At 35.8% G+C, this 101,243-nt stretch overlaps 2 protein-coding genes across 7 annotated transcripts; one reads left to right on the top strand and one right to left on the bottom strand.

Annotated features, from left to right (window-relative positions):
* The first annotated feature begins 1,195 nt into the window (after nt 1–1,195).
* On the top strand, nt 1,196–28,585 carry LOC142344661 (uncharacterized). Its single transcript, XM_075396497.1, has 4 exons — nt 1,196–1,392; nt 12,592–12,810; nt 27,751–27,896; nt 28,334–28,585. Exons 1-4 carry the CDS (start codon nt 1,306–1,308, stop codon nt 28,497–28,499), a joined length of 618 nt encoding a protein of 205 aa, XP_075252612.1. The 5' UTR covers nt 1,196–1,305; the 3' UTR covers nt 28,500–28,585.
* Nucleotides 28,586–29,060: 475 nt separating this feature from the next.
* LOC142344660 (uncharacterized) lies at nt 29,061–79,680 on the bottom strand. 6 transcript variants are annotated; one of them, XM_075396493.1, is made up of 3 exons: nt 57,639–57,981; nt 39,033–39,175; nt 29,061–30,844 (listed from the first exon to the last, which is right to left on the bottom strand). In XM_075396493.1, exon 3 carries the CDS (start codon nt 30,490–30,492, stop codon nt 29,275–29,277), a length of 1,218 nt encoding a protein of 405 aa, XP_075252608.1. In that variant the 5' UTR covers nt 30,493–30,844; nt 39,033–39,175; nt 57,639–57,981; the 3' UTR covers nt 29,061–29,274. The 6 variants fall into 6 exon arrangements, with proteins under 6 accessions (XP_075252608.1, XP_075252609.1, XP_075252611.1 ...); XM_075396494.1 differs by lacking the exons at nt 39,033–39,175; nt 57,639–57,981 and adding an exon at nt 79,451–79,680; XM_075396496.1 differs by lacking the exons at nt 39,033–39,175; nt 57,639–57,981 and adding an exon at nt 71,716–71,736.
* Nucleotides 79,681–101,243: the final 21,563 nt, after the last annotated feature.

Genomic DNA, 101,243 nt, shown 5'->3' with positions numbered 1-101,243 from the left:
GGAAAGATCTTGAACGCTTTCATATTCATATTTTTTTTCAAAATGAAAATATTAAAATCATTATTACAATGACATAATTATTACTGTTAAAATTATTACAATGTCAAAATATTAGAATAGCAAAATAATTAGAACATCAAAGTTAGATATCTATATATTGATGTTCTGATCAGTTCAAAATTCTGATAATTTTGATACTCTAATAATTTGGAGTTTAGAATCAGAATTTCAAGGTGGCGAAAATAGGCCATAAATGCAGTTCAAATTTCTCAACTGTTAAATGTCTGTGAACCCTGATTATTGCAAGAATTGCCTGTCTTTTTCTAATTTAATTTTTAAATGTATCATCTGTACAAAGGAATTAGGAATTCAAATTTTTTAACAACTGCTGCTTGTTTCATTGACTCGTGTTACTATAAAGTTGACACCGACTTTGAAAGTCAAAACTCAACATCTTATCAGATGTCTTTTTGTTTCTAGGGTGGCGAGTATGAAGGGAAGAGGAAAGCCGACATTCGGGAGAGAGAGCGTTTGATCCAGTTGGTACAACTTCAGTCCCAAGAGATAGAAGCACTCAAGGAAGAAATAACCCTTCTGTCCCGGAAGGGAGGACACATCCTGCCACCTGCACAGCCCCCAATGCCCATCAATCAGACATAACTGCAACCCCCCCCCCCGCCGCTTCCTACTATTTCCATCGTGAACAATAAAAACTGATTAGCTAAACAGACTGAAACGCTTTCACAGAATTTGACAGCTTACAAAGTTAGATTCAAAAAATTTATTTTAGCTTGGGCAAATTCATTTAGCTGTTTATACTGAATAATAAGTTACAAATTTGTTTTTCAGCTAACTTGAACTACTAAAATAATTAACCTTTTTGTTTCGAATTCGGTCATGGAGAGGTTTCACCGCATCTTTGAACTTCTCACATCCTACGTCTCACAATTTAAAAAGAAAGTTCAAAATTTTAGCCCCGAATGAGACAGTGCTCTTGAATTCAAATTCTGCAATTCATAATTTGTATTTGCAATGTAAATATGTACGTAGTCATGTGTATAATTGCCTCGTTGTGAATATTATCGAAGTTTCATCTCAGTTTAGTTTTCCAAATGCTCACGTTTTTTCCACCGGCTTTGGAAATTGTTTAATGAGAAGACACCTGGTTTGTTCATGCATAATTCATGCAAATATCCACAGTTTTAAAACGGGGAAACGTGCATTTTAGTCGGCATTATCCGCTATTCCATCTGGAAGCATAGAAACGTAGTTGTTGAAATGTTTTTAGTTTGAAGTTTACTGTTAATGAATGTGGAAAACATGATACCAGTTGTGATTCTGATTGTGTGTGTTACCCAAATTAAGGCCAGATTGTACGCTGACGGTTGCCAGGTAAGAAAAGTTCTAATTCTCTATAATTAGTGATAACTGGAAGGGAGACAGTAGCTCCCAAAAAATTTGATTCTAGCACTGCGTGACGATAGGTTAAAACATTTCGTTAAATTCTTTGAGTTTTCTTAGAAGGCTTCAAAAAGCCTCAAACAACTTTTGTTCAGTATGGATCATACCATAAGATATGAGTTCGAGTTAATAATTTAGGGTGTCATCAGTGCGTTCTAAATTCTTGGATACAGACAAAAAATTAAAACTCGCAATCGCAAAGTATTGCCTACTAGCAATTTTAAAACCATTTAACTAATTTTGTCGAATTATTAAGGGGCACAAATCAACAGTGTTGAAATATTAATAGCCACCTCGGCTTCTCAGCCGTCTATTATAGCGCTCCTAATTTTTTACAATTCAAAGAATTTGAATTGTATTGGGGCGCTGTCTTTTTTTTAAGATCTGTTCACACATTTTCATGATTTCTGAAGTCAAATTGGAGTAGTGATTTTGGTCACGCCGAAACAGGAAGTGGAGCGAAAAAGCGAGTGGTTTTGCGGCGTGAAATTTTTTCGCTCTAAATTTAAAGTAGAGTGAGAAAACGGTGTTTGAACAAAAATTTGCTTTCTCGCTAGTGGTTTTTTGTTCACATGCGGCAATTTCACTTTGATTTTTACTGTTTTTTCGATTTTTTGGATCGGATTTATTTTCTAAATGGTTTTCTCAATCCATTCATAGTCCGTTCTAGGTCTAGTTTTCTGTTTAGTCAATGAAAATTTTTTGAATTGTACGTCAGGACTTGTCCTGCTATGTTTTTTTTAATTCGTCGTACGAAATTTTTTCGCTTTACGTTAGTTCACAGCCTGTTCAACATTTTGCATGAAATCTTTTTGACTTCTCCAGGCTAGTTTCACTCTTTTCTCATTGCGCTTAAAGTGTGTTTAGACAGCAGTTGCTCAGCCAAGCAATTCAAAATGAACAGAGCCATTATCAAAAAATGATAGCAAGTTCAGCTCCAAAATGACATCAAAAAGCTCGCAGTTTATAATTGTTTGTGTACTAAACATTTTTTTTCATTTGTTTTTTTTCAATTCCATTTTTGGTTATGGGAAACAACAGCGGGTACTTTTCGGCAATCTGCCGGGTATGTATGACTTTCGCAGACGGAATGAAAACCGTTTTCAACTAAGTTACTTGAATTAAATTCTCAAAGAGGAAAAAGTAACACAATATTTTACAATAGAAATTAGAGATTTACAGGAGAGAGCTGAATAGTAGATCGACATGTTGCTTTGAATTTAGGGCTCAAAACAAGCTAAAAGAGTCTTCTGTTTGTAAACCAATTATCAGGGCGAAGAAGTCGAACATAGAATTCTAACCATAGCATCATGATTTATTGTGGGGTTCGTAAGGGTCACCAATTAGGTTTGGCTTCTAAAAGTTTTTCGCGAGGGATAGTTTAATTAGTATGCATTTGATTTGTTCTAAGATTTCTTACACACTTTTGATGATATCAAAATCATGCAATTTCTGCTGGACAGATTTTACATCAACTAATCTCATACATTTGAGACAAAATTGGATTCTAAGCACCATTTATTGAATAATTAACAATTTCTTAAATTGAATCAGTTTGCTTTTGTTTGAGTGTACTGGTGAGTAATTTTCTGATATTTCAAAGCCAGCTTAATGCTTTAGTTTGAATAAAAATAAAAATTCTATCACCCCCATTCATGCTTGAATTCATTTCGTAGAGTCTGTTCCAACCCAAACTTTACTGAATGTTTCCATCTTCAATGCGTGCAAGGATTACGTGAAAAAGTTAGCTGGCTTTTTGTCAATAAAAACGTAATGAATTGAAATAGTCCCAAATTGCGTCCTTTCCCTAATGAAATAAAAATTTGCCTCGGTGTGTTTAGTCCTCTTGTTCATGACTGTGTTTTGGCACATTTTGATATAACTCTGTTTGTCCTTTCCAATTCCTCTTGGTTATTTCTGTTGGATCCCAAAATACTCCAGAAATTGTTTGACATACAATGTTTCTTGAACTGCAGCTGGCATGTCCTGACATTCTGGATCTGACGAAGATAGAGCAACTGTAGCCTGCTTGCTGACACCCCAGCTGAGTATTCCGCCACGTCCGTTAAGCTTGAAAACGTAGCCGTTGTTAAGTTTCTGTCTTTCATTTTGCCGGACCCGTCTCCCTTAATAAATTATAACTAGTCTGCTTTGTATATGCAATTATTAAACCAAACTTGAAAATAACCTAACTCTTTTTCCGGTCCTGATTGGTAGGTGCATTTGTGCCTGGACAGAACGTTGACTGTGAACATGATGTCTGGTCTCCTCTGTTTGGCCAGATAAAGAAGTGATTCAACCAAGCTTCTTCTTCCATTTGAAAAGTGGCTTCTAGTGCTGTCTTGACATCGGAGAAAACTCATAAGTCGGGATGCTACTATGATGTCTTCAAACCGGACCTGTATGAAGTTGCGACCACCGGTCTTTGCTCAATTAGACAGCCAATAAACGTTCCTTCTTCTGGTGAACCCCTGTCTTAGTATAAAGTTCGCCAGCTCCTTGTATCAGTTGATAGCATTCTTTTTCAGACCATAAATTGGTTTAAATGGTCGGCATAATAACTCCTCTCTATCTGATCCCCGTTTCGCAATTCCCTGAGGCTGTTCCAGATTTAACTCTTCCTCTATTAGAGATTGTAGGTAAGCCGTCTTGATATAAAACTAGTGCATGACATTGCGCCGTTTAGCTGACAGATGAAGTAGAATCCCAAATGTCTCCGGCCTACAGGTAGGCGTAAAAGTCTCAAAGTAGACCAGTCCTTCGGCTTGCTTGAAGCTTTTTGCCACATAGCGTTCTTTGTATTTGTCAACTTGACCACTAGGTCCCAATTTTACTTCCTTAACCAATTTGCTGGGGATTACGTCTCTGTCTGTAGGTGGTCTACTAGATCCCAAGTTTTGTCTTGGAGAGTCTGGACATCGATCTTCATTGCCGCTTGCCACTGGCACCAATCATCTTGCTTGGCTTCATAGCCTGTCCTTAGTTCTACTTAACCACACTCAGTCACAAAAGGATTATTCGCCGCGTAGAACAATCCTTGCTAGTGTCGCTTATCTAGGCTCTGCCCATTAAAGCCAACAGTCTCTGGGCTGAACGGTTTTCAGTGTCACTGTCATCCATTGACTCTGAGTCTTTTCGTCTCCCTCCTGTTGCAGTAGAATCTTCCTCTATTATTGCTTTCTCAGCAGATAGTAAAAATAGCAGAAACTAAAATTTCTAAAATTAATTGTAATTCTACGTTTCTTAAGCAATGGCTAAATTAATCTTAACAATTACTACAATGTCTACTTTGCCAATATTGATAAAATTAAATTTTCTTCGATCGAAGTAAGATGCATTTTTTTTCGGTAATGCTGTTTCAATTTCTATGTCAATAGATTAAAAAGATAGCTATCATTTACTTCATATAATGGTTTTTTTATTAGTTCATTTCCGACTCTTAAAGAAAAATGCGCAAAGAAATTCTGCTAAAGTTAAGGAAAAAGTTACTTGGATTTGTTTTAATTTTTGATGTTCCTGTACACACACAGCTTCAAAATGACATCAAAAAGCTCGCAGTTTATAATTGTTTGTGTACTAAACAATTTTTTTCAATTGTTTTTTTTTCAATTCCATTTTTGGTTATGGGAAACAACAGCGGGTACTTTTCGGCAATCTGCCGGGTATGTATGACTTTCGCAGACGGAATGAAAACCGTTTTCAACTAAGTTACTTGAATTAAATTCTCAAAGAGGAAAAAGTAACACAATACTTTACAATAGAAATTAGAGATTTACAGGAGAGATCTGAATAGTAGATCGACATGTTGCTTTGAATTTAGGGCTCAAAACAAGCTAAAAGAGTCTTCTGTTTGTAAACCAATTATCAGGGCGAAGAAGTCGAACATAGAATTCTAACCATAACATCATGATTTATAGTGGGGTTCGTAAGGGTCACCAATTAGGTTTTGCTTCTAAAAGTTTTTCGCGAGGGATAGTTTAATTAGTATGCATTTGATTTGTTCTAAGATTTCTTACACACTTTTGATGATATCAAAATCATGCAATTCCTGCCGGACAGATTTTACATCAACTAATCTCATACATTTGAGACAAAATTGGATTCTAAGCGCCATTTATTGAATAATTAACAATTTCGTAAATTGAATCAGCTTGCTTTTGTTTGAGTGTACTGGTGAGTAATTTTCTGAAATTTCAAAGCCAGCTTAATGCTTTAGTTTGAATAAAAATAAAAATTCTATCACCCCCATTCATGCTTGAATTCATTTCGTAGAGTCTGTTCCAACCCAAACTTTACTGAATGTTTCCATCTTCAATGCGTGCAAGGATTACGTGAAAAAGTTAGCTGGCTTTTTGTCAATAAAAACGTAATGAATTGAAATAGTCCCAAATTGCGTCCTTTCCCTAATGAAATAAAAATTTGCCTCGGTGTGTTTAGTCCTCTTGTTCATGACTGTGTTTTGGCATATTTTGATATAAATCTGTTTGTCCTTTCCAATTCCTCTTGGTTATTTCTGTTGGATCCCAAAATACTCCAGAAATTGTTTGAGATACAATGTTTCTTGAACTGCAGCTGGCATGTCCTGACATTGTGGATCTGACGAAGATAGAGCAACAGTAGCCTGCTTGCTGACACCCCAGCTGAGTATTCCGCCACGTCCGTTAAGCTCGAAAACGTAGTCGTTGTTAAGTTTCTGTCTTTCATTTTGCCGGACCCGTCTGCCTTAATAAATTATAACTAGCTTGCTTTGTATAGGCAATTATTAAACCAAACTTGAAAATAACGTAACTCTTTTTCCAGTCTTGATTGGTAGGTGCATTTGTGCCTGGACAGAACGTTGACTGTGAACATGATGTCTGGTCTCCTCTGTTTGGCCAGATGAAGAAGTGATTCAACCAAGCTTCTGCTTCCATTTGAAAAGTTGCTTCTAGTGCTGTCTTGACATCGGAGAAAACTCATAAGTCGGGATGCTACTATGATGTCTTCAAACTGGACCTGTATGAAGTTGCGACCACCGGTCTTTGCTCAATTAGACAGCCAATAAACGTTCCTTCTTCTGGTGAACCCCTGTCTCAGTATAAAGTTCGCCAGCTCCTTGTATCAGTTGATAGCATTCTTTTTCAGACCATAAATTGGTTTACATGGTCGGCATAATAACTTCTCTCTATCTGATCCCCGTTTCGCAATTCCCTGAGGCTGTTCCAGATTTAACTCTTCCTCTATTAGAGATTGTAGGTAAGCCGTCTTGATATAAAACTAGTGCATGACATTGCCCCGTTTAGCTGACAGATGAAGTAGAATCCCAAATGTCTCCGGCCTACAGGTAGGCGTAAAAGTCTCAAAGTAGTCCAGTCCTTCGGCTTGCTTGAAGCTTTTTGCCACATAGCGTTCTTTGTATTTGTCAACTTGACCACTAGGTCCCAATTTTACTTCCTTAACCAATTTGCTGGGGATTACGTCTCTGTCTGTAGGTGGTCTCACTAGATCCCAAGTTTTGTCTTGGAGAGTCTGGACATCGATCTTCATTGCCGCTCTCCGCTGGCACCAATCATCTTGCTTGGCTTCATAGCCTGTCCTTAGTTCTACTTAGTCACACTCAGTCACAAAAGGATTTTTCGCCGCGTAGAACAATCCTTGCTAGTGTCGCTCATCTGGGCTCTGCCCATTAAAGCCAACAGTCTCTGTGGCTGAACAGTTTTCAGTGTCACTGTCATCCACTGACTCTGAGTCTTTTCGTCTCCCTCCTGTTGCAGTAGAATCTTCCTCTATTATTGCTTTCTCAGCAGATATTAAAAATAGCAGAAACTAAAATTTCTAAAATTCATTTGAAATTCTACGTATCTTAAGCAATGGCTTAATTAAACTTAACAATGACTACAATGTCTACTTTGCCAATATTGATAAAATTAAATTTTCTTCGATCGAAGTAAGATACATTTTTTTTCTGTAATGCTGTTTCAATTTCTATGTCAATAGATTAAAAAGATAGCTATCATTTACTTCATATAATGGTTTTTTATTAGTTCATTTCTGACTCTTAAAGAAAAATGCGCAAAGAAATTCTGCTAAAGTTAAGGAAAAAGTTATTTGGATTTGTTTTAATTTTTGATGTTCCTGTACACAATCAATTTTGCTAGCGTTAGATGAAAAACCAATTATGCAGGTTAATTGTGACTGTTTTTTTACTGTATTTGTGACTGTATTTTTTTCGTATTGGTTGAAAGGGCAATATAGGCAGTGATTTTTTGTCGACTGTATAGCATTTCGAAAAGGGTTTATAGCGTTTCCTCATCCAGAAATTACTCTATTGCAATTCAGCGAAATTTGAGGCAGTGGTGCTCTTAAGACATGCGCGGCCATTCGGCGCGGCCACAAAGTTCAATCATGCTTTAGCACGTTTTTCGAATATCAAATCTGACAAGCTTTTGGGGCGTTTGCGTCAGACGCTATTCGTGTAGGATGTTATGGTTGTAGCTTTTGTCTTTTCAATCCAACTTGTTTGTATGTGTTGTAAGTGTAGTTTGTTTGCAAGAGAGTTCTGGCGTGACTCAGCTCCTTTTGAACCTAATTAAATCTGTTCAATACGTCTGCTAAGATTGATCACCTTTCTTTTGTATAAAGATTAAAAGTAAAATTTCACCAGTCCAAGCCGGCACGATTTGAGAATTCCGTCGGCACAGTGACAGTTATTGGTCAGCTGGAGATCCTGCTGTGTAATCGCCACTCCATGTTTTAATGAAAAATAATTTGCTTCTTATAATGCAGTTTTCAGGACTTTTTTGGATGAAACGCGTCTCAACGATTCTACAGATGCGATGGGTCACACACTTCGTCTGCTGTTTTTGTGTAAGGAGGTGATTTAAAGAGGTGTTAAAGAGCACAATATTGATGTATGTGTCAGTTTTCGTGAGGTATAAAGTTCACGAATTGAGAGGAACTGATAATTTTTTAACTTCCTTTCAAGTACTCCGGCTTTCGATAGCATTCTGAAGTCTCTCTAGATAGAAGCTAGTGGTTCTAGACACAGCACCTTTAGTAAATTGTTGGCAAAAATTGTGTCAATTTGGTACTGTGTCGTGATTTTTGGGAAACATTCATTACTTGTTTCGGAAGAGTTGGATGTATAATTTTATGATGGCAATAGTGCTCAGTAGAGATTTTCTAACAGAACAGAAGCTTGACAGGCTTCCAAAATGACCCCCCTAATTAAAAGGTTTGCCTCAGTGGAACACATGTCATTTCCTCTACAGGAAAATCTCCCTTTGACCTCTTACATGGAGTCGTTCAATGCACTTGCAGACCTTAAGTTGCGTTTATGGTTTTGCTCACGTTGTTCAGAACAAAAAATACATTTCTGCGCTGACCCAACTATCTGAATCTTCGGGTTGCAACGTCCTTCCATTAGTTGCGAGTAAGTTGTTGAGACCACTTAAATTTCGAATTAACCGGCATTTATTGGAAAGTTGGCGTTTTCGTCTCGCAATTTGTGTCTAAATTAGGCAGAGTTCAATCAACGAATGGTATGATTGGCTTACATTGCAGTCTGATCCTGACACTTGGAAGTATTATTGATAAGGGCTTGCTGTTCCCGTCTCACTGAAATTGACGTTTCAGATATCTCAAAAAAATGGAGAGCAAAACGAAAACTTGCGTAAAAACAAAACTGGCGTAAAATTTTTCTGTTCCTTCAAAACATACTGTACCACAATCATTAAGGCCGGTTTTCAGTCTCATGCATCAACCATTGAGTGAGAAGAATTGGAAAAGATTGTACAGAACGGTAGGGCATTAGTTCCACAGACTAGGATGGTGACCTTAATTGTATTCAATTAAAAACTTGAGAATCGTCTGGAAAAATACATACCCCGTATTGACAACGCGGTAAAACTAATCGATTAAAATCGATTATACTGACAAATTTGGTTTGAAATAGAATCAATTAAATTAGCATTAGCACTTTTGAACCACGAAATTAGTTATAATCTATTTTAATCGATGGTGTGTTTATGGAAACGGGATATTTAAATACATTTAATTTGATTAAAATGGATTTAAACAAACAATTCGGTTAATGGAAATCGTTTGCGTACAGTTTAAACGTTCTCTAGTGATAAGATTCCTTCTAAGAACATCAGTGGATTCGATCTTCATCTAGGGGACGTTTGTTTCAGAAGCGAATCACTGAAGTTAAAGGTCACTGATCGATTTTCCCCGATCCCGTCTTTCACAATCTCTAAACGGAAAGCAGATACATTATGCAAAAAGGAAGACGATGCTGTGTAAGGACCAACAGCTTAAAACCATGAAATCTCATTAGCTACACGGAATACAGGAAAAATATAAGCATAAAACAAAATTTTTTAACCGAATTACGGGTGATCCTGTATCTGTGCAACAGTGAAGCTCAATTGACAACAGTCGCAGATCTCATTGTTCCACGAATTTTCTATTGTCTCAACTCCACATATGTGCCACGTGTATATATATATATATATATATATATATATATATATATATATATATATGTATGTATATAATTATATACCAGCATACATACATACAGTAACACGTATAGATATAGATATAGATATATATATATTTATATATATATATATATATATATATATATATATATATATAGGCACAGATATAAATATATATATATATATATATATATATATATATATATGTATATATATATATATATATATATATATAGATAGATAAAACAGTAGATATAGATATAAATATAGAGATAGCTATATATATAAATATATATATATATATATATATATATATATATATATATAAGGTTATTGATAAAGACATTGACATAGATATAGATGTAGATACAGATATCGATTTAGATACAGATATAAATATAGATTTAGTTATAGATAACCATAAAGATTTTCGCCTATTACTGACGTTTTTGAACTAATTTGAACGTTTTCCGGACAACTTTTCGACTTGCCAAGATTTGGATATGGAATTGCCAAGTCTTAAATATCAGACTTGGATTTAGACTGCCAAGTGTAAGAAGTGACAATATCACGATTCTGAAGTAGTAATGAAAAAAGACTTGGATTTAACCTTGCCCAGTACTGAACTTGACTTGGCGTTAGGTCCCATCCACTCTTCTAAATTATTCATCAATTGAAACTTAAATTATTATTTTAGGCTCTCAGGATCAAAAGTTACCTTTACTGTTTTTTTGGAGCACTGTTGAATCTGAAACAAGCACGCTCTAATTGAAATACAAAATTACTGGTGAAATAAATTCTCCTTTTCCCCAAACTTACCGGCTTCCTGGATGGTCATAATTGTGAAGGAAAGGCTGAGGGATAACAAAGCAGTGACATCAGTTTCAGTTTTGCTGCCCTGAAAAGGATCAATCCACATTAACTATTATTTTATATTTTGTAGTAGTAATGGAAATTATATTATAGAAGATACTTTACACAAACAACCAGAATCAGCGCGAGCTGTACGAGCAAGAAATAAATAATATGAGCAGCTCGAAAAGCAAACTCAGTTCACTTAGTGATATCTGAAATCTGATTGGCTAAAAATTCAATAAACTAACTTGACTCTTTTTCGTTCTAATATAATCCTTTTAAATCAATTTTAATCGATTGCGCTTTAAAATGTCTTGAAGTCCCACTAAAATGTCCTTAAATCGATTGTTTATTCAAATGTTTCAAAACGGGACCATTATATATAGTGTTTTCAGGGCTATAGATAATTGGAAATGTGTCACCTGAGTTTTATTTGATCATATCGGGCCTCTTATGTCTCTCAAAAGACCGCCTACTTCACCGAAATATAGGTAGCACAAAAGTTGTAAAGTTTTTTTTCTCGAGATTCTCAGATAAATTTTCAGTTTTTCAATTTTTCAAACCTCAGCATGTATTGTCAGCATATCAACTTTCTCACAGCAACTTAGGAGCACAGGCGTGGTTCATAAGCAAATTAAAAAGATCTTAATTAAGCCAAAAAATGGTTTGAATATATGTAGAATTTATGGAGTAGAATTTTTCTTCGATTATAAAACCAAAAACTTCATAAAATGGTATATCTTTCTTCGTGTCGAAAATGCATATAGGACTTCATAAAAAGGTTTTTCCTCTCTGAAAAATTAGTAGTTACAATAAAGCTTTTGGTCGATTTTCGAGCGTGTTTTCACTGGGCATTGCGGTTGAGAAATGAAGATGTTTGCGCAAGTAATTAACTTGAACTGTAGAATGCTCCAGTTAAACAAATCGGAGTAAAATTGATCAGACAAGCTGCGCATTTAGTTTACCTATACATTATCGAAAGCGAAATGAGTTAATTAAATAGTCAATAGAAAATGGTTAACTAACACAATAATTAATTTTCACAGAAAACAGGCTCTCCCTCCTTGGTGAGTCCGAAAAATGTGGACAGTAAGAAAATGAAAGTCGACAAATAAGAAATCAGGTTGAACTTGACTCTCTAATCAGAGGTCGAATTCCAGTTATGTAATGGTTACGTGAATCTGCTTGAAATCACTGAGAACTTCTGGCTTTTAATGAGAACCGCGAAGCAGTTCGAGATATTAAGTCAGAAGTTCGAAGTGACTTCTGCAGAGTCACGAAACCATGCTTAAAACACTCACGTGGTGCATATTTCAAAATGCCGAAACTCTGCTGTGCCAGAAGTTAAAATGCCAGAAGTTGCTACTTAGCCAGAAGTTGAATTTCGTTGACTTTCGTCATTTTAAAACATGCGCGTTTTGTGTTTTAAGCATGGTTAAGTGACTCTGCAGAAGTCACTTCGAAATTCTAATTTAATATCTCGATCCGCTTCGCGGTACTCGATAAACGCCAGAAGTTCTCAGTGACTTCAAGCAGAGTCATTAACCATTACTAAAAACACGAAACGCGCACGTTTTAAAATGACGAAAGTCAACGGAAGTCAACTTCTGGCTAAGAAGGAACTTCTGGCATTTTAACTTCTGGCATTTCAACTTCTGGCGTTTTAACTTCTGGCACTGCAGACATTCGGCATTTTAAAATATGCAGGTGAGTGTTTTAACAAAAATGAAAGGCAAGTTTTCTATGACCGAAGTTAGTTATGAAGAAACAACAAAATGAGTTGTATTTTAAGGAAAACACGTACTTGTGCGATGCCGGCAACAATGAACTGTGTAACGCAAATGCTGGTCAATGTGAGTGCGAGGAGAACTTCTTCGCAGTGGATGCAGTTTGTGCACCCAATGGACGACCGGGAGACCTGTGTAGGGAAGGGACAATTGGGAGCAACGGAAGATGTAACTGTTATTATGGCTACACCAGGATGACCGACAATACCTGCGGACTGTGTCTGGTTGGTAAAAAATCAAGAGAAAATACATAGGAATTTAATGGTGTTCAGAAGCTCTTTAAGTCAAACATGCAACTTCAAAGTACAGCAGAAAACAAATTAAATAAGCACTTGTAGTTTAAGTTATGGCCTTAGGGTATTAAAGTCCATACTCTCGTTGAATTCATTCAAATAAACCTCAGCATGTAACGAAAGATGACTAGCCTGTCCACTTTGCTAAAATCTGGAATTGCTTCTCTTAAAAGTTATTTCTCAAATTTCATACAAGGTTGGTTCCATATTAAAAGAAACATGTAAACGATGTCTTGTAAAATTAATTGATAGCAAATCAACCCCCGACAAGGACAGGGTACTCCCCATAGCCAGCAATTGCCGTCGATAAGCTACCCATTGTTGATAGAGAACTAAAAAAACTTAAGTATATATAATCGTAACGGGATTTAAATGAATATAGGGACAGATGTTTTTGTGAATTTTTTACTTACTGGACAATAGGTTTTGAGGTGATAAGTTGCAGGCGACTACCGGAATCAATCGTGATCTTTTGAGATTCCTGAAAGAGTGACGATTGAGTAAAACACACAGAAAATCATAAGAAAACTGTTTGAAAAAAATGTATCATCTTTCAATAAAAAATTAGATACCTCTCTAATTAGATTGTGCTGCTATATTTGAGAGGAGATTGAGATGGCTATTGGGCACTTGAAGGTCGATATGGCGGTTAGTTGGTTTCGTAAAAGAAACAAAATTTTGGAGTTTAATTTCAAACCAGCCTAAAACTTTGTGGAACCTGGCAAAAACTAACCTACACGAAGAACAACTTTCTTGAAGATCATTTGGGGGTTAATGTTGCAGAAGGGAAGGGTGTAGAATGTAATTCATGGGAGACCTGTGTAGGGAGGGGGGCAATTGGGAGCAACGGACGATTTAACTCTTGTTATGGCTACACAAGGATGACCGACAACACCTGTGGACTATGTCTGGTTGATAAAACAAACTATAGGAATTACATAGGAAACTAATGCTGTTCAAAAGCTCTTTAAATCAATTTTGCAATTTCAAAACACAGAAGAAAACAAATTAAATAAGCACTTGTAGTTTAAGTTTTGGCCTTAGGGTATTAAAGTCCATACTCTCGCTGAATTCATTCAAATAAACCTCAGCATGTAACGAAAGATGACTAGCCTGTCCACTTTGCTAAAATCTGGAATTGCTTCTCTTAAAAGTTTTTTCTCAAATTTCATACAAGGTTGGTTCCATATTAAAAGAAACATGTAAACGATGTCTTGTAAAATTCATTGATAGCAAATTGGCAAACTATTTAAAGATCGGTTAAAGGTGACATGTATCAACAACTGTTAGTTCGTTGACACTTTTGTTAATCACAATATTATTTTTCACACCAGGAACTATCGCGGGTAAAATAAATAGGTTCGATTTTTGACAGGTCTCAGATAGAAATTTGCGTCCTAACATTAGAGTTAATGAAACAAACACTTAGGACTCAAATACGTTTTGTTAATAAAGATAAGACTAAATTAGCACACAAATGCCCAACAATAACAAAATTGGTGTTTTGCGGGACAAATAACACCTGATAAGAGGCACAAAAAATTGTGGAGGGATTTGGGGCTTGGCAAATAATACCAAGATTAATCGAGTTGGAAAACCGCGAAGTCATTCGTATTAAAAATTAGCCCGTTTAAACTACAAACAAAGGGAATTAATTTATTGCCCTTAATTTTTTTCAGTTAAAAACTGAACTTAGTTATTTCTCATTGTTCGCCTTGTTCCAAACTCCCCTTTCTTCGTCAGGCTTTAAAAAATTGTAGCTCACTCGCGTTATGGGCAACAAAATTGTAAAGGCGCGAGTCGGAAAGGCTCCAACTTAGCTACTTCCGATTGCTGCAAAAACGCCACTGGCAGAACATATTCGGGTCTCCAAGACCAAATTAAAGAATCAAACAAAGAGCAGCAGAACCAACAAAAAAAATCCCTCGCTGCGAAAAAAGACGAGCAACAACAGCAGCAAACCCAGCAACAACAGCAGCAAAGCGAGTAACAACAGCAGTAAGGCCAGCAACAACAGCTTCAACAAGATCAACAAGAGCTTCAACCAAAATTTGATAGCGACTTGTCAGAAGACGGAAGAGCTGAGCGACAATCGCTAATGGAAATAAAGCAAGTAAAAAGTGAGCGTCCTTCTACTGAGCACAAACTAACCATAATATAATTTGAATAATTGTCATGTGTCTTCTAGTCCGGTTTAATAATTTATGTTATCAAAAATGAACAACATACCCCTCAATTTTTTTTGGCTTAACACGAGTAACAACATAGCAATGCATTGTCCCACCACTCATGCAAGTAAGTAAGACTCATTCACTGTAAGTAAAATCCTCCTCTATTTAGGCCCATGTTATTTCCAGTATAACAATTCCAGTGGGCTTGCTCCAACTCATCGGTCTCAAAAAACATGTAAATATTAATCCTAAAAGCTCGGGCTAGCATTCTCAAATCTGTCGTTGTAACAAAACTAAGATCATCTAGGCCATTAATACGAAGAGCAGCGCCCATCAATTTTAATAAGTGGAGTCCGGGCCTTCTTTCCGTAAACAACGAATGATCTTTTCAATTTTCCCGCCTTGATTAGTGTTTCCCGCCTTGATTAGTTAGTCAAAATTTTGCAAAGTGCAGCGCACACGCAATTATAATCGGGATCAATGTCCACAGTTTTAGAGATAAAAGCTGTAAGATCTAACGAAAGGGCGTTTTTGAAGCAATTGCTTTCCAGTAATTGCCTTTCCTTATTGACTAGGCTTAATTCGTTACAAATTCTTTTAAGTGTAAGGCGAGAAGCATGAACCAAAGGGCCGGTAAAACGCCGATGAATGATTTGATCACTGCAACAATCAGAGTTACGTACTACTTCCCGGACAAGGGGCTGGGCTCCCTGAATATCCTAAAAATGTTTAAATCGGCGTTCGAGCATAACTGCTTTAACATGCTCGTGGTCCCGATGTAATTTTTGAATGCTAATTTTTGCATTCCTGGAATGCAATACTTTACAATCCAGTCTTTTTATTAATTAGAAATAGTTAAGGTTTGTTGTACAGAGTGCACAATTGTTTAAGATGGCGCTTTCTCTGTCGATTAAGTCTGACATCTTTCGGAATTTTTCCACGGCAATGAAAACTGAGAATAGATTGATATAAATGGAAATTCATGAGTCATTAAAGTTATTAGGCTAAACAATTTGTAGGAATTAAAGTATTATGAATAGGCGGTTTGGTAGCTTACTGGTGTTTGCATAGGTTCATTGAGCAAACAAGAAACGGCATGCACACTAATTTCTTTGACTGAGTTATCAGAGCATGAAATATTGATCTGCAACTCTCTTGTACAGCTTCAGTGTCCCTAATTTAAAGAATGTTGGAAAAGGCGAATAATCGACCTTTCTGATTAGGTTATTTTACTCTGACTTATTGGTATCGGGATTTCTCCAAGTGTTGTAAAATTATATTTAATTTTTAGATTTGATCAATAGGATAATAGTTTAAACCTCCAATAATCCTAGAACCGGTATATACTTGGTTGTTATAAGAGCTAAAATTCAGTGAAATATTACTTTTATTACCAGGAAGAAATCAATTATTGCGCGCGTCAAACATATTTATATAGAGCTTTGAGATAGCAACTTGGACAACAGTCTATACTTAATTGCCAGGAGAACTAACTTTTCTTCGAAGAAGTTTTCAAATTTGATAGGGTTGTGGGCGCTATCAAGCACCCAGCCAGAAGACCTCTAACGATAAAAAATAAAGTTCTACAGAGGTGCTCCTGGGTGAGCTTTCCTACAAATTAAAATAGATAGTTTTCACGTCAAGCCTACGTCTAAACAAGAAGTACTCGCCCAAAGAAGCGAAGAACACGTATCGGAATTGCCACGTTTTAGACTGTTATCTCAGGCTAGTACAGCTTCCGTAATTTCTTCAGCAACTAACGAAAGACTGCTGGTTCCTCACACGGACATTAACCAGTTAACTGAAACCGGAAGTCGGGTTGATGAATTGAGAGAACGACTCAGACTCCGACGAAATTGTGAAAAAAGACAAAAATTGGTTTCGCAAAATTAGAAGAGCACTCTGGTTAAGTGGTTAAGCAATTATATTGCGAAAAATGGTTTTGCAATCGGAAGATATACAACGAATTACCGAAGCAGTCACTCAAGCTACTGACACCCTGAATAGTCAAGTACTGTAAGGGCGAGGTGCTTGCCAACTTGATCGTTTCCCTAATCCGATAAAAAAAACTTGGGTGGATTGGAAAAGACATTTTGTACCCATTGTTGAGTCGAATCGTTGAGATGAAGAACAGGCAATGGCTTGTGTCCCAACTTATCTCACAGACTGGGCCCTTGACGAATACACTGCGATGACCAACCACTTTTGAGAACAGGAAGATGTGCATCCGGGGCCAGCTCTGGAACGAATGCTAGAATACTTGGACATTCGAGTGATGCCATTTCGACATCAACGATCTGCTTGAGCCGAGTTGAAAAACTTTACTCAAGGTGAAAAAGAGAGAATTCAGGAATTTTTGAGGAGAATACGGTCCATCGGGGAGGTAGCGAACCATAACATGAATGCTGCAACCCAACATAATATGAACCGCAAACAGTTTATCGATGGACTCTACGACGCTGAAATCCAGAAACTTTTGCCTAGAGAATATCACCAAAATTTCTCGGCTGCTATAAATAGGGCACTGAGACTTGATGCTGTAGCGCGTAATTCTCATATGCGACAGTCACGAAGATTAGCGTCCCTCAGATCTGTTTCCGAAAACCCAGTTGAGATTCAAAGCGATACTCAGAGTAATGAGATGATGCAGAGGAGCAATTCATCAAGAATCATTGTCACTGTGGAGATTTTAAATGATTCTTCGGGTTCCGCCAATGCTAAGAGTGATCAACGAGTGATCAGTTACTTGGTGAACAGAGTGACCATAAAACAACGCAGGAAAGCGATGAGAAACGTTTGTACAATCCTCATCCGCCTGATAGTTGTTACTCTTAGCAGTTTATCAATTCAAGACCGAACAATAAGCAGTTCAGTGGTGGTACAGCTCAACAAAATAGCCTCGGTTGACGATAAGGAATTGCCGAAAGGCAGTGTTTTCAATGTGGACCGGAGGGTGACTTTGTCAAAGATAGCCCTGAGCTTTGAACTACTAGAGGCCGGTAGAGCCACATTTTTTTGGGAGAAAGGCTTTTTCTCGTCCGAATTCAAAACAAATAGACTAAAAGACAAGAGTAACGCAAGTTTTGACGCAAGAAAAGTTAAATCTTGCGACAAAACGGCAACACAACAGCACGTAGCAACAAACACAATCGTCAGAGAGGATAAGAAAAGGTCTCATTCGGCGGATTTTGATGAAGGTTCTGAAGCAACCATTGTTGATGGCATAGTGAACGACCCGATAAGGGAAACTTTGATTGATACGGGGACATCAACAAGTCTAATGCAAGCAGAGAAACTCTTCAGCAATGATCGTTTTGCGAGAATTTTACAAAATAAAGGCCGCTTAGAGTCAGCCGATGGAAAGACCATAAATGTTTTGGGCCGCGCAATATTGGAATTAAAGTTGAGCTATATATGCGAGGAAATACACGTTCTTGTGTTGCAAACCTTGAAGCCTCCGATGATACTCGGACTGAAGGAAATGAAACGCCATGGCTGTACATCTCACTTTAGATCAAACGAAACGTGGACAGCCAGCAAAGAAAATCTGCAGTAGTAATGCGCATGATTTCTCTGACTGCAGTTCACAGCTACCGTTTTTGTTGCGAAACTGAAATTGACCCTTCAATGCAAGATACAAAGCTTGTCACTCGTCATTAGCTTCAAGAAGTCACTGGCGATAGTCCCAAAGAAACTCTCAATGCAGCGCAACGCTTTTGAAATACACAGGTCCAGAATCCAAGAGACCATTACCTAAGTGAAACCGAAGATTAAGATTGTACAGACACTGATGATGAGGTTTTGAATTGGGTTGATCGCACAGTCTATAAAGCGTTGGGATGTCTTTGCGTTGAAAAAAAATGAACTTGGGTGCACCGACATTGTTCAGTATCAAATAGAAACGGGTGATACTCCGCCCATTAAAAACGGGTGATACTCCGCCCATGAGGGTGATACTCCTCATCGTATTTCCCCGCCAAGATACTTTTTATCCAAGAAGAACTGAAAAGCATTCTGGAGAAGGGTGTCATTCAGCCTTCATCCAGTCCCTACAGGGCCACTGTTGTTCTTCAGAAGAAAGAAGACGACAGTTGGCGATTCTGCGTGGACTACCGGGACCTTAACGATGTTACGTAAAAGACGCCTTTCCTATTCCAAAAATAGATCAGAGTTTCGATGTCTTAAAAGGAGTGAAAATTTTCTCCTCTCTCGATTTAGCAAGTGGCTACTGGCAGGTACCGGTAGCACCAGAGGATAAGCAGAAAACAGCTTTCGTCACACCTGATGGTGGGCATATGTTGATGCCTTTTGGTCTTTCGAAAGCGGCACGAACATTTCCAAGGCTTATAAACAATCTTTTCAAAGATCACCTCTGGAAGTGGGTTCTAATTTTTCTTGATGTGTTGGAGTACGACTCGACTGAGGATGAACACTTCAAATACATTGAACTTATTTTCAATCTGTTGTGTCCCGCAAACTTAAATCTGAAGCCTAATAAAAGCAGACTTGTTCGGCAACAAATTGTATACCCCAGTCATGTTATCGACAAAGATGGGGTTCTAGTAGTCCCTCAAAATCTTGCTGCTGTAATAGAATGGCCAGAACTAAAAACCGTTAAACAAGTGCGATCATTCGTTGGTTTCTGTAATTACTATCGGAGCTTTGTGGAACAATTTGCACAAATTGCTTGTCCTTTACGTGTTTAACAAAAAAACGCCCTATTTGATGAGTGAACTCCCTCCTGTCAAATGGCATTCAAATGACTGCGTCTTGAACTAGCTACAGCACCTGTCCTACAGTGCCCTCGGTATGACAGCCCTTTCATCATTGACAAAGATACAAGTAATGTCAGTCTGGGAGGAATACTTTCAAATTTCTTTGATGGCGTAGAGCATCTTATAGTATTTGCAAATAGGAGTCTGAGTCAGACCGAAACTAATTACTCTACAAAAAATAGGGAAGCATTGTTGATAGTGCAAGCTTTGAAGTGTTTTAGTCATTATTTATGGGGACTTAGTTTCGCTATACGTACAGATCACGTCATCTTAAAATGGCAATTCTGGCAAAATGCAGGCGGCATGACATTCAGGATGCTCCAAACTTTGCTAGAGTTCAATTACGAAATTGTTCATTGCGCGGGCAGTAAACTTGCCAATGCGGATGGGCTGGTTTTAGTCGCGGATGACGGAATAAGAGCCTGAATGGGAGCCTGGCGAAACAGAACGAGTAAAAGCGTAGTGTCGCGAACCTCAAGAACTTGAGGTAGCCCTGAAATAAGTTCGTGAATATTGTGCTATTGTTGAGGCTATTTCAGAAACCATAGATGGCGAAAATGAAGATGGACTTGCGTGGACTCTGATTTAGAACGGTTGCAGCAAGAAGACGAGGCAATCAATCGTATTTTGTACTGGGCGCCGACAGAATCAGAAAGCAGGTGCTCTTCTCTGGGCCCTAACTTAAATCCGAAAGAAGAAGCAGTCCAGCATGAAACTGAAGTAGTAGCCTATTAGTCACGGTGGTCTGAGCTTGTTGTTAAGAATAGAATTTTGTACAGGAAGCGGTTTCAACCAGAGAAAAACGAAACCTATCTGCAGTTGATTGTACCTGTTTCTTGCAGAAAAGAAATTCTGGATCAACTTCACACCTCCCCAGTGAGTGGAGGCAATTTCAAAGTAGGAAAAACGCTAATGCCAATCAGGCACATGTTATGGTGGCCCTTCATGAGGCGTGACCTTGAGAAGAAATTTTCTTGGCGTCTTCCATGTGCAGCTGGGACCACGGCATGCAACGTACTTGGCAAAGTGGGTTTTCGCTTTCACAAGGTTGCTGCTGATATATTACGCCCAGTTACATTAGCTGCATGGTAAAGAGCCGAGTATACTCTTGTTATGACGGACTTTTTCACTAAAAATCCATTCAGTGTTTCACTTATTGTAACCGAAGTAAAAGAAAAGATGTGGCGAAGGAAATTGTGGAAAGCTGGGTCTTTCATTTTGGCGTTCCCGATGTACTTCACACCAACAAATGATTAAACTTTGGAAGTGACTTGATTACAGAACTCGGCAAGTTACTTAAAATGGACAAAACAAGAACTTATCCCTATCACCTTAAGGAAAATGGTCAAGTGAAAAAATATAACCGTGTAATTGCCGATGTTTTTCTCATAAATTTGCGCGGAAAACGCTTGGTATTGGGACACAATGCTGCCTTATTATAATTATGTCTATAATACCCGAATTCAGGGGACAACAGGAGCAACTACGTTTAGTCTCGTCTATGGACAAGAAGGCCAATATCCAACTGATCTGTTCTACCCGAAGCCCCGCAATTAAGAAAGGACCCAGAACGAATTTGTTGAATAGCTCGATGGGAAATTTAGAGAGGCCCATTCTCATACACGGGAAATTTCGGGAGTCAATAAAAACCGACCGAAAAATCAACTTCATAAGAAATTTTTTGGAAAACCTTACGAAGTCGAAGACAAAATTTGGGTTTCCTCAAAACATAAAGCTAAGTCCAAAAACTCTTTCTTCCGTGGGAGGGACAGTACATTGTCCTTGAGAGAACTTAGAAAGATATTTACAAGGTTAGTAAACCCCAAAAGCGTGATAAGTGGCGTATCCTCAACTACAATCTCCTCAAATCATTCGTGGAGGAGGAAACAGAAACGAGCGAACGTAGAAAGACACATTCTCGTTCGACGACTTTTTACGATAAGCCACTAGAAATTGACGAGTGGGAGCAACTGGAATCGTACTCAATTCCCTGGCCGCCAATTTTGTTTCCAAGAAATGGTATACAAGTCCCGCATCCTGCCGTGTGAAGGGAAGAGGAACTAATCAACAATCCTACAATCCTATGATCGATCAGCCAGTTGACCAATTGAGCGATCAGGCTGCCCCGGATACCAGTAATCATGAAAAAGATCCGGAACACTAAAACGAACTGGCTCAGAGGAAGTTGGAATCACCCTAATTTGTGGAAAGTAAATCACATAATGCACAGGTTGAACAAGCAACAAGACCGGCTAATCAGAACTCAGTGGAAGAGCCTGTTGAGCTACGCCGCTGGACGAGGATCTGAGCACCAGTCATACGACTTGGGATCGACGAATAAAGTTTTTCTTCCCTGGCTTTTGCTACCCTGATTTCACATCCTTGCTTTTTATGAACCTCAGTCATTATAGAAAATTAAGAAAATTGGAAAAAATGTATGCTTCGGGTGGGATTTGAATAACTTAAAATGCTAATTTTCGTTTAGAGCAAACGCGGCCACGGAAACTGTTGGTTATCCATTTCTTTTTATTCGTTTTTTGCTTATCTTATTAGGAAAAGTGCTTTAGATAGATTTATTACCCCTTTAACTAGGAAAATTAGTTTTAATTTTGCATTTATTTAGGAGTAGTGTTTCGGTGCTTCCGTTTATATACTCATTTGTTCGGTTACACTCATGGATGGTGTGTTCTACAAACCCCGAGCTCAGCTGAGAAAAATAAGCAGCCAAACGTTAAAATAGATAGGAAAACACGTAAAAATTTAGTTAAAAAGCTGACCCAGGAAACAAAGCATTCTATCCTCCTCAGTAAGTCTCAAAGCTGCGAAGTACAAAACATGAGTGGCACAAACTTCGAGTGGCACTGCTTTACCCTGGTCATCTTTTAAAAAGTTGAGACGTCAGAGACACATGGAATGTTCACTTGGTGAATCTTTTAGATGGGAACTTCATTCTTCTGGAAGTTGGGCAGCCAGAGTATTTTGAGTCCCACAGCGTTCTCTCTAACCCTTGGTCAACAGAACCACGAGTACCTATCGAGTGAGGAACTATGGATTTAGTTGAAGTTGATAAATCGGACGGTAATTCGGGTGCCTGCAACCAAAATTACTCAGTAGAAGAAAACTCAATCCAAGTAAAATATTCCTTTAATCGAACTCTAGCTCCAAATAAGATATTAAAAATAATTATTCGACCTGTAGAAAAGGAGGATGCAAATACGTCGGTGAAAATATACAGGGTGCTTTCTGACTGCACCGCAGCGAGCCAGAATTCAAACAAGATGTTAGCGACAAAGACGGATCTGCGATGCCACTTTACTACGCACGTCGGCACAACCGAGAAGGTTAAATTTAATGGGAGGAGCTTAGCAGCGACGAATTAACGGACAATTAAACCTTTCTGATTGGTCAAATTTAAGCGGATTTGAAATTCATTTACCTAGAAAGTAATTAGTCCATTTAGCTACAAATCAGAGATAATATCATTATGCATCAAAATTATAACCCCGTTAAAAAACTCTTTTTATCAAATTTTATCTCTAATTTTTTAGTCGAAGTTCTAGATTGTGTTGTCCTGTTCCAGAGGGTACAATTTTGCGAGGATGGGTTTGTATTTCTACAACTGGAAGACGGAAACAAATTATTGCTTTTATTGGCTAGTGCGGCGGGCTTTTTACTGGATTTTACTGGATAGAATTAAAGGCGGCTAAATTATCTAAGTGGCTCAACCCTTTGGCGAGCTAACCGTTATCAGCTTTCCAATCAATACTTCATTTACCTTGTTTGAAAATTGTGTCTACGCAAACGGTAAAGAAGAGTATCACTTGGACACCGACGATGTGGGGTAAAAAACAGTAAATTAAACTAGTATATGAACTCCATGCTGTCAGGACTGGACTCTGTAGCTTTTTTGTGATAATGTTTATACAAGGCTCACCAGTATTTAAATTATATACTTCAAGCAGACAAACTCCTCCCTCGAACCTCGGAAGCTTCCGCACAAAGTCCTGGCGCTCCGTAGATTCAGGCTTCATATTGTCGCTTTCGCCGTCTCGATTGAAGACGACAATTCGGGAAACCCACCACCACATGGTTTTCCGGTGACTGTAAAACACACCACCACATCATCCCCGACAAGGACAGGGTACTCCCCATAGCCAGCAATTGCCGTCGATAAGCTACCCATTGTTGATAGAGAACTAAAAAACTTAAGTATATATAAACGTAACGGGATTTAAAAGAATATAGGGACAGATGTTTTTAATGAATTTTTTACTTACTAGACAATAGGTTTTGAGGTGACAAGTTGCAGGCGTATACCGGAATCAATCGTGATCTTTTGAGATTCCTGAAAGAGTGACGATTGAGTAAAACACACAGAAAATCATAAGAAAATTGTTTGGAAAAATGTAATCATCTTTCAATAAAAAATTATATACCTCTCTAATTAGATTGTGCTGCTAAATTTGAGAGGAGAGTGAGATGGCTATTGGGCACTTGAAGGTCGATATGGCGTTTAGTTGGTTTCGTAAACGGAACAAAATTTTAGAGTTTAATTTCAAACCGGCCTAAAACTTTGTGGAACCTGGCAAAAACTAACCTACACGAAGAACAACTTTCTTGAAGATCATTTGGGGACTAATGATGCAGAAGGGAAGGGTGTAGAATGTAATTCATGGGAGACCTGTGTAGGGAGGGGGCAATTGGGAGCAACGGAAGATTTAACTCTTTTTATGGCTACACAAGTACGACCGACAAAACCTGTGGACTACGTTTGGTTGGTAAAACAAACTATAGGAATTACATAGGAAACTAATGCTGTTCAAAAGCTCTTTAAGTCAATTTGTCAATTTCAAAATACAGCAGAAAACATATTAAATAAGCACTTGTAGTTTAAGTTTTGGCCTTAGGGTATTAAAGTCCAAACTCTCGTTGAATTCATTCAAACAAACCTCACCATGTAACGAAGGATGACTAGCCTGTCCACTTTGCTAAAACCTGGAATTGCTTCTCTAAAAAGTTATTTCTCAAATTTCATACAAGGTTGGTTCCATATTAAAAGAAACATGTAAACGATGTCTTGTAAAATTAATTGATAGCAAATTGGTAAACTATTTAAAGATCGGTTAAAGGTAACATGTATCAACAATTGTTAGTTCGTTGACACTTTTGTTAATCACAATTTTATTTTTCACACCAGGAACTATCGCGGGTAAAATAAATAGGTTCGATTTTTGACAGGTCTCAGATAGAAATTTGCGACCTATCACTAGGGTTAATGAAACAAACACTTAGGACTCAAATACGTTTTGTTAAAAAAGATAAGACTAATGTAGCACATAAATGCCCAACAATAACAAAATTGGTGTGTTGCGGGACAAATAACACCTGATAAGAGGCACAGAAAAAAAATGGAGCGATTTGGGGCACGGTAAATAATACCAACATAAACCGAGTTGGAACACAGCGAGGTCATTCACATTAAAAAATAGCCTGTTGAAACTACAAACAAATTAATTTTTTGCCCATAATTTTTTTCAGTTAAAAACTGAACTTAGTTATTTCTCATTATTGGCCTTGTTCCAAATCCCCTTTTTTCGTCAGGCTTCAATAAATAGCAGCTCAATTGCGTTATTGACAACAAAAATGTAAACGCACGACTCGGAAAAGTTCCAATATAGCTAAATCCAGTTTCCGGAAAAACGCCACGGGCAGAAAATCTTCGAGTCTCCAAGACAACAACAAAAAACGAACAAAGTGCAGTAGAACCAACAAGGGAAAAATGTCCCTGGCTGCGAAGCAATAAGAGCAACAAAAGCAGCTAAGCGAGCAACAACAGCAGCGACGTGATTAACAACAGCATCAAAACGAACAACAAAAGCATCAACACTATCAAGAAGAGCTTCAACCAACTTATTATAGCCACTTGTCAGAAAATGGAAGAGCTGAGCAACATTCGCTAATGAAATTAAGAGAGTACAAAGTTAAATTCCTTATCCTGATTAAAAACTAACTCTAATTTATTTGGAATAATTGTGTTTTGTGTTCTAGTCCGGTTTAAAAAATTATGTTAAACAAAATACCCCTCATTTTTTGGCTTAACACGAGTGAGAATATAGCAATGCATTGTTCCACCACTCATGCCGGCCTTTAAGTTAAGTCCTCCTCTATTTAGGCCCATTTTGTTTCCAGTATAACAATTCCAATGGTCTCGCTCCAACTCATCGGTCTCATAAAACATGTATATATTAATCCTAAAAGCTCGGCCTAGCATTCTCAAATCTGTTGTTGTAACAAAACTAAGATCATCTTGGCCATTAATACGAAGAGCAGCGCCCATCAATTTTAATAAGTGGCAGTCCGAGCCTTCTTTCCGTAAACAACGAAAGATCTATTCAATTTTCCCGCCTTGATTAGTGTTTCCGGTCAAAATTTTGCAAAGTGCAGCGCACACGCAATTAAAATCGCAATCAATGTCCACAGTTTTAGAGATAAAGGCTGTAGGATCTAACGAAAGGGCGTTCTTGAAGCAATTGCTTTCCAGTAATGGCCTTTCGTTATTGATTAGGCTTTATTCGTTACAAATTCTTTCAAGTGTAAGGCGAGAAGCATGAACCAAAAGGCCGGTAAAACGCCGATTAATGATTTGATCACTGCAACAATCAGTGTTACGCACTACTTCCCGGACAAGGGGCTGGGCCCCCTGAATATCGTAAGATTGCTTAACAAGGCGTTCGAGCATAACTGCTTTAACATGCTCGTGGCCCCGATGTAATTTTTGAATGCTAGTTTTTGCATTCCTGGAATGCAATACTTTAAAGTCCAGTCTTTTTATTAATTAGAAATAATTTAGTTTTGTTGTACAGAGTGCACAATTGTTTATGATGGTGCTTTCTCTGTCGATTAAGTCTGACATCTTTCGGAATTTTTCCACGGCAATGAAAATTGAGAATAGATTGATATAAATGGAAATTCATTAGTCATTAAAGTTATTATGCGAAAAAAACTTGTAGGAATTAAAGTATTATGAATAGGCGGTTTGGTAGCTTACTGGTGTTTGCATAGGTTCATTGAGCAAACAAGAAACGGCGTGCACAATAATTTCTTTGACTGAGTCATCAGAGCATGAAATATTGATCTGCCACTCTCTGGTACAGCTTCAGTGTCCCTAATTGCTCCAAAATCAAGCGTCCATAATTTCACCACCCCCGCATGTCCTCAAAACCCTTCTTCCTCAAGCTTGATCGCCCTGAAAATTTTACCGGTCAATCCCGGGACAATTACGTACGGATTGAGAAAAACAGGGGCTCTTTCCGTTACCCTGAATCGTTCTTTTGGCCTTTAAGCAAACAAAGAAAAAGATGAAAGACGAATTTTTTATCGTTCTTTGAAAGAAACAACATTTTTTCCAGAGTAGAGTTTTTTTACCAAGACCTTGTTCAGACGTGAAGAGTTCAGATAATTTACCTTTCAATCTCAAAGTATTAGCGCTGAAAGTATTTTACAAGGGAAAAAGGGACAAAAATTGCTAATTTTTCTTTTTTTTTAATGACCCTAAGAAAGGGTTAAAAATTTATTTAAAACTAAAGATTGCACTATCCTAAAGCGGAAACAAAGGTACCATAGGTTAATTTAAAATAGATCTTGTCTTAAAATATTATTAGTCGGTTTATCGTTGAATTGTTCTTTCAAAAACCATGTCGACTGGTCAATTTATATTGCTGTTTGGAGTGCACAAAGCGAAACAGAAGCTTTTACAATAATAAGGACAAGCATGGTGGTAACAACGGTTGCCTGTTTTGTTGTTTCTTTCGTATGAATTGGGGCAGCACTAGCCCCTGACATTCGAAATTAAAAACGGCAAGGGATGGTGAATTGAGGTTTGTGTAATGTACTGAATGTTCCAGAAAAGATCCAAATCTGTTTAGGATGATGCGGACTGTAATGAAGACCAGGGAGTTGTGACAGGCCTGGACATGTGTATAAACGACGGGTACCAAGGCAAGTGTTTCAAGGAGTGTCGGTGGAACTCACAGTGCACTCTTTCTGGACAAAAATGCCTGGAACACGAAGGGTAAGGAGACAGTACGGAAACATAATTTGTTCCACTGAAATGGAGCTCTCATTTGCCGAGCAAAAGTGTCAACAGTGAAATTTGTAAACATTGTAAGAATGGCTTAAAATCGTGGTAAGTATAAGAGAGAAAAAATATGAGCGCGTTCACTGCTGAAAGGAGAATTGTTGCGGTAAAATATATTTTTCCATTGCCGCTCCTACATTCGACGCAACTCTTGCACTATATCTCGGTGAAATCTAGACCAGGGTTAAAGCCGACATTTTATAAGCTGATCATTCCCCAGTAGATAAGGCAATAATGTATATACAGAGGAGGCTTAAAGGAGGCGGTTCGAGCTGCTGGCGTTGGTGAATTTACTACAAAAGAAGCAATATTTCCTGTTTTGCTAATTTTTGCGAGATAAATTGCTCCAACTCTAATTGATTTTGTTTCAGGCATTACGTGTGCAAATGTCCTGAGGGTTTATTCAAGCACCCGGATGGATCATGCAACAATACCCCAAACAGAATCGGATCAGCACCCCTCACCAACTCACCCCGTCTCAAGCTGATCGCAGTAATGGCTGCAACAGCAGTCATTGTTTGTCAGCTGGCCCTGTAGAAATGACTGAGCTCCAGATCGAAAAAATTTATCTAAAGCCAACGTTTGAAATCAAAATGAACCGCAAATTGAAATATTCAACTGTTTCCTTTTCCCCGTGAACAAATTTTTGTTACCATTAACATAGGTGAACAAACCAATGCTTTTTTTAGCTGACGACAATGAATTATATAGCTTACGGAGAGGAGGCAGTAGCCATTACAAATAAAGTTATAGTTAAGAAATCTTAAGGAAATAGTTACAGATAGTCATCTTCTAGCGGGAAAACGGAAACAATTCCTGAAATGTAGCTTAGGGACATGTATCAAACTAACAGTCGTGACTAACAAAGGTATCTTAAAACCTGCACTGATCAACTAAATTTAAAAATCCGAATAAGTGAAAATGTAATATTAATGGCCTCCAGATTTCGCTATTTCTTTATTTCAAGGCTCTTATTAGATGTTTTTATTAGTGTGTCTAAATTAAATTCTTGCTCAAGCATTTTCACCCCCAAAAGCAAAGCTGTTCCCTCATCATGTGATTTTCATAAGAAAATTTTCCGCGCGGATTTATGAAAGAAAAGGTCAAAAGGAATAAATTGGGTATTTCGACATCGGTTAAATTGTCATGTAACCGTAATCATTAATCGTAAAGCACAATTTTTTTTTGAGGCTATTAGGGAACAATTTCAAGTGCTTAAATCAAATTATTAAAAATTTGTAAACCCAAACCTTTATTAGTGCAGTTTCTCCATTGATTCATTGTCAAAAAATTATTTAACAATATAAAGTGTTTATTTTTGCACCGATTTTTTGAACCATGATTTGATGAGTTTTAAGCGAAGCTTGTGCAACTTCTTATTTGGTTTTTCGCTTTCATTTGATCCATTTGTTTCGCCATTTACTGATGACCCTTCAAAGCACTCATCATTCCCATGATCTCCGAGCAGATCATTCTCGTCAATATCAAAACGCAACTTCTCGTCAAACTCCTTCTCGTATTGACGGATAGAACTTTCTAGAATTTCGAACATATCCATTGGACCTGCGTCAACGTCGCTTGAGCTGCAAAACCCGAGACCACTATCATTGTCAGTTTCGGCTCCGGTTAACGTCGGGCGACGCCGAACCGATGCGTCACCGTTGCTCAAATCGGAGTTATTCGGGTCTATCCGAACCCGTTTTGTCCTTGGGCTTTTAAGCCGAACTGGTAACGACTTACTTGACGGACTTTCGGTGTCCGGAATTGTTTCCAAATCTTGTCTGACTCTCAGTGGAGTAAGGAATGTCGTTTTAGGTATAATGTTCGTGTCGTGTGGATGATTATGATAGCCATTTTGTAAATAAGCACCGTTTATTTCGTTGACAGGTGAGTCGAAACTATTTCCGTTACCAAAACGTCTCTTAACAAAATAGGGAGATTCGATAAAGGATAAATGACTGGGAAAGGGAACCGACAGTTTTTTATGATTCGGTGACCCATCGCGGTGACAATTTAAACTCATGTGACCTTTCAAACCACATAGTCGACATTTAGGCAATTTAGGGTAATTAGCCTCCGAATTGACTTCTTTCTGGATATTAAAGCTGCCTGTTGAATAACGATCTGTCGACTTTCGAGTGCTAAAACTTCGTCTGAACATACCCATCGGGTTATCTTCACTGTCTGAAAATGAACCCGTCGAAGGTTCTCTGCAATTCAGGTCACTAAAACGTGAAATTTTATCACATTTTAGAATTGTGTGACCTTTTAAACCACAATTTAAGCATTTTAACTTGTGTCGAACACTTTCGTATATATCGTTCGTAACCACTTCGGGGTCTTTCGCCCGGCGCAGTCGGCTTTCTGTAAAGCAAGTTGGGGTAGCTAGGTGTGAAATATCGTTTCGTCTTGCAATGTCGGATTTTAACGAAGCATAGGTCCTGTAACTGGACCATAACGGGCTCCGCTCCCTCGCGTAAAAATACCGCGGTGTATTTTGTTCAGAAAGTGATTCGGTTTCTAAACTCATATTTGGTAAATTTGTTGTATTGTATATTGGAAAATTTTTAAATTATAAGCTATAGATATAAATATTAACTATAATGTAAACAAGTAATGTTTGAGTCAAGCCAAGCTGAGAGCATCTTTTTAATTGAAAGGGTTGAACGAACTTTGTAATAACAAGTTAATATGCAGCTGATTATAACTTTCAGTTTGCTAAGAGTATTTTTGAAGTGAAAATAAAGTACTGCTTATAATCTCGTCTACTCGTCAAGTTTGAATAATGGTAATAAAAATTGTTGAAGACGGTACGCGCAGAAATTTACGAACCGAATTGTAATTCGCGACTTTGTTGATATGACCTCAAATTACAGCTGCTTCTAAAACAACACAACAGTCATAGTAATGAAATAAAAATTGGAAGCAAATTTTGAAAGCTAGACAAATAAGTATTTGAAACAAGGCTTAAATAATTTTATGGGTTAACATGCCGTTTAAGTTTTTGTAATGCATAATTAGAAAATCACGCTTCAAAAGGGGCTTCGTATTATGGGTACGGGGTGAAATGCCGTGAAGAAAGGAAACAGCTAGTGGTTAAATGAACTGAAAAGTTAGACAAAATAAATTTTGCTCACAGGCTACTGATTCTGACCGAAATTGAAGCCACCCTAGCAGAAACGTTTCAAATTTTATAAATATTTGTCGACTGCTTTACTCAAGAAAATCACTTAAGCCGACCCTTTGAACCGCGCTCCAAATAAAAAACTGCAACATACAGTCAGACTCATGTTAATAGGGGACAAGAGTCAACAAGGCAAATCGGTACAATGTGTTCGCTGATGATGTTCGAACCCTTCAATTAATAAACAATGTATATAAGTTAATAGATTACAGTTTACCTTAGCCCTCAATGATAATCTCAATTATGTTCTAAAAATTGGCTCCCAATTCACGGGATTATTGACGAGTAGTTCTATAATAATGGTCTTCTTGTTTCCAAAAAGATTGTAGTGGACTGTTTTGCAATTCAAGGAATTCGCAATTCAATTTAAGTAATTTGCAATTAATCTCGAATGAACCTCTGCTGCCAATTGTATCAAAAACCTCTCTTCACTGTAAAAAAGAAAGTGAAAAAAGTGAAATAAAAATTAAGCAAAAATTAAAAACATTTGACCATTTACGAACAAAGGAAATAAGTCAGAAAAACGCTCAAAAAGAACGGGGAAACAGAGTGAAAACAGTTTCAAAATTTTAAAATTAATTTCTGATATAGTTAATAAATGATCTGAAGTTGCAAACTTGTTACCGTGGAACAAACACTTTAATTGATTGTGATTTTTGGAAGCAAACAGAGTAGACACTTTGAAAATTTCAGGTATTTTGGGTAGCTGTCATCAAAGTTCTTTCACGTAACTTTAAACTGTCCTCAAATTCGTACACGTAGATGCTTAAAATAAAACTAGCCTTTTCAGTGGAACACGAACACGTTTTTTGGATTATCTGAATTTCCAGAAGTTTTAAAATACATCGATTGAAATTTTTTTGTAATTGAAGTCATTTTTTAAAGTGCTTAAAGTCAATTGTATGAGCATCGCGAGGAACTTCGGAGGAACTTCATATTACCACAAAAAGGCTATTAAATTTTATTTAAAAAGGTGCGAGATAGTCGTAAATTTTTTGGGCTACGTTCATACAATTCAGTCTCAAAATACAAATGAGAGATTGAGATCTTAACAAATTCAAATTTTCTGATACAAAAGACTATGTTGTCTGTATATGATCTAGAGATACTAAATGTGAGCTATAAGCTTGGCCTAAAAAATGTTAATTAAATTAAAACATCTTCAATCGACCTGAAGTTCCTGAAGTTCTCCGATTAAAGTTCTCTAAAATCAGTTTGAGAGAAAGGAACGGTCGTTTTGAGGTTGACTTCATTCCTGTATGACCAGGAGCTTTTTTTACGAAATTGATCATAGAACTTTCAGCAATAAGTGTAAAACTGATGTTATGAACTCAATTCAGATTTTAAAAAATGAATTAACGATTGGCAAAAATTGACTTGAATGGCCATAACAAAACATGACCAAGACAAAAACCCGGATGACCCCAAAATCGATTCAAAGTCAGTTTCCAACGCAGGCAAAAATTATCTGATAAAACCTGTTAACATCATAATCTATTCAATTAGAAAAAAACAGGTAGCAAATAATTGAATCAAAGGAGAACTTGGTGAACTTGTTAATCAAATAATCGATCTTTTTTTCGTTTGAGAACTTTTTTCGGTTATAAGAATTTGACATGACTGAAACTACAAAACATAATTGATAGATTTCAGAAAAAAAAACGAAAACTGTAATAGCTTCGTATATCCGTATTCTCAAGCAGATCACACAAAATGACCGAAAATTTTCCTTCAATTACCTGATTGCAAACAAATTTCTGTTTGTGAACAGAAAACAAAAAAAATTTTTGGGAGTGAGGTAAATCGTGTGACCAAAATATTATTCGCCCGAATAAGCAACCAAATCGCTCCATTGAGAGAGGAAAAATACGTCACGCTTGCAATTGAGTCAGAACGGCTTAAATATGAGAAAAATAACAAAAGATTTGAAGTAATCGTAATCTGATAGCGTCGTAAAAACACGTGAAAAATAAAAAAAAAACTACAAAAGTCAACAGTAACAGCTCACTATCACAACTATCAAACAAACAAGACGCCATTATTAGATAATTTTCGTTTTTTAATTGAAAAGTTTAGGTTCAGTTGCTTTTCTGAAAAACAATATTTACTCCTCTCATAGGTAGTAAGCCATTTATTTCTGCCAATTCCATGCATTCTAAGTCAGAACCCGGGTCGAGGTTTTTTGGTAATTTTTTTTTGGGTAAGAAATGCGGTGATTGCGGTGAATTGCTGTCGGAAATGCGGTGATTGCGGTGAATGCAGCAGTGAAAATAAATATTTCACCCGATTTCTTACAAAAATTCACCGCATCTATGTTTGTAGCAAATTAATGTAGGAAATGCGGTGAAAAAAAATAATTCGCCACATTTCACTGCTTTTACAAAAATTCACCGCGAAATTCACCGCATTTTTTACCAAAAATTCACCGCATTTGCTTTCCAACGTTTAATCAATCTGATTTAAATTCACAAGAAATATCAAGGAAGTAAGTGAGAGTTGCCGCAGCGGAAAAAGCAGTTGAAGGCATGCAGGAGGTCAGAGGTTCGAACCCGGGTGGGGACGACTCTTTTTTGTAAGAATACTGAGAACACGGTGAAAATAAGTAATTCGCCGCAATTCACCGCAAAAAATTTTTTTTCACCGCATTTCACCGCATTTCTCACGAAAATTCACCGCCAAACCTCGACCCGGGAACTTGTTGCCCAATGTCTAATTCTCAAAAACATATTTTGTTTTACGTGCCTCTACCAACTTTTTAAAACAATCAATTGAAGAGTTTGTTGTTCCGACCCCACTTTTGGGTGGGGGGAGGAACTATATACTCAAATGGGTTTTTTTGTTCAGTCATTTTTGGCCAATCGATATATTCATCGAAGAGAAATGTGAGTGGTATCACTGAAAAGCTGGTGCAGCGTAGAATTAAAAATTAAAAAGATTTTTACGATTTTCGTTTTTTCGAGGAGTTATCGAGGATTGAAATTTTGTGTGAACACGGGATATTTATTCACTTTTAGTGTGATTTTTCTTCAAATTAAGATATTTGCTATAAATATAGTAATTCAAACTTAAATTTCGTGCCAAAAAATGACACAATTTGGTGTTCCTAATAGACTAAAGGCGTTAAAAAAGACTAGTTCTGGTCTCATAGTGAGGTTCAATATCAAAAAAAATTCGATTTCTATTTGAGAGCTCTTTTTTATAAAACTTTTCTAAGTTTGCTTTTTTAAGTCACCTAGGGACAAGTCACTTTTCATATCAAGATTCCGTCAATGAAAAACCTCCTTTACAGTCAAATGAAACCCATTGAACAAGAAAAAATTGTTTTCAAGGAATTGCTCAAGTTTTTTTGGCCTCGACTGTGCGTTTTCTTAATTTCAAAAGAAATTTTGAATTCCTTTTTGAGGTTTCATTAACTTTCTGGAGTCCTATGGCATAAACTCATTGACTAACAGTGCAATATTTTCCCTAATGAGATTTCAAAGAACATATCTAATGCTTTGAGAGGACAGCTAATAGCTGTTAAGCTTTAAAAATATGTTTTCGGAAAAATTTTTCGAACATTAACCAATCGTAAACTTCTTATCGTGAACTGTAAGTCAGTTTCTGCGATTAAAGCACCGTTTTCTGTTCTACGGTAACCAAATTTGATCTGGCTAGCAGTTTTGTCATCTAATTTTTAGTTATATTACTTCAATGACACAAGATTTCAAAAACTTTTAAAAGTTTTTTGGATATTTCCGTATTATTCGTTACTCTTGAAATCTTATCACAGCTCCTATTATTGACAGCTCCTATTGGCTTAGAGAAAATATTCAGTGGATCACAGATAAAGGTAGCAGAGCAAAGCTTACTTTTTAAATTGCTTCGACCTTTTCTTCGACCTTTTCTCGCACTTTTTTACTGAATTTTTGGTTTTTTGCCTGTTTTTGTTGATGTTGTTTTCATAGACATAAAACTTGTTGTGATGTCATATTGGTCACCTATGCATAACAAACATCCCTATACTCCCATTGGGGAGTGTTTGAGGGTATTTATTGACTTCCGTCGAAACTTTTTGAATTTAATGGCTGTTAAGAATTTAAAGATAAATTTTCCAAAATTTTCCTGAACATTAAACAACCTTATAATTTTCGTGAACTGTTAGTCAGTCTCAGTTTCGACAGAGACTTTTTGCCTCCTATTGCAACTAAAATTAGTCTCGTTAGCGGTTTTATCTTCTAATTTTTGGTTGAATGAATTCCGTGACAAAAGTATTCAAAATTTTTTTTAATTTAAATTTTGATGTTTTCGTATTATTGGTTACTTTTGAACTCTTATCATTTAATACAAACATTAAACAAATTATCCAAATATTGTTCTAATGCCATTCGCTTAAAGAAGACATTCAGTGGATCACAGATAAATTTTTCAGAGAAAAACTAATGGTTTAAATGGCTTCAAAATTTTCTTCTCGCACTTTTCTACTGAATTTTGGTTTTTGCCTGTTTTTGTTGTTTTCTTTTCATAGCCTTAAGACTTAATGTGATGTTTTATTGATGAATGAAAAACCTTTTTTCCCGCCATCGTGTTATTTTTGAGCGTAGTTAATGACCTCCGATGAAAGCTTTTGAGTTTAAAGTCTGTTAAAACTTTAAAAATAGTTTTTCGATTTTTTTTGAACATTAACCAATCCTAAATATTTTTTCGTGAACTGTTAGTCAGCCCTAGTACTTAAATGGTCTTTTCTATTTCTAGTCAAGCCAAAATAATCTCGTTAGTGGCTTTATTTTCTACCTATTAGTTTTAAATCTTCAAGGCCACTAGTTTTCAAATTTTTTTTTAATTTTCGGGTATTTTTTCTTATTTTTGGATCCTTTTGAAATCTCATCACATTATCCTATTACGAATAGTTTCCCTTGGTTTAGGGAAGACGTTCCACGGATCATAGATAAAGTTGTCAGAGAAGAGCTGATGATTAAAATTTCTTCGACACTTTCTTCTGGCACTTTTCTACAGAATTTTTAGTTTTTGCCTGTCTTTGTTGTTCTTTTCATCGTCAATAACTTGTTGTAAGGTCCTACTGATAAAATAAGAATGACAAACAAACTTGTTGCCCCATGGAGGCATAATTTCTCGTATTAAGTGGATTCCATTGAAAGTTTATGAATTTAATGGCGTTGATACTACGAGTTTTCTCAAAAATTTCGTGGCACTAATGTATTTGTTCATATTTGATTTTTTGAAATTATTTTGATAAAAAAGATTATTCGCATTATTGTTAAAGAATTATTTGAACATAGAAAAGTTTTTAGTGAAAAGCTCATTTGTTTAATGCCTTCCACAATTTTCTCGCTCATTTTTCTTGAAAATTGCTGTTTTTGCCTGTTTTTGTTCTTTCGGTAGCCGTAGATTGCCGACAAGTCTCTTAAAATTGTAATTGAGGATTGAATTAATGATGTTACCCGAAGTTTTCAGTTCGTAGCCTTTGGTCTTAAAGTTTATGATATACATTTTCAAATATTTTTCAAACTTTCCACTTTCTGCTGTTCTTTTCGTCAAACTGTAACTTATTTTCGTCAATGAGAGGTCACATCCAATTTGTTTTGTTTCGAAAAAAAAACATATCTACTGATATTATTTGTCATCGATGATTTCTTTTTTGGACAATATGCGTTTTCATAAACGTTTTTTGAGTGGTCATTTTTTGCGTTTCTTTTTCTCTTCTTTCAGAACAATCGCGTAGTAGCAGATCCCAATGGTTTTCAAATGTGACCCAAATCAACTTATTTAATATCTCATTTTAATTCCTTCAACTGATTTATTAGAAATAACAATTCAATGAATAATACATAATATTCAGATAATAGCTAATGATTTTAATGGTAGCAATAGTTTGTGCTTTCGCAAATCGTTTGTAACTTTTTAAAGTTTTTCTTTGGTTCGTTTCTATTGCTTAGTCTAACCAAAGACAGTATCTTTTGGTTTTGTAACAACTTTTTAGTTATTTATCAAAGTTTATTTAGTTAAAAGCTAATGATTTTTAAGACTTTTGATATCTCTTGGTTTAAAAAATGTTGACTAATTTTTGAATTTCGCCTCATTGATCGTTGTCCTTGCTACATAGTCTCCCTAAGGAAACTTTCCATCCACAGTTAGCAGAAAGTAAATCTGAGTAAATAAGGTTTTATCTGACTGCATATTGACGTTGTTACTTTGTGCTTTTAAGTTTAGATTTTCAGTTTTCGCCGTGAAATTTTTCTTTTTGCTAATTTTGTTGTTTGCTTTTTTTGTCTCGTAGTCTGTTTAATGTCAGATGTCATTGGCGCTGTAATGAGCCATGGCATTATGTAATTCAATAAGTAGATAGGTTGTGTAGGGATTGTTTTAAACTTAAACATCTATTTTTGTTATCTCTTCATTGGTTGACAGTTAAGTCAAAAATGTAGATGAGCTCGGGTCGGAACATCATGTGCAAACGCACATTAACGAGCCGCCTTGTTTTAATTTCTACTTACGAATTGCATTCAATCGCCATACTCGAAGGGCATTAAAACAGACGTTGTTTGGTTGTAAGTTTCAATTCATTTGAAATGATTAGGAGAAAAAATACAAAACGAACTTTCTTCTGTATATTTTAATGCTGAATTTAAGAAGCAAGATCTCAAGAATTTAAGAAGCACTTCACTTAAAAAAGATTGAATAAAAAAATTCTTTTTATGTTTCATCAAATTTGTGGATGTCTTTGGATTATAGCAAAGGAAATTCTTTCAACTGATTTTTTTAAAAGAATTTTTTCAAATTTTTTCCTAGAGTTAAAACCAAGAAAGCCTGCTTTGAAAAAGCCACACGTGATTAAACAAAATGCTGGCTTGACAAAAGTTCTTCACATCTACTTTTCTCGCTCTTTGACAAAATGCGTCATGTACAGGAAACCACTCTTTCTTCTTTCCGCTGTTCAGTAAATTGATATAAAAACTTTTCACGCATTTCAATTCGTGTTTCAAATACGCTCGAACATTAATTTACTCCTCTTCGAGTCGTAAAAAGAAGAGAGCACCCATATACAATTCAATTTCTTTGAAATGTAAAAATGCATCAAGAAACAAAAAAGATCTACTCCAAACATTCCGAGCTCCCGGGAATTATCAACTTTATATTCTACCATCTTTATTATCTCCACGAGTTAGCAGCGTTCCAGTCGCATAATCGCCGTGCTCTTTTAGTCTCACAAAAAATAGGGTTTTTAAAAATACTGTTTTTAAATTACTCACAAAATCATCGCCTACGCGACGTTTGCCGCTATTATTAGAAAAAAAGCGACGATAAAAAAAACACGGTTTTCTATAATTGCGCTGTAAATTAGACCAAAATTCCGACATATGAACTGAAAACCATTTACACTTACCTATCGCATTTTGTGAAATTTATGCGCCGTTAATTAGGTTAGCGACGCTGCCGACCTTCCATTCCGTTCAGAGATATTTCACACAGGGTGGCAAAGCGAGTGTGAGACAGTAATAGGGTAATTCCCAGGCTAGACAAAACACCAAGTGTATTAGATTTAATGGGGGACTCTAAATGTGTAATAACATGTCAGTTTTCGAGCTTAGTGGGGAGTTTAACTGGTAACAGCAGACGCGCCATGGCTGCTGTTTGTTCACTGCCGTCTGCATGAAGGGAACCTATGTCTGTATTGGTCTTAGAGCCGATAGGCAGATTGACAATTTAGCAGAAAAAGACAGCAAAAAAGGTTATGAGCTATTTCACGTTGATTACAAGTTGTTTAGTAAAAGAAACATTATTTGAACTTACGGTTGATCGAGGGCTTATATCAAGTTCAAGTTTACTACAACACATTTCAATTGACTAAAATTTCTCAGTTAAAAAACAAAAGAAAAATATTATACCTTTCCTCGAAAATGTAGTCAACACAATTCTGGTATAATTAGGGTAATTGAGGGGTTTCAGGCCAGAACGGGACTTGGGACTGGGCTGTAACGGGAGAGTTGTTTGTCGGTTGTTGATACCGGATAGCATGGATTCAAATTTACTGAAAGATTGAACGGCTTGTATTTAAATTCAACCAACATTTTTTAATTAGAATATTTATTTACTTTCGTTTCAGCTAGCTCAAAAGAATTTTCTTTTGCGGTTCAAATTCAAATTTAAATATTTTTCAACCAATTTTCGTATTTTTGCATTCTGCAATGTGGCCATATTTGATATTGCGTATGGCAACATGGCACACCATTATGTCAAAAGCAGAAAACTTCCATTGCTTTATGACTCAATAATTCCCTTTTATATGACACATTTGAGCAGTTTCAAATCAAATGCCATTAAAGCAAACCCTGGAATATATATTTTCAACTTTAATGGATGATCTTTAGTCATTCATACATAAAATTTTAAAAAGCTTTTAAGAAATCTTTTGTAGAGATACCACAAAGCATTATATGTAACAGATTTAGATTTAGATGGAAAAATAAGAACTAGTCTATGGTTTGCTATTATTCCAAACTGCATAAATTCAATTTTTATGAGATGTACAATCAAAATTTTCTAATTTTTCTAAAACAAAGTGCTTCATGTGAGATATACTTGACGCAAACCTTTGAGGGGGAAGTAAAAATGAATTAGTTTAGAGAGCCGGTACTGAATTGCCAAGGGACAATTTGTCCATAATTGTAGGTAATATACGCACCCTATCTTAATGCATAGGGAAAAATCAGACACACTGCGGATTTTTTTCAGGAAAATATTTTGTCAGTTCGTAAGCGAGTGCTTGAGGCGGATAACTGCAAGTATTAGCAATTGGTGAGTTTACAAATTGCGAAAGTTATCGAGAAAGCTTTGAGGTTTTATTGGCAGTATTATAAATTTAATCATATGTTACTATAATCAAGTTTTGCGAACACTACTTCCAAAGCGATGTTTTTTCATTCGCAAAAGGATATATTTTAGTTAAGTAACATACTTAAACCTCAAAATGACTAGCTTTGCAAAATGATGCCGGATCATCAGTGATATGTTTTTTTCTGAGCAAAAGAAACATCCAACATCAAAACATTTTGCTAAATTAAATTTACATTCAGGAGAGAACGAAATAACGAGCTTTCAACGGGTGTTTGGCCCTAAAGATACACACAATTGGATATGTCACAAATGCTTCAAATGGTTTTCCAAGTTTTCTGTAGTTTGTTTTGTATATGACTGTCTTTACTGTTTTTGATCTTTAAACCCAGGCGAGACCGGATGGTAACAATGCAAGACTCTGGCAGAAAAATTGATATTTTGCAATATCTACCAGAAAAATTGTTAATTTCTTAGATTGATAATTTTTGATGACTTTTGAATAATTTTCATAGATGTTTATTTTTGGTCGATGCACAAAATATGTACATTCAAAAATTGTGACATTTGGACATTTTTCTTTAGGATTACATGGACTTAGGAGCCGTTTTTCTGCGTTTTAATGTACTTAATTAGTGCAAAAAGGGCTACCTGTAAGATTCTGGCAGAATAAATGGTTATCTTGCAAAAATCTGGGAGACTGAATGGTTATCTTGCAAGACTCTGGCAGAAATATTGCACGGTTATGCATTATCTTGCAAGATTTTGGCAGATTTGGCCCGAATCTGCACAATACCTATTTGAAATCCACTGGGACATGATCGATTGTCAAGATCAAAAATGTCTTGGACATCAAAAAAACTTAACGTTTCGAGATATAAAAGAAACAACAGGAGGCACATCAACCTACATTTGTACACAATATCCCAAACCCTCCCGCACCCTAAAAATTATGATAAGATCAGATTGCAGGCAAAATGGATGATGATTTCCGCTCAATCCATAAGATTGCGAACCTGGAAAAAACTAGATCTTTTTTCAATATAAAACTTATCAATGCCACAAATGAATCTGAACTTCAGGCCTGAAAAATTAAGAAATTCTGTTGAAAAAATCTAACTTGACATTTCAGCGAAAAAAATAATTTTTGAGTTCAGTTTTCAATTCTGTTTTTGTATCAAATCTTTTATACAACCACCAAAAAAATTGTTGAGAAATGGCGATTGAATTTAAACACTTTGATGCTTTCCTTAAATTCAAATTATCTGAACTCTTCCTCGCTCTGATAAAAGCAAAAATCCATAGAATAAACGAATAACTTTAACGAAAAACAAAAAAATGTAGACAAAAAGAGACAAAAATTTAAGTTGAACGGTTTACAAAATACGATTTAAAGGGCAAAAAACTAAAGATAACCTTTAGTTTGAGGTTTCAAAATTAAAACCTTGGGAAATATTTGGAAATTTGAAATTTGTGTGGAAGATTGGAAGAACCTGATTCATTTTGGAAAAATAATAAATGTAAGAAACACAAATGAAACGAAATCAGCCTTTAACTGTATGCAAAACCAGTAGTTAGGTAAAACATCCATAAGAACTTTTAATCAACAGAAAACAACAGTGACAAAAAAACCAAAAACAAAAATAAACAAAGCCCTACAAACAATCCAACAATAGTTAGAAATCAACCTAATCTAAAACTATAATGCATGCTGAGTTCATAATTCATGAGAAGTTTATATGAACAGGCAAGAATTTTGCTTTTGTTAATGTTTATATGTTTATTGCCGTTATTTGTGAATGCATATCCAAGGATAAAGAGCAACATGGAAAACTATTGGAACCGGCAAACTATCTCTGCCCATGCTTCTAAAGGGAAAATCGTGAGCTGAATTGTGCCTACTTCATGCGGTTAAAAGCAGTTATTGTTTGGGAGCTGAACTTTTTAGGAGAATATTAGCACACTAACATGGAAAAACATATTCAAGATGTTGACTAGCCAATTTCTTTAAGTAGACTCTATTTTTTGTTGGATTCCATAACAACCTTAAAAGAGAATATAACGGCTGTTTAACGTTCTGACAAAACAGACCTTCATTTCAGTTGAACTATTACCAAGTGATTCTGGGAAATCAAGACACGAAAAGTAAATTATAAAAATCAAATCTCTGGTTGTTGCTTCAAACCCTCCAAATTGTCAGAAAAACTTATGCCATAAAATCTAAATTTTTTTCACTAATGAAAATTTGTTAGATGTCTTGTACATTGTTAGACAGTTTGAGTGTTTTTTAGCAACTTTTTAAATTAAATCTTTATTGAATTACCCGGACCCGAGTGTCATAGACTTTCGTTACTGAATCAGTACATCCCAATAGTATATCGACGATTCAGTACTGAATCAGAGTGAACTAAGGGTACTTTGTTAGCCAAGTATATTCAGTATAAATTCAGAAAGCATTTTTTTTCTGAAAGTAGGATGAACATGATGATTTGAGTCTTTCATAATGTTCATAGAGTTTTCAGAAAAAAATGAAATTTTCGAATCGAACTCAAAAATTTTGGCTGAGCATGAAGATGCTATTTATGACATCAATTCTTTTATTCCTTTCGATTGGAATTCTTGGGGTATACTTAGGAAGATACTGGGGGGGGGGGGGGGGTGGTATTTGGACTAAATGAGGGGGGGGGGGTGGTATTTGGACCAAATGAGGGGGGGGGGTGGTATTTGGACCAAATGGGTGGTATTTGGACCAAATGGGTGGTATTTAAATAAGTTTTCTTTTTCTGCAACGATCGTTTCCGGTTCCGGTATTGATATGGGATCCTTTGATATGGGATCCTTTGAAAACCATCTAGAATAATTAGGGGGGGGGGGTGAACCGACCTTCGACGGATGGACGGGCGTATTCTACCCACCCCCCCCCCCCCCCCCTCAGTTCGTACCATACTGAGGGGGGGAGGTCCAATACTCCTCCCGAACTGTTCCCCATTCTCCTCCCGAACTGAAACAGGTCCTCCAAGTTGGCACAGAACATTTTCCATCGTCGCCCATCCGCCCATCGGGGCCCGAAACTTCGTACCTGCAGCCATCATGAATGTGGCATTGTCCCATCTTGAGCACAGGTGTTCAGAACGTTCGACAGAGATCAAACTTGAAAATAGCACGTGCCATTGGATGAATTAAAATGGATAGAAGAGGAGTGTAGAATAGAGATTGGATACAATAAAGGATGGCTAGATGAGTGGCGGTGGGGGGGGGGTGTTGAGAGTTGGGTGCGCTGGTTGGGGGGGATGTTGAGAGTTGGGGGCGCTGAGATTTTTTGAGAGTGAGATTTTTTTTCAAAAACTAAAAATATTAGCAAGTTTTATCAAAAAGTTTTTGATTTTGTTATTAATGCGTTCCAATTAAGCGATTCAGACAAAAATAAATATTATCAACCAAAAATAACTGAATTTCAAAATAAACGTTATGAACAAAAACAAAACAGCTTGAGTGCAATCTCAGCAGGCTTAAAACCCAAATAATTCCTAATTGCTATAATCTAAACTTTGATGTATCACTCAATGGGAGCTACTGATACTCACATAAACAATTTGATCTGAAATAAGCTTAAGTGCTGTCAAACTATCCAAATTTTGGTTCAATCGTTGAACACTTCGCCTGGTAAATAATATATATATATATATATATATATATATATATATATAATGTTATATTGCTTCAAGCTAATTTAATAACCATTGAGCAAAAACCAGTTTGAACATTTTGGAATTAAAAATTTTGAAAGACTCCAAATTGTGTCTGAGTTCAAGGTTTTTGAATAAAAATTGTATTGAAACCTAAAAAAAACACTTAACGTTGATAATACCAGCTTGAAAAGTGAGACAATCTCATTAATTTTTTTACCTCATATTCCGTCAAATAAAAACGAAATTTAACAGATTGTACAGAAATTTATACCGCGCCTTTCAGTTTTCCTAATTATTCTACATAAAAATTATCTTCCTTCTGTGTGGATTACATTGATCTACTAAAAATGTGAGAACAAAGAAAACCCTTTGCTTATTTAGTCCGGCCCTACTTGTGTAAACAGATAATTTCGTAGAGCAAAGAATGAGAAAGAATTAATTTTTTTCATAACCGATCACCAAAAGACATCCCGCGGGCTTATATAAAAGTATAATTGACATCATTTTCAACTGCAGTTGTAGTGCTCGCAGAATATTTAAAGAAAAACTTTTACAGCTTCTTGAAGAAATTTTGCAACATCCTTTTTTGAAGCAGAGAGGCAATTAATGTTAAAAAAATGGCATTTAAAATCCAAACTTTTGAATTAGATGAGATACAACCAATATAAATTAAAAACTTTGGAGCAACAAAGAAACTTTAGAAGACATAATTTTTTCCTCAAATGAGCACATTGAAACTCAGAATGAGCACATTGTCAGTAAAACAAAACGGATCTATTCTGTTTTGGCCCCCCAGCTTAGTGAGCACAAATTTTTATGACCCCCAGGCGCACGTGCTATTTTCTTACATAGTAACGTGCTATATAACAACATATAATTTGTAACTGGGGGTCATAAAAAACACTGGGGAGGGGCGAAACAGAATAGATCCAACAAAACCTGCAAAAATGTCTAGTATGATGAAAAATTGCAAACTTTAGATTAAAATTTTTGACCATGCACTATATTGCTACGGGAACAAATTGCATCTGCTTTGCAAAATCAGACCAAAATAAAATTTTGTGAAAAAAAAATTATTGAGTGGATCAAGAGAAGTCTTTGTGAAATCTTCGGAAGATAACAGTATCCGTGAAAAATAAGAAAGTATCTCGACTAACTTTTAGACAATTTTTAGATAACTATATTTAGGTAAACAAAAACTGCGTTTTTAAGGATTGAATTACGACGCTTGATTGAAAACGACAAACACTTCAAAATTAAATAAAATCGTTTGATCTTTGCATCATATGAACAAAAATGATTTTATCAGGCTTGATCACACGACGGAAAAATTTTAAGAAAGTCTAAATTATATAAAGTTATTTTGAAAAAATTGTAGTAGAAGCATTGCAAAAAATACTGGATTTCTTAAATAAGTCTGCATAGGGCTTTCTGATTAATGCAATCTCGTTAATTTTTTAGGTTTCGCCATCATACTTTTTCAACTATTCTTAAGGCAAAACTCATTATCAAACGCAGCAAATATTTGAAGCATTCAAAAATTTCTTACGTTTTTTTTCTCAGTACAATTTTTGATAAAAAGTAAAATTTGTTTCAATTTTATACCGCAAAAAGTATGCAATCATCCGTAATTCAGTGAAAAACTTGCCGAAAACATATTGCCGAGTAAATTTCAGAGTTATCCGGGATCCAATTTTAGAATAGAAGAATTAAGATTAGGCCTTAAGATTTTATTTGTAATTTTTATGCAGAAAACAATTACAGTAAGTAAATCACAGTCAGACTTTCGTCAAATTCGTAACTATCTATCATTTTTGTTCTTGATGCCTGTTTTTGAGCACGTGCGGACAACAATGACATTATCATCTCATCACTGTTGTGTGCTCGCACCGTCAGTGCTTTCCGCGCCATTGCTGTTGCTCTTGGTTAGAGTATCTAATTTCCAACATTGCTAACTAAGTTCCAAATACACCAAAAATATGGAAGAAAGTATAATAGGAAATTAATCTCAGAGCATTCAGAGCAAACTTAATGCGGATCAAGAATGCAAGGAGCAGTTTTGTAACTGCCTATATCACGGCTCACAAAAATAGTTAAATCTTGTAATAGGCCTCAAGTAATTACGAAAATTTTAAAATTTTTCGGGCAATAAAGGTTTAGGTTATACTGATAGTTTTTTGAAGAACTAAATGCTCAAAATCACTGTTATGGTTTATTTATCAGCAAATACGAGTTAAGTGATTCATATTTACGTCCTCACTGTTGTAGTACTCCAGAAACAGTAGTACTCCTGGCCGGGTCTTCTAGTTCTAATTTCTTGCTGGCGATCAAGCAAAAACAATTTTAGCTTATTGGACACTTTTAAAATTGAGAAAAATGAAGTCTGCAAAATTTCAAAAATGCTGTCCTTTAAGAGCTTGATTCGCCCTACTGCAATTAATGAGGTTAAAGTAGCTCCTACTAACTCACTGACAGGTGTCAGAACTTCTAAAACACTTTGTGACTAGTGAGTTAAAAATGACACAACTCGGTCGATTGTACCAACATTTGTCGGTGCATAACGGTTGCATGAACTATAAAACGTGCACTTTAAACTAAAACATGAACTCTAAAACTCAAAGCGTGAACTCTAAAGTACAGAATTTAAGTTCCTTGACCATCGATTGCTAAATTGACTGAAGTGGACGCTAAAAGTTTATAATACGTAAAACTATTTTGTTCTTCAAATATTTGCGAATTTTTTCTCGCACACCATGCAATTATGTCGACTTTTTAAAACAGAAAAGTAGATTCTGATACTTTTATAAAAACTTAAACCTAACATGCAATGCTTCAATTCAAGAAGAGTTGAAAATGGCAGCGGTAACTCATTATCCGTTAATAATTTTCTCGCCCTATTGAACGTACGATCTTTTTGAATTGTATTTTTGGAAAAATATCTTGTTCAATTAATTACTTTCAAATTGTCAATAAACAACTCATTGGAAGATTCATTCAGAATAAAGCGATTTCATTTAACTTTATGAACTTTATGCTTGCACTACTTTTTTCTTCGGACAATTCTTGAGCTGAGGGCATTCCAGATTATCATATGTAATATCGGCTTAATCCCGCGTCCGAAATTTCAATTAAAAAAAAAACAATTTTTTTAATGGACAAAGTTTTGCACCAGTTTTGGCAGCAACTAGGTCAGATTTAGGTCACAATGGTCCAAGTTTTTGCGAAGTATAGTTCTTTTCCCGATCAAACTGCAATTCAGACAACTTGCGGTTTGTTAGAAGGTTTTACAGGCCGCCAATTGTTATATTTCTGACAATGTCTTGTCTAAAGTTGAAAGTTATGAATTATTGCTTTTTCTGACTGAGGCAAAATCATTTTTATACTCTTATCATTTTTTAAAATACAGCTTTAATCATTTATTCACCGGATCATTTGGATCCTAAAAATTGTTGTGCATTGTGACGGCTGCTGTCCTATCAAAGTCAAGGAAAACTTTACAACACCCAGTTCGTTTCACCGGTTTCAAATCTGTCCGGATATTGTGTTTTTGCAGTTAACTTTTGTGAACTGTAATATCCGCTATACTGTAGATTACAATTGGATTAGTTGTTGTTCAGTTACTCCTGATAGTAACTGTTCAGCTTTGCTGTGTAACAAACTTGTTTCTCTCAGTATAACAAAAAAATCAAACTGAAACAATCAATTTTTGTTGAGTTTTTTGTTAATAACTCAATTTATAAACCGAATTAAGCAATTCCCGTTCCCACAAATTGTAGGACTACAAGTTGGCTATAACTATGCAAATATTCAACCTGCTACAGTTAGCAGTTGTAAAACAGGAATTTTTACCAGTTGCAAATCTGATAATACTAACAATATTTCTCTAACTTCAAAGTTAGCAAGTCTCTCTATTGGTTTCAAAAACACCAATGTTGAACTAAAGTAGGCTTCGTTAAAGCCAGTAAGAGCAATGTACTATGTGCTTTGCACAGAGTTTCTCTTACATAGGAACTTTGTTCCTCAGAAAAAAAGTTTTGAGAATATCAAAGTAAATTCTCTTTCCAACAAGTCAAAGATAAGCTAAAACTGTACAAACACTAATATGATCTAGGAAAAAACCAGACACGATAATAAGTAAGTTACCGCTAAAGAAAGTGTGCTTCAATACGCACTGTAAGTCAGTTTAATAAGACAAATTAAAGAGTTTCTTCTGATATTTGGTAGTTTTTCGAGCTCCATTTATACTGCCGTACATGTCAAAATTGCATCTCTATTTGGTTGTAAACTACAAAGTCGAAAGATTCTCTGAATACACTGAGTTCTGGGTCTAGGATAACTTATAAGGTGCCCCGCATTCTCTGAATTGGTATCAAAATCGCAAAACTCATCGAATCTGGCTCACCAAGTTGGGTATCTCTTTCTCAGTTTGAGCTAAGTTTGTGTGATTGTGAACACTTGGATATGTAGCCATAATAGAGTACTTAGAGTTTGAGTTTCAGTTTCACTTCATGTATGACGATTACGTACTAATAATAGTTACTGAATATAAATGTTGAAAAAAATGAACAAATCCGTATGGCTTCAGTAGAATGTAGCATTAAAAATCGCTTGTCATGCTATTCTAGCTTTAATGCTTGAAATGGCCTTGAAGCGCTCTTCAATTTGGTTATTGAGTAAGTAAGCTCAGCCGCCACATCGCCAGCCCTGTTTTCCATCGCCAAAACATCTTTTCCAGGTAGTACTGGGGCGAGCTTCACTACTGGTCTCTTGTATACTCCGTCGTTCGTTGGAACTCTCGCTGATCGAATCACACCGTCAGACCCACGATTGTCTCCGTAATTCGACCTAGATTGTAATATCCACGCTTATTGCTGTCTTCTATCAACCAAACGAGATCGCCTTCTTTAAGCGTTTCGTTTGCCGTAGATCGCCACTTTTGCCGATTATTCAGAGTTGGAATATATTTTACGAAATCTGTCCCATATGAGATTCGCATAGGCTTCAGTTTGTCGAAATAGCTTTCGATGACCGACAACGTTCAGTTGCGTTCAACGTCTGCTCTACAATACAAATCGTTGTTGAAAGAACGTCCTCGGTGACTGATCTGTTCCCAAAACTGCGTACATTGCTTTCTTTCAACTTCTCACCAACCGTTCCTATTCTCCTCTTAAGTGTGGTGCTGTGGGTGGGTTGAACTTCCATGTGATTCCGCGTTGAATCAGATGTTCTTCGATCCCTTCTTCGTTCCATGCCGCAACGTACTCTGCCAACTCTCTTTCAGCTACAACAAAGTTTGTGCCGTTGTCACTGATGATTGTACTTGGTTTGCCTCTTGGAGCAGTAAATCTAAATATTGCATTGAGACAACTATCACAATGAAAGGACCAAAGTAGTCAAAAACCAACATTTGTAAAAGCCGTTGAAGCATCTAAACGCTCTTCGGGTAGATCGGCCACTACTGGTGTTATCGTTTGTGCTCTTCCTTTTCTGCAGATAACACACGTGTTCTTGATTGATCTTAAGGCGTTCCCTATGCCTATGATCCACATCTTCTGCTGAGCAATGTTTCTTACATGCTCAGTGCCTTCTTGTTGCTTGTCTTCGCGCTCATTTCGCAAGTATACTTCAACTGCATGATGTTTCCAATGTAGCAAAGTTGGATGCTTTGCATTGAAGTCCAATTGACTTTTGCCTATTCTGCCTTTGACGCGAATGAGTCCTTCTTCATCTAGTAAAAGTGAGAATTGTAGGATTTTGCTGCGTTTATGAATTTTGTTTTCAACCTTCAGCTATTTTATCTCTTCGCCAAAAACTTCTTGCTGTAGTAACTTGAAGATGATTGCTTTCGCTTTTTCTCTTTCTTTAATGCTGACTACAAGTGTTGCTGGTTTGTATTTGCTCGATGCTCGTTGTACGTATGCCACTGTGTTGTCTAGTCTGTTAAAGTTGCTGAATCGTTCTCACTGAAAAACAGCTTTTTTTGTCAGCCTGTATCATGAAGACTGATGAGTGTATATTCTCTTCATCTGATGCAAAAAATAGGTTCACTTGCTCTGGCAATTCACTTGTTGGTCGTTTCAATCAGGCCGGCCCGGTGAGCCACTCACTTCTCTTGAGTTCTTCAATGTTGATTGCTCTGGTGCCAATGTACGATGGGTTGTTGTTACCGCTCACATGTTTCCACGGCGAAACATCAGTTATATCTAGTATCTCAGCCACTCGATTCGCCACAAACACTTGTTGTTTACGATAGGAACTGTGTATCCACTTCAATACTCTAGTTGAGTCTGACCAAAACTGCAACAATTCATCTTCATTTCGTGTTCCTTGATTATCTGTTCTTTCAACATCACTGCCATAACTGCCGCTTGCAATTCGAATCGAGGTATTGAAAGATGCCTCATAGGTGCCCTTCTGCATTTCCCAATGACAAATGCTAAGTCAGCTGATTATTCCTTCAGTTGTAAACGTATATAGGCCACCGCACACATCCCGTCATCAGATGCGTTATGAAACACATGAAGTTCGCTATTATCCCACTCTCTGTTGAAGTATCTTCTATTGATGCTTGTCTGGTTTACTATTGGAAGTTGTTCTTTCCATTTCAGGAATTCCGCTTCGTCACTATGCTCCACTTCCTTGTCCCAATGTTGCCCATTCTTAGTCCAGATGACTTTCAGAAGTCGTCTCATGTGAACACTGAACGGAGCGAACAATCCGATCGGGTCAAATACTGAAGATACCAGTGACGAAATCTTCCTCTGGGTTATAGGTGTTTCAACTTCCTTGTTTGTGCCTTTGCACACTTGAAGACTATCTTCAGTAACGGTCCATTGCAGTCCTAGCACAGAAGATCTCTCCGTATTGGGTGCCATTTCAACATGTTTCGTTTTGCTGATTGACTTCAAGTCTTATGGGTTTGCCTCGGAAACTGCATCGTTGTTGCTTTTCCACTTCTTCAGTTCAAATGCATGTTTTGAGAGAAGAGCTTGTAGTTGATTGAAGACTTCAATCGCTTCCTCCGGGGTTTTTATGAAATCGTCCATGTAGAAGTTTTGTATTGGTTTTGCTGCACTCGGATTTATTTTCTTCGTTATCCAGTCCCACTCCCTTGAGAGCGTAGTTTGCACAAGTTGGAGAACTTTTAGCTCCAAACACATGACGTTGATATTCATATATTTGAACAGGTTCATTAGTCCCTGGCCTTAATAAGAACCTTGGGCGTCAATTTCTATCCTGTTCGGGAACTTGCACTTTTAGAAACATCGATTCGATTTGAGCTGTTAGGGCTATTGGTCTTTCACGGAATATGAATATTGTTCCAAGAAACCCATATAGCAGATCAAGTCCTGCCAGTATCTTATCATTTAGGCATACTTCTTTGTACTTTGATGCAGCATTGCAAACACGTCTTACTTTGCAAGGCTTGTTCGGGTTTATCTGTATCCATTGACAGTGTGATTCAAATTTTTCAGGTTTGGGTCCCTTTGGAATCTCCGCTCCAGTGAGTAAATCTGACCCGAGGCTGAGTCGTAGTTGTTCGGTAGGTTTGGCTCCGGTTCACTCCACAGCATTCCCACTTCGTACCTCTCGCCTGTAGATTTCGTCGTACTCTTTAGCATCCTTTGTGCCTGCAGTTCCTTTTTTTGACTGACTGATGACGTTGATTTCGGAAGCATAGGTTTCAATGTCCCACCAGGTTTGGATATTCTCAGCAACTTTCACATCCTCTGTGAAGGCGAAATGACAAACACTTTGTCTTCTTTTTCCCATCATGGGTCCACTGTCTACGTAACATAGCTCTGTTATAACGGCGAAAAGTTCACTTCCTGTTCTTATCTTGTAGTCCAATGGGCGTTGTAGCTCATAAGCATCTTGACCAAAGAATGATGCCAACTTCCATCAAGTTGAAGCTTTTGTTGGGTAGAGTACTCAAGTGATTGAAGCTTTGCTTCAGCTTGCTTGCTGTAGTTGTAGTTTGTGTTTCCCAAATATATTGAGGGTGTGCAAACGCTTCGATTGAATGCACCTTTGAATGCAGTCCCATTATTTTGAGAGGGACCTTTTCTGTCTTCAGATTCTTTGTCCCGAGTATGTCAGCTATGTTGAGTGTCACATCGGTGCCTTGGGCTCGTAACTTCTCTTGCAAACTTTTATCGACGAATGAAACCGTTGATCCACTGTCGAGGAAAGCATATGTGTTCAGCCTGTTGCAACTGCTCCTTATTGAGACAGGAACTATCTGAAGAGAGCTTGTAACTTCGTTACTCCGGTTTATTGTTGCTGCGCTTACGTTGACTGAGTGATTGTTCTCGTCCATTTGATTTTCTGAGTGTAGCAAACGGTTGTGCTTCTTGATGCATCCATTGCTACCGCACGCGTTGACTTCACACTCTTTGATTGCATGTCCTTTGCATAAACATCCGCAACATAAGCGTTGCTTCCTCACTGCTGCGTACAGATCATTCACAATCATGTCCCTGAACAGTGGACAGTTCCAAATTTCATGAGTGCAGTGCCATCAGCTTCGTGTCTTTCACATTCCAACTAGCACCGTTGTTCGATTTTTTCGAGAACCGCTTGTCTATATTTATGCCTCTTCGGTCTTCTTCTCATCGCTCGCCCTTGAAAGCTGATAACCCTTCATGCAAGAATGCTATCCTAGATAGCCATTTTTCAAACATGATGAAATCAAGCCAATCTTCATGTTTATCATCAAAATAGAACCACCACTTCTCTTTGAAAACTTGAGGTTGTTTATCTACTGCCATTTACAGTGTCGAGCTTGATTGCAGATCACCAATCTGCTTGTACTATTTGAGCACACTCACAAAGTTGGGAACAAAACTGAGAAACTGATCAGACCTGTTGAGTCGTGGGGTTTCACCTGACTTTCTTTGCGAAGACTCTCCAGTTGTGCATCAATGATCACATGAGGCCTTCCAAACTTCCTATCCAGAATGCTCCATGCAGCACCATAGAACTGTCCAGAATAGCTTATTCCAGAGATTGCTGACCCTGCCTTGCCTTTCAGTAGAGTCTTCAGGTGGCTCATCTGCTCTGAGTCTGGTATTGGGCGCTGATCCACTGTAGCAATGAGCATACTAGACCACTCCGGCCATTCGAGGGGTTTCCATCGAAGTTGTTCAACTTCAGCTTTGGTAGGCTACTGCTACCTGCGTACCCACTGTTTTATCGTAGTAGACCAGCTCTGGGGGAAACGTACCGGTCTTCAACACTTGAGGATCGGACTCGCGAACTGCGATATCGTGAGAAGTGACTAGGCCTGTTCACTTCAGGGGTTACTTCAAAGCGAGCTGTTGATTGATCTGGTGTTAGAAGGTTGTCGATTCAACTGGCCCAGTCTGAGACATCTCTTTTCGTTGAGGTCCAATTGATGGGTGACTTGTCTTGGGCATTAGTTGATTGGAAACGGACATTATCATTCTCTAAGGCCGTTCTCTACACTTTGCGCTCTAGCTCACGCTCTTCTTCCAATAGTTGATGCTTGGTTTCCAGTTCCTTCATTTGCATTTCCAGCTCTATCCTCCTCCGCTCGAACCGTGCCTGTTCCATTCGCATCTTTTTTTTCGAATTTGATATCTAATTTCTTCATCCTTTCCTCGCGCCTTTGCTCTGCTGAAGAAGTTTCCGAAAAATTCTCCGTATCTTGGCCGCTTGCTGTTGCTCCATTTTGCCATGTTTGAGCAATTGGATTGTCCCTTTGGTAGTTTTGCTGCTCTCGCTGTCGTTCACTGCTTGAGTTGTGTTGCTTTGCTCTGCATTGATTACTGGTTGCGTGCCTTTGCTTATATCTGCAAGCCAATGATAGTCCAAACTCGCTTTGCACTTTCTTGCTTCTTTCAGATTTTTTTCAACGAAATTAGCTTGTTAGGGCACCAGTTTTTCTTGACGCTGCAGTTGCTTGGGTATTTTTTCCTCTAGAGAGTGAACAGTCTGTTGGTAGAGGACATTTTGTTTGTTGGCTCGACCTGAATCTTCAATTATTTTGTAGTCAATACCTGTTTTAGTGTTAAATTCTTCCAAAAAATCTTCGAACATCTTGTCGTACCTTTGAGCTGTTGATTGAAGCTCCCCTCTGCGTGTTGTGCTTAGAATCCTTGGTTGCTTTTTGCTTTTGAGTTGCTTAATCCTTTTAAGCGAGGTCAATTCTTCACCATCTTTTGTGAATTGCACTCAACTCGCTCCTTTTGTTCTGCCTCACAGGCGTTGCGCTGCTGATTCGTTTGATGGTCTTTGGGTGTGCCTTCGGCACTCTCTTCATCAGATTGCAGAGCAGTTTGCCTTTCACTGTCCGGGTCGGTGAACCAAAAGTAACGGCTGCTCTCCTATCAAAGTTAAGGAAAACTTTACACCACCCAGTTTGTTTCAGCGGTTTCAAATCTGTCCGGATATTGTGTTTTTGCAGTTAACTTTTGTGAACTGTATTATACGCTATACAGTAGATTACCGTTGCATTACTTGTTGCTCTATTATTCCTGATAATTAATTGCTCAGCTTTGCTGTATAACTAACTTGTTTCTCTCAGAATAACAAAATAATTCAAGTTGAAACAATTAGATTTTGTTGAGATTTTGTTGATAACTCAATTTATAAATCGGATTTATAATTTTCCGTTCCTACAAATTCTAGCCCTATAAAATGGCTATATTTATGCAAAGTTTCAACCTGTTACAGTTAGCAGTTGTAAAACAGGATTTTTTGATGCAAATCTGATAAAAATAACAATATTTTTCGAACTTCAAAGTTAGCAAGTCTCTCTATTGGTTTCAATAACACCAATGTTGAACTAGAGTAGGCTTTGTTAAAGGCAGTAAGAGCAATTTACTATGTGCTTTGCACAGAGCTTCTCTTACTTAGGAACTTTGTTCCTCAGAATGAAAGATTTGAGTATATCAAAGTTAATTCTCTTTTCAACAAGTCATAGTTAAGTTAAAACCGTACAATCAATAATATGATCAACAAAAACAACACACGATAATAATTAATTTACCGCTCACGAAAGTGTGCTTCAATACGCACTATATGTCAGTTTAATAAGACAAATTAACGAGTTTCTTCTGATTTTTGATTGTTTTTCAAGCTCTATTTATACTGCCGTACATGTCAAAATTTTATCTCTGATTGGTTATAAATTACCAAGTCGTAAGATTCTCTGAATAAACTGAGTTCTGGGTCCAGGATAACTTATACGGTGCCCCGCACTCTCTGAATTGGTATGAAAATCGCAAAATTCATCGAATCTGGCTTACCACGTTGGGTATATCTTGCTCAGTTTGAGCTAAATTAGTGTGATTGTGAACACTTGGATATGTGGCCATAATAGCGTACTTAAAGTTTGAGTTTCAGTTTCACTTCATGTTTGACGATTACGTACTAAGAATAGTTACTGAATATAAATGTTGAAAAAATGAACAAATCCGTATGGCTTCAGTAAAATGTAGCATTAATTATCGCTTGTCATGCTATTCTAGCTTTATTTCTTGAAATAGTCTTGAAGCGCTATTCAATTTGGTGATTGAGTTAGTAAGTTCAGCCACCACATGCATTTCTTTTGCATTTTTGAGATTTAAAACAAACTGACCAAATATATTTTTGTTTTTGTTTTTTCAGTTTTATCACATTTTGTTGAACTAATGAATTTGTTACTGTTCAAAGCTGTGTTCCGTTGTGTTCAACCGAAAATAGCGGGAGGACAGCGTGATACTACGTCAACCACTGTTGACCCCGTGATTTTTAAACTGGAGCAAGAACACCACGCGCAAAATGATTAGCTGAATGACGTAAAGTATGAAAACAATTTTTTGTTTTCATGGTTTTTTTCATTTGAGGTTTTTCTGATTTGTTGTTCCTCTTTCTTTACTGGACTGTTTTTTTTTAATCTCATTAATTTTATTGGTAGCAAGCTGCAATTGTCGGAACAACTTACTGAGATTTCCGTTATCGTTATGACGTTTGACATCGTTTGTTTTAAGAAGAAGTTTATTTTCTTTCTGTGCCTATTAAAAGCTCTTATTGGTTATATTGGCGTAGAATTGACATTTTTGATCTTTCTATTTATATAAACAATCTGCTCTTTTTTCTAACGATTCCTTTTACAGTCAGGACATCTAAATACTTAAGCACACTGTTTTTGAAAAAAAAGATTTAATCGTTTGTTTGATTTTCAAGTATCTGTTTATTTTACAGTAAATTCGTCGCATGGTTGACAGTTTTGTGTCTTTGATTACCAGCAATTTGAATCAAATTAAACAAGTTGTTCAGAATATCACCAATTTTTGCACAATTTGTCTCACAAACGGTTTCGACTGCTCATTAATAGTGGATAATTTTTCTGTTCAAAGAATCCGCAAAGATTTTTGTTCGAACAAAGTTTGATTTTTGTAAACAAAAACAAAACTCGCAAGTATTGATGTCCTTATAAGTACTTTTCGTTATACTCAGTTTCCCATCATGTAACTTACTACTGAATGTGATACCACCGAAGTTCTAAAATATCTTCTTCTAAAATTTTTCGATCGTTTTTTAAATGCTATTTCAGAATATTTTATGTTTATTTGCATTGTTGATAACCGTCAACCCTTGTTGTAACCAGTACAAGCAAATGTTCACTTCTTTGGTGTCTTCATTTCTGTGATTTAAAAAATGCAGGACTTGACTCGCTGTTTTAGTTTTGTAATTCAGATCTTTATAAGTTTAAGTTACCTAAGCACTTCTTGAGATTTTGGACGTGAATCAATTCTAGTTGTGAGAAATAGTATCTTTTGAACTGAAAAGGAATTTATCAAGATTTTAAAAAGTTGTTACAAGTTCGTCAATGATAAATTCCGTCAAAGACGGTCAATCCTCTTGAAAATTTAAAACTGACCGGTCAAACTAGTAACACCGATAACCATTATGAAAAGGTCAGGTGAAAAAAAAAGAGTTTCTTTGATTGATATTAGAAAATTCCCCCCTTTTCCTGCCTTTTTCCCTGTAATATTTCTCCCTTTTGTCGAAATTGAGCTGAGAAACAGTTGCTATTGTTGCAGCTGCATGCGAAAACACATTTTAGTGCTTACGCAAGCGTATCGGCCATTTCATTTCAGTTATGGTGTTATAATGCATTATTCTTTCAAATGCGAATGTTGGTCTCCATGCGAACGAGGGCCCTTGTTGGATGATGGTAATTTTCTCAGGTCTGACCCGCTTTCAGAGACAACGACTGGTTTTAAAGAGCCTAGTGTATTGTCTGCCCTTGTATAAGCTTGTACGGTTGTTAAATAATAACTTACAAAGGTGTTGTTTCTACCCGCTTTTATCATGAAAGTTAAGTGTGGCACGATAATACTCATGTATGACAGTGAAGCAAAAAGGTTTGGTATCGAAAGTCACGAAAAAGTTAGATGACTTTTACAGCGATGATGAATGTGGACTTAATAAATTTGAACTAAATAACAAAGGAAAGGGTTGGGGGTTAAACGGTTACGGAAGGTTTACAAATGATCATCAGTAAAAGTATTTCTCAGATAGGCATAACGTTTTACTTCATTCAATAAGTGTAAAGGTAAAACGTTATGCCTCATAACGTAAATGGTTCTCAAATGTCTCCGTGTCTAGCACAATTGGTAGCAATATCAGAATTAAAAAAACTTTTTGGTGGGTTATAATGAGAAGAGGAAAAACAAATTAAAACTACCTACAAAATGGAACCGTATAAATGAAAATGGGTGCAGTAATTTTGAGGCGTTCTGAAATAGAGCCGAACCGGATGACGGCCGATATATTGCCCCTATGGCAATAAGTTTAAAATTGTCCAAGTTCGTAGATTAATATGGCTTTAATTTTGATTTTATGGCATTCTGCTCAACGCCTGTTCAGAACTGATGGCGTCCTGCCATATTTAACGCCTTTTGTTCTTCTTTTGTTTATTTACTGCTGTTATTTTTTTGAAACCATAGAAAATAGTACGCATTTCCGTATAGGTGTCTATACAGTGCAGCGTGGCATTTCTCAACGGGGCGAATAAGAAGAATAATAACCGTAAAATGGTGATGCGGGATATAGAAAGGAAATTGAAAATTGCCCGAGCTGCGAGGGCATTATGGCTCGTGGGGGTTGTATTTAGTTTGAAACTGAATTCAGTTCATATTCATGATTAGATTGAAACTTGCGTAATGAGGCATAAAATTCAATTAAACGGCGCGCATATGACAGAAAAAAGATAGATATCTTTAGCTCAAAATTGAGAATATCTATTTTTCAGCTTCAAAGCTCTCAAATAGATAATCGTTGAGCTTCAATTCAATGCATAAAAGCTGAATGTTTGCAAATTTTGTAAAGTAGTTCAAGCAACGTCAAAAAAAATCAACAACACATGGTGTTCGCATGCCTGGTTGATTGTAGCTGAGAAATGCCTCAAAAACACTCATACTTGAGGTCAACTTTATGACAATTACAAACTGGTGGCTGAAAATAGTTAGTTCTTGTGATGAGAATGAATATCCGATGAGCATGCTATGCGTACCATGAAGCGTGAAGCTTTCTTCATAGTTCAAAGCATCAAACTCTCAAGAAAGATGTTGCCCGTAACTATCTGGTCAGCGAAATGTGGTAAGAAAGCAAAGTTAAAGAAAATTTAAAAAACCCACTGCATTGAATTGGTGTGAAATCAATGGCGTAAAAGATAGATGTAAGAGCATTAGAGCTCAGGTTGAGTTCCCTGACCGAAATGAACTCTGAGCGCACCTAATCCAAACCGTTTTCTACAATTAAGTCTTAAAATTAGTCAATTACGAATACAATCTTCTAGAAGACTACTCACTTAGTTCATCTTTTTCCGATTCCTATTAAGAAACCACTTATTTGAATAAAAAGCGAACAACGCAATCAAATAAGACAATAGCTATGAGAGCCGCAAAAAGGTTTTAACTCAGTCTGCTTAAGTGTTAAACGTTTCTACTATCTCGGCCGAATTCAGAACAACTCAAGCCTTGCATAAATTAATCTAATCAGTCAGTATATTGCTTTTGAAATGAGTACTCGCAATCACTGAAAGGTATTTGTTTGAATGAATTTTTCAATTTTGGCATTATATCAAACTTCTTTATTCACTAAATGTAGGTTTTTAAAAATATCTGTCTATTATGCCTACGGTCTAAATATCTGATAAAGCTTTCTATGCATGAATTGTTTTTGCCCAGCATTGTCTCTTGACATCAGAGCATTTTATATAAAACGGACGGTTACTTTGAGCTCTACAATTCTGCAAATGCTCGTGATTCATAGTACAAAAAATTTTTATCATTGAACGAGATTGAAACATTACTATTGCGTTTTGATGACAGTTCGTTTCACTTGATCTTCGTAAGTGTGGTGGCATTTTACCACTTGTTCTTCATCAAATTTTTTCTTACATGATTATCAAACATCTATTATGGTTCTCTATGTGAAAAAAAACGATTAATCATCATCCTGAGCAAGTTTGAACTAGTCATCGAATGGTTGTTATTAATTGCTCTTGAACGAAATTCAGAGCAATTATTGTAAACGTGTGTGTCTCCTTTATGCAAAATTTTTCATCGAGTGACTTTTACGCCCTTGACTTTTTGCGTTTCGCGTGATCTAAAATTCTCTCTCAATCACAATTTCAAGCAGTTGAACTCAATTGGCGGCAATTTAATACTAAAAGTCAAATGAAAAGTGCGCCGAAACTGGTGCTATTTTTTACTTTAAATCTTAATAGTGGTATACGTTAACCTCTAATGTGGTTATTTGAAGCCCACTTTTGAAGTTCGTAGTCCCATTTAGGCTCCCTCTCCCTCTCCCCCCCCCCCCCCCCCGACTGAAGCAGGCTGCAATTGATTAGAGCTCTAGTCGTTCGAGAGCAATTCTTCCGATGTTTAGTCGGTTATGTTTTAATTTATGCATCCTAAAACAAAGACTTTTATAAGCGAGCAGCAACCTGACATCAGAAAGCAAAGAGCTCAGCATCTCGTATGATTTAAGTCAAAGACCGTGTTTACCGCTCTCGGGAAAATAATTCTACATCCGTAACAAGTTTTTTAGTAGAAAGGAGTTTCAATTAGAAGAGTTACATTGACGTGACGCTAGGCAAATGCAAAAAAAATATAACTTTTTAAAGCGAAATGTCATTTTCGCAACGTCTCTGAAGTGAAAAACTTCTTTCACTGCTGCTAGCATACTGAAAATCACCTTTTTGTTCCTGTCTCTTCGCTCTTCTGTCTGGCGGCATTATTTATAAAAATAAATAATTCAAAACAAACATTAGAATAAATGGCATTCGGTTAATAAATTTGACAAGATAATTTGTTTGAGCTTTCCAAGATTCTTAAAACATGGCAATCCGATAATTAGCTGCTATGGAATTGAATTAGAGCTATATTGCTGATTGAATTATAGCTATTTTACTGAGGTGGAGCGCAATATTAAAAGCGACCAGCTTAGTAACGACAAATTTTCATTAGCGTGCCAAAAATCCAGAAAATGAATTTGGAGGACATCTTGCATTCCTTGAAAAAATAAAAGTTAGAAATATTTTAGCATTAACTAGAAAGGTGAGAAAAACCTGTACAGTTAGATAAAATACAATGGAAATAAACTTGGGTATACAAAAAGCAGTTTTACTCCGAACATTAAAATTACCAATAAGTCCTGTTTAGTACCAAAGACCACAAAAGTTCAGCCCTGATAGGGTACTAAACAGTAAAAAAAGACACAGGGTACGAAATAGTAAAAAGTACCCTGATAGGGTGCTAAATGGTAGAAAAGACACCTTTTAATCTCCCTCACATTGATTAAAAGGTTGACCACTAACAAATATGTTACAAAATTAGCTAAAATAAATGATGATGATGATGATAAGGTCTAGTGCTTAAATTAGCGGAGAGTTGGAGACCATACATAGTAGCAGAAAGTTTTCGACAAAATTCGAGACAAGATTGTGTAGTTTTTACAGAGCTGCCAGAAGACAAGGGATAATTGATCCGTTAGACTAACAACATATTAGTATTAACTCTTTGTACTTCAAAACATTAAACTGGCCTCAATTTTGCTCTGGATCACCTCGACTAGAACTAAATGTTATATTAAGCAAAAACGCCTTCCTCCCAGTAGGTGGCCCGATATTAATTAATATCTCTTGATCTGCCTGACTTTTGCAGGTTATAGTCGCAGTGCGGAAACTTCCCCCAATTCAGCAAAGAGAAGCAGATTACTTCAGGAGGAAGAAAAGTAGATATACAAAAATTTTCTACAAAAAAAACTAAATCGAAGTTTTAAGAGGGGAAAGAAAAATTTTGGTGTCTGTAAATTCAATAATTGATGCTTTTGGTTTTTGAATAATTTTACTGCTTTTTAAGATTCGGTAAAAATCCTTGGGATGAAGAAAACTTAACTCTTCTTAGTATAAAGGAAAGATAAAATGCTCCTTGCCATCAACGTGAACGTGTGATGTGCAACCTTTAGGCACAAAACTGTGCTGAGAACAATCGGAGAAATATTCCAAGCATAGCGCGACAGAATAGACATATTGAAACTCAGATTGGCCGCATGTAACCGTTTTTTTGTTTTCTAATTTTTTAAAAAAATTTTTTCTATTTCAAATTAAAAAGCAGATTTGAATATATTCTTAGAAAATTGTTTTAAAATTTAATCGTTTTCACCTTTTAACAATGAATTCAAAAAACAACAGCAATGGATACACAGAACGTTCAGACCTATAAAAAGACAACTCAACCCGATTCAACTGGTAATAAGTAAGCTTGCAAATTTTGAAAATATATATCAGCTTTGGTAAATTTTGGCATATTTCATTTTTGGTTTTCATCTACAATAACATTTAGCTCAGAGTGCTATATCGTGATTTTATTGTTGATTTTCATATTTACCCTCTACCACATTGCAATTACTGAAAAAACATGTTTCTTCATAATTGCACATCGGTAACTTATGTTTGTTTATAATTTTAAAAGGACCTCGTCTTAATTCTTTTCTAAGCGAATTCCTCGTTTAGCTCAACTAAAATTGTAATGAATCGCTCCGCTGTCTGAAATTTATAAGCGTAATTCACACCGCCAATAGCCTCAAAAATAATAGGTGAAATGCTCGCTTTCGACATGGCTCTGTCAGCACACTGAGACGAACGCAAAACTCCCCTATCCCTAGAAATTATTTGGGAAAGATCGACAACTGCGATTCCGCTTTGATGGGAAAAGAGCCGAACTCAAGTCAATCATGCGAGTCTCGCAGAAAAAAACTATCATTTTGGACAAACTTCTAGAGGATAAACTGGATCACCTACACCTTCGCCAAGAACCAAAGTACAAAAAGCAGTTCAGTGGACTATTACGATGCAATACACTATCAGTAACAAGAAATACAGATCAAAACGCTCTCCTCAAGATCCAGTTGGAACCTAAAAGTCAAAAGCTGACCGAAGTTTGTATCCTCTGTGTTAGCCGACGTTGGACCTATCTTATATATCACAGTATTGGTAGAGAAAGACGCAGAGTTTTGACTCAAAAATACTCGTAATAATTTTAAAAAGCTGAACACTATAGAACTTTGGGAAATATGGGTAGCAGCTTTCATCCCGGAAATATAACTCTTGATCGATACATCTTCTTTTCTCTTGAACGGCAAAGAGCTGAAATTGTAAAGCAGTTTTTCAGAATCCTGAATGAAAATGGTAACTTTGACAGGATCTTTTCAACAATTGCCCCCCCTTTGGTACCTAGTAGAGAATCGCCTCCCCTTCTGTGCTATACTTTACCACAATATTAGTTGGCCTACAGTTTAGATAGCCGAAAAATGGTTTAAGCGCAATTGCGGACCGCTGTTCACGGCCATGCCTCTCACGCACTATGGGATGTAATCCGGAAATCGCGGGTCGGTTATCGCGGCGAAGCCGCGACGCGCGCGAAGCGCGCCCACCGACCCGCCAGTCGGAAATTCTTTTCGCTTTGTATTCCAATTCAGCTAATTGCCCTAGCATGGCGCATTTTATTCTATCCAGTTTAACACAGTATGAGCATACACGGATACTTATTACTCGTCTCTGATTGGTTAATAAATCACTCGCTTAAATTCTATTCAAGAATAGCCCCCCCTTTTGCAAAAGGGGGGGGCAATTGTTGAAAAGATCCCTTTGACAGTTGTGAAGAACAGCTGTATTAAGTGATATATTCATCGCCAATATGATAGATAATGACTGGTTGTTGAGGGACACAGTCAAACCGCAACGCACTTCAAATGGTGGCGGTCAAGCAAGCCGATAGCCAAGCAAGCCGAATTTTGAAAATGAGGTCAAGTAAGCCGAAAATTTTTCGGACACCCGTATTTTAAGTTGCCCCTGGCGGGCCGGTGCGCCTTCGCCGCGATAACCGGCCCACTATTTCCGGATTACATCCCACAGCGGATGAGAGGCATGGCCATGGACAGCGGTCTGCTGAGGCCCGTACCCACTAGATGTCTAAAAATTGACGCATTTTTGTTTCTTTGGTGCATTGGAATACATTATGCACTGTAATACTACGCGCAGTATTGATTGTAACGGCTGACAACGTATTATTTCTGATAGATTAAATAACTATTACATAACTTTCGGCTTGCTTTTCTGTCGGCTTGCTTGCCTATCGGCTTTGCACTCGCCACTTCAAATATAGTTTTCAAATTGAAATTGGGGCAGAAGAACCAACAGCAAATTACAGCAAGCAATTATGAATGCGGAAAAATAATACATTAACGGACAAAAATCTACGGATCGGTTCAAACAGACAGCAGACAGGACGGGAAAATAATTGCCCAATGAATTCAATGCAGAGAATTTATGGCCCAAAGTGGACAGCGAATCAAAAATTTGTTTGTGCGGCATCCAAATAAAATTTAATTTCTGTTCAATTTTAATTTTTTTTCAAGGGGGAATGTGATACTTCATATTTTATATCTAGCATGTTAACTTTCAAGGAGTTGACTCTAATTCTAAATTAAATATCATTTAATTCCAGGTGCTATGATTCTGATTTTATGCTAGACGTTCAGCTTTACCCCCTATAGCGCCACAGTTATTGAATATACATATCTGTTCGTAACTGCATCAAGAATTTATGTCTGTTCATAATTGTAGAAGTGAACTTCCTCTGATATTTGTGTTATATTTATTGTCTTTAAATTTTGCAGCTCGAGTTAGTCCCCAGGTTGAGTTCCAGACTGAAATGACCTCTGATCAAACCATCCCAGACAAAATAGACCCCTGATCAGACCAAGCCAGACTGATTTGTCCTCTGATCAGACTAAAGTGCGCTCGAAAACTTTCTCTGATCAGACTAAAGTGCGTTCAAAATAGTCTGATCAGACTCTCAATCTCTCATGTTATAATATATTCATTCCATGAAAATTGATTTTTTTGTGTAATATTTTTAGTTAGGGAAAAACCAATTCGAAAAGTATAGCTGAAGAAAAGAAATACCAAGTGTAGAAAAAGAATATTATTGAGTATGACAGTAATTCATGTTTTTGACTGAATAGATGGATTTAGACAGCTTTGCAAAATAATGTCTTGATCTACAGTTATTCCAAAGCGTTTTCAAAGGAGACCGGCAGTCGCTATCAACTGGACACCTTGTTTCTGGTCAACTCATCAAAATTCTGATGAGGCTCTGATCAGAATTCTTCTGTATTGTTGACTCTTGTCAGAGACAACATCTTTCAGTAGAAAAACAAAAAAACTCAAAAAAATGCGCTTGAATCGGCTTCTGATCAGACTAGTGTGCGCTCAAATCAGCCTCAGATCAGTCTAGTGTGCGCTTGAAACTGCCTCTGGTCAGACCGTCCCAGACCGAAGTGACATCTGATCAGACAAGTTCCAGACCATTGTCCAGACAAAAAATGCGCTCGAAGCCTTTTCCAGACCATGTAACCATGTAATTCGAGCGCACCGAGAACATGTGTGCGCTCAAGGATGGTCTGATCAGAGGTCACTTCGGTTTGGCCACCTCAACCTGGTTCGCACCATTCTTTTTTGTAACCGTTTTTTGTTTTCTAATTTTTAAAAAAAATATTCTATTTCAAATTAAAAAGCAGATTTGAATATATTCTTAGAAAATTGTTTTAAAATTTAATCGTTTCACCTTTTAACAATGAATTCAAAAAACAACAGCAATGGATACACAGAACGTTCAGACCTATAAAAAGACAACTCAACCCGATTCAACTGGTAATAAGTAAGCTTGCAAATTTTGAAAATATATATCGACTTTGGTAAATTTTGGCATATTTCATTTTTGGTTTTCATCTACAATAACATTTAGTTCAGAGTGCTATATCGTGATTTTATTGTTGATTTTCATCTTTACCCTCTACCACATTGCAATTGCTGAAAAAACTTGTTTCTTCATAATTGCACATCGGTGACTTATGTTTGTTTATAATTTTAAAAAAGGACCTCGTCTTAATTCTTTTCAAATTTTGTAACTCGCATCAATCGCAGAATTGTTTTTTCTTTCTAAGCGAATTCCTCGTTTAGCTCAACTAAAATTGTAATGAATCGCTCCGCTGTCTGAAATTTATAAGCGTAATTCACACCGCCAATAGCCTCAAAATAATAGGTGAAATGCTCGCTTTCGACATGGATCGGTTCAGAACTCATCAAAACTCATCTGTTCTGATGAGTTCTGATCAGAACTCATCAAAATTCTGATGAGGCTCTGATCAGAATGCTTCTGTATTGTTGACTCTTGTCAGAGACAACATCTTTCAGTAGAAAAACAAAAAACTCAAAAAAATGCGCTCGAATCGGCTTCTGATCAGACTAGTGTGCGCTCAAATCAGCCTCGGATCAGTCTAGTGTGCGCTTGAAACTGCTCTGGTCAGACCGTCCCAGACCGAAGTGACATCTGATCAGACAAGTTCCAGACCATTGTCCAGACAAAAAGTGCGCTCGAAGCCTTTTCCAGACCATGTAATTCGAGGGCACCGAGAACATGTGTGCGCTCAAGGATGGTCTGATCAGAGGTCACTTCGGTTTGGCCACCTCAACCTGGTTCGCACCATTCTTTTTTCTCTCTAATTGACTTCTAGGTGTAGCGAACTTAAGTTAATTTTGAATAGCTCCGCAATCCGTCGTCTGAACCGCTAAAATATTCAAAGTTCAACAAAATTAAGCGCTAAGTTTATTTATGACAACGTGATTAATCTTTTTGCGTTACAACAATAAACTTCGTTCTTTGAGTACAAGATACAAAAGGTTTTTTTCTTATTAATAAGAGCTCTCAACGCATTTACCAGCCAAACGTTTCAAGAACTTGTACTAGTAGTATAAAAACCATTCTCAGTAAATAGTTTTTTTGGAAAATTTTATAAGAATCTGCTCATGCTTTCAAAAACGATAAAGCAGGGCTTATTAAGTTCTGGAAAAAAAAAGAAATATTCATAAATTTCAAAACGCTGCTGCAGGTCTTTCCCATTGACATATCACGCTGTGACATAACTATCACTGTAATCTGTTAAACATACCAAATGAGGTTTTTAAAACACGTTCTAGAGTTAGCTCTTCCTCGAAAAGTCAGAAATAAAATAATCAAACGTAGTCTAAACATTGAATTAACCTCAACTTCTTTTAATTCTAAAAAATTATCATTATTGTTTGAGTTTGAAATGGTAAAATGGTTTACCCTCGCGTGAAATGGTAAAAAAAAACCGTTATAGTTTTGAGAAATACACTTACATTTTCTCATTATTCAAATCGTTAATCCCCCAAAAATTGCCGAAGTAATTGTAGCTGACAAAGGTGAAGAAAGCATGTATAAACAGGCTATAACCTTCACTTAAAACAAATGGAAATTGAATTTGTTCAATTCTTGAGAAAAACGATGGGTTGTCATGCGGACTGTAATGGAATCATTTACTTTAATCTTAATTGATTCTGAGTAAACCTAAACAGGTAATGCTATTCAGATTTTTTACTGATCGAAGCTGATTGGTTTACTGAAATTATTTTGAGTGCACTAAAAGATCCCGACTACTATGGATAGACTAATTTTCAAAATTGCTAAGATTAAGATTTTATAAAAATTGATGAAATGCTATGAAATGGCAAATATTCAATTTGATGTCAAAGATACCACAGTTTTTCAACCGCTATATATGATAGAAAGTGGTGCTTTTGATAATTTTTCTAAGTAAACACTAGCAGACCATAAAAAACAGCTGAAAAAATGTTGCCGCAAACAACTGAACAAGTCTACTGCAACCACATTTGCACAAAATGAGCAATTTAGAATCAATAAAGGAACTTACCTCTCTTAAATTGGAGTTCTGAGAAAAATAAGGAAAACAAATTTCCCAAATTTTCCACTGATTGTAATTAGAAGACAAAGATAGACGAGAATTATGCAAATGGCGCACAAAATACTGAATTCAGATAATACAAAATATTATAAGAGGATTAAATGTTTGACAAGATAATAAATTGTACCAGCATCAAAATCGCTTTTACCAAAAGCAATCGACCGTGTTTTGACACATTGTAAATACTTGAAGCGTGCAGTAGTTAGTATACATAACTGAGAGCATATTAAAAAGCATGTAACAGAACATCATAGCGTATTGGAAAAGGGAAAATGGAGCTATCTAAAAGCGATAAGATAGAAAGAAATCCGATGTCGCAATGCAAGTTTCGATGGTATATAAGTGAACAAATGGTATAAAAGGAGTAACTAGACGTGTGCAAAGTAGAATATAAATACTCTATGTGGTGTCGTAATAAGCTTTTTACATGCGTGAAAATTGTCTTAAATTTCACATAATTTCATCAGTTTTATGTTACATTTTCACTCGTTTTTATTACGTAAGCGTGCAGTGGCTAGCTAAACGGAGAGAGCTACAAAGTGAACAAACGTTTTTGCATGTAATATATTTGCCTTTTTTCACGCCAGGGTATGTAAATAAGTTGAAAATAATGAGAGAAGAGAAGAAAGCGAAAGAAAGGAACAATGTGAACAAGTTAATAGTTGCAAACGAGATTGGAATTGTTGCTCATTTCCGTTTTAGTGTCCAAAATTGAGCGCAATTTCTCCTCAGCTTTGTTCCATAGTGGAGCATTAGGGAATTAAGCTGAATAACTAACTCTGTGAACTCAAAGTGAAAAAAAAATAGTGTCACCAATCATATGAAAATGAAGATATTTCTCGTAGTGGAACGGGTCACGAAGCCTAAAATCTGTCAATGAAAATAACTGTAAATTCAAAAATGTGAGTAAGCTCAATTCAAATCAATTTCAGCGCAAATTTTTTAAAACAATTTTTTGGAAATTCTTCATCGGAAATTTTTCGGAAGTTTCATCTAAATGGACTGATATACTATCATCAAAATTTCTTAAAAAATATGAAACTGACAATGAGTAAACTACATTCCATTTAGAAACAAGTTGAGATAGAACTATTGTATTCATAACACTGAAGAAAGCTGAATTTTTTAAACAAAAAAATTGGCATACTCTTTTGTATGCTTATTAAGTGTTTATGCTTCGTGAACGCTGCCATGTAATTATGCTTTGAGAGCTAATTTTGCATGGTATGTGATGTTAATTTCCCCTCTTCCTCCTGCAAATGTCTTTTGGGATAAATCTGAGCCGAGTTGGCAATCATTAACCCCATTGAGGAAAACCTTTCCACAATTTCCCCCACTTTTCCCCGTTTTCACAGACCCTGTTTTGATTGTTATCGAGGGCAACATTTTACCTTATCTACTGTTCCCGTTTTTTCTGCTTTTTTTCATGTTGAACTTGGGTTGAAATAGCGCCCGGGTTCTTTGTTTGAGGTAAATTCCGCTTGATTGTTCTCAGTCGCCCCTCGCCGTCTGAGATCAAATTAAATTCCAGTTCAACCCCCTCTGCGTGAGGTGCGCAAAATGTAAAAAATAGTTTTGATATCACTTTTGGTGAGCCTAGCTTTCAAAGAAAAATCCTTCAGGTGTAAAATTGGCCATTGAAAATGATCTATGCTTGCTATTTATTCTGCTATATTGAACCGCAACACAGTGCTTTATTGCTCACACAAGCATCAGTAATTCAAAATTAAAAAATTAAACATAAATGACCTCTACAAATATGCGAGGAACCATATAAATCCGTTTTTATTTAACTATAATCATCTGAATTTATTTTAAATTTACTATCTCAGATTACAGCACTCAATATAACTAGCACTGAACCTACAAATTTATTTGCTAACCAATAATCTACAGGAAAAAGAGTCAAATTATTAAAAGAAAACTGTTGCCATAGATGTGAAGAAATCAAAGAATTCAAACGAAAACTGGAATATGCTTTCTCAGTCTGCTTCAAAAATCATCAGAGAAGAAAGTACACAAAAATTTCCGCATGACTGTAATAATCACTCCTAATTGATATCCAAGCGACATCAATAACGCAGGAATCCCGGGTCGAGATGTCAGCGCCGTTTCAGCGCATTATTTTGTAAGAAGTGCGGTGAATGTGCTAAAACTATCTAAGAAATGAGCTGAATGCGCTAAATTGCGCTGAAATGAGCTGAAAAGCGCTGATTTTTCAAAATTTTCAGAGCAAAAAATTTTACATAATATTACGTTGAAATGCGCTGAAACTTTGTAACAAATGTATTCAAATTTCAGAAAATTTCTTAAATTTATTTAGCGGATTTAAACGCTTTTTTACATCGATTCCTCAATTTCGAACCATATCAGTTGGTCTTACTATAACGATTAATTTTTTTAAAAATGCGCAAAGACCGGTGAAAAGCGATAAAAGTATGTAAGAAATGCGGTGAATTTTCAGCTCAATTTTTACATATTTTTAGCGCACTTCACCCTAAAGTATGTATTAATATATATTCAAATTAAAGGTGTAGTATAGCAGGAATCAATGGTGCAGTGGAGTGAGTGAAGACTACGGCACTGAGGAGAGTTCGAGTCTCAGTGAGTGCTATTTTTTGAAACATCGGTGGTTGTCAGCGCATTTCGTGCAAAGTTTCAGCGCATTTCAGCAGAGTTGAGCGCATTTTTTGTAAGATATTTGCGTTGAAATCTTTGAAAATTCAGCCCACTTCAGCGCACTCCTGACTTAATTTTCCCAACTCGGGGAGCACAGAAAAAGCAAGCCGAAACAGAATCAAATTCCAAAACAACTAGAAGTCCCGAAGTTATTGTTAAAAATCAAAAAGTAGTTTAATAGGCACGAATGACACGAAATTTCAGATACAATTGCCAACAATCAGAAAAAAATAGAAAATATATATATATATATATATATATATATATATATGACGAGATTTAATTTTCAGCATGAAATTTGATTAAATGGTGGACAAAAGAGCCACGTCAGAATAAACTCAATAATGACAAAATGGTCAAAACAGGGTAGAAATTGAGCTTAAAAAAGAAAAGAGATAAGCATATCAGAAGAAGACAGAACGCTTTCATAACTTTCGCTATTTCTGATTAACATAAACCGCAAAAAATCTTGCTCTACTTAAATTTACTATAACCCTATGGAAAAGAGTTTTTCTCAAATGAAACAGTTGCAGATAAAACCACATTAACATTTTTAACGATAATGAACTGCATTAAAACCGACAAAGCGGCAACTCAAATAACTAATCAGGATTGTTTAGATCGTTTGGAAAAAAGTGTGGTCTGAATTAAATCAAAGCTGGTCACAGTTATAGATAAACACATTAGTTTAACACAAACTCCTTACCTCTGTAAGATAAAAAAAAATCACATCGCTAAACATCTTGCTCTAATGCATATCACGCGTAGAAATAAATAGCAGAAGCATGATGTCTACACAGAAAGAAGCCACTGTCAGAGTTTTTAAAAGATCTTTAAACGAGTTTTCGGACAACACTGAAACTAATTCAATAGTTGAAATTAACTCGGTTCCATTAACCAAAATTAGATTTGATATTTATTCTGCAAAAAATAGTAATGAAATGAAACCAAACACGGTTTCTATATGCTTGGTTCTGCCCATTTTGGGGAGGTTCAGTTATGATTTATATTTTCCAACGGATCTCATACAGAAAAGATCGCAGTAGTATTTGAAAAACGTAATGCTCCTGTCTCGAAAACTTAGTCAATTCTTTTTGGAACTTATTTGGGATTGATCAGAGGCGTATACCAGGAACGATTGTAGAGGAGCGCAGGCGTACTGTTACACTTAGCTACACTACCGAAAGAAAAAATTCTTTGCAATGCATCTGTCTTGCCAACATTTGCTTCTGAATTAAATATTTGACGCGAAACCCCATTGGATAGAGGGGTCAAATAAGTGCATGATTACCTAAAAGCCAATGATTTGCTGGCGGTACCATTTGACAAAGGCTGTGGTTTTTATGTGATGAAGAAGTCAACGTACAGGAAAAAACTTGATGAGGTGCTGAACTCAGATCAGTTTCAAAAAATAGATGGAGCAAAAGATGAACTTGTGATCAAAAATGAAAAACATATCAATAACAGCCTGCAACAGTTAATGAAGCAAGGGAAAATTAGTGACAAAATTTATCAAAGACTCAGGTCAACAGGTTCGCAACCAGCGAGACTTTATGGCCTGGCAAAGGTACATAAAAAAGATACACCTCTCCGACCTGTTCTTTCAATACCTGGTAGCAGCTAGCAAGAATGTCAATGTAATGGTCACCCAAAAAATTTTACAGAAAATTTACGCCAAAGTCATTTATCTATTTGGCGCATTCAATCTGATAATTTTATACTTGAAAAGTCAATTCATGGTCAGCGCGATTTGTTAGAGAAATTTTCATAAAACTGAGTTTCGTGAAATTAAAAATGAAGGCAAGTTTTTATCTTTCCAAGTGATGGCACTTAAAATATCAATTTGTAAAACTGTTTCTAGCGTTTCCTAGCCAATAATTTTAGTGTCCTCCGCAAATAAAAAACTTTCATTTAAAAAACTTTCAAGAAATCATTCATATAAAACGAGAACAGAAGAAGCGCCCAGGTTCACTTAATTTGACCTAAATTTTGAAATACATACCTTTTGTTTGGTGTCCAGTGGAGTACAATTTGAATAATTGGAGCAAATTCTTTTAAAGAAGAAACCAATAGATTTTATGAACAAAATATTTCAAGTTAACCGTGCGGAACGCTTTCGAAATAATCGGCTAATGCAAAAACCATGCTTTGTTGGCTTTGAATCAATAGCTTGAAAAGTTTTTACGCCAATGTTTCAAACACTAATGACAAGAACGTAACCATTGCAGTAGAGGGACAAATTTTGTTAACAAGTTGGCTGCCGCTGATAGGAGGATTAAATGAGACCTTTTTACATGCCTGGAAACTGCACCTAGTAATCGAACAACTGGTAATGATTAGGATGTGTTTTATTAGGAATGGTGCAGCTGTTTTTTTAATGAAATCAGGTAAAAACTGGTCAACGGTATTCGAACTTCACTAAATTTCAGAGACTTCTTTAAGAGCTCTTTTTGGAAAAATGTGATATTATCTATGCAAATAAAATTACTGGAACTTTTGGGCACTTTTAGTATCATTTTTTCTTGCAGAAAATGAGGTGTAAAATGACTTTTTTGAAAGCTTCACATATGTACTGAAGTCCATTAACCTGTTTGCTTTTATACATGATTTTTTTTCTGGCAATGAAATTTCTTTCGAGATATTTCTAAGTAGTTTGTAAGCTTCATTTGGATTCCAGCGTTTAAATTCTTCAACGAACTCTCGTCTATGCAAGGGGAGATCAATTTTTTAAAACATTATTATGACAAAGTTACTACGATTACTCGGAGGTTGCAAAAGACGAGTAGAAGACGAGCGGGCGCAGAGAGATGGATGAAGATAAATAGAGAGATGGAATGTGGTTATCTGTTTAAGTTTTAAACTGAACTTTGAATTTGTAGATTGCATCACATTGTTGAACAGGGCCAAGATTAATTTAATTTTGTTCGATTGAAAACTTATTTATTGTAGTAGTGGTTTTGGTGTGCGGTACGGAACCAAAGTGTTACAGAATGCTGCTACCAGAAACAGAGCATGTTTAGCTCTCAAAAATTCAGGTTGTATTCCAAGAACATCATCGTTTGGTTTGGAAGTTTCATTTAAAAAAAATGAAATCTGAGGAGCTGGCATTGTTGTACGTCTGTCGGAGAGAGAGAAGTATTAATCAATGTTTCAATTGGCGGCAAGATTTGTTACAAATCAGTTGGTTTATATAGCATTATGTTCCCGCAATCATAGCTTAATGGTTGTGACATTCTCAACTCGAACTGCAACTTTTAAATCAAAAATCGGAAAGTATCGGAAGTCATTCTTCACGTCCTTCACCCCCCTTTCGGGTTGGGTGTCACCTAAGAGAGCCGCGCAAAACCTAGCGTGTTTTGTTTTCCCTAACCCCTTGGTGAGGACAACTGCGATCATGAGGTCAGTTTGCAAGTATTTCAATTCTAGCTCTCCCCTTTCTACAAGCTCCCTTATGAAATGAAGTTTAAGTGCAAAGTGTTTTGTTTTTCCATAGTGAGCGGACTGCTTGCTGAACAATATGCATGCCTGGTTGTCAACGAAAATCTCAATAGAATTTGCACCTCAACGCTTAAGTCCTGAAGCAGATCTCTCAAGTGAATGGCCTCCTTTGTTGCCTCTACTGAGGAATTCATTTCGGCTTCTGCCGTTGATGTAGCCACACATCTTTGAACCTTTGTTGACCAGCTGACAACGGCTGAGGTACTACTAACTTTGAAACAATAACCTGAAGTGCTTTTCATATGGTCTAAATTTCCCGCCCAATCGGCATCGGAGAAGCACTCTAAGGTTAACTTGACTCCCTTCCTAAAAACTAAACTCTTTGACTTAGAACCTTTGAGGTATCTCAAAACTCTTTTTCCGGCTTTCCAGTGCTTTTCCCCTGGATTCTCAACAACAGAACTTAAGAAGTTTGCCGCAAAAGCAATGTCTGGTCTACTTGAGCAAGCTAAATAATTCAAGCAACCCACTAAATTTCTATAATCAAAACTTTTCAAGCGCTCTTGCTCTTCACTCCCCTCCTGAGGGCAGTCTTCTCTTGTTAGTTTTATTTCTGCAAGTGGTGTCTCTACTGATTTGCAAATTTCTAGTCCAAATCTCTCTAACAGCTTATCAATATACTGTTCTTGGTTGATTTCACTTGAATTTTCCTTTTTCACAATTTTCATTCCAAGAAACCAACAAAGATCCCTACAATCAATTATTTTGAAATCCTTAGACAGCTCACTCTCAAACCAAGCTGAGAAGTTTTCCTGAAATTCACAGCTTATTATATCATCTACCCACAAACAAACTGCGCCTTGAAGTTGTCTTTCACTTTTCTCTATGAACAAACAATTATCATGAACCGAAGATTCAAAACCTTTAGCTACCAAAAAGTTTCTAAATGTCTGACAACAATTCCTTCTTGACTGCTTAAGACCGTAAAGACTTTTCTTCATTAAACAAATAAGAGGTTTTCTTTTGTTGTCTAATTGCTCAAAACCTTCTGGTTGTTTCACGTAAATTTCTTCAGCTATATATGCATTAAGATATGCCGTTTTTATATCCATTTGTCTTATTTTCGACCCTTTTTGAACAGACAAGCTCACAATTAAACGAATTGTTGACAACCTAGTCGTTGGTGAGTATGTCTCATGAAAATCCTTCCCTAAGAACCTTGCTCTGAATCTACTTAACTCCCATAACTTGGACCATATTTAACTCCAAAATGCCATCTACTACCCACTACTTTTGCTCCATTATCCTCAACTAGATCCCAAACCTTTTTTTGGCTCAGTGGAATATATTCGTCCTGCATTGCCTTCCTCCAGTTTTCATTCTTGAGCGCCTCTTTTGCGTTTTTAGGTAACAAATTTTGATCATCAATTTCACTTAAAAAAACTATTTCACTCATCTCTTTGTTTACCTCATGTTCTACATTTGCCTGTTCATTCACTCCGAAGTAATAGTTGTTCTCGTCAAACCTTGCATTCCTTGTTTTTTGAACCTTAAGCTCGCCGCGATCGTTTTCTATTCCTATCAGAAAAGAAATACTATCGAGTGCATAACCTAAGAAAATTCCCTACTTCGTTTTCGTTTTTCTGTCTATTCTGTTTCTGAACTGTTTCTCTATGAAAGGGTAAGCAACACAACCGAACACTTTCATGAAACTAAGATTTGGTTTCTCGCCATACATGGCTTCATGAGGGGTTTTCTTTATTGCCGAATGATAGCAAAAGTTTTCCAAATAGAACGCCATGTTGAGCGAATAAGTCCAATACTTTTTCTCTAAAGAAGCCTGATCTCCTAAACATCTAGCAGTTCCTACAGTGACGTCCCAAAGTTTTTCAATTTTACCATTTTCTTGTGGCGTGTATGCCGCAGAATTCTCAAGCCTGATTCCTTTTGGCCGGGTAAACTTTTTTTTAAGTCGCTAGATATGTACTCTTTTGCACCGTCTGATACTAAAGTTAAAGGTTGGCCTACATCTGCACAAAATTGTTGAAATTTCTCTAGAGTCTCGTCCCTTGAGTTCATAAAGTAAACCCTAAAATATCTACTGAAGCTATCAACAAATCCTATCGCGTACTTGTGGCCATCTACAGCCTCGGGGGTAATGGGCCCTAAGATGTCTGTGTGCACAATGTCCAACACTGTTTGTGCTCTTGTTGTGCAATCTTTTGCTCTTGGTTGTTTCTTAGCCTTATTTAACTCACAAATCTCACATACATCTACCGAACTGTCGCTGATACGCATTCCTTCAACGTGTTCAACTAGTTTGCTAATGTCCGTAAAATTGTTATGACCCAATCTTTTGTGCCACATTTTTAAGCTACTGGACAGTAGGCAATTTTCTTTGCAAGTTTTATCAATCTCACTAAAGTCCCAAATGAACAAATTTTTCTCCTGCCTAAATGGGTACTCTAGACCGCTTTTGTCAATTATGCTTAGTTCTGGTCCTATCAAAACTTCAGCTCCTGCTTCTTTAAGTTTACTAATTGACACTAGACTGTGTGAGTTTTCAGGTATAAACAAGGCGTTCTCTAAGATAATTTTTCTAATAACCTGATTACTATCCTTAACTAAAAATGCAACTGTACCTCGGCCACAAATCTCAGACTCTGTGTTGTTTGCGTTCAGTACTTTGCCCGAGAAACTATCATCGATATCGATAAAAATTTCCCTGTTGTTTATCATGTGACTTGTTGCCCCCGAATCTATCACTAGTCCTACTCCCTCATCATCAATTGGGCATAAAAAGAAACTGAAGTATTCTTCGTCTTTTGCCAAATTCTGTTTCTCATTTCTAACGCTTCGCCTGGCCTGACTCTCAAACTATTCATTCCTACACTCTGTAGCTTTGTGTCCAAACTTATTGCAAATGTAGCATTGAATTACTTTGCTGGTATTAGGCTGTGGGTTATGAGGCTTATTATTTGAGCGACAGAATTTTAAAATATGTCCAAACTTGTTACAGTTATGGCACCTCTTCTGCTTTGTTAGGAAGACACTTTCACTTGCTTTTTTCCTTTCACTCTCTATTCTTCGCTCAGTGTCGAAGTTGATCAGATCTCGCTTCAACTCATCAAGTGATTTATACTCACTACCGTACTTAACAAGTGTGACAAAATTATCAAATTCGTTCGGCAGACATTTCAGTAGAATTGATGTGACTATTTTTTCACTCAAACCCTCGTTGACTTGGTTAAGGTTAAATTTTAGTTCCTCTGCTCTTGTTATATACTCGATTAGACTTTCGTCGTCTTTTTTAACAAGGCTAGTGAGTACGCTTACTAACTTTTGTAATCTAGGTCTCTCAAAGCTACGGAATCTCTTAGTTAACACATCCCATGCTTGAGCCCCATCTCCTTTATATGGCCTAAGATAAAGAACCGACTGCTTGTCTAGCGCCGAAACAAGCTCATACCATATTTGCATTTGTTTTTCTTTAAAAATTTCTCTCCCTTTATCTATAGCTGCGTCTTTTTCGGCTCGTGAAGCGTTAGGGCGTGTAGAAGGGACATAATCTTCAAACGTGCTACTACCATCAAGGACCTTGTACAACTTAAGGACAAAAATGCGAGCTTCAAATTGCTCTGAAAAGTACAAAAAGTCTTCCTCTTTCCCGCTGAATCGGACACGTTCGTTCTTATCACTCATCGCTTGTCTAACCAGTCTATCAATTCAAAGCAAAAATTAGTCTCTAATCAGTTTCTCAATTCAAAACTTCTTCACTCGTTACTTTCATACAAAAACCATCTCTTTGGAGAACTAGGATTAAAAGGTCGGCAAACAAAAGGTCCTACACGCACACAATACCCTCTTGTCTATGTCATTACTGGTCACTGAAAAACAGCCAGGCCACATCCTTACAAGGTTCGACTGTAAAAGGATCCTCTAGGTCGGGTGTTATCCTTAGCGGAACCCAGGTTGCAATAACTTCACAGACTCAAGGGCAGTCTCTACATGTATCGACCCTTATTAGCATGATTATTTCTCCAAAGTTGTATCATTTTTCAATTAAGTTCAACCATATTTGTAGAGTGTTTAAGTTTTGCGCTGCTCTACAGGTTTAATACAATGTTTTAAAATCAAAATCTGAACGATGTTCAGCAAATCAGCGCTTCTTCAAAAATTGAACGGTGTTCGATTAGGTTGCGCTTTTTTCAAAAAAATGTCCGAACGGTATCCGGAAATTCACGCGCGTCACAACCAATAAGCTACCTTTTAGGAAAGTAACTTTTTACAAATTTAGAACAATTAATGTTTTTAAAACTAGGGCCTGGAACTTCACCCTGTTGATCCTTGCTAGCTACTCTTTTCGGACTCTTTGCTCTCTCTCTTTTGCTCTCTCTTTTTGGCTTTGCTCTCTCTTTTTGCTCTCTTTTTGGACTCTCCTTTGCTCTCTCGTTTTGGTTTTCGTCTCTTTGGCCCTTTCTTGTCTCTTTGGCAGTGTCTTGTCCCTTTGCTGTTTTGTCTCTGTTTTTGTTTGGCCGCCTTGCAGAAAAATGTTGTGTGCAGCTGTGCGTTTGGCTGGGCACAGTAACCTGATAAGTTGTGCATTGATGTGAGAGAGAGAAGTATTAATCAATGTTTCAATTGGCGGCAAGATTTGTTACAAATCAGCCGGTTTATATAGCATTATGTTCCCGCAATCATAGCTTAAAGGTTGTGACATTCTCAACTCGAACTGTAACTTTTAAATCAAAAATCGGAAAGTATCGGAAGTCATTCTTGACTTCCTTCAGGACGAAAGAGTTCCTAGCTATATACATATTACCATGAAGTACCCGCAAAAATGTTATGTATTTGGTGTGAATTTGATATAAGGGCCTGGCTAGCAGTATGGATTTCATGTAAACAGAAAAAAGTGGTAAAGGTGTAAAGTTCTTCCACGAAAAATGAACAGATAAATAATTTAATTATAAAAGTATAATAAGCGGAAGGCAAACGCACCCAGTATAACTCTCACATTGGAGTTCACTCACACTCCAATTCGATCAGATGTGGAAATTACTAAGAAATTAGACACAAACGGAAGCGAACTGGTTTAAGTAACGTTTAACAAGTCTCATTAGTTTTCGGGGTAATTTTTTGGCTTCTGATAATAAACACTGAAAAGTACTCTCATTATAACAGCATTTCCTCTTATTAACCATCGCCTCATTCTAGATCATTTTGAGGATAAGTTGTCAAGATATTGCTCAACGAATTATTTATTTTCTATACAAAATATGTTTTCTGCAAACTATTAATTATCTTTTTATGTTCTGCGGGTATTTTGAAGCTTAAAAGGAATAAAATGGAATTGACGTTAACTTTGTTAAGGAAGTTAACGTTACAAATCAGCCGGTTTATATAGCATTATGTTCCCGCAATCATAGCTTAATGGTTGTGACATTCTCAACTCGAACTGTAACTTTTAAATCAAAAATCGGAAAGTATCGGAAGTCATTCTTGACTTCCTTCAGGACGAAAGAGTTCCTAGCTATATACATATTATCATGAAGTACCCGCAAAAATGTTATGTATTTGGTGTGAATTTGATATAAGGGCCTGGCTAGCAGTATGGATTTCATGTAAACAGAAAAAAGTGGTAAAGGTGTAAAGTTCTTCCACGAAAAATGAACAGATAAATAATTTAATTATAAAAGTATAATAAGCGGAAGGCAAACGCACCCAGTATAACTCTCACATTGGAGTTCACTCACACTCCAATTCGATCAGATGTGGAAATTACTAAGAAATTAGACACAAACGGAAGCGAACTGGTTTAAGTAACGTTTAACAAGTCTCATTAGTTTTCGGGGTAATTTTTTGGCTTCTGATAATAAACACTGAAAAGTACTCTCATTATAACAGCATTTCCTCTTATTAACCATCGCCTCATTCTAGATCATTTTGAGGATAAGTTGTCAAGATATTGCTCAACGAATTATTTATTTTCTATACAAAATATGTTTTCTGCAAACTATTAATTATCTTTTTATGTTCTGCGGGTATTTTGAAGCTTAAAAGGAATAAAATGGAATTGACGTTAACTTTGTTAAGGAAGACTTTGGCCTGTTACCCACTCAAAGAGAGCAAAACGTGCTTATACAGCTCCCTTACCATCCATTAAAAACACGGGGGGGGGGTTGAGTTAGGTAATTCACTAACAGTCGACGAAACCTATCAAGATCTACCTAAGCCATATATTAGAGACTGTACGTTTTTCACGAATACGTTTACAGCAAACTAAGGAAATAATTAATTACCTGGTCGTAGTCGCAGACAAGAAATTTTCCCCAAAACTGGGAAAAGTAATTGACAGACTTAAACTACATTCTGTATTATTACATGTAATAGTGGGCAGAAACGTTACTATAGTATTAAGCATACATATAAAATGGCAAGCTACAATTTTCTGTTGCAATATATTATTACGTACACAAAATGCAATATGGCTAAAATGACGTTGGTAAAAAATGTTTGCTAACAATGGAGACCACCGAATGAAAATCGTGGTATTCCCGGGGAATCTTGAAGTGGAAAAAATATACCATCCTTTCCCATAAAAAGAGGAAATAAAAAATGACTCACGCGTGTTTTAAAATGTCTGTCAAAAGGAAGTGCAATACGTGATCAAGTGTAACTAAATCTGTGAATATTTATGGTGTTTGTGGTTGAATAATGAAACTGTTCTTTTTTTAACGGGGAAGCAGTTTATTTTTCAATGACATCACAAAATATCTTTCCCCTTTTCTGTTCCTCTGGTTCTTTACATAAAGCTACCTCATTCATAAAAGATTAACAGTCAAAAATAACTATGAATAGATGCAATTGAAAAGAAAATTAAAAGGGAATGGAAAAATTGAAAAAAAAGATTTTGAAAAACTGATTTTGTTTCCAAATTCATTGAGCAAAATTTTGCAGTTTATTGCAATGAACAGATTTCTTGGGCTCCTGTTATTCTACAGTCTGACTGAATAACTTCTCTGGTAGCCAAGCTTAAAAAGACCCATTGTTAAAAGCAACAGAACAGCTCCTGCGGTTATGATATCTGTTCTTCGCCTCATTGAACTTGTTTTGATTCAGTTTACCGTTACAATAATTGCTGTTTTAAAAACTCTAATATTTGACAATTTTGGCACCATTTTAAATCTAGACACTGTCGATTTCAATTCAGCTAGCAAGAATAGAATTAGTAAAGGGAGACGGCCAAAAATTAGGAAATACAATTAATTATCGTTTCATTGCCAGACATTACAAAAGCAAATGCCAGATATTTGAAAAAATTGTGCCTTAAATAACTTAAAGTTTACAAACTTACAATAATTATAGCCAATCCAAATGGTGACAACAATTGAACTTTACAAAAGCAAATGCCAGATATTTGAAAAAATTGTGCCTTAAATAACTTAAAGTTTACAAACTTACAATATTTATAGCCAATCCAAATGGTGACAACAATCCCAAATTAGGAGAATTGATATCGACGCAATATAACAGAACATTTGTTTCGCAATTTTGTTTTGTTGAAACACTTAAGAATTGTGATGATCGAATTTTAGAGGTGTTTGAAAATAATTGTACCATCATGTAAATATTTTATTAAAAATGGGGGAATATATATGCGAGGCTGGCTTTTTTCTTCAGTCAATTTTTCGATTTTTGTTTACGCATCTTAGAGAAAAAAAAAGAAAGACACCATTTTTTAGCCCTCACCATCTAGCTTTCATTCTTACAAAAAATTATCGAAAATTTGTAAAAAACGGAACTGTGAAGTTTTAGAAGAAAAAATTGGGAAGGAAAAAGAACGATTGCTCGAGGCAGGGAAGTTGGGGGGGGGGGGGGGTGACAGAACGCATTGAAAATAAAGATATAAAGATAGAAACAAACAAAAGAATTTATTGCAGTACACTTAGTTAGGTTGAATGGAAAGTTTGCAATAATGCTATACAGTTTCCAGCATAAAAATGAAAAAAAATAAAGAAAGTTTAAAAAACTAATAATTTTGTTTTTGTTTTCAAAATTCTCTTTAAGAAACATTTCTATTCATCTCTCTAATTTCTGTTGGTTTAAAACAATTGTGCGAACAATTGGGTTTTTTCTATCAAAAAGTGTTAGATGAATGGAAGACGTCAGGCAATTTATAGCTCTCAAAATACAACAAATCAACTTCGAAAATGTAATACTAGAAGCATAGAGATTTATTCTTTTCTATGTTTTAGAGTTATTTTTGAAAAAAATTCTTTTTATTTAATCAGAAGCAACCAATTGAGTATTTTCAAAGCCCTCATAACAATCAAAGACCAGTATCATGAAAAACTTCAAATCAACCAAATTCATTACTGAAAAATGGAAGAAAAGCTTTCTTATCTTCCTAATTTGTATTCTTTATAATGTCAGAGCATAATTCGAACTAAAATTCCCTAGTATAAAGAAATACTAATAAAATTGAAAATTAAAGAGTTTATAGATTGTCAGGTCGATAAATAAAATAAAAGTACACATTTTTTGAAAATGAGAAAATTATTATTCATTCTCTGTATTTTGAAAATGCTCTTTGAAATGATATTTTCTAGTAAAATTTAGGAGCTTCTGTAAAAAAAATCAAATTGTTTTTTTCTTTTGGAAACTGGTGATATAAAAAATCGGAACTTTTTTTTGAAAGGGAAGGAAAAAATTTTCTCTTCTTTTTCAGTCTAATAAAAAAATATTAAGTTTTCCTGTTTATTTAAGTCTACTATTACTTAAAAAAGGGAAATGGCCAAAAATTTAATTTTACTGATGATCACTGTTTTTTCAAAGTTACGAATTAAGAAACGATACAAACAGCGTTCAACGTTCCCTTACATATTAAAAACAACTAGAGGCAGAGAGACAAAATTATCCAAAGTATTAAACTAATAGAAAATTAATCAAAAAAGGAAAAAAATTCAAGAAGCGGATTTCTGTTTTGAATGTCAAATTTACAATTACTGATACAAATGCCTGAACTAATCCACACTTAGTTTTTTTTTTGAAACAAAAACAATCAAGAGACAAATGAACGGTGACGGGCACTGTGTCAAAATGAGATGCCAATAAGAAAATTATAAAATTCTCTCTGTTTGTGGATTGCGAGATTTGTAATTGTGCGTATGTTTTTGCGTTTGAGTGCGCACCGGTTTGGTTGCGAATGGATTTGCGTATTTTTACTTTTTGTGGTAAATTGTTTGGAGAGAGAGAGAGAAAAAAAATTAGTGTGGGGGAAATATTTTCCTCAAATTTTGGACAAAAAAAAGGCAGAGGGCAAAATCTTTGAAATTTGCAAAAAGTTGCGGACCTAAATATGGCCAATACCAGGGCTGTGTGTTTTTAACTTTTGCTGATATTACACTGGCAAGATTTTCTCTACATGCTCATGAAACATCAAAAACGACACAAAATTTTGAAAAACATTCAAAATTTTCATTTTAAATTCTACTGTCAATTTTACTATTACCAATACAATGGCTTAAATACGCATGCACATAATTTTTCAGATGAAAAATTCGAGCCATGTCTAAACGGTGACTATTTTTGATTAATGATTGTATGCCAAAATGGCAATTTTAAACATAATCGACTAAACGTCGGGCTCTCAAACGACTAGCGGGAGCTCTAATCAATTGCAGCCTGCTTCAGTCGGGTGGGGGGGGGGGGGGGTGAGGAGGAGGGAGGGGGAGCCTAAATGGGACTGACTAAGAATTTCAATAGTGGGCATCAAAAAACCACATTAGAGGTTAACATATACCACTGTTAAGGTTTAAAGTGAAAATGGAACCTGTTTCGGCGCACTTTTCATTTGACTATTAATATTAAATTGCCGCCAATTGAGTTCAGCTGCTTTAAATTTTGATTGAGAGAGAATTTCAGAACATAACCGACGAAACGTCGGAAGAATTGCTCTTGAACGACTAGTGGGAGCTGTAATCACTTGCAACCTGCTTCGGTCGGGGGGGGGGGGGGGTGGGGTGGAAGGGGAGCCTAAATGGGACTAAGAAGTTCAATAGGGGGCTTCAAATAACCACATTAGAGGTTAGTATATACAACTGTTAAGATTTAAAGTGAAAATGGAACCTGTTTCGGCGCACTTTTCATTTGACTTTTAGTATTAAATTACCGCCAATCGAGTTCAGCTGCTTGAAATTTTGTTTGAGAGAGAATTTCAGAACATAACCGACTCTACGTCTAATGAACAACTAATGGGAGCTCTAACTAATAGCAGCCTGCTTCAGTCGGGGGGGGGGGGGAGGAGGGTGGGGGAGCCTAAATGGGACTAAGAAGTTCAATAGTGGGCTTCAAAAAGTGGGTTTCGGCGCACTTTTCATTTGACTTTTATTATTAAATTGCCGCCTATTGAGTTCAGCTGCTTGAAATTGTGATCGAGAAAGAATTTTAGATCACGCAAAACGCAAAAAATCGAGGGCGTAAAAGTCACTCTAGAAATCATATTTGTCAAGCGAAAATTTTGCATACAAAGCACACACACGTTTACAATAATTGCTATGAACTTCGTTCAAGAGCAATTTAAAAAAATTTTTCATTTGGTGGCGACGTTTTTATTTGTGTGTGTTTTGGGCCTGTGTGGGGGTGTAATTATGGGTGTGCGTTTTTGCACGTGTGTGTTTATTGTGTATGAGAGAAGAAGGGGTTAGTTAGTGTGATGGAGATAGTTTACACAATTGTTAGATGCAAAGAGAAGCAGAGTGCAGAAACTAATTTACCGCCTTAAATGTGTGCAAAGCCAAAAACTCTGTTTTTAAATATCGCTAATAAGATTTTGGCGAAATTTAAAAAAAAATAATTGTCCTGTTGTATACATGAAATATCAAAATATCAATATGTACTTGAAATGTGTAAAAGTCAAAAATAAAGCTACCAAAAAATTTACATCAAAAACTCCACACCTAATTTATTTGAAAAAAAAACAGAAGGCTTAAAGGAACATTAACGAACCTTGAGTAGTGCCCAATTGACAAAAAAACAAAGTTTCAAAATGTTTTTTTTTGCTGGGCGTTTTATTTGTGTGTTGATGTTTGTTTTTATAATGTGCGCCCTGTCCGTGTCTTTTTTAATGTCTTTTAGATTGTACTGCACTTATCTTTATATAGTCTGTTATTTTGAAAAAAGACGCAAATATTTTTTGGTTCAAACATTGCTATTAATTTTCTCCATGACACATAAGTTGCTTTTGGATATTCCCAACGGTTTTTCGGGCAGAACTTAACATTTCCTTTTGCAGCTTTGAGAGGTATGTTGGAACATTCTCTGCTACGCATAGACTCGCGTGAGCCGTTTTGTTTGACTTAGGATAGTTTAACGCAACACCTATGTGAGCGATAAAAACATAGCTGCGTATATCCCGAAAAGTCTGCTGAAAAGCTTATCCGCAGAAATTTGTAATTTGACAAATACTAGCCCTGAAAAGCAGTGGAAACTGTCTAATTTGTTTTGGCAGTTGGCTGTTAACTGGGTGTTTAAATATTCGTAGAAAACAGGCCGAAAAACTTCTGGGGTGCAAATTGTTAAATTATGGGAAAGTTGGCAGATTCAAAATAGTTGGTTATGTGATTATTTGGCTCTCCTTACTTAAAAAGTTACTTATGGGTGCGCCGAAATTTTTGATTAGTTTTCAGAAAAAATGCGGAAAGTTTTACCGAAATTGATTTCTTGGGGCACCGATTACTTCTCTTTTCCTGCTAGTGTAGTTGGCCTGCTCCTTTTCCCAAAAAAGTCAATTATCTAGTCGTTAGTAGCACAACATTTGGGACTATTATCATAATGCACTGGTCGAAAAATTTTCTCGAAAAATTTGGTCCCCTTATTGTTTCAGCATATTTATAAACATCAAGCTGTAAACAATTTGGCGCAAAATTTCAATGAATACGACAATTTTTAGATTCTTATGCTTTATCATATGATTTGATCAAACAAATTTTGTTTCAGCATACTCTGAAAAGCAGAAAGTTTGGATATATTTTTAATGATGAAAACGCTGTCATGGCGCCTAAGAAATTTTGCTCTATTTCATATTGTAGGCCCAAAACACTGAGTGCGATTATGACAAGTTCTAATGAGAGGCCGCAAAAATTCTTTTAATCCATTCTTTGTTTAATTTTTTTAAAAAGTTTATACTTTATTAGAAAACTGGTCAAAATCTTGCTCTCAGATCAATAAGGTAATTTTTGAATGAATGTCTCTTCTATTTTTTTTGTTTTTTGTCTGAGACACCAAGACTCGATCGCTAATAGCAACCCATCTGTTTTTAAGGAAAACTGTTTATGGGATACCTTGTGGACCGCCAGAATAAACATTTGCATTAAGATTTCGAAATTCGTTCCAAAACTGATATCAAAAATAACAAAAAAAAAACCATTCTACAAAACGACAATAGTGTAACGTATAAACAGTCGAAGACACGGTAAACAAGGGTATAATCCACAGAAAAGAGCAAAATGTAAACGCAATAAAAATATTTGTAAAAAATGGTAAATTTTTTTTATCAGGCATGGTTAAGACAGACTTGGTATCCTCCTCTATGTAGAGAAACTCTTCTACTGAAAAAGTGGTTTTCGAATACTTCCATCCTGAACGACAGCAGCTTAGCTTAAAGTTTTTCCTAGCTTGGGATTCTAGATTAAATTCGAATTTTGTTTTGAATAAGGAGGTGTGTTCATGCGGTGAGTAGACAAGCAGATGGTTTGATTACATCAAACAATTTTTATTATAAGCAGCTCGATATAAATTGTTGTCTGTAGGCCGACGCTGGCGCGTTTCTTCAGCAACTATAAACACCTGATCATTTATTCTAGTTTTTATATGTCCCGATCATATTGTCCAATAAATAGTGATAAATTTTTTAGTCAATCCAATCCCTTTTTTACAGCGTAATCGGGTCACCTTGAATTTGAAAAGAACTAACTTGTGAGAAACTGTGAGCCAAAAATCTTTCATTTTATTTATTGGCTTTCAAGTCTGATTCCCAAAAAACAATTTATGCATAAGGTTCGAAGCTTCTCTAAATGTTTCAAACGCATTGATCCTAGGTTTAAAATGTTTGACGCATACAACACGGTAAAGAAGATTTAAGTTTTCACTAAATGGCGTATGCACCGCGGGAACGGTCCTCTTTGTTGATTCAACTTTTGAAGTTGTTTTTTTAATGCTCAAGACGGCAGTCCCACGAAATGTTTTCAGGCCCACGAATTGTTTTAATCCTTTCTTTGTTTAATTTTTTTAAAAATTTATCCTTTATTAGAAAACTGGTCGAAATCTTGCTTTCAGATTACTAAGGTAAATTTGAATGATTGTCTCTTCTATTTTTTTTGCTTGAGACACCTAGATTCGATCGCTAATAGCAACCCATCTGTTTTTAAGGAAATTTGTTTATCGGATACTTTGGGGACCGCCAGAACAAACATTTGCATAAAGATTTCGAAATTCGTTCCATAACTGATGTCAAAAAAGACAAAAAAAGTACCCATTCAACAAAACGACAACATTGTAGGGTATGTACAGTCGAAGACAATGTAAACCAGGATATAATCCACTGAAAAGAGCAAAATGTAAGTGCATTAAAATTATGTGTAAAAAATGAAAAGTTATTTTATCAGGCGTGGTTAAGACAGACTTGGTATCCTCCTCTATGTAGAGAAATTCTTCTACTGAAAAAGTGGTTTTCGAATACTTCCATCCTGAACAACAGCGGCTTAGCTTAAAGTTTTTTCTAGCTTGGGGTTCTAGATAACATTGAAATTTTGTTTTGAATAAGGAGGTGTGTTCATACGGTGAGTAGACAAGCAGATGGTTTGATTACATCAAACAATTTTTATGATAAGCAGCTCGACATAAATTGCTGTCTTTAGGCCGACGCTGGCGCGTTTCTTCAGCAACTATAAACACCTGATCATTTATTCTAGTTTTTATATGTCCCGATCATATTGTCCAATAAATAGTGATAATTTTTTTAGTCAATCCAATCCCTTTTTTAAAGCGTAATCAGGTCACCTTGAGATTGAAAAGAACTAACTTGTGAGAAACGGTGAGCCAGAAAAGTCATTGATTTTATTTATTGGCTTTCAAGTCTGCTTGCGCAAAATTACAATTTATGAATAATATTCGAACCTTCTCTAAATGTTTCAAACACATTGATCCTAGGTTTAAAACTTTTGACGCATACAACACGGTAAAAAAGATTTAAGTTTTCACTAGATGACACTTGCACCGCCGGAACGGTCCTCTTTGTTGATTCAATTTCTGAAATCGTTTTTTTAATGCTAAAGACGGCAGTTCCACGAAATGTTTTCAGAAAAAAGTAAACCTAAAAAAATTGTGTTTCAGCTTACTTCCAATTTCAATATGAGTAACATTTGCATAAAATTGAGGCATTGAAAATTTTGCATTGATATGAGAATTTGAACACACCGAAGAATTAAACACACCGAAGATAAACTAATGCCTTAGTTTACAGTTCTTTGTCTTGTGCGCTTGAACGTGTAATGATTGTGGCTTCCTTCTCTGAATCAATAAGTTGAATAAAAAATATCGTTGTTCTCATTCGGAGAAAAAAACTAACTGGCTCCCGGAAATTTTTATTTCACGCAATAACAAAAGAAATGGTAATTCATAGTCCTGATTTAGTGCAAATGTTTCGATCTCGATGATTTTCGCTGCAATACAAAACTACTACTTGGTATTACTGTGAATGAGAAGCTCGAATTACTGAAATGCATAGGCAAAATTTTGGATTTTAATATATACATGAAGATCGTATTCGTCGATATCAATAGGCAACATTATAATCAACCAAGAGGCAATGGGAAAACAAGAAGACTTGAGTCCTCATCTAACTCAAACAAAATCATATCAAGTAAGAGAAGTTTCCACGAACAAAACAAATATAAAATATGTTTTTGAGGTGAAAAGATTAATAGTTGAAAATTGAAAAATACCGACATCATTTCCCTTTAATTTCTTAAAAGTTTTTCATTGTTGCCCTTCAATTAAATTTTCACGAAATTAAAAAAAATTGTGCTAAAAAACTTATAAAGCATAATTTTTTCTTAAGTTTTTCGAAAGCCAAATGTAGATGACCACATAATTTTGATGTAAATCTAACGATATTTGCTCAAAAGAAAATTTAGGTAAACTCTTCTTAAAATAAAAACAATTTTTGGCAAGTTTATTAGATTGCACATTTTCTTTTAATCTATTTTACCGTACCAATTTTTGCACTCATTGCTCATACATTTGTTGAGAGCCATTTTAATACCTTAAAACAGCATATTTGTAAAAATATTAGAACTTAAACCCGCAAAATTAACAACAAATTCCACATTTTTATAAAAAGATATTCGACAGATATCATAATGTTACAAAAAAGTGCTTTTGCTTGAGTGAATTCATTCATCTTTGCAACCGATTTTCACGTCAACGTATCTATTAGACGTAATTGAAAAAAACATAGTTTGTAAACGAATTGCGAGAAAGCCCCTGCCTTACTAATTGCGGATTAAAAAACAAGACGCACGATATTGCAAATTAGTTTTTGTCAATAAATGGCTCTTGAACAAATTGTATTATCATATCATTAAAAAATTCTAGAAATTAATTTCAGGATACTTTATGCTTCTTTTAATGTCATACTCAAAGCCTCAAAGTCCATGAATTGGGCAAAAAATGTTTTTGCAATGTAATGTTGCTGCACCAACACGGCGTGGATTCTAGACCGCGTCTAATTAACGATTTCTCCATTGTTCACTAAAAATAGCGGGTGCAATTAGCGCTATCCAAAGAGCGACAAAAACACTGACAACAACCGGATACGTAGGTCCACAAAATTGTGCTCAAGTTAGCGATGGCATTATTTCCTAGCTTAAAACCACAGTCTGCAATTAATTTATGTAACAATTCACCTGTGGTTTTATCTAACTCCATATACTGCTAAAGGAGCTTGGAGGATTTGCTCCTACCATCTCCAGAACCGCGCCCAAGCCTGCTATCGTTGCACCAAAGCTATGCTGATTCAGCAAAATTTTTAGCTTAATATTACAATTATATCTTGCTTTTCTCTCGAGCATAAATCTTGTCAAGCGTATAATGTCAGAATAGAAAACTTTCAGGAGAGTTGCGGGGTTGTAAAGTTTCCTGAACGCTAGCCTCACTTTCTTTATTTGTCTCACATTTTTCTTATTATTAATGGATTTTTGGTCAAATTAGCTGAAAATAAAAAAAAATAAGCAAGTCTCCTATTTGTTTTGCTTTTAAAGAAAAAAGAGAGTTGTTGAATTGTTTTAATCGACTTTTTCGGGTAAAACATCGGAAAATTCAGTATTTTTGCATTTCTGTAATTGGCAACAAATATGCGTCTGTAGCTCAGTTTGTCCATACTCACGCTGGCGAGGAAATGAAAACTGCTGACACATTGCTCGTTTACTCTCCAGTTAAAAGTCTACTTTTCACTCAGGTTCTAGAGAACGTGTTCTGGAACCCTAAGTTTAGCAGAAATTAACTAATTTAATTTGATTCTTATAATTAAAGCATCATTTAATTTAAATATTTTATCGTAGATTTTGTTGCGCACAATATTTACTATGCAATTAATTGAAAAACTAATTTTTTCAGCAGCCGGGGACTTGCCGGGCCAGTTTCAGTCTCATCTTTTGGTTTTTGCATTGAACATAGATTCCGATTTTATTTTGATTCTGTCGTTTTTAAAATGTTTTTACTTTTTCTTCGTCCCAATTTCAGTCAAGCCTGCTTTTGTCAAACTAGGCTTTCTTTGTTCAAAATAGATATTTTATTACGTTTTTGTAATTTTTCAATCATTTTGATTGTATTAAAACATTAGTTTTGGTTCAATCGTGGATTTTTGCAATCTAAAAATTTTTTAGATTGTAATGGGGCGCTGTCCTTCGTTGTCAGTATTTTTGACTTTATTGGCTTTCTCATGCTATAAACTTACCAGAATGATTTCAAATCAGAGCTCATTTATCAACAGATTAATTCAACTTGAAAATGAGGGCCAATGAGCATATATTACATTTTCGTTTGAACACCTTGTTTGAGTGCTATTTTTTGTGAAGTTAAGTATTCTGCATGAGTTTGCTACTATTCTGTAGTTTTTAGTCTGACTAATAACAGGTTGAATAGGTTTTTAAACAGTTACGAGTTCATCTATTTTGCATTTTCTAGTTGAAATCATCATCGAATTTTTGTCACCTTAACGGGTAGCCTTCATCCTTTTTCAAATGGAAAACAATTTTGATTTTTTTTCCAGTTTGATCTATTATAACTTAGCTTTTGGCTCTAACACTCCGAGTTTTAACAAACTTTTTCATTTTAGGGCATTTTCTATTTTTCAGGATCTTTTTTACTGTCTTGTAACCATATCGCATTAATGAGAAGTTACATATCACATTAATGACGTTGAAAAAGGGCAAAACCGATTGTATCTACCTTTTTCAGTGAAAAGACTATGAGTTTAACGGCTTCGCCACCGTTTTCTCGCAAAAATGATTGAATTTTTGATTTACTCTTTTCGTAGTCGTGTTACATTCTGGACATTTACCAGTATAAATGGCTTGCTAAGGAGGCAGCAATTGTGGTTTCAGTTGATAGCTATTGGTTTTCTTGGCTTTGACATTGATTGTTTTCAAAAAGTCTATACGTGTTTGGTAAATTCACCTTTTTGTTTTTTGTCTACTTGATACCTATTGTCAATAAAAATGGGTGTCATGTCTTTTCCCATTTGTTTTCAGCTGGCTTGACGAGCTCAAATGTTATGTGTAAAAATTGAGTTTTTTTGGGGACAACCAATTTCTGCAATTGCGTCAAATATTAACATGAAATTAACTTGTCGCACATGTATTATTATGCTGTATTATATTCTTCGGTTGATGCTATTCTATATTAAACGTAACTCCCGCATTCTGTAACACTTTGTTCACATTTGATTTCAATGTATTCAATATAATCTTAACTTACTTTCTGCATTCAAGTTCTCGATGAACTCTCACGTAACTCGTTTAAATCAAATAGCTTAAAGTCGTTTTACATTGAAATTACGCTTTTGGGCAATTTCATTTTTTAAACGACTTAAAACTATCTGTCATCTTCTGAATTTTTAACTAGGCTAACAATGAGGGGAGTTTGTTGCCCAGAAGATCGATCAAACCTAATTATAAACAATACCGAACTTTTAAAAGAAAATGATGAAGCAAGCGCTACCTCGTCTCTTTTCCGAGTTTTTCCCCTCGTCCACTCTTGCAGGCTGTTAAAAACGCTCTTTCCCAAAAGAAGTTAAATTGAACCGAGAACAGCAGCACAAATGTAGAATCCACAGTAAAGAGATGCAGCTCTCAATCAACTAACAACTTGAGACAAATTCAACTGCAAAAAATTTTGGATAAGTTCAAAATTTTATTGTGATTCACTCGCAATATAATTAACCAAGTTGCTCAAAGTTTCCTAACTGGTCTTGCAGCTTTACTGACAAATTTAAGTTTAGTCCCACTAAACCAACTGCTCACTAGCTCAGTATTTTTTTCTCTCTCTCTCTCCAACTTATACACGATAAGCTGATTACATTTCTATTGATTTTTTCTATTTGGCTAACTTTATCTTATCTTAATTAAATACACTTTTAGAACTTAAGTAAACACCATAAGTCATTACGACTGGTTGATACATCCGCAGGAGGGGTTCCCTTCACTAAACAAACAGATTAACGTCAAAGTCAGCGGTCCTTATCGCCCTTATTTGCGCACACAAATTTGGCGCCAAGTCAATTTTGTCGCTTTTGTTATTCAAAGACTATTGGTCTCCAAGGGTAAATATATCGCTAATTCATGCTCGCTAAAGCTAAAATAATGTATTGGTATGCTTTTCCCAGCATTCCGTGCGATTCCCCATACGAAAATTAGTCAAAAACCGAACTTTCGCAAAAACCCAAAAATTTGAACTCTAGAGGTCAATTAGAGGTCAATAGTCGAAGATGAAGGGTCAATTTGGTAAAAAAAATAAATATTGACGCGGAAATTCCTTCCATAGTTACACCTACCCACCAATTTTTATGACCTAACTCTTAATAGAACACGAGCAATGACCGCGCACACTTTTCATCGACCTCCCGGATGACCCCAAATTTCCAAACTTAATACCTTGCGAAGTAGTGGTCAAAACGTTTTCGGGTAAAGTTTTGTAATAACTATGGGGTGCCACCAACTTGCCTGCCAAGTTTCCTGACCAACGGATCAGCCGTTGCGAGTTATTTGCAAATTAAAAATTTTTAACGAGTCGTGGGTGCCGAAACCCGAAAAATCCGAGTTCGTCAAAATTGGCCGGGGTGGGTATTTTTTGTCACTAACTGTCTCAGATTATCATATTAAAACCATTTCAAAGTCATTCGGCCGCTCAAAAAGGCCAATTTCCGGTTTTCGGCACTCGGGTCGTCCCGAAGCACCGGTTTCCGGTCGGAATCTGGGATTGAAAATATCATCAATCGAAAGCCCCTGAAAAGTTACACTAACCCTTCAAAAATCATAGGGCTACTACCAATACTCAACGAGCAATTCAAATTCTACGTTCCGCAGCACCGGCGTGCGCTAGTTCCGTGCAAGTTGGTGTGGGGTCAAATCTGACATTAAAATCGGATTCCTCGTACCCAAATTAGTCTATCCCTCAATTTTCAGGTCAATCCGACGTCAACTTTTTGAAAAAAAACTATTTCAACTTAGGTGCTAATTACATTCCTGTGATAATTACCAATATACTCAAAAATAGCCATTTTACATCCTAAACTCTTCCCAAGATCATGCAAAAACGTTAATTCATACGTGCAGGACATTACAACTGATTAATCGCCTTATTTCTGACTCAAATCTTATTTCACAGTAAAATACCTAAAAACCTTCAAATCACACTACTTCCGGTGTTAATAGCTGGAGGGTGGGTGGTCGGATTCGCCTGAAAATTATTCTCGCAATAGAGGACCACTAGGGGTACCTCCCATCATCATTGACCAGTTATCAACCAATAACTCCTTCACATCCCGGGGGGGGGGGGGGTCGGACAACTTTTTACCCTAGGGTATTTGGAAAACTGATAAACTGCCTTTTTATTTACTTTAAGTCAACAAAACTCTACTCAACTAACTCATTCTGTCTTACTTTGCATACAGTATTGAGTCATATACAATTTCAGTTGAAATGGTTAGTCAAATCTACTTTGAAATCGTTCATTATCTTAAATCTGGTCTTTATCCGAGAAATTCTATGTGGATTTACAGGAAAAAACTCCGTAATCGATGCAAAAATTATTATCTTTCAAAAGGGCTTTTATTGCGAGTGGGTTCAGGGCTCACGGTTCTACACCGGGGTAACGCAAGAAATAAGCTTACAGAACTGCACAAGAAAAACGATCATCCCTCCAGAGAAAATCTGGAATCTATGGTGCGACAAACATTTAGTGTCCGCGACCTTCGAATGTGGTGCCGAAAAATCGTAAAAGAGTGTCTCAATTGCGACAGTGAAACTCTATTTCGCTGTACTCGTGGTCCTATGAAGTTTCTATCCGAAGCGGAACTAAATCGGGTTTGCCGGGAGCTTGGCCTAGAACAAGGGCAGCGTCATTGCTACGAGCTATTTGAAAGGTATGCACTTGTATCCCAAATTCACTCTGACTAAATTGAAGTTATAATCTTGGGGTTTTTAGTTGTCCCGAGTTTGATACTGCACAGTATGATCCCGTTACTTTAGATGTTGCCCACCCGAAATTCAATTGCGTGGCCTCCTGTCTATCAACCATTATCACTGGAGATCGCACTCAGGCTGGAAAAATTGAACAATTTTTTGTTAGTTTACGGAATGGACCAAACAAGCATTTATTTAACTGTCCTGGCAAAACCCCCCTGACCCGAGGAATCGAGGATGTGGAGTACGTAAACACTACCGACTTACGATTATTCGCCCGCCATTGTCGTTTAAACATTTATGTGTACTATGATCCTGAGGGTGGGGAACAGCCTTATTATCTAAAACTGGCTGGAAAACATAAAGGAGTGCAAAAATCAACGAGCGGGTAATAAACTTTTATTTTACTTAATACAGATATATACAATAAGAATTTAGTTTTTCTGGGTCTTGGCTTGCTCCCTAGCGAGCATTTTCTCCACCGCCAAGGCCATTTTTGGGTCCCTTTTCCGGATATCCTCTATATTTATTCCGCCAGTAGCGGCCATCTTGGTTTTGCTCTTTTTAGGGCCGGTTTTGCTTTCTCTTTACTTGTTTTTCATTTCAGCGCTGGTGCAGGTGTGCCAACTTCTACATGCGAGGGCTCAAATAAGGACGAGAGAGGTGATGCGGGCACAGAAATCTCCGATCCTGACGAACTTGATTGAGTTTTTCCTCTCAATTTACGAACAATTTTCCTAGTTTGCTTTGCTCTGGCCATTTAGTTTAAGCTACTTTGTTTAATAACCTTGACTTGTGCTTTTATTCAATTATTTACTAATTCACCGTCACCTGTTTGTCTCATCAATCTAACTTGACAGCCTTTCATTATTCAACCTCAACCAATTCGTTATGCCTTTATCCGGTTTGTAATTTTGCTTACTTTTGTGCATATTTGTTTTGAATGAGAATTTGGAGCACCATGTGTTTGCTTTCAAGAGAGTACTTAAATTTGTTCAATTTAGCTTTGGTGTTATTATCTTAATTCGATTGTCCTAATTGCGAGCTTTCTAAAGAGCCTGCATACACACACTTTCGCCGCTTATAATTAACTATACTCAATTTCATGTTCGCTACGTTATCTGACATTGCTTAAGTATTATTGATTCAATTAATTGTATCAATAATATAAGCAAAACCATTCAGTAAAATAGAACTATTAATAAATCGCTTAGCAGGCTTAGGGCTGATTTGAGTACAGAGAATTTGTCCTATTCTATTTCAATTTACAACAAAATTGATACTTTTCTCTACAAATAAGTCATTCTTCAAAAATTTCTTACGGTTGAAAAGTAAAAAAGTAAAATTCAATTCACAAATTACTTTAACAAAGTTTCTGAATATTTTCTGGAAACTCTAACAACAACATTTGTATGCAAAAGGATATTTCTAAATCAACGCTGTCCAGCTCGAGGTGTGCGTTAATTGTCAAACAATTAAAAATGGACGGCGGGTAAAGTTAATTTTTGATTACACGGTCGAGGGCCATATTAGAATATGCATAGTTGAACGAGTTTTTAATTTCAAAATCTGTCTAAAATCTGTTTATGAAAGAGCTCAATTTGATCATTACCAAGATTTCGGAAACGCTATCCAGAGAAATTTGACTAGATTTCAGCAGCAAAAAGGACACTTTTGTAAATTTAACTTTGAGATACAGGCTAGAGGGAATCAAAACATTATTTCACGTTAAAAAAAAGTTCGGTTAAATTTTTCATAGATTTTTGTTACGTTATTTGTTACGTTTCTACAAATCCTGAAGGAAAACGTTTGTTATCCTGCTAAGTGTTCTATATGGGTGGAAGCATGGTTCTCATTAGGAAATAACTGAGCCTAATTTTTAAAATAGATGTCCCATTAGGAATTGAGAAATTGAGATACATTTTCAAAGAAAATTTTCCTATCGAGAAACATAGAAAAGAAAAGTAATTGTAAGCTCTCCTAGCAAGATTTGCGCATTTGAGATGAAATCATTTTTCCTAACAGGAAAAACCAGAAATGCGGGTTTGAGGAATCGTTGCACCGGTGCATGGAAACCACAAACACGAGGTAAGAATGAGCAGGTAATTAAAACTAGCTAAAATCTTATCAGGGCTGATTAGAATCAGCCGTGATCAGATTGTAGCTCATTTTACATACCTGCTGTTTTTACCTCATGTTTTTTGTTGCCATGCACCGGTGCAACCATTCCTGCTAATCTCACCAGTATTCACGATTATCTTACGAAAAACCCGCCTTTTATCGTCTGGATGAGTCTGGTCATTAACGCACACATCGACCTGGGTGGTTCACTTTTCCGTTCAGTCTGCTCCGTTTTATACTCAAACCTAAAAATTGTCAACTCAATCAAACAATGTAGCATTAAAATGTCTTCAGCCAATTAGAATGCACACAACGCTCATGATGTGATGAACTCCAACGTGTAAAAAGTTTCTGTAGTAACAACTTGCAAGAACAGCCCGATCGTTTGCTGTTGTAGAATGTGGTCGATACCAGTCGCGCCAGTTGATATCTACTTTACTATTCTCCGTAAAGTGAATACTCAAAAATAGGTACCGGAATTTTCATCACGGAAAAGCAATGTTTTTTTACATTGTGTATCTGACAGCCAACAATATCATCTTATTTTTATTTTGATTATCAACAAATTGATAGAACCCTATACAAATCAAATAACTGCAAAAAGCTAATACAAATATTTTTTATTGACGCCTGATTTTTGGTTAAACGTATATTAAAACAAGGAGGCTCGGTAATGTGCAATCGCACATAAGGTTCCGACCCCGCTCATCCACAATTTCGGCATAATTGTCTACCAAATGAGGAACAGATAGAAAAACAAAAAAAATTCAAGTATTTTTCAAAAAAACTGGGGTACGAACGAAAAGATAGCCTCCAAAGCAAATAAGTCAGTGGATTAAAAAAAGATGCTTTCGATTGATGAGATATGCCGATATTAAGAAGTTGAGCGAAGACGAACGGCAAAATCAAACAACAACAACAAACATTAATACATAAAAAAATTTATGTCTGTTTTAAAAAACGAAACTTATTAACAAAGTCAAAATAGCGTCAGATAAAACAAACTAAACAAAATAAATTGTAATTCATCAGAAAAAAAATGGTTTTTCACCAGTTCATAATAAGGCTTGGTAACAATTAGACAAAAAAGAACAACTTTCAAGTTAGAAAATTCGCTGAAATTAAAAAAAAACGATTAATTTCAAAGCAATGAAAACCATTAGTAATCAACGAAAATATCCCATAAGTTTACAATTACCAATGCTTCTATAGAAGGGAATTAAGAACTGTCGATTTTAATAAACAAATAAGGGAATTAATAATGTCGATAAACAAATAGACAACAAGCAAAAAATCAATTAAAACTTGTCCCTCAAAATATGTTCGATTGCACCTTCGTCGAACACAGATAATGTATTATGTGACCGCTCATTAATGAAACTAGGTAAATTACAACAAAAAAAATGCAAAATTATGTAATACTTGTTCTTTATTTCGAAAAAAAATTTATTTCCAAAGACATGAAAGCCATTAATTACAAAATGAAAAACTGAATAGGTTCGTCCATTCTTCCAAAGGAAGCCCTTGAGTCCTGCAATTTTCCAGCATATGTTTTACGTTTACAAAAAAAACCGTCAAATATGACAAAAATCAAAAATTCAATTACTTTTTTTTGTGAAAAACCCGAGTGGAAGCCAGTAAAGTCATAACGAATTTTTTAAAAACATTAAATTTTGTGACACCAATCCCCTTTAACACCTTACCTTGAAATGTATTATGTGGCCTCTCAATAAGGAAAATAGGTAACAATTAGAACAAAAAAGAAAAAAAGCAATATTTTCGAAAAAAAAATTACTTCCAAAGATATGAAGCCCATTAATTACAAAAGAAAAAAATTGGTTCATTTATTCTTCCAAAGGAAGCCCTTGAAACCTGTAATTATCCAGAATGTGTCTTACGTCTAGAAAAAGGACGTCAAATATGACAAAAATCAAAAACTATTTTACTTTCTTTTGTGAAAAACCCGTTTCGAAGCCAGTAATGTCATAACGAATTCTTTAAAAATATTAGATTTTAAGACATCAATCCTTTCCAACATATTCCCTAGACAACAATAATGTCATCTTTAACCTTTAATTAACGAGACAAGGTAACAAACAGACAATAAAGGAACCAAAAAAGAGAAAACAAAGAGTTTTTGTTTGTAAGTTTGAAAAACAATTGTTTTCAAAGTCATGAAAGCCATTAGCTATCTACTATTATCAGAAAACTGGCTCATCTATTCCCATGAAAAGCCAATCAAACCGGGTCATTGTAAAGGACATTAAATACGACTAAAAGACAAAAAAAGACAAAGTAAAAACGACCGTTAAAGAGAAAATTTAAAAACTCAATTAAATTCTTCGAGAATGTATTGTCGAAGCGGTAAAAAACCACAATCTATATCTTTAAGAGTTTAAGTATTATCAATTGTGCGCTATTTTGATTGAACGCGAATAATGTGATATATGAACTGCCAATAACGTGATAATTTGAGAAAACTAGAAAACATGAAAAATGGGCAAATACCTAAAAATTAAATAAAATTGTGAAATTTAGTAGTATCAAAGTCAGAATACCACTTCTTAAAGCGTAAAAACAAAATGAAAACTGATTTTTAAATCAGTAGAACGACGGAGCACTCTTTGATAGCCGACATTAGGCTACAAGTTGACTATATTAAGAGAAAAATGTAGGCAAATTTCAACTAGCCATTTTTTTATTTAAAAATCAAACGTTTTAAAAGTCAAAACGACCACAAGCTTTCAAGCAATCATTTAGATAAATTATTTTGGAGCTAATTAGGAAGCCAGTTTGACCTAATACTAGTGAGCTTTGATTTGAAATGTTTTGTTATTTAATTAATAAAAAAAAGATTGAATTTTTTGTTTAAAAAACAGACTGATGACAATCCGAATTATTTTTTGATTGTAACGGTCCAAGATTGGTACAAAACATGTCCTACTAATGCTGATTGTCCATTAGGAATAATTAATTTTTCGAATGTCATTTTGATATAGATATTTTGTGGGTTAAAAAATCAAAAATAAAGGCTGCGTTTTTGATAATTAACAAAAAAATGTAGCAAAAATCGGCAAAGTTTTTAATTAGAGAGCACTCTTAACCGAAGTTGAAGAAGAATTAACCCCGTTTTCAGTCTACAAAGACTGTGTTAGTTGTGTTTGGGTGCGCACTTCCTGCAAATTTAATCAGAGTGGACTGAAGGAATTTATTTCGTGCTGTTTTTGATGAAAAAGTCTGAATTTTGTGAAATATTTAGCCGGAATTTGTGACAAAAACATCAATAAAATTAGGCGACAATATTTTTTGTCTTTAAATATAAAATCAACAACATTTTGTAAAAATTTTATTAAATTTCAGCAAAAAATTCCGAAAAAAGGTGAATAAAATCAACGGAATTCACTTTATTTTCTCGAAAGTTTAAACCTCGATATCTCGAGGTAAAAAACGAAAATCAATAAAATTTTTTTTATTCCATATTCTACCTAGGTCAAGCTTTCTAATGATACCAGTCTCAAATCTCTACGATGAATATATCGATCGGCCAAAATTGACTGAACAAAAAAAAACCCATTTGAGTATATAGTTCCTCCCCCTCAAGAGGGGTCGGAACAAATATAGCGACTACTGTAATAGCCTACAAGTTCTTAAATGCAAAAGTATCCACTACAATTAAAAAACCAAGTACCGTCGGACAATAGGCACGATGTCTGGAAATAGATACATTCTTTCATTTCTGAATAAGTTTCGATGTCATGCAATTGTCACACCAACACCTACTAAACATACATTTTTTGGAATATATTTGTATATATATATATATATATATATATATATATATATATATATATATATATATATATATAAATATATATATATATATATATATATATATATATATATTGTGTATTTAAAAAAATACTATAATTTTTTTTTAGTTTCCTTATAAAAAATGCACTAACTGCTATTACAATCTCTATTACTATTAATGTGTATACAACTATTTCCAGAACATTAGGAAAAGTGATAAATTTTATTAATTTTCTCATAAAAAAAGATCTAACTGCCATAGAATTTATATGATCCATAACAATCTTTTAAATTTTATCATCGATTGGATCTATGGCTATTTTATATTGTTCTTTTGTTTAGTTTTCAAAAATTCAGTTAAGATATTTTTTTAAATATAATTTACCATATAAAAAAATAGTTTGTTGTAGGCTGAAATCAAGATATTTTACAAAGATAGTTTACCAAGCTAGTTTACGATAAATTTTGAATTTCTTTTGTGAAAATCTGTGAAGAAAAATGTTTACTATTTACAATTAATTTTTTCTGCCAAAAATTGTTTAAAGGTACTTTAATTTTTATCAAAAACTGCTTGGGTTTTAGTATTGTAAAATTTATCACATGTTTTAATATTTTCTATATTGGATTCATCAATATTATTGACTTTACTGTTATTATTATTATTATTATTATTATTATTATTATTATTATTATTATTATTATTATTATTATTATTATTATTATTATTATTATTATTATTATTGATTTTTTCATTGTCATTGAGTTTATCATTGACTTTATCCTTATTATTGGTTTTTTCGTTCCCATTGCTAATAACATTAACTTCATCAATAACTTTATTATGACAGTAATTTTAACTGTCAATCAAAAAGTCATTTTGACAATCAACACAAATAGTACTGAGTAGCTGAATACCCAATTTATAGTTACTTAATCTATCATCCTTATTCATAGTCTTTTTTATTTAAAACCTTTGTCTTTTTGTTTATATATTGATCCTTTAGTTTGCCTATTAGGTCTTCCTTTAAATATTCGCTTATATGCTCGCCTGGGTTTTTTGTTTTTATCATTATCATTATCAGCGAAACTGGTTCGCAGATCACTATCACTATTATTATGATTATAACTATTTTAAATATTATCAATATCATCGACGCTGTCTTTGCAACAACCAAAAATTCTGTCATTAATTACCGTAATAATTCTATTTATTATACTACTTGTAGCAGTAGGTACAAGACTAGTTGTTTTATCATAGTGTCTGGAGTCATATAATTTTTATATCCTTAATAAGTTCCCAATAGTGACTGTAACATATGATAACCAGGAAATCCAGTTAGTTTCAGCTATTCCTTTTAATAAATCATCCGTTAGGATATTAATCTTTTTTATGCTCAAGATATTTATTTAAATAGAACAT

This window comes from Convolutriloba macropyga, chromosome 8, assembly GCF_964194025.1.
Source record: "Convolutriloba macropyga chromosome 8, txConMacr16.3, whole genome shotgun sequence".
Lineage (NCBI taxonomy): Eukaryota > Metazoa > Xenacoelomorpha > Acoela > Convolutidae > Convolutriloba > Convolutriloba macropyga.
Note: the sequence above shows the minus strand (reverse complement) of the source record. Positions and strands in the feature narration are given on the sequence as shown.

Bases quoted from the DNA above. Each gene is read 5' to 3' on its own strand.
- LOC142344661 (XM_075396497.1), top strand. From the start codon at position 1,306: ATGAATGTGGAAAACATGATACCAGTTGTGATTCTGATTGTGTGTGTT. The intron at 1,393-12,591 runs GTAAGAAAAGTT...TTGTATTTTAAG, and splicing joins TGTACGCTGACGGTTGCCAG to GAAAACACGTACTTGTGCGA. The intron at 12,811-27,750 runs GTTGGTAAAAAA...AAATCTGTTTAG, and splicing joins ATACCTGCGGACTGTGTCTG to GATGATGCGGACTGTAATGA.
- LOC142344660 (XM_075396494.1), bottom strand. From the start codon at position 30,492: ATGAGTTTAGAAACCGAATCACTTTCTGAACAAAATACACCGCGGTAT.